Here is a 137,575-nt window from a genome sequence, read left to right as displayed (position 1 = left end):
ATAGGCTCCAGCACGACCCGCGACCCGGTAACGGACAAAGCGGTTCTGAAAATGAATGAACGAATGAAAAAGTTTATGCTCAGCAAGAAGTTTTTAATCGTATACGTCATTCCAGATTCAGGAAAATCATTTGGCATTGTGTCGTTTCTTCATTTTATCCTCATGAAGTCTATATATTAAAGTACACGTTCAAATATTATATACAGTATATATATCATACGTTATGTACACAACATCTCATCTCCAGACAAAGAAGCAAAGCAAAGAAAAAACATCTGGCTTGTGAGGCAGTAAAGATTTGTAAGCAGTAAACTCCCAATAGGGAGACTAATAAACAGGCAGTGAGAGGGATGAGGGAGAACTGAGGAGGAAGCTGGGGAGGCCGAAGGGAGCTGATGATGCTCCTCAGGGTCGTCGGGCTCTCCTCTTGTCTCCTGTTAACTTGTTCCTGTGTGCTTCCTGGTTTCCTGAGTTTACGTATGTTTCTGTTCCGTCGTTGTTTCTATTAATGTTTCTCAAACGCCCGCTGCTCTGATTTGTGTTGCAGATCAACCTGCGGCTTATTTTAGTCAGTGGGAAGACGAAAGAATTCCCGTTTTCTCCGAACGACTCGGCGGCAGACATTGCTAAACACGTCTACGACAACTGGCCAATGGGTGAGTAGCTCCTTATAGATACTTCTACAAGGTATCTGCAAACCTGTTGCCTGCCACGGAATCAAATCGCTCAGACTTCGTCTGTGACTGTGTAAATGTACTAATGATTTGGTTGTGTGGAGTAGCGTGGAGCTTTTTATTGCTTTCATCTGATTGTTTTTCCAGAGGTTGCATCCCGGTCTTCTGCCCCATTGGCCCATTTGAAACAACAAAGAGCATTATTTGCATCACCTTTGTGTATTTAAAAAGAACAAGCCAGTTTGTAGTTTGCAATGCAGACAATTTTAATTATATTGTTTGTTTGTTTTTATAATACATTTGATGAATAATAAGGAGCTGTATGTTTATCGAGAGAGCTGCGATCCCATTCAAACCCACCCTTCGCTTTTTGGTCCGCAGCATTTGTAAGGTAGGGAGCGCTCTTCTCTTCTCCTCTCAGCCTGATTATCATTCCATACAAGAATGTGGAATTGCGGTTCAGTCGCCCTTTCTGTGCAACACACCCAGTCCCTAACTGCAGCTACGCCAGCATTTGAATTCATCCAATGTCTCCGACCTCAAGCCACCTTCAAATCTGAACACGCCGCAGCGTTTTGCCATCTCGTCAGAAAAGTTCTTTGAATTAAACCGAGAGACTTTTATCTTTCACAGTCCGGTTCAGGTCTGACAGCGACCCGTTTTCCTTCCAGACAACATTATCTGAACCCTGAGAAACCCGAAGCAGGCGTTCCAGTCTGCGCCGACACCCTCAGCTTTCCTGAGACACACATCTGGTGGACAGACTCTGCTGCTGTCCTCGTCCCTCTGCTGCTTTCTGCCTTTATCTAATGCTATTTCACTTCCCAGGCCGCACCGCATGTTCTTCTGCTTTCTTCCCGCATTCACGCAGCCCAGAAAGCCCACATTTTACACATTCAGGATATTATGATGGCCCTGAATATCTCAGAACATCTTCAGCGTGGCTGTTAATTGGCCTTTTTAACCACGCAGTGGCTGAATTCAACTCACTGCACTGGTTTCTATTAAATCATATTGAAGCCGAACAGCATTGAACTTTGAAGGCATTATTATGTCTGCTGTGCTAAATTTCATCAGAGCCCATAACAGCTAAATTCTCTGTAACCTTTCATGAAAAATATCTGGTCAAAAGGTAATTGCAAATATTCTTTAAAATGAATTGATTGAACTGGAGTGCTCTCTGTTAAAAGATACATAATGAATGGTAAAAGGACAATGTTTATGAAAAGATGCCAAATGAAGGATTCATTTATCTTGCTCTTCCCACCTCTCCTTTTTTCTCTCTCTTCCAGACTGGGATGAAGAGCAGGTCAGCAGTCCCAACATCCTGAGGCTGATCTACCAGGGACGTTTTCTACACGGGAACGTAACACTAGGAGGTGAGAAACCGCGGAGGTGCGCGCCTCCTGGCTCACAGACGTGCACACAAAAATCACAGCAGTGTGTTGCTGGAAAGTGCTTTGCTGTTCTCATCCCTTTCCTGAGCTGCAGAACAGAGGCACCTCAGTACTCTGGACAAGTCCTGCTTTGATGCTGGGAGGGAGGAGAGAGGAAATACAGAAAAAGGGTGGAAAGAGAAATGGTCAGGAAAAGGGGCAAGACTGGCAGGAGTGTCGACCTCAAGCAGCACAATTAGACGACAGAAAAGCAGCGGCTGCGTGAAAATGAACGCTTAATGTTGCCTTTTGAGGCGCCCTACTTCACTTCTCTAGTGGGGTCGTGTGTTTGTTTCAGAAAGTCTGGCAATCTGAGGTGAACATGGAGAAATCAGATGATTTCTTTTCATTAATCTTTTTTAGCACAGTTTTGATATTTTTTTTTGGAGAAATTGCCCTTTCCGTGACACGCCCCCGTCCCGCCTCCCTAATGCAGACAGAGCAGACTCAGACAAACATTGACCAACATGGAGGAAAACTCCTGTCGTACAATAACAAAGCTGACAGAGCTCCCTGGTGACTTCTCAGTCACCGATATTTCTCTGAGCAGCAAACGGAAGGGATTCAAGTTAGTTTTTTTAACTCCGTTTTTAGTTTTTTTTTCCTCAAGGAAATAAGCGCTGCACTCACTTCAACTTGATATTAAAACAATCCTATCCTTGTTTTCTAAAAAAAAAAAACCTGCCTCACACACCTTCAGCCGTGGTTCTTATTTTAGGAAGTTGCTCAAATGTAGTTCGTTGCCTCCATCTTCAGCGTAGTTAATTCCTCCCAGACAAGAATGTAAGGTAAACTGTATCTCAATGAATAACCTTTACACCCCCCCACCCCCCCCCCCCCTTGCTCTCTCACAGCTCTCAAACTGCCCTTGGGGAGGACCACAGTGATGCATTTAGTTGCCAGAGAGACTTTGCCTGAGCCAAATTCCCAAGGTAACCGGTTTTTTCTTTCCTTTTTTCTGTAGGCTTTTCACATGCTGACCAACTTTAAGCGTTCCACTGTAAGCTATTAGTTATCCCTACACATGGGTTCTGTTTTAGGAACAGTCACTGGTGCAAATAATTGGCTTCCTGAAGTGTATCCCCAAGATACAACACATTGTGTAGCACATACAAGGAATTATGTTGGGTGGCAGGTCTCCTTTTTGTGACCGTGTCGCAGACGGGGCCGGCAGTAAGAGCAACGCAACATTTAATCAGGATTATGTAAGGAAATGGTAAAAAAAAAAAAAGGGGGAATGCAAAATTACAGATGCAAATGTTTGCATAGTTGCATCGTCAAGAATGACTGGTTCATATTTTTGAATGTTTTGTTCTACTCTCAAAGTAGCTTCCTCTCGGGTTTCCGTGCTTGTTAATGGAGGGATCGCTAACATTTATAAATGATAAGACATCAGTGGTGATGCAGTCATTTATTCACTTCACGAGATGGAACATTTTAGAAATGCTCCTTCTGTTCATTTCAGCAACTGTCAAAAGCTTGGAGGATTTGTGTTTTAGCATTTAGCCTGAAAGCGTGTTCTGATGAGGCTGTTTGTGCATCCCTAGGCCAGAGGAACAGAGAGAAGACCGGGGAGAGTAACTGCTGTGTCATCCTGTAAATATACACCTCCGCCGCAGACCCTCCATCCGTTTCGTTGGTTCTCGCCCTCAACATCCTGGACCTAATGAGTTGATGCCCTGCCCTGGAGGCTTTCCACAGCGCAGATATTCATACACACGCACACACTCATCTAGCGTCTCCCATTTCCCATCGCTCGCACTTTCACATGTACACAGAGAGAGACGGATGATCACATGATCCAGGAAGCAAAGCTGGGAGCAGGAAATTGATAATCAATACAGTTGATTCCTTTCTTGTGCTTGATTTTTGTCATAACTGATTTTATGAAAAAGAAACTGGATTTGCATGGCTCCCACCCCCCCCCCCTTTTTTTTCTTCCTTCACACCTTTTCAAGCCTTTCTGCCAAACACACACACACACACAGGCACACACCCTGTCCCCCCCCATCCTCAGCTGACTGACTACATTCTCACTCTGTTCAATTCAACGTTGTTTCTATAACGCCAGATCACAACAGAAAATGAACACACACACACACACACACACACACCTGTGTTCTGGCTGGCATCCTCTCCATGTGCCCTTCCAGGTCACAAGAGCAACAAGGTTCCCGTTCCCGGGTGTTGCAGAGACTGGAACGCGCCGCTGGTTCAGGCGTCAGCTTTTGGCCGAACAAATAAACAAACCACCTGCTAGCGGTAGTTTGGCTCGTTCGTTCATGACATCTGTTCTGACCAGTGTTGGGATGAGTCAAACGTCTCGTCTCCTCTCAGTGGAAAAGCTCCTTGTGCTCCTTTTTCTTTTTTTTTTTTTTGCTATTGCGAAGGATCTCTTAACAGTTGCTGTCCAAGCTGGGGAATCTACTCGGAATAAAGACGTACTTGTTTTTTTTAAGTCGCTACCCTACTCTCTCCTTAACTTTCTGCATTCATGAATTCATTTTGCACAACAGAGGCCCGTGCTCCTTCATCAGATTAATACAATGTATGATTTTGTGGTTTATTTTATATGTTTCCAATGGGAGCAATGTTCCAAACTGAGGTAATATGTAGAATATATTTAATATGATTCTTATAGAGAACATGATGACTCTAGATCTCGTTGATACACAGTATATCGGTGTTTAGTCTATGATTGTGTGTACGGTTAGCTTCTAGCCAGTCACAGTCACTCGCTGACAACGTCTCGTACTAAACAGCAGAAAACTCTCCCTAATTTTCAACAGACTATCTTTGTTTTATTTTGTTAATAATTTAATGTAACCCAGTTTTCTTTTTGTTTTAAAGAATTGCTTCATAACAGCATTAGGTCTTAAAAAATATTGTTTATATTGATCAGGGTTCAAATCTGTACAGAGATAAATGTTTTCAAACCGACTGTAAATAGCACTAATGCTCCCTGTACCCCCCCCTCTATACTTTGAAATGGAATACATCTGTAATCTAAATAAAGGATATTGAAGTGCACTGCCTTCTGTCGTGTCTGGATGATCAAGATAAATAAACTGTAAGAAAAATAAATATCAACATCAACATGCAGTAAAGTATTTCATCAGTACACCTTCAGATCATTTGCAGTAATTTATTGAGCAGTAATGTAGTCAAAACATTTCATTCAAAGTAGTTTAATTCACTAACTAACTATTCAGAGGACAAAGAGTAACAAAACAAAGAATAAAATGCATCTTCTTACCATCTTTCCTGCCCCATTGTAATTTTTCCGTGGAATGAGTTCCTTAATTTTTGCATCATATTTTTGAAGTGTAATCATCCACTTTACAGATGCTTCTAATATAGTGACTGTAAAGATTAGAGAATTGTGACCTCAGCAACTTAGCTTGAAAATAATGTGTGAAATACAAAAGACCGAATGAAGGACAGAATCAAGGTCCTGGAAACCAAATGTTTCTGTAACGAATCATCAGATTATAAATCCAGCCTGGGTTCCCAGATTCTTTCTTACAAGTATGTACTAAATATTACACCTGGTTGCTGTCGTTATCTTTGACCATAAAACACGGCCAATAGACATAACCTGGGCACAGCAGACATGGTGGCGCAGGTTAGTGCTGTTTCCCCCAGAAGGCTTCCTCCACTATGCTAATTTGAGGCTCTAAATTAAGAAGGCTCTTATTATAGAACAGAGTGAATGGTTGCTTGTCTCTCTGCCCGGTGATGAACTTGCCGAAGGGTTCTGGCAGAGAGGCGTGGTGCTGCCAGCCTGGACCCTCCAAAGGATAAGTGGCTAAACGGAATCACGCCAGAGAGGGGAATACATCATTCAGTCATGGTGGGAAGTTAAATGTTGCCCACGGCATTTTTGGAATTACTTCAGGTCCCCATACTGTACAAGTGCTGTATGCCCCTACCAATGTCTCACATGTCACCCGGAGTAACTCACAAGTGTGTTGTGTCTAGCATCTGAGTGAATGTGCTCATGAGAATTGTTGTGTGTCAGCAGTTACATTTGACCTGGTACACTTTGTTAATGACACCCTGAACAAAAGAGTTACTGGAGGGCCCACTTAAGAGATAAAAGATCTAAATGTGAGTAAACACATTTGTGACCGGGCAGCAATGGTGTGAGAGGAACTCAAGAGTTATTCTGTTGTCTTCATCTGAGGTTTCTTCCCTCCTCCTTGATTTTATGTAACTTGGGCTAGATGTTTAGCCTGAATACTACGTTCTCTCTCTCTCTCTCTCTCTCTCTCTCACACACACACGCACAGCATTCAGGCCAAGGTATATTTGCCTGCATGCGTACACATTTAGCAGCATTATTTATTATGTTACATTCACAACATTTGAGTATATGTAGCCTGGCTGTGCACATTAATATCAAGTTAATGAACAGTCGAATGAATATTGACAAAAAATACAATAATGGGGTAAAGTCCACCAAACCCAAGTCAAACTGGATTTAAAAAGTGAGACACCTCAGACCACATTATTTTGGGGGATGCTGTCATCTTCTGGTTAAATGAATGTATAACAACCGGCAACTGTGTCTGGACCCATATTCAAGAGTCAAGACGAGAAAAGCACTCAGAGAGCGCAGACCTCCGCCGAGCAGCTCACTCCCCCCTCATTAGATTTACACCGTCCACATGGTGATCTGGATCATCATCAAAAGGTGAATGACAAGGTACCTGTCTTACCTGTCGGCGATGTGACGCCACTAACTGTGTGACGGTGCGGTCCAACGACCTAATAACGCCACAAAAACACCAGCCACATCCTATCATTGCTAATTTATTTTATTAATATCAAAAGTCTATTTTTAAACATATAAGGGGCGTAATAAACACATGAGATATCTACAGATAAAGACAAGACATTTTAATTATCCTCAGAAGAGGCTGAACATGCCTCGTTGGTGCCCCCTGGTGGCTGAAGAAATGTTCAGGAAATGCTGGGAATGTAACCAGGAACAGATGACTGAATGGAATCACCCACACTGAAATCACTAAAAACGATGGTTTTTGAAAACGTGTCTGCGTGTGGACGCCTGAGTTTTATGTTTCGTAATGTCTTTTTTTTTTATTATGAAGTTTTATTTCAAAAATAATAAATATACAGAGTGTATAAAGATGACATAACAATTGACAGGTGGGTAATATGCAAAAATATTACATATATTCAAATCATTTGTAGGTGATACGGATATTTAAAGTTTGTGAAGCCTTTTTGTTCAATTAACCACTAATTAATTTATACATCAGACAATCAATCTAAAAACATTTTTAATGCAGGCCTTTGCTTATTATATTTTACATTTGTGGACATATAACTTTGCTAATGAAATGAAGAGGTTTATAATTAAAAATATATATTAATTTCTTTCCTCTTCTTTGCCTTCTGAAAAAACTAAATACAATATTTTGTATTTGTAAAAGTGCTTAAAATGTGCTGTGCGTTAACTCGGCCATTAGCAACAGCTGTTCCACTAGCTTTCAACTAGCATCAGAGTGCTGTAGTTTTTGGTGCTAGATGAACTTTAACTATTTCACACCTGTTGCTAATCTGTCGATCGACTGGGGTTTTCATCCACATTAGGGCCTACAGAGAATGTTTCACAAAATAGAAACTCTCCAGTGTGCAAATAGACAGAAAACATCAGCTGCAGGATTTATTCTGCTGCTTTGGAAGGGGTTTAGGTTCCGATGCGCCACCTAGTGGCTTCATTGAGCATAGCGTCAACAAGCCAAGCATAATTAAATATGCTTCATTATTCAAGGCAAAAGAATAAAGCAGAAATACGCCCTTTGTATGTTTTTAAATCAACTCTAATATGTCCCAATCACATTTTTTTTTACCTCTGCCGGAGGTTGCGTTCTCCGTAGTCTCCTTGATCTGTCCATCATTTAACCAGCGTGGTCCTAAATCTAATTATGGATGCACTCCGCCGCATCTCAAAATGGGAAGTCTCGCGCACGTACCAACAAACCCATCTGCCACAGCTTTGCTTGATATTTTCCACAATCCAAATGACTCAAACACAATTTATGCTTCCCCAATTTCTTGCCCAGTTATGTGGCTGGCTCACACTCTTCCTCTCATGATGAAGCTAATAAGCAGACAAAGACAGAGGAAATGAAAAGAATGGCTGAGACCCGACTCTCATTTCCATTCACAGAACCATCGTCTTATTAATCGAGAAGAACCTTTGTTTTTACCTTTCTTCTCTTCCTAATATTATATATCATCTATCCAAAGACGCACACCTGAAAATAACAAGCAATTGATCGCTCTCTCTCTGTCTCTCGTAACCTCCCATCATCTCATTCATCTGGGCAGTCTGCAGCTGCTTCAGATGAAAAGACAAATGAATATTTCAGAAATAAATGCCATATGCAGCACGAGGGAAGCTTTTAGTAAACCTCCTGTTCGACACACAAAGTAGCCTTTAATTGTTCCCTAGAAATATTTCTTCCCACACATTTGAACTTCGAGGATCAATTGTGAACAGGCGCTCGTGCATCCTGATTTGTTCATGCAAACACACACACACACACTGTTATGTAAAGGAAATTGATCAGGATGTTCATTCCTTTCAAAGTGCTGTTTTCATGTGCTCAAAGTGTTTGATTCAATTGAAGAAAATAAATCTACTGTTTGCAGGTAATTCTTTAATTGTATGCACGAAAGCCACGCGTTATTGTGTTTGGTGTGTGCGATTGTGCATGCCCAGGTGTGTTGTTTATCTCCAGGGCGACTGAAGGACCTTTTTTCGAGCTGTTGTGGATGTGATGGACGTGCGTGCTGGCTTCTGTTGGCTGCCCCCCCCCCCCCCCACACCCCCCTGAATGTCTGCCTCATCCTGTTCATATGCAGGCGTCCGTCTCGCCATTAGCAGATAGCACATCAGAATGTTTGATATGTGCTTTCCAACGAGTATTTCATCCTTCCTTGGAAAATAAGCCTGAAAAACAAGGCCACAAATGTGTTATCTGGGTGTTTGGCTGCATGTGAAAGGATCGCCGGTGCGTTTATGAGCATCGTTTACCTGCAGACAAATGTTCTTTACTCTTCACAAGCTATTGACAGATGGTGAGACAGAGTAGCATGACTAAGTTCAATGTCAACCCAGACATGCGCAAAAATGTTTTTTACATATTTATTTGATTTTGTCAGAGTGCTAAAGTACAAATGCCAATCATAAACAGACTTCCAGCTCCGGCATTATGGCAGCTCAGATTTGACATTGATGATTGAGGAGTGTGTCGTTTAGCGAGATAGAGACCAATAAAAGCACTTCTGTGAAGACATTATTGACAAAGCGGTGCATTTATTATGGGATAGTAAACTGGCAACAGATAGAGAGCTATGACTGCAGTTCCAGTTCTAGTTCAAACAAGGGTTAGTGCCTTCATTTTACTTTTATTTTGTGTTTTTGCATATAGCTCATTCTCTATTACTCCCATCCTAGTGTGAGTGTGTGTGTGAGTGTGTGTGTGTGTGTGTGTGTGTGTGTGAGAGAGAGAGAGAGAGCGAGGCAGCGTGAGCTCACATCTGTTAGAAGCTTCTGATCTATGTTTTCGTGTCTAATTACCATTAATGAATGACACAAATCGCACCCTGTTCATTATGTTTGTCTTTTAGGATCCAGTTCAGTTCAAAGAGACATTGTTAGTCGGTAAACATGAAACGAAACACAATACCGTGCACTGACTATTAATAAGCATCAAAACATTTTAGAGGTTCAGACCAAGGCATGGGAAATATGGACACGATGACTGTGGTTTAAAACATTTATGCCTCCGCTTGCATTAACTTTGCCATCATGTCCGGTTTTTAATTGTGCATCTTGGGGTGGCGTGAGGCTGAGGCAATCCAGCGAAACCGTGCCCAGACATGCCAAATGTGTTTTACATCTTAAAGCTGTCTCGGGCAATACTTTCTGTTAAAAGTGATGAAGAGTTCAAGCATCAGCACCCAAAATGTCATTCATTCATCCATCTGTCCGTTAGTTAGTTAGTTCATTCGTTCAGAATTAAAACGTTGTGTGAATTGTATTTTCACGGATGAGGATCATTTGTTTATATCCATCTTTTGTTTCCTTTCTTTTATATCCATAATCCAAGTCTCTAAAAGCCTAGAGATAACAAACTGATTTGAATATATGTTATGTACATCATTTTCATGCTGAAATCTTTTTCTTTCATTTTGAACTAGAAAACGACAATCAGAGATTGCAGACCCTCGCCTCCAATAGACTATTGGATCTTGTGAGACAGTAAACAGGGCTTCCGGATCAGAGGGGCCAAACCTGCTCTAGCTTGCTGCTCCGGAACGTACTACAAGACTCCTTCTGGACTCTTTTTCCCATCATGCCATTCGTGTCCCTCCCTCTTAAAGTGGCAGTTTACAGCACAGGCACAATTCCAGATGTAAAAATAATTCTAGAATCTGGATCCAGATCCGGATCAATGCCATTCTCGGGGGGGGGACCGAGCCACGGACAGAACCTTGCTTGTGTAAAAAATTTCAAGTCGATTAGGTTACTAGTTTTTGAGTTATGCGCTCGGACAGACAAACAGACAGACAAACGCACCCAATTGCAATACCCTCGCTTCCGCTTCGGCGAGGGTAATGAAAGCTCTTAGAGCCTCTAAGCTTAGGGTGGTGCCCTTGTCTGAGGAAGGTGCATCAACACGGCTCCAGTAGCTGTAACAATGGAGTCGACAGAGTTTTGCTGCTGCAAACTTCAGCAGGACTTTGGGTTCAGTGACATGTTATTCCCATATGGCAGTTAAAACGGCGCGTTCGGATTAATCGCTGTTTACAACACACATTCCAGCTTGCACACCCACCTCAGATAAGATGTACGGTAAGTGCTCTCAGCTAACAGGTCACTTAAAGATTTCACCATAAAAGCTCTGTTTTCATTGTTGGTGAACTATTCCTTTAACAGTTTGCTTTATTGCCTGCAACATTACTGTTCTTATTGTCAGTCACTCTTTTCAGCAACAGAAATCACCTGCGGCCATGAAAACGGCTCTGAAAGACCAGCTGTCCTGCAACATGCTGGAAGATTTAACTGCTAAAAAGCTATTACAATTTGGTGAGACACAAAAAGCGGAGTTAGATGTGACTGAATTAATCTTTTAAGAGGAAAAATGACTTCAATCTGATGATATTTTATTATTTGCTGACATGAAAGCTGAAGTTTTGTTGAAGACAGAATCCTGAAAAAAGTTGGGCTGGTGGAGGGACTGAGTGAAATGAAATCCAAGGTTCAGTTATTGGGCAGAGATCGGGGGGGTGTGCATGTGAAAGTGAAAAGGTATAGGAGTCATGAAAAATGGAAGGGAAAGTGGCGAGCGGAACAGGTTACGGCCGTGGGCGGGGCCGGTGGAATTCCATCACTCCTTCTGAGCTTTGCTTCTTCTTTGCCTCTGGCTGGGGTTGATTTACAGGCCAGCGCTGAATGAAGATCCCGTCCGTGGTCGTCGGCGCCGCCGCCTAACGTCTAACGGCTTCTGTGCTGAGCCTTCTAGCGGCTGGAACGCCATGAGATGGCCACACATGGAACAACTTTTATTATTCCCGATCAGCATTTTGCCATTCAGATGAGGTCTATGTCATTGAGATTTAAACACGCACACGAACCATCCTGCTTGGTTACTGCAACCACTCCCAGCACGTTCTCTGACTCCCCCCCCCCCCCCCCTCCATCATATTCTCTTTCTCCTTCATTTCTCCTTCCCCTCTTCTCTCACCTCTTTCTCTGTATGCCGTCTCCTTCACCTTAAATCTCCATCAGCTTGTTTCCTTCATCTCCCTCCACTCCCCGTCCTCTTCCTCGTGCTCTTCAGTGATGTTTCATTTATTTTGATCTAATTTGATGTTATAATTGAGCCAGAGCCATGACTTGTGACGACTCAGCAGGGATTCAGGGGTGTAGCTGCACTGAGGCACGCCTGCGAGTGTTCGATTACACACTCGTACGAGCATTTACGGGTGCGCAGTGTGCACACATGCACGACTTTCAGCCCGAGTTTGTCTTTGAGAGAACAAACTAACACACTCATGGAAAGATGGTCATAATTTATTTACATTGCTGGACAAGAGTTTGGAGACGGAAGGAGAATATAATTAGAGGTAATGTTCAGGTGGCTATGGAAGATTAAAAAAAAAAAGAGGGCTGCAGCAGGATGACAAATGTGCTTCTTTGAGAAGAGGAGGAAGAAGAGGAATGACCTTGAGAGAGTCTCATAAACAGACGTGTTGTGATTTATATAACTTTATGCATTATTGACAACAAATTATTAGCTGTGGGGAAGGGTCTGCACTTGTAATATTCTTCAGACTCTTTTGTCAGGCTGCTATAGATTCCGGCTTTGAAGGCAGAGATTTATTGCACATTTAGATTCAGCTCAAATGACCTGCTCCAAGCTCCCGAGGACAGAGCTGGAAGTCTGAGATGAAGTCAAATTCGGTTTGTGCAGTATTTTCTGTATCTGCTTATATAAGATGCCATGGAAACAAAGCTGCATAATATCTTTTTTCTTTTTTATGTTGGATATGACTCAGACTGATCGTGAACTCTGCCAATGATGTTTCTTCAACATTATAAATGAGGGACTTTCAACTTTTTGCCGATATATGAAAAAATGATAATGTCCTACTGCTATGCAAAATTGGATCCACATTCGGATTATAATCCAAATGTGTAATATATATTCGGAGGCGGAGGCTGCGCTCGTCAACTCGTGTTTGTGTGTGTCTGTATGTGTGTTGTTTAGTGTCGGGGTGTGTGCTGTTGAGTGTCATGTGTGTGGGCGTGGGTGTGTTGGTCGCCCGATGGTTGACTCGCTGCGCTCGTCAACCATCGGAAGACAGTTACAAACACGAGTTGACTCGCTGCGCTCGTCAACTCGTGTTTGAGGATCTCTGTGTGTGTGCGTGTGTGTTGTTTAGTGTCGGGGTGTGTGTGTGTGCCGTTGAGTGTCGGTGTGTGTGTGCGTGAGTGTGTTGGTCGTCCTCATGGCAACGTTGGATGCCGAGGGTTGACGAGCTGCGCTCGTCAACTTGTCGTCTTCTGCGTTGCAAAAGCAATAGCCCCTTACGCCTAGAATAGGCGCTCGGGCCTAACAAGGTGTATGATTTATTCATGGTTAATGTAACAACTTGGCTGCAGCAGTGCTGTTTGCAATTAAATTTGTCAAAAACGGTCTGCATGTTTTTCTCAAAGACAAAGTGCTCCGGTGCTGACCCAGATGTCTTTGTTTTGGGGGAAAGGCTGCAGATTGTTTCCGAATACAAGTACCTTGGAGTCCTTATAGATTCACAACTTAATTTCAAAAAACAGGTTAAAAAGGTCTGTAATAGAGTTAAACTCAGTCTCTCAAATTTTAGATTCACTAGAGATTACATGTCGACAGGGGCGTCGTTGACGTTTATGCATTCAATGATTCTTTCTCATATCACTTACTGCTTAACGACTTGGTCGCAGGCCAGTCCCACGACTCTAATACCTCTACAGTCTCTGTACAAACAAACACTTAAAATACTGGACAAAAAACCAGCGCATTTTCATCACTGCCCAATATTAAATAAATACAAATTGTTAAACTGGGAAAATTTGATTAAATATATAAATTCATGTCTGATGTACAAAATTATTAATGGTTTAACATCTCCTCTGCTCGGACAGTTTGTGGATGTAAGAACTGCCACACATCGAGTCTCTAGAGGTGCTGCAAGAGGGGACTGTGTTATCCCACTAAGGAAAAGCAAATTTGGTCAATCTGCCTTTTCCGTTAAAGCTGCACATGAGTGGAATTCTATCCCAGTGACGGTCAGAAATCTAGAGACCTGTAATGTGTTTAAATTTCACCTGAAGGAATGGCTCATTAGCACACAGTTGTGTAACCACTGAAAGAAACTGTTGTTTAATTTGTTTTTTTTTTTACTGTCACCTGTTGTTTAATGATTTTAGTTGCTTTATAAATTTTTAGTTAATAGACATTATGTTTTACTGTTACTTGAAATTGTTTTATTTGATATAGTTTTTATTTATGTGGTTATTTTATATCTGTATTTTTATTAATTATATATGGGGGCCTTGGAATCTCTGTCCAGGGACAACAGATGTAAAATAGCCTTTTGGCTAATTCTGGCACATTTACAGAAATGTTTATTAATGTGCGCTGTCCCTGTTAAATAAACGAATAAATAAAATAAAAAATATTCATACAGCTCTGGCAGTATTTTAACTCCAACTCACTTTATTCTCTTCCAACTGCTAGAACAAAAATATTGTTATCGTGTATATGGCATGCCGTTCAGGAACTTATTATTTATATATCAAAAGTGAGGTCTGAGAATATGGACTGAACTCTGGAATATATATATATATATGAAAAGTCTGAGAATATGGACCAAACTATGAAAAGTCTGAGAATATGGGCCGAACTCTGGAATATATTATATATGAAAAGTCTGAGAATATGGACCGATTCATGTGTGATCAAGTCTTACTGTGTTACAATGAAAGCACCTGTGGGAGGTAGCGTGCGTAAACTGACACAAGCTTGGTTCCAGTGCGGCTCTTCTGTGGTGTGCGGACTAATCTGTATCGCTGTTTGAGTTGGGCATGTACAGGGTGTGCTGCCGAATAATGTAGACTTTTAGCACCCCCCTGTGGATCCTTGCGTGGACAGCACTGGGCGTGGCCCCAGACGCAAGTCAGGTGTGGGAGCGGACACACCTGCTGGTGATCACTGGAAGAAGGAGTTGAAGGAGGGCGGCAAACGAACGGCGGAGGACAGGAGTGGCTGGTGGAGACCGTGGAGGTCCTGAAGAGAACAAACCAGTGACCCGCTGATCTACGGACTACAAAAATTTGATGTCAGAAGCGAGGGGCTTTGACAGAACCACCCTCCAGGAGGAGGCCAGGAAAGGAGGCTGGAGAACGCTGCTGTGTGGTCGGCGCAGGAGACTTGGACAGGTGGCCGCCCCACGGACGTTCAGGTTTGGGCTGGGCGAAGACACCGTGTTGAAAACCATGATGTGGTTTTGTTGTATGTTTTGATAGGCGGCTTGTGTTGTTGCATGATTAAATATGTGGTGCAGATCAGTAAACCCAACATGACGCCTTTCAGTGTTCTTTTTGCTTCGTATACATTCTGCTGCTCAGACAGACTGAACATTTTCACATCTAATTCAGTTACTTTGCTCATTTCTCTTTGCGTTCCTCCCCTCTTTCTGTGGGTTGTGTTTACCTTTCCATGGCCCAAATTGATTTCAGGCCTTGATTTTTAACTTTCCTGTCCCTTTTGATGCACTAATGCGCAAAGATTCCATTAAATTTAGGAGTGTGTTGACCTCCCACGCAAACAGTGGCTGTGTTTTTTTTCAGATAGCATTTCAGATTTAGTCAAACGATAATCCATTTAGACCCGGAGAAGATAAGAAGAACGTCGCTGCTGCTGAATTCAGGGATGATTGACTGGCAGCTCTCTGGCTCAGAAGAGGAAAGAGACAAGAACAATTTAAACATAGAACAAGGTGTATGATTTATTCATGAGCTCTTTCTCTCTCTCTGTGTGTATGTGTCTCTGAGGGTACAGGTTGATATGAGATTTATTTGAAAGCTGATGATATCTTTCCTTTGACAGTTTCTGTAGGTTATATTCTGCAAGTTACATTCCTCGGGCAAATATGATAACATTACTATTGTTATTGCGCATTTCTCAAAAGCAGAGTTTAGGCCATCCATGGCACGCTAAAATGGACATTTAAAATCTACCGGTTCCAGGGATTTAGCAGCTCCTATTGAATACAAGAGGGAAGCACTTGGACAAATTATTGATTTAAAGCATTGAAAGATAATTAAATAAGGAAATAGAGCCTGCAAAGGAAGAAAAAGCTTCTACATGTCTACAAACTGGTGTTTGTTCGCTTATCCCAGTGTGTGTGTCCGTATATTTAAAGTAAAGGACATAATGAGTCACTGACTAATCCCCAAATGGACGTGCATTTTGAGGATGCTGGACATCCATCGTGTGACCGTGGCTGTCGGCGTGTAGCAGATCTACCATCCTCTCACAGAACCTGTCACTGTCCTAGTCATGCCGAATGGTCTGGACAGCCGGGGCAGTTGAAGACTGCTTTGTTTTACTGACTACTATAATTGCAAGCTGTCAAGCAGACTTTACTTGATTCGTTTGGCTGACTGTTTCCAGGCAGCAAACAGGGGAAGCTTCGTTTAGTTTCTTGGCAGACTCGGCATCCACGCTGAACGCTATATGCGTGTATATATTTAAATACTCGGGTGTATTTGTTCACAAACATTTTAAAAGGCAGAGAATGACTTTTAAGATCAACTCTTCTGATGTGAGCATGCAGAAAATGGCTTCATTTTTTCAGTGTTTTCCTTTAGGAGATCATTTCCCTGTAATTCTAATCTACAATGGACAGAAGCTCCCTGGTTGAATGAGATTTGGAGAAAGAAGTATGATAACATTCAACATTGCTTCGAGAAAAGGAAATGTGCTCAGTCTTAATAATTAATTCTTAATGTAATAATCAGTTTTAATCATTGACTGGACTCTCTGTACTGAAGCTCTCATATTGCATACCCTTCTTCCACTCGTGATTCTTTAGCTAAAGCTGCAGTCTCACCACAATTAGGTGCATTTTGGGAACTACCTAAACCAGGGTGCCTCTGGCCTTTGCCTCGGTGCCTCAGGCAAAGTGATGCAGAATGTAGATTTACATTTTCTGCTGGAACCTGTGTAATGTCACTCCCACTGTTATTGCACGAGTGTCTCGTGTTTTTTTTTATTGATATGATTAATGCTTTGTCATGTTTTCTCACATCTTCCTCCATGTTCTTCTTTCTCTCTCTCCCTCTCTCGCTCTCTCTGCATCTGGTTGTCTTATGCATGCATGTCCAACCCCCCCCCAAATGTCTGGACATTAAATCCAGTTAGCGTTGCATTATTCATGTGGTGCTACAGAAGTAACCTTCATGGAACGCCAACTTTTACAGTCGACTCTCGAGGATATGTTTTTTATTAAACTGCAGGAAGTTGAGTGCTTGGCTGAATGATGATGTCTGCCCTGAGTTGTGATTGGATGATACACAAGCGTCTGGTCCATGTCCAGCATTCGCCCGTTTAACACATATTTGACCTTATTGCTATTTCTAGCTCATTTTGTCATTTTCTTTTTTACATTACAAACGGATGACACAAAAGTTCTCCATCACCCATTTCCTTCAATTGTTTTAATATTTCCTGTTTTTCACAGTCCTGGGTAAATATTTGAAATATGGGTGTTGAAAGTTTTTTTTTTAGGGCAGGAGACTGTTTCCCATGTTTTTATTTTCTTTGTAAGGTCATCGTTGATGTTAGAAGCGACGTGGAGTAGAATGAATGAGGACAGTGTCTAAATGATAATAAAAAAATACTTTGGACATGGAAAAAAGTGTTTTTATTTTACACACTGGGGATTCCACTTACAAACAGGACGAGGACACGCCTGTCTGAGGAAAGGTTCGGTGAAATAGACTCTCTTTAATTTAGATGTGGCTCCCACGCATTTCAATGTTTTATCCTGGGGTCTCTCATCTGATAAGAATTTCACTGTTAGATGTTCCAACAGTGGAAGTGAAATCCATTAATAGAAAAAGCGCACGTTACAAAAATGACTCCCTATTCTGCCGAAGAACTCGTCGCTCTGTAAACTGCTGCAATAAATAACAAAAATCAATAAAAACAAATATCAACAAAACACAGTATGTTTGGAAAAGGAGTAGGAAGAAGTATAAGCTTTTAATCAGTGGAATCATTCTGGCCCATTCCACTTTCTACTCTGTTACTTCAGTGTACTTTCTGATGAAATTAAAACGGATATGAAACGACACCATGGCTCAAGCATAGCTGTCACATAAGGCTTTGTTTCAGTCATATTCTCATGTATGCATTGACAGTCAAGAGTCTCTCGGTATGTCTAGTGTGCTCCTGTGGTTCTTGTTGTTTGATCGAGGTTCAGCCATTTTGTTTTAGTGAAATTGGAGTGACAAAATGCAACTTTTTAAGGTATTTTTCTTTTCTTCTATGAATTATATTGGTGTTCTTAGACACAATTTAATGTTCCATGTTATTTCGCACACAATCTTCTCTGAATTATTGTTTGCCAGACATTCCCTTTGCCCTGCCTCCACAGAGAGACAGCTGGGGCTCAGCCCAACAGCCTTGAAACCATGTTTTGTTTCTCATGGGATGCAGACGCACGCTATCTTCTCAGACTTATTGGCCACCGGATGCTCCCTGTACTCTGTTTCTTCAGATAGATAACGGGCAGCCTTCACTATAGTTTTGTTGTAAGTTACAGTGATGAGTAGATGCCCTTTGTGCTTTCTCCTGGTCCTTGTGTCCCTCACACCCCTCCCTCACCTCTGAAAGTTTATGATAGACACTCATGCTCCCACCCCTCCACCTAGAATAGTATAAATATCTTTGTATGCTTAAGATCTTGCAACCACTATGTGCCGGTCACAACATGTGCCCAATGCTGCTTTGATTAGTTACTACCTTTTTAATAAAATAAGAAAAAACTACTCTGTTTGACTCCGATCTTTATTTAACCTATTAACCCAAACCCTGACATCTGTGGCTGTGTGAAACCCTTTGAGAGACTGGGGTTGTGTGGTTTGCCAGCTTCCTGACCGACAGGCAGCAGCACATTCAGCATCTGGACAACAAACGCAGGAATCCGGTAGCTAATATCTCTCCAGAGATCTGGTTTTGTCTTTCAGCTAAAACCACAGGGACAAACTTATTTCTGCAGGATGTTACCCTGATGAACGAATAAATAATCAGGGACTGAAACTTTACAACTCCAAACTCTACAATTTACACCGCTTCCAGAACAAGCTCTACCTGCCTGTCATTCTTGCACTACTGTTATTCAAGAGTGTTCTGCTTACTGCACTTCATTTATCATTTTTAGCTTTATTTCTACTTTTTTTTACAGCTTAAAATGAAACAGCCCAAACTTAGTGAGCAAGTTAACCCAGAGTCAAATTCCTTCTTCGTGTCTGTCCACAAACTTGTTGATTGTGATTCTGAATAAAAACATTTATCATCCAACTGCAAAATGGAAAACTATAGTTGTAATCGCCCTGTACCACTGTAAAAAACAACCTGTAAGAATACCTTAATAACCTGAAACAATTATGGACCAAATATTAATCAGTAAGTCCTAAAACTTTAATGCTGTAACAAAAGGGTCGTTAATTAAAGATTCATTTGATATCATTTCAAAATGTCTGTATAGGTTTCTGGGAGACTTCAAAAAAGGATGTCCGGTTGTTATCAGTCTTAATCTACAGCCCAATCAGCATTCATTAGAAGAATCCTATAGGTTTGTCGTCACAATCACCTTCCTTGCAGGTAGAACGAGACAGTAAAGTGTGTTTTCATTTCACTTCTGAATTACAATCGATATTATACTTAGACTAACTTAAAATAAATAAAGGCTTTGGCTATTTTGTCTTGGAAGTAGATGAAAAATAATTCTATTATCCAGTTATTTCTATTCACTGCCATTCATTCCGAACTCACTGGCGACCTCTGGATATTTTGTTTGGGAGTTATTGGCCACTCTTAGGGGATTTTAGAGCACTTAGTTGAATTCTATATTAATGTTTTAACAATTGAAACGTTAAGAGTCATTCATAATGTTAATCTTTTGGTGTCATAAACCCAGAACTGCTAATTTACAGCATATCTATAGAAAACAAGCCATGAATTGGATGTAATTTGTAATGTAGGCTTCGAGGCTTGTTATTGTTGGGATGTAACGGTTTATAGCAATCCTCTAACATTTGCATATGTATAATTTAGCATTATGTTTCTGTTTTGGGAATAAGAGGAACGAAGGCGACCCCCTCCTGCCTGTGGACGAGCCCAGACTGGATTTAGAGAGGCAGAAGTCGCAGTCACGTGGGTTGGTTGATTATAAATGCGGACAGGAGGAGCGTCTCCTTCACCTTCACTGCGCGTCTGCTGCTTCGTGTTGAAGAAACGATTTCAGCACCGCGGAGAGCGCCAAGAAACTCGGCGGCGCGCAGCCGCGCACGAGCACAAGTTCAGAGAACGTGCGCGTCTTAAGTAGAACTCTGGATCAGATCAACTTTCTTTGTAGTCTTAGTTGGTCCAATTTCCTCCGGAACCGAAAGTAAATCCATCCGTCTCGGTTTGGTTATATTTACTGGAGCATCAAATCCCAGTGCAAAACGCCCCCCCCCCCCCCCCCCCACACACACACACCCAACGTGAACTCTTCATAACCTGAGAAGGGGGGGCTTCGGTGCTTTAACACGTGTGGCTATTATCACTTTTAATTATATGCGCCAATGGGGTGGGGGGGGGGGCTTAGGGGATGTGTTAGGATACTGGTGGGGTGCTTCGAGAGAGAGAGAGAGAGAGAGAGGGATTAACAGGCTGATCTGCAAAGCAATGTGTTGATTCTTTACACCTGCCCCGATGAAAATGAAACTAAAACATCCCATACAGTATTTAGGAGAGAGAGGGGGGGGGGGGGGGGGGGGGTAGGAGAGAAGCTGCATTATTTAAAGCCTGATGCTGATGTCATTTCCTAAATGCCGCATCCGGTTCTCTGAAGCCTAAATAATAGCTGAATTAAGACACAATAAACTAAATCTCCATGGGAGGACGTTTGATCCATTGAAACCTTAATTTCTTGGACCTACCCCCGCCACCGGTGCAACCCGACCCCCCCTCTACCCCCCCCCCCCCCCCCTCTATCCTTCATGCGCACACACAGAGGCCGCCCCCCCCCCCCCCTCTATCCTTCATGCGCACACACAGAGGCCGGCTCTGCTCTGAATGAGCCGCATATCTCCCGCTCACCTATCGGTCGCACCTTTGCTGCTGCCCGCCCCCATGTGGCCCCTCCCTGTACCGAACTGGATCTATATGACTGTGTTAACGCTTACAGCAGGAGGCGCCGCGGTAAACGCACCGGGAGCGTCGTTCGATCGCGTCTTATCGATCAGCTGCTTGACCGATCTGCGCTCCGCATCGATCCGCTCCACTCCGCTCCACACCGCCTCCACTCTCGTGATTTTTGTTTTATAAGAGGCAACCAGCAGCGACACCGATTCCCTGACCCAGACCCGTGGGCGGGGGGGGGGGGGGTCGTCCGTCTGTGGGAGCTGAGAGGACGAATATTTGGCTGCTTCACCCCAAATTTTCAAGATAGAAGAAGTGAGATGTAGAAAACGGATGTGGGGTGTGGGGGGGGGGAGGGCATTCACATGGGACTGGGCTTCATCTAAAAACCACCCGGCACCGCCATCCTCCACAGAACCAGTTGATTTTCTTTAAATAACTATTTTCGACGTGCGGACTGCGTGGACCCCCGTGGCCGGTCCCACGCTGTCTGAATGAGTCCACGCTTGGCGGTCTGCCGGACGGACACTAAACACATCTGCGTCTCTGCGGAGTGAACCCATCGCCGGGGGACCCGCCGTTGAGCAGACAGGTAGGTTACCGTACACCGGCGCGCGTGTCACCTCGGCGTCGGTGCGTGCGTGTGTTAAAGGTGATAAAGGTGATTAACGTGACCGCCCGGTCGCCCGTGCGTCGCGTCGGTCCGCCGATGGCTGCAGAGACGCGGAGACGCGCTTGCACCTGTTGTAATCTATATATAAATATGTGGCGCGTGCTCGTGCGTGTGCGCGGATAAACCTCTATGTGTGCGTTGATCGTCGCGCTGTATCATAGACCATCTATTTTGTCTGCTGCTGAACGTCGCTCAACTGTGAGAGTTGCGCGCGTCTGTGCGTCGGCGCGTGGGTGGTTGTGTCCAACGCACGCGCTCTAAGTGCAATTACAGTTTAATTGCCCCAACAACGTATGGCGGGATATAAGGCTCTCCGTCACGCACGATGGCCGCGTCTTGTTTCGTGGCGCGTCCGTTCGATCAGCTGTTGCAGCGCGCGGCTGATCGATTGGCTCTGACTGCAGCGTGAAGAATCTCAGTGCTGAATAAAAGGAGCTCCAAAAAACTCCAGCCCAAAAAGGCACGATGGCAAACTCCGCCACCTGCCTCCCACGCACGCGTTATCGCGTCCCCGTGGATGGGAGTGGATGAAGTGCGAGCCTTTTTGGCGGGTACAGCGCCACAGCGTGCTTTACTTTCATTCTCAGACGCCCCATTGCGTCCCTAAACGTGCAGCAGACGCGGATCTGTCTGCGCTATCTCTGCCGCAAATGCGCTAGACAGTTTCCACTAGGCGGCGGGGTCATAGACCGAGGTGACCTCTCGATAGAGGAGGCTGGAGGTGGAGGGGTCAGACAGAGACAGCTGAGCTGCCTGTTTGCTGGAGGTGACCTCCGGAGGAGACAGCAAAGCATTCCATAACGCCGCCCTTCCATCTTCTGCCACTTATCCACCATGCGGGGTCACGGGTCTGCTGGGGTCCATCTCGGCATGGCTCCGGGCGAGAGGCGGGGTACACCCCGGACAAGGCGCCAGCTCTCCGTAAATCATTTGTGTAATTGTTTGTTCTCTTTATGAAGCCTTTCTTTTTCGTCGGTCGCCTGATTAGTGGGCGTGCTCTAGTTAGCACATCTGTCTGTAAGATGGTTCTGGGTTCAAATCCAGTTCTGTGCCTGATTGGTGTTGAGATGGTCCCTTCGATGTCACTGTGAGTCCAAACACAGTTCAAAAACCTGCAAAGGGTGTACCGCACACCAGCAGGGCTCGGCCCCAATGCCCCCACAACCCTGCGAAGAATGAGCTCTGAAAATGGATTGATATTTAACACGTGGCGTTTTCGGTACCTAAAATGTATCTGAACGTTTCCTTTGGTCTGTTTGAGAATTGCATTTTCCATCTATCCAACAATGGTGCTTTTGGGGGATAGAAATTGGCAGACGTAGGTGGCCTTATTTTCAAAACAGGAAACAACATGCACGGAGAGCTTATTGATGTTTGATGGTAAAAAGAGAATCATTATTTGTTCTTAAATCTTCCCGATCAACAGATCTCAGGCCAAATCCCAGAATCTCTGGATTGAGTTAAATCACAGTTCTGTCTACTGCAGTCAATGACAAGCTGTTTTCTTTGATTGCATTTAACACTGTTGTCGCCCTTGTGACGGGAAAAAACACAGACTGCTGTAACCTCTCGGTTCTTCTCTGCCATTCTGCCAAATTAATTTGAGGAGGGAAGAAGAAAAATAACGACTCTTCTTCCTCCCCGTTTCCAGCTTTTGGTTCAACCTTGTTTGTTCTTTTCCCTTCATCTCAGCCTTTTCACTCCAATCTCAGTTCAAATTTGTTCTGGTGAAACCCCTTGTCTGTCTGTCTGTCTGTCTGTCATGACATCCCTCTTCCTGCTCTCTTATCAGATGGATTTCTGCTATAAAAAGATGTCCGACCCATTTCTCATGTCCATCTATTTGAAAACATTCTGCAAACACATGCTAAACTTTATGGGAGGACAATGGGGAGTTGTAGAAAGAGAAGTGTAAGAATCAGGAAGTGGGTGAGTTTTATGCGTATTTTGTTTTGCTATGAATGCTAATGTTTCATGTTGTGGGGGGGGGGGGGTGGACTGTTAGAGCCCAATCTCAATCGGGCCCTGTTCAATATGCTCTTCATTTATGCACGCAGTAACTCATTTTATTGGCTCAATCCTTACTTTGCTCTTCTCTTTCATTATTACTCAGTTGTTGCTTTCACTAATGCATCAATCGAACGCACAGATTCATTGCAAATTCTGCAGAAGAACACGGAAATGTTTCACAGCAATATCCGCTGCATTGACAAACACATTTCACATTGATTTAGAACCACAAAAAGCAGTTTAAACATGCTCCCAACATGTTTGCGCCTTCATATGCTTTGTGTACCGTCTCGCCTTTCATGGGAAAAGTCTCCACTGGAAAAACACAACATAAGCAAAAGAGAGAGGCTTCCGAATCTCTCAGAGCTGATCTTATTCAAATGATCTCAAACTCAAATAATGATGATAACCTTAAAGTGAGCATTGCTTTCTTCTTCCAGCATCCAGTGTGAGCACAAGTGATTATTATGGGGAAAAAATGAAAACAAATTGTCATATGAATATCAGTACAGATGAACAATACAGTCAGCTAACCAGCTTTTTGCCATTTGAAATGCTAAATTATTTCCTTTATCCTTCTTTAAATGGTTGAATATTTACAGTCGAACAGAATCTAAAGCAAATATTGCATTTTTTAAAAATAGTTATTCAGCCCTTGACATTCCCATTTCTTCTGTAGGTACTAATTAGACATCTTGCTGAACAGACATGCATTTCCTGTAATTCTCAGACAGGACAAGGGAACCAGCAGCAAAATAATCTCTCCTCCACATACGCAAAGTTTGCTCTTTGTTCCGGTCCAATCCATACATGCAGCATTTTGTGTCCTCTATAGATCACCAGTGAGGACGTGCAATTGTTCTTAAACCTTTACACTGTCATTTGTGTGAGGAGAGGAGAGGAGAGGAAATGTTTATATTTTTATCCTGTCTCCTGTGACAGAGACATTTCCACCTTTATCTCTGTCCTGTCTGGCAGTGGGCAGCTCAGGAAATACTCTCGGGATCTCTCTCTCTCTATCTTTCGCCTTGCCTCCCTCCCTCCTTATCTTCCGCTCTCTTCCTCACCTCATCTTATTCCAGCATGCACAATTGGCAGAAGTATCAAATGAGACGGATTGCACAAGTGTCAAAATATTTTACTGGGACAGACCGTCATGGAGAAATTCATGACTCAAACCAGAGATATCGTTCTGGTCAAACGACGGCGGTGGATTCATGGCAGATTGACGTTCCATCAAGCCCTGAGCTCTCTCGGTGTGATGTTCAGTGGCAGTTGGGATTGTAGAGTTTTACAGGAAGCCAGGAGATCTGACAAAGGGGGTTTAGAGGAGACGATAGAGAATGACTGGACCTTAGGGATTTCCCTTTGTGGACTAAGTAGTCTGAACACAGAGAGCGCAGGAGAAGGACCGTGAGAGAATGATCGCTAAGTTCCTGATTGCCGTCTGGTGGTACGTGTCAGAACAATAAAGGGGGAATGCTTTATTTGTGGCTCCATTGAACTACAACGTGATTGCATAATTTGTCATTGTGATTTTACCACGAGGAGACAGCGGCTTCTCCTCAGAACCAGCATCAGCAGAGAGGAAGGAACAATGTTCCCTTCACTGGAGATTGTGTTTCTAAAAAGGACTAGGGTTTGAATACGCATGAAAACAGTGACGCTCTAATCCTCCTTACCTTTATGGTCTCTCTCTCTCTCTCACACACTCTTATTCGAGGCTTATTTAGACTCTTTGCATGTGTGCCCTGCAGGGAGAAGATGCCATTCCACCATGTGCGTGCGGGCCTACTCTATCCAGACAACTACCTGAGTACCTCCCTGACCGAAGGCAGCGAAGCCTTCCAGCTCACCAGCATCTCCACGGAGGAGCTGGGAGGTGAGTGTGCAACACAGAGAGCGAGGGAGGGAGGTGGAGGTGGAGGTGGAGGCAATTAACATTTCACCACAGGAACAATGCAGTTACAACACTTCAATTCTCCACAGACACTTTTTCCATCGAGTCATTCTGTCAGGGCCTGACTTGATGCATTGCTTCCAATTATTGTACTTAGGAAATGAAAAGTGTCACAGGACTTAAGGGCCGTTTACACCACAATGGTTTTTACTTCATAACTTCATCTTACAATTTGGCCCTTCTTTTACACAACAACAGTATTTTTGGGTCGCAGATTCATGTGCACGAGGATCATTTTCATTGTCACCTGAACGGGTCTTTAAAATGAAGTGGTGTCGGCAGTTTAGTGATGTCCTTATCCTGAGCCAAGTTCAAGAGACATTTATGCCAAAATCTGTGGTTTTAAATCGATGGGGCGGAGAAATAAACTGCCCTTTGACCTCCGGAGCTGACGTAATGTAATAATGTAATATGTTGAGTTTAAACGAAAACCCGTTGAATGTTTACAGAAAGACAAGGATACCAGTTTAAATTCAGCGTCATTTTGGTTAGCTTATGTTTACATTTCTGAATCACGTCGTTATTTAGGGCAGCGTGGTGGTGCAGTGGATAGTGCTGTTGCCTCACATTGAGGCGGTTCCAGGTTCGAGCCCTCTCCGTGCGGAGTTTGTATTTTCTCCCCGTGTCTGCCTGGGTTTTCTCTGGGTTCTCCTGCTTCCTCCGAACTCTGAAAGCATGTAAACCTGTGCAATGATCAATCCGTAGGCATGCGTGTGTGTGAATGGCTCGCTCTGGTAGCCTCCCAGCAACCCCTTCATTAACTGAGGACAAAGAGCATGAGAGCCAGTTTTTGACTGCAGCTGTCTGTTTGTTTGTTTGTTTGTGTTTATACATTGTAGTTTGCTCGAATGGGCTTTGGTATGAAATACTTTGTCTCACAGATCTTTTAATCCAAAGCCCCTTGTGCAAATCTCCCAAAAAACAGTCGCTCTAATGCACCGGAGCTGCGACAGCGACTCAAACCTCTCATTATCATTAGTCTGGTCGGCATCTATCTGCGTTTTGTCAAGGACATCGCGAAGGGTAAAGTTGTTTGGCCCTATGGAGAGCTATTATGTAAATTGATTTTGGATTCATAGACTCCAGATATCACGACAAAGCCGTATCGAGACTCTGTCGGCTACAGATTCAACACAACCAATGGAATTGTTTGATGTGGGCAAAATATTTGTGGTCTCCAGCAACTGAAAACTCCAAATCCGGCTCCAGAGAAATGCTGAGGGTTCTTCCCGGGTCATCTGTTAGTGCTGATGGTTAATCACCGCTGAGATGTATCGCCGCTATCCTTTTATTCTGCTTCTGGGGTGTTTCATCAATCACGAGGAGAACATATACAGATACAGATCTAGGGGTTTGGTTTGACACAAGCGTGCACACACACACACACGCACACACACGCACACAGGCAATGAACAGCAATACTGTGCTGAGCAGCTCACTTTTACCTGATTGAAAATCTACTCTTCACTGCTGCCTTGCATACAAATGCATCAAAAACATCACACCTCCTCTTGTGGGGGGGGGGGGGGGGTCCTGGCTCACCTTCATCCCAGCCTCACATCTGCTCCTCACTTTTTACTTGAGAGAGAAACAAGGACACGTCGCCAACCCATCGCAGGGCCGAGCAGTGGCTTGATGGTCAACTAACTTTAGGAAGAAGCAGCATGTCAGGATGAGAATATTAATGACAGTCTGAGAGATGAACTTCATGTAAAATTCATTGTATTGGTTCTGAAAAGGATTAGTCTGTATGAAACTGTGATTTGGATTCCACTGTGCAGCGTGATGTTACTCTCCTTCATTGTGTTTTTCCTATAACGATTTGCTCAAACGTCGAACATCCGCTGAAATGACATCCTCTCGACCCCTGAAGTGTGGAGATTCACAAAAATGGAGTGTTCCCCTGCGACAAAGTCTCACACGTCTGTCCTGTCCCTGTTGTCTTTGTCAAGTCAATCATTTCAATCACCTCCTCCCCAGCTCAAGGCTCAGCCTCCTCCCGTTTCTGCCCTCCTTCTGATGGTGCCAAATGACTGACAAGCAATTAGCCAAAGATCAGCCAGGGCATTTTGTGAGGAGAGCCTCAGAGGTTTGAGTGATTGCGCTGCTTGAACAGATAGATGCCTCCGAAGATGCGTGTTTACTTGCAATTTAAAAAAATTAGAAAGAAGCCGCTTGTCTGGGGATGGGAGAGCCGGAGATGCCCCTGGCATTGCCGTTGGTGATTGTGCTGTGCGGAGGGATTTGTAAAGGCCCTGCAGGGTTTATAAAATGTAATATGTAAAGATGTATAGAGACAAGCATAGAGAGAAGGGATGGGGGCAGGAGATCACTCTCACCTTGATTTGCCTGAGACTGGTTGCAGCACTTCCTCTTAAAGAGAGAGCCTGATATTACCGTAAGACAATAAAGTACATTTCACTGATTTCAGCACCACCTACCTGCTCAAATCTGCTAATGGGCCCCTCAGGAGGAGGTGGGCTCAATGTGGGGGCACTTCTATTTTTGACAAAACATGCAGGAAACTGCAAAGATTGTTAGATTTGCATCAAAGCTGTGGTATTACGGATATAATTGCAAGGTGGTGCAGAATGTACAGGATCGGGCAATTTGGGTGATGCACATGACAGTCACACAACTGAAGCGCTCTTTACTTGATAAACATATTATATATACAGTACAATAGTATTATGGTTGTAAAACTCAGCAAACACGAGTTGATAAGACAGAAGTTCATCTCCAGAAGATCCCAGCTCCATCCATCCAATGGAAGACAATCACTTAGAGAAGAATCGACGTGACCACAACCCTCCTAGATGTGGGCGCCCATCAAAAGCATCATCAACAAGCACCAGAAATATAAAAAATCCGGTAAAGGCCAGCCCACACATCACCTCTAGCTGAAAAACACCAAAGCTGCTGCCGGAGATCAGTTACTACATAGAAGAGGCTGCAAAAGAAGGTAAAAACTGCAGTAAAATATTTCACATACTTTTTTGGGCAATAAATCTTTTTTATTGAATAAATAAAGACTGATAAATAATGATTTGTGAACAATGAAAATGCAGCGTTAATGTTTTTATTTGTGTCCATAATTTGAATTGTTTACTTTACAAACTGGTGTAGAGGTTTCATTATTTCATTACATTATTTCTGTCCATTATTTCAATGACAAACACTCCGATCTGCGCTGTGACAAGATACAAAGCAGGAACAACAGGATCAAAAGCATAAAATGTCAAGGAGATAATAAATAAAAATGTAAATTGCAAAATTCCAACAAATAAACAACATTATAGGTCCAAGCCTCACCCTAGAATGTGGGGGACCTGGGTTTGAATCCCAATAGTCATTTGCAGAGGATATGCGGCAGCACGGTGGCGTAGCGGGTAGTGCTGCATCCCCGGATTCTTCGGTTTCCTCCCCGATCCAAAGATTAGCAGGCACTTTTGGTGAAATGATCACTCCAAATTGTCCGCTGGTGTGAGTGTGTGCGAGAGTGGTTGTTTGTCTCTGTGTGGTCCTGTGATGTGCTGGCGATGTGTCCAGGGTGTAACCCACCTCTTTCCAGTAGTCAGCTGGGATAGGCTCCAGCAACACTAGCAACCGATAAGGCGGATAAGCAGCTGCAGACGAGACGGTTGAGGTCGTCTCGTCGACAAGAAAACGGATGGATGCATGTATGATATGTAATATATGTCATAAACTTCTCACTGAACTAAATGATCTCTGACGGTGAAAACAGACTGACGAACAGCAACACGTTGTGTGGTTTGTCGTACAGAAATCCGTGAGGCGTTCCGTGTTTTGGATCGGGATGGAAACGGCTTCATCTCCAAACAGGAGCTCGGAATGGCCATGCGCTCCCTGGGTTACATGCCCAGTGAAGTGGAGCTGGCCATCATCATGCAGAGGCTGGACATGGATGGTGAGGCACAACGCATGCACCGCACAACACATGCAAGCAGGCGCGCACACAAACGCACAACACCCAATTATCAAAGACAAATTCCTCTGCAGGCAACGGAAGGAGAAGCTGCCAGCGCTACCCGGTACGTTCCAGCTCTGCTACGACGGTCACAGAGCACTCGTATTTTCCACGCAGTCACAAGCAAACTAGTCAATCTTTCAACAGGTTGTTTTCTGCCTGCACTTGATTCTTCAGCTCAGAGTAAATGTCAGAGGTCAGAGCTAAAAGCTTCTTTTTTTTTTGCCTCAGTGAGTCGTCCGGCCACCTGAGAGCAGCGCTGCCATTTATTCTGAGGCGAATTCAAGCATCACGCTTAAAATCCTGCAACTCGACTGAAGCAACTCGCAAGTCGGTTAAAATCAGGTGCTAAGACAACATGCACAGGCCTTCAGATGACCCATTTAATCATAGCAAATCCTTTTAAAAATCTGAATTAGCTCATATCTGGTAGTATCTTCTTGATAACTAAAAATTAATGTGCATGCAAGGCAATAAATGTTCATTGAAGAAAAGCAGAAAAAACGCTGGAAAACAGTCCAGCCACAAGAAAACCAACCATGCTGGGAATGAAGGATTTACTTCAAAGAGCTTCTTTGGAACATTATTAGAAACTGAATTCATTCACGTGGAACTGCTTGATTACATATTTGCTATTTGCAGTGCAGCAATTAGTTAGAATCAATTTATTGAAAGACATATGTGTGTCTCTGACATGTAATTAGAACATATTTGCGAAGTTCTTTCAAGGGAATTTCTGGAGGATTATTCATAAATTATCCATCCATAAAATAAACTGCTTTTTTCCTTCTAATAGCAAAAGCAGCGCTGACATTTGGGCAGACAAGTGTTATTAACGCTTCTGAGATGCTTCTCATTGGAACAAACGACAAGCGGAGCAGGAAATGAACGGGAAATGGAGAAGACTTGTGGCAAAAGATTAATACTGGCCATAGGTTTAGGCGTTAAATCAGTTTATTTAAAGATTCATTATTAGATCCGCAACACGTGACTGAGTTCATCCCTTCATCTTTGCTTTGATGCAAAATAGTCCACAATTGGCACGCGCTGGCGTCTCATCCGGGGTGTACGCCGCCTCTCATAGTCCGCTGGGATAGGCTCCAGCAACAGCCGTGACCTGCAAGGCGGATAAAGCTGTCGACGACCTCGTCTCATCTACGAGAGGATGGATGGTCCCACAATTGCTTGCGATATATATACATGTACATGTGCACAAGTATTATTTGAAAGGTTATTTATTAATGGGTATATTGTGCGGGTGGGTGATGACACATCCATCTGTTGATCCATCTTTGGGCGTTGTTTGTTGTTTTTCATGGGAAAGTAAACTTCAGCATAGAATGCATTATTTAAATCCAGTCTGCCAGCCTTCCTGTTTGTATATCTGATTCTCTATTGTCCCCGTCTGTCTTTTCGTGTGTGTGTGTGTGTGTGTGCGTGCGTGTGCGTGTGCGTGCCCGCCCGCCCGCAGGGGACGGCCAAGTGGACTTCGAGGAGTTCATGACGATACTGGGCCCAAAACTGCTGTCAGCCGACAACCGAGAAGGATTTCTGGGCAACACCATTGACAGCATCTTCTGGCAGGTGAATGAATGATTGTTTCTCAACAGTCACATTCTTCATCATGTTTCACTTCCATTCTTTGTGCATTTAAAATGTGAGGGGCTCAGTCTAATTTCAGCATGGGGCCTTTCTCCACAAGAAAAGGTTCAGCTTTTATTACATTTAGAAATTAAACATTTACTGCTATATTCAGAGGTGGCTAAATACTTGCTGTGCCAGCACGGGCAAAATGATGCTTACATTTTGTCATCCAAGTGAAGTATTCAGATGTTTGAATCATTATTTGAATATTATGTATTGAGCACAGCGGTGCGCTGTTGCCTCAGGAACGTTCATGACTGGGGGGACTTTCTGTATGTGCACGTGTGTGTGTGAGTGTGTGTGTGCGTGCGTGCGTAGGTTCCCTCTGGCTGCAGCTGTGCGCAGGAATAATTGTTTGTCTACATACCAGTCCTGCTGAACTGTTCTGGTCCTCCCTAGGACAGACATCAGCCCTGATGGGTTGTTGTAGAACATGGAACGGATGGATGGGTCTATTTCTGTTTTCATTATGCAAATGAAACTGTCGTTCAATTGTGTCCTTCCTTTAGGATTTTAATTGTTGTTTAATGTTAAATCAATGAGCCGAGTGGCTCGTACAAGTGTAATCAAAGCGGCTCTTTGCATCCTCCACTGCATTCGTCTTCCAATCATTTCTACCTCTGCGCTGAATCAATGAGGCCCGCACATCAAAGATTATGTTGTTAGCCATGCATCTTAAAGGCTCTGTTTACACACACATTTTTACACGCTGCTATCAAGGAGCAAATATTTAGAGTCACATTTCATGTCAAAAGGTTATTTGAATGCAGTCATGTTTGTGTTGACTGTTGAGGAGTGTGACAGAAAAATCCATCAAGTTAAGTGGACGGCATCAGCTAAATATTGCTAACCGCATATACTAAGATTTAAAATAACTTAATATTCCATGTGTAGAATTTTAACTTATGAGCAAATATTGAAATTAATATGGTTCAAGTAATCGCCAACAATTACCCAGCTTCGATGCTTTCTGTTGTTGTTTTTAAAGGAAACAAATGTATTATCACCGGGTGCCAAGGTGTATCAGCTAATGTGAAGCAATGCTGCCAAAAACAAGGATTTTCGTCTTCATGTCTTGGTTCCATCCTTCTCTTTCACTTTTAGTTACGTTTTCCATGTTATTTTCCACTTGCCTGTCATATTTCCCCACTGAACTAATCGTCTGGAGAAGTGGGTTGGACATGTCCCCCTATACAGCTATGATATCCATGCCTCAACACCTCCACTTACTTGCTGTCTGTATATTTCAGCAGTCATTATTAAGCACAGTCCCGGTTCCTGCAGGGACTCTGCACAGACACACACTCTCAGAACGCTCGCCTGTCTCTTCTGTTCTCTAACTAACACAAGCGACTTCTTCTCTTGCCTGGAAGGGAAAAGAGACCTGCTGAGAATTAATGGTATATTTTTGGGTTCTGGTGTGTGTGTGTGTGTGTATTATTATTTATTCAGTGTTGCAGAATGTATTAGCATAATAAAGATTTGAGAGATTTACCCCAGGAAAGCCTGAGCCCCCCCCCCCAAACTGGGCACAGTGCTAATTAAGGCTGCAGCTGATCTGCTGATCTAAATGCTTTTAAATGTGGTTCTGTTTTAAGAGTGAGTGTGTTTTTATTTTTTCTATTTTTTTGGTTCTGAGGTAAGACATGCAACAATAATGAAAAGTGCCTTTTGAGTGTGTGGAGAGAGAGAGAGAGAGAGAGAGAGGTTGGTGTGACAGCTCTTGGGGAAGCTGTTCCTATCTTTCCTTGAGTCAAGGGGAGAAACATTTTGAGGATGACTCACTAAAATGAGAAAATGTGTGTATCAGGTTACACACATGTTTTATGTTCTTTATCCTTCTGAAAAAATGTGATTTAAAAACGACTTATTTATGCTGTCCACACATGAGAAAATGCACAATTAATGGAACAAATGTTGGTTTTTTTGTATATTATTTTCTAAATCATGTGAAATAAAGCAACTTTTTCAATTAAGAGGCATCTGAACGAGGGATGGAGCGAGATGGACAACTGTGTGCCAAGCAGCAAGGGTGGTAGAGATGAAAAACGAGGGAGAGGAGCTGGACAATGTGTGGCGATGGGGTGTGTATGTGTGGGGGGGGTGGGGAGGTGCCCCACATACCAGAATATAAAGGAAAACACAAAGAGGAGTGTTGGAGAAAATTAAAGAAGTACGAGAGACTGTGATTCATGAAGGTCGCAGACAGTCTATGTCTCAGGGGTGATTTCAAAATTTCACCTCCCACAAAGAGAGACAAGCCAAATGAAAATAGGAAGAAACAGATGGAAAACGAGAGGAGAGAAACAGCAGAGAAAAAGCCACACTAGCAGTGAAAGCAAAGACCAGAACAGCATAGGAACAGAGAGGAGGAGGAGGAGGAAGAGCGAAGGAGTGATGAAATGGTGGGAGGAAGTCTCTGAGGACTGCAAGAGCCGTGTTTTGTGTGTGGGTGTGTGTGTGTGTGTGTGTGTGTGTGTGTGTGTGTGTGTGTGTGTTTATGTTTATATTTCACAGGCCTCAGAGGGAGGCAGGAAGAGTCATTGTATTGAAAAGAGAAAGATGGAGAAGGGGGACTTGATGGCGGGCCTTAATGGCTCAGTTCAATATGTTCGGATAATATCCTCGCACAGTGAGATGCATAATGATCGACTTTGGGGAGACGAGAGTTGGCAAGTTTTGTAATCACATTTTGTGCCTGTTGAATAGCAGATCTTGCTTGATTGAATGTATTGCAGAAAATACTGTCTTGTCTGTTCATTTTCTACTTGGTCTGGGTGAAGCCTCTGGGAGACTCAGATATCTGCTCTGGAAAACACAAGTTACCGCATTTCTGCTGACAGTCGGTAATTCACTTTTGAAAAAAGGAGCGCCCACTCCTTCCTTTCTAAATTAAACTACGGTGCCTAAAGAGAAAAAAAAGATTATTCTGTAATATCGCAATAATGTATATAGTCTGTTTGTGCTGAGCGAGTACAGAGACGGGGGCATGCGGGTCTGCAAGATCCTTTTTCATTGACCAGTAGCCAAAAAATATGTCATTAGAGTCATGTCAGCACATTTCATTCATTTCGCAGATGCCTTTTATTTTTTTTATTTTTTTTTTAGAGGATACATATATCAGTTCTGGGGTTCTTGGTTTGAAGGAGTAATCAGTGATTGAACTAAATCTACAACTTCATGATTTATGCAAAACCCATTTTAGAGAGCTTGTGGCTATGGATGAGCGATATGGAGTAATACCAATAATTATAATTGGTAATAATAATCATTGCAATTTAAGAAAGGCTCGGCAAAAGTGATTTAAGCAAACATGACCTCACAGTCCACTGGAGGGAACATTTCAGCTCCTCCTTTGCCACTGTATTTATAAGTACATTATCATAACCCCAAGCCTCCAATCATCTCCATATTATTGTCAAAGCCTGTGAAACCTCACAACCCCACTGCTTCAGAATCTGTTGACAAGAAAGATAAGGTTTAAGTATATAATATATTGTGGGTATATCAAGAGAAGCATCAAAAGTCGTGCTAAAATGTTCATCTTTGTTACACAACACAGTTCTAAATTTGTCACATGCTGGCTGCAGTAATGACCAGCAAGAACTGCTGTGTGTTAAATGAATGATCATTTCTCGACAATGCTACAGAATTTGGCAGTTCCCCGAAATAACAATGCCAGCTTTGGACGTCCACATCTGGTTCCTTCCTCTGAGACCAGTCACACACACACACACAATATTTGGTTTGTATTTCTACACCAGAAACGCTCCAGACCAGGGTCTTGTGCTATTTATTGCAGTCTGCCTAAGGCGCGCCTCGGTAATAATGATGATATTTAGCTGGCATTTTGATATGTCGCATGTTTCAGGTGGATGGATTATCTTACCATCTCTTACACAACTGGTAAAAACAGAATCAGTGCAGATATTTTTGCTTTAGTGATACGGTAGTTTTCCATGCAAAAAAAAAAAACCCCAGAAGAAACACTACTTGTTGTTTGTTTTCATTGATTGATTTCAGAGATGGGTCAGAAGAACAAGCAGACAGGTGATCGACTAAAACATTTTTTTGCTGTTTGAGGCCAAGGAAGAATTAGACAGGAGGGAGGGTGTGATGCAGCATCTTTAGTCACTGCTGAAGGGCACAATGTCCAATCTGCACTTTTGTTTTTCCTTAGAAATGTGAAATATTTTCATCATGTGATGAGAACTGAATTAAACCTTCATTAAAATGCTGGCTCATTTTGCAGCTGTGGAAGCAAACGCCAGTGATGCAAATGAAGCTTAGATTTCCTCCAAAAACATGAATATCTAACTTTATGCTGTTTTTGAGTGTTAGTTCAGGCCTAAGACCTCTGTCAATCAAAAATTGAAACGATAAACTAGTCTTCAAACCATACATTTTAATGGTGGAAACACCTTTGTTTATGTTGGTATCAGTGACGTGCGGTGAGGCTCATGACTGGTGAGGCACTGACTTCATCAGGATCAGATTGGCAGCAGTTAACAGGTTAAGTTAAAACTCTCATAGCAGCATTCTTTATACATACAAATTGTAGCACACACAAAAAAAGCACTTTTTTAACCCGTTATTATGGTCTTGCTTTTATTTATAAATGTGAAGTCAAGCTGCTGCACTGGAGTTCACTAGCACTAGCTGTAACATACTCTGTAGTCGGTGAGTTAAAAAATAGAATCCCTGGGATGGCAAGAGCCCCCTACCATGAGGCACAAAAACTGCGTGCCTCACCTTGTTCCTCGTTTTCAGCCATTTTATGATCACTCAGCACAAGAAACACGTTACACATATACAGTTGCTGACTACATCAAAAAAGACAAAAACACTACATTATATACATCAGCTGAACTGTGGTAATTTACTTCATATAGCTATAGTATATAACGACATACAGAGAGACAGCAATACGATGCATGTAGCACAGTTAGCCGAGTCATTGTGTAATCTATGGTGAGGCACAGCTGGCTTCTGCCTCGCCGCACGTCTCTTCTCAGTATTTGAACGATAAACGTGAAAATTCAGCAATTTTAAATAAAAAAATTAAAAAATCTAAAGCTGTTGAACTGAAATGTAAAATAACTTTTCAGTACAAATCACTGGATAAATATAAAGATTTAATTTCTTTTTTCATTTTACTTTACTTTTATCGCAGATAGCAGCACAGCCTCCCCTGACTGCACATCAACGGTTGTTGATATTCTGTTTCTTTTCTTTGCTCCAACTAAAATTTTCAAAAATTAAAAGGCTGCAACTATAAAGAGGCAAAAAGGCCAATTCCTTAATAATGTTTACACTTCAAGTTCTTTTGGGTTTCTCTCAACGACAATGTATCTGTGTTTATGTGTGGCGTGAGAGGAGAGAGAAAGAAAACAAGTGATTTAATGAGTGTGTTTATTTGCTACGTTTTCATTCCTTCTAATGGTCCAGGTTTGCTACCCATATTGTTTATGTCTTATTGTCCTCCTGTGGTTGTGTATGCATCTGCACACAGTGATCTGCATGCAAATGCATGAATGTTTTCTGCATGTATGCTTGCACACGTGTATAATGTTGTCCTCGTGTATGTGCATGTGTTGCCTCTAAAAGATTGCTTCAGTGCATTTGGTTCCACGGTGTATTCAGAGAACACCTATACGCAATGTTACCAAATAAACATTACCATTTAAATAAATGCATGAAATCATGAATTAAATCAGTGAATGTGGCATTAAACATAGTTTGTTTAACATTTTTGTTGTTGAGGGTTTACATTTAAATACAGCCAGCCTGGCAAGGACTTTTACTCTCCGAGACTAAATGTTCTGTCTACTGGGTTTTTTTAATTTCACCATTTATTGTGTTACCTTTTTTTTGTTTAGTGCATATCGACACAATATGCTGTGGTTAAATGTGACGTGATATGTTCTGCACTGCTTGTGACTTGCTGATGCCGGGAAACCTCGTGGTAACGAGGCAAAAAGCTGTTGAGATGATGTTAGTCGGTTGTTTTCTGAATGAGGTTAAGATTTGTTTTTCTTTTCTGCATTTAATGAGCATGAATCCTTTCTGAGCTGAAATGAGCATCCCTTCTTCACCGTTACTACTCTCACATCTCTACCACCAAACATGTCTGGTTTTCCATCTGTGTCTCCCACTACTTCCCTTTTCTCAGCTTCCCTTGCCCTGCATACATCCATATTTTCTCATCTTACATCATCTCTTTTCTCCATTAGCTCTCTATTTTCTCCCTCTTTGCCTCGGCTGCCTCAGCACGTCCATCTGTTGTGCTAAACCAAGCGACTGATTGTATTTGAGGATGCTAGTGAGGTGAAAAATCTAGATGTATGTAGATTGTGGATTTTAAGATGGTGTGTGAATGTGTGCATGGATTGTTGGGCGGGGGGGGGGGGGGGGGCAGAAAGGATGTGATTGCAGTATTTATCCATTTATGCATATGTGTGCATACTGATTGAGGCCTCCAAAAACGAAAAGATTATATGTTATTTGAATCAGAATTTTCGGCTCATTCTTATTGTCTATATTTATCTGCCCTCAACAAGCCAGCTTGTGGACGACTGTGTCTGTGAATGGATTGCCGTGTGCCCCTGCAGTTTGACATGCAGCAGCTGTCTCTGGATGAGCTGAAGCAGGTGCTGTTCCATGCCTTCAGGGACCACCTGACGATGAAGGACATAGAGAACATCATCATCACCGAAGAGGAGAGCCTCAATGAAACCTCAGGAAACTGCCCTGAGTATGAGGGAGGTGAGGAAGCTGTTATGAATACCTGTGCTTAGGATTTGATGCTGTAAGTGGGAGGACATTTGATGCTGTAAGTACACATATGACAAAAACATTCATTTATTTACAGGGAACGGGGCCAAACTGACCTGCCTTACTCCTAAAATCCCCAACAGCATGTCAGATGGGTCTGATGCTATTCTCTTTGAGGTCTATTGTCTTTTTCTGTGGTTTATGACAAACAATTGACCAATATGAACAGTTGGGGAGAAGAAGAGAGGCATAACCTTCACACTCTCCAGCTATTTAACTAAAGCCATGAAAATAATGAGAGGAAAAGGTCAGGGCAAAAGCAAATATTATATTTCTGATAATAATAATACATTTTGCAGAGGGGAAATACCAAAAGCAGGGAGAGAAATAATGTAAGAAATAATACATTTATTTATTAGATGTAGGAATTAAGGAAATGCTTGCATTTCTTTGAGTTTCAAAGCCTGGAGTGACTAATGGATAATTGCTCATGCTTGAGCGCAGAAGTGAATGCAGCATTTTCCTTGAATCAAAAGACCAATTTATGTTACTTAAGGGAGAAGATGGAAACAGAAGCTCGTAAGACATTAGTGAGTCAGACTCGGACACAGGTAGAAACAGAGCAAAGGGGTTTGAAAGCCAGAAGTGTTTGCTTGAATCCAGATTAACTGAACTGCAGCCACAGGGACTCCTAAAAAGAGTCACCCGAGAGGAAATGCAGAAACTTAGCAGCAAAGGGACGGTGAAGGAGGAGATAAGAGGCCGAAGAAGGGATCAGGAAACTGCGGGCTTGGCATTCTCGTTGTGAAAGTTTCTGGTCTTGAAGGAAGGATGCGACTTGGAGTTAGCGAGTAGAATAATAATAGAAGACATGCATTAAAACAGGAGGGAGAAGAAGGATAAAGAAAAGATGAAGTGGTATAGAGCCTCTCATGAGAAACCCCTGCTTGGTTTCCCTTATTTATCCCTTTTCCCACATCCTCGACTTCCCTCTTTCATCCTTGCTTCCTTCCAGTCTTCCTGTCCAGTGGGACTTTCATGCCTTTTACAGACCATCTTATAGATTCAGGACTCAGAACTCTAACTCGGCTTATTAATGTAATGTGTGATGCTTTAAAACTGAGGGACCTGACAGAGAGGAAATGTTTGGTCGGTGTTCTTGCTGCAAGGCCCGTTGTAGGACACATCCTGTCTGTCCTCCACTTCCTCTTTCAATCTGCTGAGATGATGTCTTCTGTGGAAAAGGGCCTTTCAGCTCACACAGAGAGGTAGAAGAATTAAACTTCCAGCTTTACATAAAACCTGCAACGGTCTCTCAGCATCTTTAAGGCCCACCTTGTGGGACATTGATTTAATCGGTGTATCTATGAATTACACGATGTAAAACTGTCACAAAAAAGATCAAGGAAGAGGAAAAATGAATGAAAATGCTATTTCTTCTAATAACTAAACAATAGTGATGAAGACAATTTCAAATGCTAGGTTTCCAGGGTCACTGAAATGAGTGGAATCACTTCATTTGGCGTGATTTGATCTGGAGTAAACATTTGTACTCAGAATCCGATGACCCTGATCTTACACTTCTTTCCTCTTCACTCTCATTCCCTCAGTCCATCCCAAGAAGAAGAACCGGCAGACATGTGTCAGGAAAAGCCTGATCTGCGCCTTTGCTATGGCTTTCATCATTAGCGTCATGCTCATCGCAGCCAATCAGATGCTGCGAAATGGCATGGAGTAGCCAATTGCACTGTGAAGCGTGGGGAGTGGACAGAACAGCCGTAACCTCACAATTCGTCTCCGCAGCCAAAGCTGGACAAGCCACAATCCGAGCACTTCTCTCTAAACAATCAGCTGAGTTATTTTTAACTTACTTTGCAGAAGCAGACAATGTGAGGTAGATATTTGTTTTTGCATTGAACCATACAGAAGCAACTGGACTTTCAAGGAAAACCCGAGGAAGGAAAATAATCTTTTTTTTTTTATATCATTCATGAGAATGAAAATGTTTATTTTGCTTGTTTTCAAGACCAGGACCGCCCTTTAAACTTGATTTTCTAATCACCGAAAAAATATTTATCAGGTGCTTTGAGCAATTCTTGATTTCAGAAATAAACCAGTGGTCATCGTGGGTAATGGCATATTTACCCGAGTGGCATTGAATGTGACCTGTGAATGAATGTGGGTACAATATTGAAATGTATAGTAAACCTGTCCTATCGCATATAGTCATGTATAAAGATCACACCTTTGTGAGACACTGAGATGTCGTTGACTCAGTTCACTAATCTTGGGGCATTTGAAGTCTTATTGTATCTACAAGCAGCACGACTCGGTAGTTAGTGAGGGATCATAAGGATCATTACTGTCCTGCTATGTCTCATTATTTTCTTGATGTTCACTGATAGATTGAGATGTATGGTGTGTGATAGACCGTGCTGGCCATAAACATACTGCAGAGTTGGAAGCAAAATAATTCTGCCCCAATTTAACATAATGTTTGCTGGCAAAATATGCTAATTATCAGCAGTTTGAATTAACTGAATCACTAGGGCAGTCTCAAAATTATTCTTTCCCCTGAATATCATCCCTCATAAGAGCAACGTTTGCACATCAGATTTGTTTTAAAACACTGCGGCTGGCTTCACAGACTTACTTTAGCAGTTCATGTTTTTCTGTAAGGGCCTAAATTTACACGCGGATTCCAAGTCCAAAATCCAAGACGCCTCTTCTGAACCAAAAGCACAATGAGAGGTTGGCTACAGTAGGACGCAGAGGATTTTGGGGATGCTGTTATGTCAAGCGATGAAACAAAACGGTGACTTTCTCTGCCCATGGATCATGTCTGGAAGAGGACAGTGAAGCGTAGTGGCGGCTCGGCAATTCTCTGTGGCTGTTTCTTCTTCCTCGGGTACTGCTGGCGTGTATTTCATCAAGCGTCAGGAGATTAGTTTACCACCTGCTACGGCATTATTGAACTTTCCTAAAGGACAACAATCCCATCCATCCCCCCCCTCAAGACCTGGTTTCAGAAAGAAGCCCTGTAGCATTATAGAAAATGTAAATAAAAGGTAAGATGCGAGCAATGTCAAACCAAATGAAAGTGGAGCTATGATGTTGGTTAAATATCAGACCAGGCTTTGTGTGTTTTTTTTTACTAATCTTTTTTAGTAAAGTGTCGCCTCAGCATATCATCATACCGCCTGACTGTGGTGAATGTAAACCACGCATGCCAGTATGTACACTGCCATTAAGCCAAACATTACTAACTCCAGTTCCCCTGGATTTCAAAGTATATATAAAGTACTACTTAGCTTGTGCAATGTATTATCCTTTCAAAGAGCATAAATGTATAAAGGGTAGAAACTACTGAGACAAATCAGGGATATTCAGCAGGGCTATGAGCGCGTGTTGTTGTGGCGTGTCTTGGAAAAGGTCGCACCCTAGTGGTTGAAATGAGAACCGCAGCTCAGTGCTTGAACTACCATGTTTTACAAGGTGTTCACAGGTCCAGACCGACCACAGCTGAGTTTGTGTTTTGATGAGTTTTGTGTCAACGTCGCAAGGGCAATATGATCTGCATTTAAATATGTTTTACAACCATCATTGTGTCGTTGCACCAGTTTGCATCTCAAAATCAGATGTGGCTGAAGGGGAAATGCTGCTGCAGCTGCCATAGTTTCTGGGTTCGGTGCTGTTTTGTGTTCAGACCTGACAGCATCACAGCTTTATAAAGCCTCCTGCGATTGGGAAATATTTGGGAAGGACCTTGCTAGGAGTTTACAATGCTGCTCCTTGTCTTATAATGGAGCCATCAAAGGTTGAATAAGCCCAGTGGGACCACAGATCAAATGTGAGGATTCCTTTATATGTATAGGGCTGCGTGAGGAAATTGCCATTCAAACCGAGATTCAGTTTAGTTAAAGTAATTTAAAGAGCCAGTGGAGTATGTTTCACCAAGATAAATTTAAGTCCTATTATTTTTGACTTTATTTTGTGGTATTAATGGTTAGAGTAAGATTTATGCTGGAACAATTATCTGGAATAAATGCCCAGCTCTACAACAGCAGCATACTGCACGTGGGCTTCGATATTACATGGTGCTCCCTCTGGACGTTGTCTACTTGGAGACTGGTTTTCCCCCATTAATACCTACCGGTAGTTATTTGTTCTTTTACCTTTTGTCGGAGTGGATGGCTGGAAAAAACCTAATGTGTAACATTGTGAGTTTATGTAGGTTGGATCAAATATCAAAGATGGATCAAAAGGAGAGAGGGCTTTCTTAAAAAAAAAACTTTGTAAGGTCAGTTATCACAGCAAAAATGTATTATACTGTAAATCAGTATGCATGTTAAGATCTTCAAGAATTGGAAAGACGGGGAAATCTATTTAGTATTTCTTTGAGGTGGAACAGCCTTGGTTTATGTACTACTATCACATATTGGACTTTCCAGTGTATACTGTAATAGCCATTTTTTCTAGTTTCTGCCAGCTATGAATCAAATCAGAGGGCAGGAGAGGGCATTTTCACAAATATGCAAATTCAAGGCAACACTGTCGTCTGTGTTTCAATTCATTTTGGGTCGAGTCTGCAGGCCTTACCGTGGAACGTTAGCGGTTACAGTGAATACAATATATTGTGTGTTATAGTCATTATTGCCTCATACTCCTATATTAACTGCTGTATAATGTAAGCTACACTTCTCCTTGTAAGTCAGTTTATGTCTTTCATATTCTCAGCACACCGACATTTGAGGGATGGGCCACATTTTCACCTTTGTCTACTCATGGTAATTTTGAGACCAGCATAGATCACTTTATCTTTGTGTAAGAGTTGTGCCATTCAGACATTCTTGCATGGTAATAAGAGGGGAGACTCATTTTAAAGACCTCTTATCAATTTTTTTTAAGTTTACAGTACATCACTGTTATGTACATCTGTAACTGGATTCAGTCAATTCATGATTATTATTATTTTTTGTTTTTGAAAGTTGCTTTTGGGCTTAGTTTTTACCAAAACTTGTTTTTATTGATTGTATAGAGATAGAAACTAAACACAGATATGATACACAAACCTTGGCATGCTGCTTAGAGAAGGAGACAGAAAAGAGCAATAGTCAATAATTGAGTGGATATCTTTAAAAAAAATGCAAATAAGTTTAATCTGTTTAATGTAAGAAAAAAATAAATCAATATATGTTTATGCAATAAACCTTGTTTTGATAGAAATGTAAGGCCTCTGTGTTTACTTGTGACAGATGTTTGCGCCAACTAGACTAGACAACTAGAAGGTGGAGGATACCTCTGACCAGGCTCCAAAACATCTTCACCTTGATCAGGATCCAGTTCAACACCTTTCAGGGGCCACCTCTACTTGCGGCATTTAATTCAAATGTGGTAAGAAAACCATTTGAGATATTCCACATTTTTGCTCCTCGCTGCTTTATCCCCACGCAGACCGGGGCATCTGTGAAGAAGCTGAGGGTTAGAGGAACAGCTTGCAGGGAATGATGAGGGTAACCCACCATCATGCCTTCTGCCAGAGTTTTCCATTGCCATCTGTTGAATGGAATAACTTACCATTATTACCTCTGAAGAGGAGGTTTACAGTACCGGTAGTTTCTTTATTTGCAGAATATCTCCAATATTCATAGATTTCAATTGTTTGGAAGAGTGTGAAAACAGTGTGATTCCAAATACTTGGACATCTTTAATGTTGCAAGAAAGGCCATTTCTAAATTCTAAAACATGCTTCAGATTTTCAGCAAATGGCGGCAACGCAAAGTTTAATATTAGATTTTATCAACATTTTTGCACACATTTATTGCTCAATCGCCATATTTGGTCTCTTCATGACTTGTTTAACTTTGCCAAAGACATTTTGTTCATTACTGTTTCTTATTTATTTATTGGTGCACTACCTTGAAAAGTTCGAACAGATGATTTCAATGACATTTTGCACCAATGGAGGGGAGTTGAATAAATTTTTAGTTTAGAGGAAACTTTGCAATCCTGGTGCACATTTGTGCACTCCAAAAGCCTGCCCTGTTGAAACCTGCATCCTCAACTATTGATCTTGACGCAGTGTGTGCACAGGGCAAACACAGACGAGAAGAAACGTACACCCAATTTGTTTTAATCGTTGTGGTTGAAGTGGTATTTATTAGGTCATTTAGATTGCATGATCACGTAAAGTGGATTACCACTGTTTAAATGCATTTCATAATGAATGCTGGTACTGGAATGGTGAATCTATTAAGCCTGTGATCTATCTATGATCTATCAGCGGATCATTTTAAGTTAGGCTCACACGTGAAGCAGACATTTAAATATAGAAAATGGAAGAAAAAAACCTCACACTAACAGTGGCATGCATAAAAACTGTATTAATCTGAGGTCTTCTTTGCATGTTTGCAGCTCATGTGAACTGATATGACACACACAGAGACAGCATGAATGTATAACACTGTACTTTTCCCCTGCACTTAAACACTGATTAAATGATTCCCAACGAACAGCAATCCGGTTCGTTGATGTGAAACAGACTTCAGTATAAAAATGTGCTCACAGCAGGTAATGCAACGGGCACCTTACACGAAACACTGAGGGGGCACAAAGGTCATTTGAGTAACAGCGGCTCAGTTGTTTTAGGTAATGTAGCTGACAAACGCCATAAAAAACACAATGTTTGATATTTTTAAATGTTCAAAATGGCGTCACAATTTAAACACCTGCTACATAAAAAAAAAAAAAAAGTAAAGGCACAAGTGTCACAATGATTCTTTGTGCAGCAAACCACAAGACTGACTTGAGGGTCTGCAAAAGCTGCACTGCCTCCGGCGCCGTGATGAGACTGCTGATGGCGGCCTCATCACGGCGCTGGAGAAATGCCCGTCCTTCATAGTGGAGCGTCGCACACCAACAAAGCTCAGCCTTCATACGAAATACAGCATTTTAATGATCACGTCTTCTTCTTGCTGTAAAGGACAAATCAGCAGCCTGAATTTACCGCAGCTGCTCAACCTTATTAGAATTCAAGCTGCGTTTCCGGCGACGCAACACGTGACAGAGGTCGTTTAGAATTCACAAGATGAAGTCATTGTACCTTGATTCACGACAGATTTCTGGCACGGTCTCTTTGCATGATGACGTACGCTGATGGGAAAGATAACGAGATAGAAAAATGAGATGGAAGGGGAGGGGGGGGGTAGAAGCTGCTGGCATAGAGGCAGGAACAGAGAGGTCGACAGAGAGAGAAGCATCAAGGTCAGAGCTCTGTGTGACGTTGGCTGTAGTCTTGGCTGCCTGCCGGGCTCTCGCTGGGCTTCATGAAAACCCCCTCCATCGTCTTCCACAGGCTGTGCTGACTGAGGTGCGACATGGCGTGAACTTCTCTCTGGCCGTGGATCGGCCGTCCATACTGCTCCCCCGTCACCGACAGCAACGCATCGGTGGCCCTGTGGCGGAAACGGACGGCTTCGTCTCGCCGCCACAGGGCCCCCTCGCATTGAATCCACCACTCGTCCAGGTGGTCCCCTTCCCCATCATCGCCAAACGCACTCACCTCCTGTGGGCAAAGTGAGCAGAGAACAATGGATAGGGGGGGGGGGGGCAGGAAGAGGAACCTTTCTTCTATTTCTATTTGGATTTTTCAAACTCTGTGGCTTCTTGTTGCTTCTCTAGTGAAGACAGCACCACTGATAATGACTATGTCCTTCCGGACTTCCTATTGGAGACCTGAGTGGCACTTCCACGTGATGGGAAGTTGTTTTTCTGTTCACTTCCTGGCGTGTTGAAGCCGTTTACAACCGAAATACACCCGAAAACCTCTGCTACAGGTTTCACTATAAGTAAAAGACAACCTGCGTCTCTGATTATTTATTTGCATCGTTTCTCTTAACCTCTCGTCACATGTTTTACAACTCATCCCACTCCAGTTCTTCACTTGGTTCTGTTAAAAGCGTCATTCCCATGATAGTTTGACCCTCTGATACCCCCCTGAGAGGACTCGCACTCAGTTTTATCGTACACCTACAAATGAAAGGAATTCTAATTATTTATACTTGATTTTACCACCAGATTGGGAATAGATCTCCACCACTCACCTGGTTAGAGGACAGCGGGGAAGTGAAGTAATGACTGTGGAGGTTCCGGCCCGTGTTGACGTGAGTGAGGCGGATAGTTTGGCCGCACTTTACTGGAGTACCTCGATAGCACGACGCATCGATTGTCCCTCGAACGCTCCAGTAGCTGTTGCTGTCTTCCACTGCAGTCACCCCCGTCACAGATTGCTGCCCACTACCTGCCACACACACACACACACGCACACACAAATATAAGCATGTCAATGTACAGAAGATTTTATTCAACACAGAGATCTATCATGATTTTGTGGTGATTAAATAAAAAGAAGAGAAAATTGTACACAATGTTTTATTTTCCGTATTATTGTGACATGTGTTTAAATCATCAGTGTAAATAAATAGATTTAATAATGATTTAAAGAAGGAGAACTCACCGGAACCGTAGCGTACGTCGTGCGAGTGCAGTCTGACGTCGTGCTTAGTATTTAACAGTTTAACGACTGAGCCGCACGTCACAAACTTCAGTTCCGTACCGCGTGACAGCGAACAGAAAATAGTTAAAAAGAGGAAAAGCGCTTGGAGGCAGTGTGGAAGATCTGGAAGGCTGGAGTTTCCCATTCTACACCCGAGCAGCCGCTGAGAGCTCCGTCCGTGACGTTTGCATTATTCTTGCAACGTCATGAAAAGTGCAACTGTTTTACCCGTGTCATGCAAAGAGTATACCGCCTCTAGCGATTAGGAGTGGTAATGGTGACATTTTGTTTTCTCTGCATTTTGTTGGTTCTAATTTTGTGTTGCTGTGATACTTTTTCAATATTTGGATCGATATCAAATTACCTTTTGGTGTCCTCTTTTTTTCCTTTTTCTAAACTTTATTAGCAACAATGCAATTCCAACTAATTTAACAACCAGAAGAGATCAGTGATACATTGTATAACTATTATGAAATTACATAAAAACATACGAGTATTTGTAAAAATCCTAGTAAATCATTGAACAAAGCATTTCTTTAATTAGCACATCATCTTTGAAATGGCACAAAGGAACTTTAGTGCAGGCGGTATACTTTGGGGTAAAAATAAACAATCGATACACTTTAATGGGCGTTACTACTGGCACTATTTAGTCTCACAATGTGTTACAATAGCGCGCATGTAGACAACGCTCTCCAAATTATTCTACAGGAAAGGTTGTTTTTCACAAAACCTTCCCCGTAAGAAGACCTTTTACTCAAAACACCATGTTAAGAGCAGCGTTCCGGCGTCGCAATGGCGGCCGTGACCAGTGACGTCAGCGGCCTCGGAATTATGGGAAATCAGACGTACAGAAAGGGATCACGTGACTCCAGGCGTCTTCGGCCATTTTTTCCCCTAGATCATCGAAACAAAAAAACAACACCATCCTGTTATTGTAAATATTTACGGAATAAACGACGACAATAAGACGCGTAAGTCCAATTTCACCGTTTTCACGTTCAACCTTTCCACTGTGTTGGCTACCACTGGTTAGTAAGCTAACACCAATGCTGTGCGACGTATATGTGGCTAATGCTAGGGTGCGAAACTGGCCCAGTGGCATGTGTGTGTTTCTACAAAAGTGAATTTGGTTTATTGTTCTTATTTTAAGATAATGCAGTGTCGTGTATATTTATTTAGTGACAATCAGATGCGGGTTACCTAGCATCAGTTACTTGTATTAGCCGAGTTTGGATTTGGTAACCTCACTTGAGCACTGAAGCTAAAGCTAGCATATCCTGAGCGACAGTTCAGACGTCGTTCATTAGCTACACAAAATATACGCTGTGAGCTCCCAACAGATTTTGAAGCAAGTAGCCTTCTATCATTTTTGTAAATGTGTTGCGTTGCGACAATATAAAGGACAGGTGTGATTTCCCCCAATTAATAATAGTGTAAAATGGTAATGCGAACCATAAAATCTCCTTCGGCAGTTGGGAATCAGTTTTTCACCTTTTATTTGGGTTGAGAAATTCTTCATTGATTTTTGGGAGGAAAGAAAATCACGTTTTAATCATGCCGTGAACGTTTATTAAAATACATTTTTTCCCCCTTTGCCTCAGGAACAGTAGTCATGTCTGATTTCATTGAAAGTGAAGCTGAGGAGTCAGACCAGGAGTTTGAGGAGAAGGACCCAAGACCTATTAAAAAGATCCAAAGGTTTATGGAAGAAGATGGTGAGATTTGAATTGTTTATTATTATTTTAAGTAGTATCAGCAGTCATATTTACCGTTGAACTAGAGATGCAGCTACCTCCAGGCTCCAATCTTCTTGCGTTCTGTGGATTCTATTGATGCTTTTAAGAGGAATCTTAAAAGCCAACCTATTTATTATGAGTTGTTTTGGGTTTGCATGATGTGTCGACGGATATCTGTCATGTCCCAACAGATGATGAAGAAGATGAAGATAACACAGAGGACCAGGATGAACGAGGAAATTTACGTGGTCTCATTGATGATGGTGATGAGGAAGACCAAGATGATGGACAGGGTCAAAGAAATGGGAGTGAGGGTAGTGATTCGGAAGAAGAAGTGAAGCATCGACGTAAAAAGCGCAGTAAGTTGGCCTGTAATTATGCCGTTTCCGCTGTTATATGCAGTATTTTATAAAACATTGTTCTTCGCTAAATTAATGTAAATGCTTAACATCCTATAAATGTTTTTTGCCCATCATTTAATCTTTTGTGAATGCTCTTATGTACACACTTACTTAAATGTTCTGAACCGTTTACACTTTTAAATAAAGCTGATTAGGACAGGACTGCAAGCCAGAGGCGTGAACTAAACATAGTAAGATATTGAATTTCAGTCATACAACAGTGATCCCATGACTCAGCAATTTCTCCTTTCACCCTCCCTCACGGCTCGAATATATTTGATAAAAACAGAGAATACCTTTTCACGACGGCTGATAAACAGTCATTAAGTTGGAGAAAAGGAACTACTGAGCTATCAATAAATCCATTGCATTCTGATGGGGTCGCTTTTGATGTTCAGCTCATGTATATTTTGGGAGAAAGATGATCACAAGTGTCAACAAGAAAAGTTTAAATCCGACCACCGATTGAATGATTTGGAAGGATCAAAAACGCTTTCAGAATTGTTGATAGAAATCTAAAACTACGAAAGACCTGACACCTCACCGGTTTATAAACTAAAAATAGCAGCACATTTAATTTGGAATATGCCGGCATTCTGTGAAGTATCCTCTTGTAGGATTAGTTTACCGGTACATTGTACACTCTAATAGTATCCGACATGCTAGTGGCCTTAGAACGTCATCATGGCATACAACAGCAGCATAAATGAATTGATTGATAAATTGTAAACAAGAATTCTGTATATTACTTCTAGCATAATGATGAAAATACTATGTTAATAAATGTTCAAAGATAGATCCTATCTCAACAAAGCAAAATAGATCAGAGCTCATGATGATTTTGACAACACTCTCGCTAGCAACTGATGCAGCGCTCACAGCAACGTTCTGCCTGCGTTAGCCCAGTCCTGTCTCACTTACACAGATCACTAATCCATCGCTGTGACCAGCTCCTCTGCCGTCACAAAGTGGAGCAAAATAAAGCTTTTCATCATTGTCACGTTAATCCTCAAGGGTTAAACTTCAATATTTGATTCCCAGCGCAAATTACAAAATGGATCACAAATTGTAAGCTGTGCAACATGTCTTCAAGTTATTTTGACTTGATCAACCTTTTATTCTATAGAATATGACGACTACCTGGATGACGATGATCTTGATCTAATTGAGGAAAACTTGGGCGTTAAAGTGAAAAGGAGGGTAAGACTAATGTTTCATCTTTTGTTTTCGTTGTAGTCTCAACCTTCGACAGTATTCCTGCATTCCAACTTATTCGTGTTTTGGAAAATCTTTGATATTAATGATGCTGTACGCATTTCACAGAAGAAGAAATATGACCGTGTAAAAACACTTGACGACGAAGAAGAAGACGACGACGAGAAGGACTTGATTGCAGATGAGATCTTTCATGGGGACGCAGAGGGCGAATTGGAGGAAGGCGAGGCTGTCGATGAGCCCCTCCATCATACAAATGATGACGAAGAAGGGGAGGATGAGGAATCAGGTAGGCAAAGATTTTTAGAGCTGTCTGAGTGTTGAAAATGTAGAGAAATGATAAAGAACATTTAATATATAATCCATGTGACATACATCTAAAGATTTGTCCTTTGCTCGTAGACATAGACGATTTTATTGTGGATGATGATGGCCAACCCATTACCAAAAAGAAGGGCAAGAAATTCTCAGGATATACAGATGCGTGAGTAGCATTTCACACAGAGCATCTGCACCTGAAGCTGAAATGAAACGTGGTATAATGATAATGTAGTAAAAGGTGTGTTGAGTAAGGTTATAATCCCGGCTTCTTTCCCCACAGAGCCCTTCAGGAAGCCCAAGAAATCTTCGGGGGCGACTTTGACTTTGCTGACTTTGATGCCGACGCTTATGACCAGGGTGAGGAGGAGGAAGAGGATCAGGACGAAGAGGGTTGGGACCGACCAAAGAAGCAGACTAAGAGAAGACAAGGGAGAAAGAGCATATTTGAGATCTATGAGCCCAGTGAGCTGGAAAGTAGTCACATGACCGACCAAGACAATGAGATCCGTACTACAGACATGCCTGAGCGATTCCAGGTGTGTGTGTGTGTGTGTGTGTGTGTGTGTGTTTCAGTGTTTTATGACGCTACCACCATTGGTGCCTTGTTGAATTGTCAAACAGACCCTCGTGGTTATGTTGAATGCTTGACGTGTCTTTTCCTGGTGCCTCTTTCATCAGCTTCCTGACTCTCTTCTCTCTTATAGTTACGTTCCATCCCTATTAAACCTTCAGAGGATGACGAACTGGAAGAGGAAGCCGAATGGATCTTTAGACATGGTTTCTCTACTCTTACTATCTCCATGCAGGTATAAACTAAACTGTATGAATTTTCTGGATGATACTTGATGCCTGCTTTGGATTCCCCTTTTGTTGTAGAAATCATCTGAGTTGTCTGAGACCTTTCTCGTTAGTATGAACTAATACGTAACTATTTCCGCTGCTCTTAACAGGAGAGTACAGATTATCTTGACAGAGGTACAACCACAAACTTCAGTCGAAAAGGGCCCAGCACGATTGCCAAGATTAAAGAGGCGCTCAACTTCATGAGGAACCAACAGTTTGAGGTGCAGTTAGTCCACCATAAGAAAGCTTCCCTTTATCTGTTTCCTTTATTTGAGGTTAATCTGTCTAAAAGTGAAAAACATCATGTATTTCTGACATTGTTGGAAAGGATGTTTTTTCCATGTACGTTTTTTTTCTGTTTAGGTTCCATTCATAGCTTTCTACAGAAAAGAGTACGTGGAACCCGAGCTGAATATCAATGACCTGTGGAAGGTGTGGCAATGGGATGAAAAGGTAGGGGTTGGTGTTGCTCAAAATGAATAGATGACAGGGAAAGTAAATGCTATTGAATTTACATTTGCAAACACTTTATTTATTGCTACATTATTTTAAATTACCGTACACAAGTCCCGTACTTTTGTCCACTTTGTGCACAATATTCTTGGTTTATGAATTATCATCCGATGCCCCGCAGTGGACTCAACTCAAGACCCGCAAGCAGAACCTGACACGCCTGTTTCGGAAAATGCAGTCGTATCAGTTTGAGCAGATCTCGGCTGACCCTGACAAACCATTAGCTGACGGCATCCGTCCTCTGGACACAGCTGACATTGAGAGGTATGTTTCCATACCACCAGAGGGCTCTGGCTGGAAATGAGTCCCGTTTTGTCATTGTACTCAAGAATTTGAAATTACAGAAATGTGATACCGCTGGTACGTTTACAATATAAAACGCTTTCTATCTGTCCTCCCAGCCGTTAATCATTCTCATCCAAACCTATTTTATGTTCTGCAGGCTGAAAGATGTGCAGACTCTGGAAGAGCTTGGGGATGTGTACAACCACTTCCTGCTCTACTATGGCCGGGACATCCCTAAGATGCAAAATGCTGCCAAAGCCAACAAGAAGAGGCTCAAGAAAATCAAAGAGGTGTCAGAGAATGGTGAGCAGATGTACCCGAGATGACTATTTCATTGGATGACAGAAGGACGCTTCGGAATTGTTTGATCCTCATTGAAAACACTGTTTAGTTACAAATGTTTGCTTATATTAGATTTTTTTATGACTCGTTTTAATATTGGCTCTTTTTTAGGTGACGAGGAGGAACTAGAGGTCGAACAAGAAGAAGAACAGAAAGGACCTGACCTCAAACTGGCGTCTCGTAGAGATATGTACACCATCTGCCAGAGCGTAGGACTGGGTTCGTTTCATTAATTATCTTACAAATGACCGTGTGTTCAAGGATCTTCTTCTTATAATTTGGCACTAACTTTTTTGTTTCTGTTTTTTTTATGCCTGCTGCAGATGGCTTGGCAAAAAAATTTGGGTTGACTCCAGAGCAGTTTGGAGAAAATCTCCGAGACAGTTATCAGCGCCACGAGACGGAGCAGTTCCCTGCTGAGCCTGTCGAGTTGGCCAAAGATTACGTCTGCAGTCAGTTCTCTGGTCCGGAGGCAGTGCTGGAAGGAACCAGGTACATGGTGGCCATGCAAATCGCTCGTGAACCCCTCGTTAGGCATGTCCTCCGACAGACCTTTCAGGAGAGAGCCAAGATCAACATGAAGCCTACAAAGAAGGGTAAAAAGGTACGTACACGCAGTAGAAGTCATTCTGAGCCCGGGTGCTCAGAGGTTCAGTCTAAACCTGTCTTTCTATTTGCTTATAGGAGATAGATGAAGCTCATTTCGCCTATTCCTTCAAGTATCTTAAGAACAAACCTGTTAAAGAGCTAAATGGAGATCAGTTCTTGAAGATGTGCTTGGCAGAGCACGAGGGGCTGCTTTCCATTGATATCTGCATAGACCTTATCGGGGTCAAAGGGTACGTACACTGAAAACACTAGTGACCAGACAAAAAGGTGACGAAATGCGTTCAGCGACATCGGTCTGTCTGATCAGGGTAGGAAAAAAAAAAACTTCAATCCAGATATTTAGTACTGGAAGACCAAAGGATTTAGAAGAATGTTATTTTTCTTTTTGACCTTCACTCATTCTTTAGAAATCATAGGATACAACTAGTATATAGTAGAGTGTATATATAGGAATAATAGCAGGGATTTGTGGGTAATTGAGGGCTGATGGGTAGGATACGTCCCCCGCATTTAATATCCCAAATGTTTAAGAGGGAACCTTTTTTGTTTTTATCCTCATTCGTGCATCCTCGTCAGTAGAACATGGGGTGAGTTACTTTGAGTTTGAGTTACTCGGTCATAAGTAATCTCTCTCTCTCTCTCTCTCTGCTTTCTTCCCTTTGCTTCTCGTCAGATATGCTGGGGACCAGACGTACTTTGATGAGATCAAACAGTTCTACTACAGGGATGAGTTCAGCCACCAAGTGCAGGAGTGGAACAGGCAGCGAACGTTAGCCATCGAGAGAGCGCTCACGCAGTTCCTCTACCCTCAGATGGCCAAGGAGCTGAAGAGTAAACTGGTCGCTGAGGCCAAAGAGAGCATTGCCAGGGTAATCTGACATGAACTCTGTCTGTCTGAGGTTTCTACACCTTACAGAGCAAAATATTACTGGAATCTTTAAGACCCAACCCATGCCAAGTCTTGACCTTGGAACTTACTGTACACCCTCCATTGATCGCATTCATTCTTTTCTTGTAGTCCTGCTGTCGCCGGCTGTATAACTGGCTTAAGGTGGCTCCTTACAGGCCTGATCAGCTGGTTGAGGAAGATGATGATCTGATGGATGAGAATCAAGGCAAAGGCATTCGGGTCTTGGGTGTAGCATACGCACCCAACAGGTATGTCCCCAACATTGTTTTTTTATTTGTTTCTCATATTTATTAGTATTTATTATTAGTCATATATTTTAATGTAGCGGCGCTTTTTCTTTCTCGCAGAGACACACCCGTCTTCTGCGCTCTGATCAATGGCGAAGGAGAAGTCATTGACTTCTTGCGTTTACCGCACTTCATGAAGAGGAGGAATGCCTTTAGAGAGGATGCAAGAGAGAAGAAGGTACTTGGAGGAAGCAATACCAATTCTGTGTAACAAAATTCTACTTTTTTTGCTGTGGCAAAATGTGTGACTGGGATGTGTCACTCGTGTGTGTGTGTGTGTGTGTGTCATTGGCAGGCCCACGACATTGAAACGCTCAAGAGGTTTCTGACCAGCAAGAAGCCTCACGTTGTAGCTGTCGCTGGGGAGAGCAGGTGACGATTCTTATCTTCCAGAATATAGGATGGGAATATTGTGCGTAAGCATTTCACACTGCATTCACGTTATAATTGAGTGCTGAGTTAATGTCCTGTGTGCAGAGATGCCCAAATGATCATGGAGGACATCAAGAGGACAATCGGTGAGCTCGAACAGGAGTCCTCTCTGCCCACCATTGGAGTGGAACTCGTGGACAATGAATTGGCCACGCTTTACATGAACAGCAAGAGGTCTGAGGTAAACAGGATCTGTTTATAGAGACTGTGTGTGATCATTCTCAGTCATCCAGGTCATGAGTAACGTCAACTGGACTCGGGAGAAGCTCGAAGACATTTCGCGGTTCCTATAAATCCAGTTGACTTTATTTCAACGCTGGTTTCACCATTAACTGGCTGCATTTTTAATCTCAGCAGTTTAAGATGGGATTCAGTTTTTTCTTTGCTGCTTATTTTTAACGACTCTGCTTTCCGTGCATGCAGGTCGATTTCAGGGATTACCCTCCTTTGTTGCGACAAGCCGTGTCAATAGCCAGAAAAATCCAGGATCCTCTGATGGAGTACGCTCAAGTCTGCAGCACGGATGAAGACATTCTCTGTCTCAAGCTCCACCCCCTGCAGGTGAGACTGAAGAAAAGATTTCAGATTTTTTACGTATTGCATCCATATTTACTGGAGCATCACTGACTGATGAAATATTTTCCTGTGAAAATATGATTTGAAGTATTTAGGGTGTTGAAGATTGAGAGTTTATAATTGCAGTTTTTTTTCCAGTTAATATTCTTTTTTCTCTGTAGCTCATAGACATTACAAACTATTTATTATTTAAGGTTAAAGTCTGTAAACAACTCAATAATCTGTTTGTCCTTTATCAGCTAACCATAAAAATGAGAAGATGTTCTGCTAACCCTTAAACATCAGTAGCAATTATCAATGCTTGATATTGACATTTAATCACTCGTCTACCTTAAAAGCACAGAAGAATAACTCTTTTTTTTTTTTTACTTCCCTCACGTTGTTTGCTAGGAGCATGTCGTGAAGGAAGAACTGCTGTCTGCGCTTTACAGTGAATTCATCAATCGTGTCAATGAGGTTGGAGTGGACGTGAACAAGGCCATTGCCCATCCTCACACTCAGAGCCTTGTTCAATATGTCTGTGGTCTGGGACCGAGGAAGGGCTCCCACCTGCTCAAGGCATGCTCTTATTTATATTCTAATAAGAAGTGTGGCGTCTGCTGCTCCAGGAGCGGCTCCAATAATGATCTCTGCATTGTAGATTCTGAAGCAGAACAACACTCGACTGGAAAACAGGACCCAGCTGGTTACGATGTGTCACATGGGACCCAAAGTTTTTATTAACTGTGCTGGTTTCATCAAAATCGACACGGCGTCTCTCGGAGACAGGTTGGTTTCCCCACAGAGCAAGCATTTGTAGTTCCAGTTAGGTCTGAAGGATCAGGTCCACGTTACCTGAACTGTAGCGAGTTTTTATATTTATCCCGGGGAAATTATTTCATGTATTTCTCTTAAACTTGCTGCACAGTACCGACTCCTACATCGAGGTCCTGGACGGCTCTCGTGTCCACCCTGAGACGTACGAGTGGGCTCGCAAGATGGCTGTGGACGCCCTTGAGTACGATGAGTCCGCAGAGGACGCCAACCCGGCTGGAGCTCTGGAGGAGATCTTGGAAAATCCGGAACGTCTCAAAGATCTGGATTTGGATGCCTTTGCTGAAGAGCTTGAGAGACAGGTCAGTGTGTACTTTGTCTCATTCTGTTGCCAGAGAAACATTCATCCATGTGTCGCATATGCTCCGGTTTAATCACTTATTTTCTGTCTGTAGAGCTACGGCAACAAAGGAATCACTCTGTATGATATCCGTGCGGAGCTGAGCTGTAGGTATAAAGACCTCAGAGTTTCCTACAGAGTCCCAAACACTGAAGAGGTCTTCAACCTGCTCACCAAAGAAACTCCAGAGACGTTTTATATCGGTAAGATATATATATCTATATGCATTGAGGGGGACAAATGATGAGATGATGCTCCACGTGCAGGTGATGAATTTGCCTCATTTCGTTGCAGGTAAGCTGATCACCAGTGAGGTGACTGGCATTGCTCACCGGCGACCTCAGGGCGAGAGCTACGACCAGGCCATACGCAACGACGCCACAGGGCTGTGGCAGTGTCCCTTCTGCCAGCAGGACAACTTTCCTGAGCTTAGCGAGGTACCAGACAATCTGCCGGGGCTTCTCCTGTCGGCTTCCTGTTACACTCTGGCACTTGAACGTAATATTCTTTGTTTTCTATAAGGTATGGAATCATTTCGATAGTGGTTCGTGTCCAGGTCAGGCCATCGGGGTCCGGTCCCGTTTAGATAACGGCGTCCAGGGGTTCATTCCCACCAAGTTTCTCAGCGATAAAGTGGTCAAACATCCTGAGGAGAGAGTCAAGGTTAGATGATGGTAAATTATGTTTGTTAATCCAGTTGGTGCCATTCACTTTACTCGATGCCCCCCCCCGCCTCTTTCAGGTTGGCATGACAGTTCATTGCCGCATAATGAAGATTGACATTGAGAAATTCAGTGTCGACCTCACATGCCGCACTTCAGATTTGATGGACAAGGCCAATGAGTGGAAGCTGCCGAAGGACAACTATTATGACTTTGACACAGAATCTGAAGACCATAAACTGGAAGAAGAACTCAAAAAGAAGCAACAGCGAACACGTAAGTAATAAAGGTCGTCTGAACCAGAACTAGAAAAGCACTCTGAGAGCGCAGCCCCCAACGCCAAGCACCCCAGTCCTACCTTCATTACATTTATTCTTTCTCTATTTCTGAATTATTTGACCATGAAAATGTGCCTTTAGAAATTGGATTTACATTGATATCATTATTAGATTAGTCGTTATTCACAAAAATCACTTTTTCATTAATGGCCGTTTCCTTCTGGATCTGGCTCCAGAGCTTTTGAACGTACAACAAATCTGTTCGTCTTGAGTCCTCAGTGTCTTGGTGTTTGTTGCATGTCTATTCCGTAATTTGTTCTCTTGCAGTGATGAAAATGTTTCCAGGATCCGGATCGATCTTTGATATCTTGTAGAACCTATTAGGAAACGATCCTGTATTTTTGGACCATTTTTTTGTGGAGTCGCATGCACATAAAAACAGTCCCATGTCTCAATGATAATCATTTAAAAAGTTCCTGGATCCAGACGGTGATCTGGAGCACCTCCAAAATCTAACCACTTGTTTTTCTCTACCCATTTTGGACATTTCCTGAAAATGTAATCCAAATCCGTCTATCTTTGAGTTACGTGGCTAACAAACATAACGTCAAAAACGTAACCTCCTTTGCGGAGGTAAGAACTAAATCTGTACGCTGATCCACTCTAGTATACTTTATTTATCTGACAAAATTGCATCCTTCTTGTATCAATTACCAGCTCTTTGTGTTTTATTTCTGCCCCTCCAGCATACATCAAGCGTGTGATAGCCCACCCCAACTTCCACAATATCAGTTTCAACCAGGCAGAGAAGATGATGGAGACTCTGGACCAGGGAGACTTGATCATCAGGCCGAGCAGTAAGGGAGAAAACCACCTGACTGTCACCTGGAAAGTAAGAAACACATCTGCAGGGTGCTGGAGGGTAACCTTTGTAGAACTGAATGAATTCAGGAGGCTGAAGTAACACGGCGTGCAACTGCTTTGATGTTTTGCAGGTGGCTGATGGGATCTACCAACATGTGGACGTGAGAGAAGAAGGCAAAGAAAACGCCTTCAGCTTAGGACACACTCTTTGGATCAACAATGAGGTGCGCTGCTTTCTGAGCTCTTTAACAGGAACGATCTCACCTGCAGCAAATGTATCAAATGTCGGTTTCCTTTTCCTGCGTTCTCTGCAGGAGTTTGAAGATCTGGATGAAATCACTGCTCGATACATTCAGCCGATGGCGTCATTTGCCCGTGATCTCCTGGGGCATAAGTACTTCCACGAGTGCAGTGGGGGGCTCAAGGAGGTATATACGGGTTTCCTCTCTGGAGTCATTGTCTACTGTTTTGTTCTACAAGCCGTTTCACCTCCCCACTTTTCTTTTTCTTGTTTTCTCTCTGATAAGAAAATGGAGGAGTTGTTGGTTCGGTCAAAGAGGGAGAAGCCTACTTTCATCCCTTACTTCATTTCGGCATGTAAATCGCTGCCAGGAAAATTCATACTGGGCTACCAACCTCGTGGGAAACCACGGTGAGTAGAAGAGCGCTTCAAATAATAATGTGGCTGAACCTCTACTAACGGGTCTAGATCATTGTTGTAATTGTTTGGGCGACATGTTTCATCAATCCTTTGTTTAAGTTGAATGAAATGTGACAATCCTGAAAGGGAACTCGGGTTTTATTTGTCGTTTATATGAACGCATTTTACAATAAAACAAAACACAAGTGTAACGAACTGGACCTTTCTTATTTGTATACTGTTCTACAATGTTTCCCGGTGTGGGTTCTTTTAGCGTCGAGTACGTCACCATCACTCCGGATGGCTTCCGCTACCGGTCCCAGGTATTTTCTACAGTGAACGGACTGTTCCGTTGGTTTAAGGATCATTACCAAGAGCCTGTTCCAGGTATGAAGCAGCAATACTTGCTTGCCCATACTGTCTGTCATGATGGTGGAAATGGTTTGAAGCAACATTTTCTTCTCCGTCAAAGGCATCACTCCCACCAACAGCAGCCGAACACGGACCCCTGCGTCCCTGAACGCCACCCCCGCCAATATCAACATCGCAGGTGAAGCCCGCTCTCGCTCCCTCGCTCTCTAATCTGTGTTTTCATGTCTGGCTTTGGAGTCCATTTTACTTCTGTTTTTCTTCCTGCCTAGACTTGACCCGGGCTGTCAATGCACTCCCACGCAACATGACCTCTCAGATGTTCAGTGCCATCGCAGCAGTCACGGGGCAGGGCCAGAACCCCAACACCACCCCCGCTCAGTGGGGGTCCAGCCAGTACGGCTACAGCGGCGGCAGCACGGGAGGTGGAGGAGGAGGCGGCGGCAGCTCCTCTGCTTATCACGTGAGCAGAACTTTACTCTCTAGAAGGACCATGGCTGTTTGTTGCCATCTCCCCAGACGAGCCTGTTAAAATGAGGATCCAGTTCAGAATAAGGGATGCAGATTGATTGGCTCTTGTGACAATTATTTAAAGCAAACTTTGTATGAGGCACAATAAAAGCGTTCTTGGTTACATTTTTTCCTTTATGGTCAACGAGAATTGTTTCTCTTCATTCCAGCAATGTCTCGATTGTAAAACGTTAGAGGGCAGTTTTATAAAACTATTATTTTCATTTAGTGTTTACACATGCCTTCATTTTTATACATATAGACATATGTTAACCTCATGAAGATAAATTAATTCAAATTGGAATTGAAAGGCTTTTTTTTTTTTTTTTCCAAACGGCAGTTTTTGTGTATTCTTAGTAAAAAAGATGACGACAATAAAAGAAACGAGTGAGAATATATTTTGACATCTCTCATTACCAGTACTTTACGTCTTTGCAGGTTTTTGCTACCCCCCAGCAGCCCATGGCGACGCCCTTGATGACTCCCAGCTACTCCTACACCACGCCGAGCCAGCAGAATATGGGCACGCCGCAGTACCCCGGCTCCACCCCGCAGTCCTCGCACTCTCATTCACACACTCACCCGACGAGAAGCCATGCGTCCCACCACGGCCATCACAGCAGCGGCCACTCGTCGGGTACGCCGTCATCCTCCACTTCATCCAGAGGACGGACGCCTCAACAGCAGCAGCCAAAGTAAGTATTGGGGGGGGGGGGGGGGGGTTTTGGCTGGCCCGGCCCGATGTACTCTAAACGTGTTTTCTGAAAAAGCCCTCTGGATTATGACAAACCTGAGCCCCAGTCTGTACACTCTGCTTACCTACAAGTATTTATGATGCCTTTATTCTGCCATTAGATGGCGCTAGACCCACAATGCCAGCTGCAGCGCCGTCTTTCGCGCCATTTTCCCCCTTCCATCACTGTATTTGAGTTGACGCCGTCCCCTCTCTCGCCCCTCCCTGCAGGCCCAGCGGCAGCAGCAGCACCGCCGTGGACTGGGGTAAGATGGCGGAGCAGTGGCTGAGGGAGAAAGAGGCGCAAGGACAGAAGAAACCCCAGAGGGCGACGCCCAGACCGTCTCCCAGTCCCATGATCGAAAGCACGCCGATGTCCCTCGCTGGCGATGCCACGCCTCTGCTGGACGAAATGGACCGATAGGATAAGCAGGGGGCGCTGCGTCTTCATTTAGATTACCATTCCGTTTTCTGGTGGCCAGTAGTTGGAGCCCATCCTTTCAGCTGCCTGGCCCATTCATAAGTTCTTTTCAAGTTCTGGTAATTAAACCTTCATGTACTTCATTTCCTTAGTCTCAGTAGTTCTTTGCAGCTCCCTCCCCTCCTCTTGTCCTCCGTCTCAGCCTAATGTTCCAGCTGCTCCGGCTGCGTAGTATTTTGTATATTCAGATTAACATTGTATATATCATATAAAAAAAGGCAGTACAATGTCCAAAAAAAACAACTGAAATGTCTGACAGCCGTTTTATACAGGACATGGACCTACAAAGACAAGCTGTTCTACTTTTATTTACTGTAATGTTCCGGTTCTTTCGCGATCATGGTGCCGAGGTCATTTCCATAAACTGCTTTTTCCAACTTTCTCATTGGTTGGTTTTTGAGAGCAACTTTCAAAAGAGGATTTTACCTCGGCAATCGACAAATATCATTTTCATTTGGAATGAAGTCTGCTATTTTTTGTCTGAATTTTCAGCCTTTATTCTTAACACTTATTTAAATGTTGGAATAGATTCTCATTTCTCCAGGTCGTGCTAATTATCCAAGTTTGAATCTGAAGGAACTGGAGCTCTGTTTGTGGTTTGAAAGTGTTGTGTCGCTCATCTCAGAGGTTCTGGTGGGCAGTACAGATATTTATATTCTTCTGAGGTTGCTAGCACATTTAGGCCCTGTTATCAGTCGTTACCATCACTAAAGACGCAAGTGGTTTGTTTGAATAACATGTTGGTTGTTATAATTATTCGTTTCGCTTGGAAAGTGTGAATTTTCCGAGGAGAGATGCTAATAATAAGAAAACACGGGAAAATGTCTCAACTATTCAACTGTAAATCAAGTGAGATATAATAATGCTAACAACTAGCATGACGCTCCATTCAGTGTCTTCAGCGATGGTGGTGAATATATCTGAAAGCTCCCCATCAGTTACAACTGAAGATGTGAAAACATCCGGACACTGAACAGAAGTCGGGTCACTATGAATTCAACCTTTTAGGAAGTCTGTCGAAAGAAAGGACTTTTGATTAAGATCTAGACACACCGGCGTGACGAGCGTGAGGGAAGCACAGCGCTCTGCCAGATGTGCGTCTCCATCGCTCGCTGTGTTGTGATCAGCTGACTGGTTGTAGATAGCCTCTAATGTATTGTTGACTTCCAATGTTGAACTGAAAACAATCTGCCAAATGTGAAACTGTTTTTTGTTTTAATGATTTAATCTGCGTTCTGTGGCAGCGCAGAAGTCAGTTCACCTTTTAAAAAAAAAAAGGGTCATTTTTAATAACAGGACGTAACAAGTGACGTTTATCGATCCGAGCCGAGCCGGCGTCCTATTTCAGTGTCGGAGGGTCACTCTTAAGAAAGTCTACTTCTGAGTCTGTATCACAAATGTTGGCGGTTCAGTATTTCGTTTTGAGTGATGTTTGCCACCTGGTCTCCAACGCTCTGACAGTATCGCCACTTACATGATTACCTGACATTTTCAGTGTTGTAGAGTGGAAACGTCTATCAGCAGAAGATTCTATCAAACTGACTTCCCACTGTGTTCATATATATATATATATATATATATAATAATCCTGAGTGCACGCAACTACTTCAGAATAAACATATCGTCCGAAACACATGGTATGTCTTTGGTAATCGTCTGCGGCAGCATCCTTTCTGACTTTATGCCTCTGCCACAGTGCAAAGCGGCCGCGCTGAGATGCATCGCTGTGCTTCTTATTGCAGTGTGCAAAGTACCACAGTCCAGTAGTACGCATATTGCTTTAAATGTAGTTTGAGTTTACTTGATTTTACATCTCCGTGCCAGATTAAGATGGAGCGTTCTCAGAGAGGCCGTGATCGGTTCTTGGAGGTAGTTGTCGATCGAGGAGGACTGATGTCTCTGGCACTGCTGATGCCCTTTTCTACCTGTGATGATCCCTTTAATAAAATATTCATATTATAATGTTATACACGAGTCTCGCGCATGCTGATTTGGGAAACAGTCCAACTCTTGTCGTGTGTGTGTGTGTGTGTGTGTTTGTCCTGTTGCGTGTTCCAAAATGAAATCTATTTACAAGACTTGAAATATAATCGACAATGAAAGTGAATCCTTCTGAAAAGCAGACAAGAATCTCTCATCCCACCTTCCCCAGAGTCAGGAGAAGAAATGAGATGTGACTTCCTGCTCCTCTGCCTCTGCTAACAATCCTTCCATTTTAGAGATCATGAGTGATGTCAGATGAGCGCGGGTCATGGGAGCCGCCGCATGCGTCTCATTAGCAGCGCAAACGCAAGCAGGCGAGTGAGGAATCCAATAATAACCGTCATTTCCTCCAGTAGAGGCAGGAGTGCAGGCTGGTCGCAAAGCTTTATTGTCACATTCCTCAGAGGGCAGATGAACGGTGTTTACAGCCACAACTTAAAATTCCTTCATGCCAAACCTGCTCCCAGGCCCGTCTCCAGATCGCAAGTACATTGAGTTCAGTCCGTACTTCAGTTGAACGTCGTTCTGTGCTGCTGCGTGGGCCGTTTCCAGACTGCCGAGCGTCCCGAAGGTTCCATCTCTCTCATCAGCAACACTTTGACTTCTCCTTTATGGGTGTGTGATTGGCCTCGGTGTCGTCTGAGAGTCCTGCGTGAAACGCAAAATAAACCGTGCTCCTTTTAGTTTTGATAAATGCACAACGTGAGCCGCGCCGTCCCTTTAGTGTTGCGAGTGCTAAATAAATAATTTGGTTATTAAACTTCTCAAATCTCAAGGTGCTCGCTGGAAATATCAAAGGAGGTTGCAAATAAGAATATGAAAAGAAAGGCCTCCGATCAAAGAGCCTTCCTGCTGTCTGGAAACAGAGCTCGCCAGTGTTTGATGATGGAAAGCACGGTGTTGAATTAGGGGAACGATAGAGTCATTAAGAGGAAAAACAAAGCACGCCAACTATTAAGATGAGTCTTTACTGATCAAAAGGACTCACTGATGATGTCACTGATGTGCCTTGACCCGCTTTTCTCGAGCTCGGACAGAACATTGGCCTCAAAAGTCAGAGAGGCCACACGGAAGAAAAAGTCCTTGACACCGTCTCCTGGAATAAAATGAGACGTAGGAAAGAGTTGAGTGAGACACAAGGAGGATCGGCCAGGAAGCGAAAAGCTGCACGGGTCCTACCCGACTTTGCCGACACGGCCCAGTACTCCGCTCTGAGTTCCTCCGACAGTCTGATGGCTTCCTGCTCGACCTGCTGCAGCTGCTCCGGAGACTGAGGAGCGAAACTCGGAGTGAATGACGGGACGGAAACACAAAGCGAAAGCCACTGGCCACGTGTTGACAGGCTGATCCTGTTGTCAAAGCAACACGAAACACAACAGGGGTAATCGGCAACTATTTTAATAGTCGTCGCCGAAATACCAAACATTTGAGGGTTCGACGCTCACAAATGTGAGAATGGAGTACAAACTGAAACTTCAGTGTTGCCAAGTGTGATGGAGGCAGAAAGGAAGAATCGAATCGGACTGTTATTGTTTCAAACGTCAATGTCCAAACAAACAAACAAACAAACAAGCGACTGCACCTACACTGAGGTCCTTCTTGGTGCCGACAAGGAACAGCAGAACGCTGGACGGGTCGTTTTCCTTCATGGCGTCCTCCAGCCACTGCCTACGTACACAGACACACACTGATCTTCCTTCGGGCAACATTTTAATGGTGTAATAGCTGATTTATAATAATGTATTCCTTACCTAGCGTGTGCTAAAGAGCTCTCGCTGCTTAAGTCAAACACCACTATAATGGCTGCGGGAACATAAAGAGACAAAGAGGACGAACACAATGCATCCCGCAAGTGAGACCGTTTATTTAAAGCAAATGTGAGCGGCTTTAAATGGAAGCCCGGAGCTAAACTCACCTTGTGCTCCTCTGTAATACGTTGACGCGATGCATTTGAAGCGCTCCTGACCTGCTGTGTCCCAGCTGAAAGAGATCAGGTGCACTTTTAGTTTCCTGTAGTGTCGGATGCGGATGAGGAGAAGTGATGATACGGTTCTTAATACTGCCGTTACTTAAGCTGTCAGTTCAGACTAAAAAGAACAGAAACATTTTTTTTAGATTCAAATTCAGACAAATAATTGTTTCAGATGTTTAAAAAAAGATGTGAATAAGAAAAAGTCTAAAATTAATAAGCACTAATTGCAAATTATTATAGTTTATTACATTCTTTCAGTATTTATAATTCATTCAACCTTTATGGCAATGAATGTCATTCCAGTATTTAGATATTTGAGTGGATACTGGGAAGGCAGACCACACAGGCAACCTTCCATTATGGCGCCTGCTGGGTAAGATGTTAAATAATCGTGCTTGTGAAGCTGCCAGAAATCTTTCAGTGCAGCTCTATTAACAAAACCAGTCTCTGTGTCCCGATGAACCCAGGCCAGCTGTCCCCTTCAGCACAGATCATGTCCTTTATAAATAAAACGGGCTTGGCTTCACTTCACTCGCCCACTTCTGCATTGATTATCTGCCCCATGTAGGGCATCTACAAGAAAATTAACCTAAAAATGAAATTGACTCAACACACGTGCTCTTATACGCCCAAAACAATGCGCCCTGAACAATGATCTAAAAATGTAATTTCGTTTCATTCATCAAACGGAGCTTGTGTCGGATAATTGAATGAGGGCGTGTTTCTCTGGAGACGATACTTACAGCTGTAAGCTGAACGGAACGCCGAGCACCTCGAAGCGCTCCATCTCAAAATCCACCCCGATGGTCGCTTTGTAGTTTTTATCAAACGCACCCTTACGAAACCTCGCAGGAACAAGGGAGCAAGAGTTTATATTAGCAGTTCAACCAGCAGTTGTTTCCAGCGCTAACAGGGAATCGTCATACTTCTTCACCCTGGAACTCAAACGATGGCGTGGAACAGAGAGTTTCTCGATAGCATCGCTGTGTAAAGCTGCATTATTGTCGCTGAGCTTCACGACAACTTTAATCTGACCGATGACATTTATGAGAGATCGTACAAAAAAAAAAATCCATTCTGGCCATCCAAATGTCTAAAGATCCTTTCAGAAGCTTCTATTTTTACTGTCGCACACATCACAAATAAACACAAATGAGTATCAACGTGTACTTAAAGTACAATGCAACGCAATAAGGCAAATTATGTGTTGATCAATACTTCAGTATTACAGCTTTGTGGATTTGTGGATCAATGCTGACACGAACTGCAGCTGAAGGCTGAACTTCATGCAATAAAATCTCATTTCTAATTGGAACAGACTTGAATGAGGCGTCTAAAAAACAGCCACCCAGGCCTCGGAACTCAAAGCCACGAGAAACGCTTACCTGCTGATCAGGCAGGTTTTCCCAACGGCGACGTCTCCCACCACAATCACCTTGGCGATATTGAAGCTGTCGAGATAAAGCCACTGCTGTGAAAACAGCCTACCGGTAATAGGATGGAACAGCATGCAGGCCTCAGCGCGTACGACGTGACTGGCGACTCGTCCAGTTCTTTGATATCATGCCTCACAACCCCTCGTTGACGTTTCCATTCTCAAATAAGAATCATTTGAATTTGATCCTTAGCAGATGAAACATTCACGTTCTTCATTCTGCTCCTCCATGGAAGATGAATCAAAGTAATAACTTCATTTATTTGCATTTGATTGAAGCAGCCATCCCTTGATCTCACAACTTAAAATGTTAAATTGTTTAATATGCATTTACCACCCAGAGATGTACAGCCCAGAGCCGTGTCTCATTCTTCTTTATCAAATAATGTAATTGGGATTCAAAGTTGTACAAATATTTTGTTTCATTCTGAGTATTGACACGAGATCATTCATGTGAATCTGATTATGGGAGTTCTCTTTTTTTACGTTACACATAACAACCTGCCTAAAACCAATTATATTTTTTCAGAAAACTTTATACATCCATCAATCATAACCCGAAGTGGTGCCTTCTGTTATCTGGAAACTTTTAGTTTAGTTTAGTTTTATTTCCACTTGGACTCATCGTGGAGTTTGTTCTGATCATGTGGAGAACTAGTTCATATTTTTTTCACAAAACTACAAACAACAATAAGTACCAATGGTTACAAGTTTTTTTGGTTTCTATGGTTACAAGTTGAACGTGGGCTCATTTTGGCGGATTTCAATTGAAGGTTTCTGGGTCATCACTAAAAACAAATGTTGACAAAATGTTCAATGCAAATGCACTACAGAGGTTTGTTGTTTTACTTATAGAGTACTTTTACTATACTATTACTATTACTTAGAGTTGTGTGTGTTGGGCTAATATTGTCTTATGTTGTGCTCTTACTTGACTGCACCTGTCTTCTGTTCCTGGCACGCAGCCTTCACCTGTGGGTGGAAGCTGTCTTTGGTGTGCAGCGCAGCATTTGAACAATAAAACTGCAAATAAAGTCAAACAAATTTTTTGAGGATCATAAAATAATCAATAATTCATTAGTGTTGTGTGTGTGTGTGACTAACCTTTGGAAGATCAGTAATGATACGGTCTTTCTTCACAGGTGGCAACATGCTGCTGCAGGGGATCAACACACACACATGCACACACCACACACACCGAGGAAAGACACGAAATGTATTTAAACTTTTCCTGAAATAGAGAATATTCATGTAAAATACTGGCTTTCTTCGGTCAGTAAAACATTTTCTGCTTTTTTATCTAAACGCAGTAAACTCATATCACATAACGCAACATACAAAGCAAATTATGAACGCGATCAAAGCGTGTTATTGTAATTTAAGATAACAATTAATAATAATAACATTCTAAAGTCACGTTTTCCATTAACCGAATTGTTCTGATAGACTAACGACAAATGTATCCAATTAAGGAGATTTGAACATGAGAAAACATTTTGTACAGAACTCTTAGCTCAAAATTACAATTTTAAATGACTTTACCTGAAACTGGAATGTCGAAATGCGGAAGAAACACTTCAGGCTCCGATAATGTGTCGTGATTTCAAAGTCTTCCGAGAATACAAACCCAGATGACACAAAAACGACCGACCAGACAGGATTGTAACGAGAATATCCATGTAATTACCGGTAGTTATGGAAAGCAGCGCCACCATGTGGTAGCAGGAAATTCTAATCATTTTACTGATTGTTTATTATTATTATATTTATTAATTTAACTTCAAATAAAATGTGCGTGCATTTCTTTCGTTGTTGCCATTTTTTATTTGTTTTACTTGTTAAACAACAAGTTGTTGTTTACTAGGCAGGCAGTAGGAGATGCTGTAAGATATTAAAACTTTAATATTTTAATCTGGGTCACTGTTTTGCTTATTCTAAATCATGTTGTCCATTATCAGCCTAAATTAAAACCATTTTCAGAAACAAACTCTAAAAAAAAACAAAATGAACGCGAAAACCCAGCAGCGAATCATGAACCGTACACTCCGGTGCAGCAGGTGGCGCCAGAGAATCGGTCACGTCATAGGGACTCAAGAGAAAATGAGGACGAGTGACGTTTATTTCCTGCGACAGTGCGTATAAAAACCTCGACGAACTGTTCAGCGCTCCTTTCCGAATTCGTCGCTGGTCGTGGAGGGTCGTGCGGGCTCGGCTGTTCGCTCGTTAACTTTGCGTGGTGGCTAAATGCGGCAGCGCGGAGTTACCGATTTAAACAATGGGTGTCACGTGACATTTTATTAAATTATTCAAGGCGTAACGCCAGCGCGTTACCTTTTACCTCTTCCTGACGGGACTCAAGCAGCCACGTGCGGCCGATCCAGCGCGATGAAAAACGAAGTAAGATTTCACCTCTGCTGGCCCTGAAGATAATTTATTCGTACGAGTTCTGAATAATCTGTTGGATGCCTATTTCTAGCATAAATAGTTAGTTTATACAGTTTCTCCAAAATGTTTATGAAATTATGGATTCTGTTATCCTTAGGTGAAACCAGGCTTTGTGAGCGGCTTGCATGACGTCATCGTTCCTGGCTGTGCACAGGGGGTCTTGACGTGTTTCGCAGGAGGTGAGTGACTCGCTTTAAACCCGTTATGGGGTGACGTCGTGCGGTCGTATCGGTGATGAAATCTGTGAATAGGAAGTGCCGTCTGATGCGATAACTGACGATGCTTTATGGTCACTGCTCTGAGCGTCGAGCTGCAGCTGATGGTGAACTGTGATCGCTCTCCTATGGCTGCTAAAGTAACGTGTCTTCTTTTACAGGCTGGTTCGTGGCCCGCGTGTCTGCGATGGAGCCGTAACTCAACATGGGCGTGGTAAGAGACATCGCATTTAGGGGAAGTGAGCCGTAGCTAATAAATGTATTGATGATATCTAAACTGAAATAGCTGGAATTACCGGCAGATTGTTCAGTGGTGATTATTGGTTTTCTGAACATGAGATGAATGTTTACGGTAGCGAGGGGCTCGCCTGTAACATGCAGTAAGTGTCATTTCCTTTCGTAGCTACACGCTGCCTTAAGGGAATCTGCGGCTTGGAAAACTTCTGAGTAGCGATGGAAGGTATGTTTTTACTGTGTTTTTCCTCATTGCTGTTAAATGGTAAAATGGTTGCTCTTGTTGTGATGACACCTAAACTGAAATAGCTGGAATTACCGACAGATTGTTCAGTGGTGATTATTGGTTTTCTGACTACAACTGCAGAATGTTTAGCCTTAAAAGGACTTGACTGTTGCTAGTTTTTAAAAACTTCGAACGTTGTTTCTCAAGGATGCGCTGGTCACCGAGTCCTGTGAACGATGGTGGTTTGTCTTACGGTGTGAAGCCGCATCTAACTGATGTGGTAAGTTGATTAACATTTTGTTTTGATGCTTGTGCGTCTGACCGAGAAGTTTGACTTCCTGAAAGCTTGATCTGTGATGAAATTCTGGAATAGGAAGTGCCGTCTGATGCGACAACTGACGATTTCTATCCAATTTTCTGAGTCTGTAAAAACGCACTTCTGGAAGGTTGCTTCTCAAAAAGTACTCTACTTAGTTTTCCACTCTATATTTGCAGGATTCCTGTGACCATGCCTGATCTCATCTCCTGAAATCTGTGGGAGAATATTACAGGTGACTAAGATGTAGTGCAACGAGCGCTTGGCTTCATTTCTGACCATGAAATGGCTGCTGGTACATTACAGAACGTGAACCTTTTGTATTTAGGTGGGGAGCGGCTGAATGTATTGATGGAGCTTATCTGGGAAAATGACACAAATATTCGAGGGGTTTGTCTCGGATGTCCTTAACAAGAGGACTCTGGACAACAATGTCCAGGTGGATGGTGTGATAAAATGTTTTATAATTGTAATAAAGTACGACTGCATCCTGAAATCTGTGTCGTGCCTTTCTCTTGAGCCTCCATGTGAGATGTGGCAAATCCAAGGGCTGCCAGCAGCTTTCATCATGAGGACAAGTCGAGGTTAAATGGTCACAAGGAGATGGAGGCAAGACGCAGCGGGATGCACATTAAATTTAGTCTGTAGCCTTCTCAATGTTGGACTGCACCATCAGAGGGATCAGCAGGATCTCAGAAGATGGCTTTCAGATTCGTGGAGGAAAGTCCTGTAACAGTTGGACTGTTCACTACGTTTATGTAGTACCTGGTACGCGTAGTCCAAATCATGATTTTGGGGAAGATGCAGGGTCTCATGTCAATGCTGGTTTTAAAAAAAAAAGTAATCGGTTACCTGGAAATGTAACGTGTCAAAATACACTTCACGTTGTAGTTCCCTTTCAAGTGTGGCTCCTCCAGTTCTGTTTGCCGATTCTTCCATGCAGGTCATGTGAGGGCTGAATCTGAAGCAACTGGACTACTGTTTAGGTTTCAAAGCGGGAGTCCAGTCGCTAAAGTTTAGATAAACCTTGGAACTATCCTCCTGTCGTCAGGACATTTGATCTGTTTTGTGCTGCTTGTAGTCTGGACCGCTCTGACGATGTCGCTGCCAAAAACTCTTGACTGAGCTGAAATTCTCTGGATGCTCTGTGTGGCCGGCTCTCAGTATTTACAGAAACTGCTCATAGCGCTATCATTATCAGGAAGTGCACAAATCAAATGTGGTTGTGTATCTATGAATGCTTTTATTTCAGAACATGCAAGTAACAAAGTAAACCGAAAAACAATATGGACCCAACATGCCCGAAAAGGAGTAGGATAAGGCATATACCGGTACGTATTTAAGCCTACCCCTTCTCCACTACTAAATTAACCGTTTCCCCATCATGCATGAATAAATGTGTAGTAAGCAGAGGCTTCTGAGTTTATTCATAAGTTGCTCTAACACTTACTACTTTGTCTCCCGTCGGTTGCTTTGCAGATGCAGCCTCACTCAATATCAGTCTCTGCCTTGGAATAGATTGTGATTATGAAACCTCCGGTCTTGTGGGGATCATATGTGCTAGGGATTATCAAGTATTCTCCCGGCTCCAACGTGTGGAACTCTATCAGTTCTCTTGACTTCTTGAACTCGCTGACCTTCAGCGGCCACTCCTCTAGGAATAGCGACTGCGGGAGTCTTCCTCTCGGTGCCTGCCATGTTTAGAAATGTGATATTTCCCGTTATGGATGGTCACATTTGAAACACAAATACAAGTCTCACCTTGTCTGGCACCTGTTCAGAAGGGAAGATGAGATCAGGTTAGAGAATGAACAATACGGAGCAGAAACCTGACAAAATGAGCGTCTGTGCAACAAATGACTGGCCTTGAAGATGGTGAACCCAATGTAGTGGTATTTGAGTTTGCTGCGATGTTCTTCATCCGGCCTCTGCAGCAGAGAGAGTAAGACATTCTTGGTTCCTTCACTCTCCTCCTCCGTCTGTCTCTCTCGATCTGTCTCCTCCTCCTCTCCCCCCTTCACTGTCAGGCGAAACTGTGGGTTTGTCCAGAACTCCTCTGAGGAAAGGTGTGCAGTGGTTACAACACTTTGTATAACTGTGCAGTAACTTCTTACCATCTATTTCTCCTTCTCTGGATGGTGTTTGTCTGATTGTTAGCAGGATTAGAGAAAAACGGTCGGATGGATCTTGAACAAGAATCTGAAGATGGGTCTTGGTCTACCTTAGATCCCATTGCATTTTGAGAGCGATCCAGAAGCCCGTCTCCATACCAATAATAAAAATCTAGATTTTCCTCATTTACATAAAATCATATCTTGTGTTCCTGGATAGTTAGTCTCTGTGTGACCTAACAACATGCACTAATAGGCTGTGGAATAAAATGATAATTAAGGAATCTGCTTATCAAATCTCTCGTCTAACCTCACCTGATTGGCTGTCGCAGCCCCCAGCAGATGCACCCTCCTCCCAGCGGCCTTCTTTCAGAGAACAATTCCACTCTCCTTCATCACCACATATAAAGTTGGGGCTTTCGCAGCAGATGTCCATTTCTTCAAAATAGGTACAAAAGTCCTTCATACTCATCCTGCAGGGATTAAAGTCAAAGCCTTAATAATAATCTCATTGTGGTTTAGGAATATATCTTCACCTATGGCGGCTCCTTTCTTGAGCGCTACCGAGTGGCCCGCAGCCATTAATGGCCTGAGGCCGTAATCTGACTGTCTTGCATACCAATTTTATTAGCCGTGCTATTAGCAGTGTCCTAGAGATGTGCTAACATGTCTTATCATTTGGCTTGAAATCCTTAAATTCTTCTTTTGCGTGGCTCTTCATTGTCTCTCAAGGCACAAGTCTGCTAAAGATTGACAAGTGCGCGTTCATCGATCACCACATTTTGGTTACCACCCCCCCAGCAAGCCAACAGACAGTTAAAACCAGTTCCAAAATTACTCTCTATACTGGAAATAACCCTCCAAAATGACACATAGCATGAAGCTCAAACATGTAACTGTAGAAACCATAAGTTGTTTCAGCCAATTTGAATTATCTCACCAGAATTCCCCATCGTTGCGCTTGTTCAGACACTCGTTTCGGTCCTCCTCCCCCACGGCCTTCCAGGTCGCTGACCTGCAGCACAGGTATTTGCTTGTTGTTCACGCTTCGAGGGCGGTGCCCTCAGCAGGTAACAAACCTTTTGACGAGGCTCATTATTTCACAGCCACAGCGTTCCTTACTTGTCACTCCAGTCTCCAGTCCATTCTTTCTCACCCCAGGGGTTCCAGATTCTGACCAGATTTATACTGTTACCGTCAATCTCGAGCTAAATCACCATAAAGAATTATATCTGTTAAAATGTTGGGATATCAAATGCTTATTTGATTTAAAACGGCAAAGAGGAACAAACCCGTTTGACTCCTGTCACAGCGAAGACGTGACCGTCCACCAGTCCAAACCGTTTACAGATGTCTTTCCCCTTGTCCTGAAACAGAAACATTTGACCGCTTTAAAGCAGATCATGGACCCCCCCGTGTCCCCCCAGCTAATTCTTTGTTTTACCCCAGTAAAAGCACCGCATCCCATCATAGTTTTGGACTGGATGGCTCTGTCCATGACGTCCCACAGGTCAGACGTGTCTTCGTACAGCTTGTAGTTCATGTGCACACCCCCACCAAAATCTTTGAAAGCTTCTGGTGGGTTTCCTGCGATCATGTCGCCGTAGGATCCGCATACCCTGAGGCAGAAAAAAAAAGACAAACCTTTGAGTGCCACTCATTAAGACTTATCTAAATTGATCTTTCTTAGGTTGGCGGTGTGCGGGAGTCATCACATACTTGGCATAGGCCTTCTCCAGCAGGGGGGCCCAGAACTCTTTTTGAGACCTGGATGAAACCGACACGGGTTCCTTGTTCCGTGTGGGCAAGAAGTCATCGATGACAACGTCCACCCATTTTCCAAATCTCCAAAACTAGAAAAACGAGGCACAGATGTGTAAAACAATTACGTTCACACAAAAAGCCAATTTTGAATCAAAGGAAGCCTGCTTGTACCCTGAAGTGGAATATCCCAGCGTAGTTGTCCTGGAAACTTTGATCACGAGGCACCACTGCTGCGACCAGCTCCTTGTGGAGGGTCATCGCCCCGATGGATGAGAGAAACCAGCAATTTCCTATCGGCAACAGTATCATAATAGTATCTAAAAACAAATCTTAACATCACATTCTAAAAGTCTTCTTGCTTTGCCTTTACAGTTAGTCACACATTTACAAACAAAGGATAGGCAGAATGCTGCAGATTGTTCAGCTTTCATACCAACATTTCCTTGCTTGAAGTCAAATCTGGACGTCCCATCCTCAATAAACGATGAGTCTGGGTTAAGGTCCTATAAAAAACCAGAGACTCTTGACTCTTTATTTCTAACAATCCTACTTATTTTCACATCTTTGATAACAAACAGACGGACTTACATGTGGTCTGAGCCACTCCACCTCTTTGAGCTGTTTGGGTGAGAGATTCTCAAGTTTTCCCAGGGAGTCCAAATTTGCTGGGAAAGTTTTATCTTCAAATTTCCTCCCTTTACTGAGGAGAGACTCCTTGAGCTGCTCGTAGTCTTGACCTTTAAATCTAATGGGGCTGGAGGGGCTTCCTTCGCACCCGTCTTCATAGAGGGAGTGAATCATCTTCACACAGGCCATGTTAAGGGAGCGGCTGTAGAAATGTCTGAAATAAACATGACAGCCAGCAGCATTTAAATAAAACTGAACAATAAAGGTAACTGAGATCATTTAGAAAAGGAAAACGCAAAACTAACCTGCAAAGTCTGAGCCTGGCAACGGTTTCAGAATATAAAATCAGTGTGATAGGACCAGAAAATCTAAAAAGCACTTCATAGAAAATAACTATATCACCCGAATACCAATACATTTGATGTTACTGATATACGACAGTCTCAGTCTCAGATCTTGTGCAGATAAATTCGTTAAAATTCGTTATTGCTGCATTGAAAATTGATTTAGTGACTCAGCCTTTCGAGTACGTTCACACAAGTATTTGTACTCAAGTACAAATTTGACATTTTTGAACTTTAATAATGATAGTAATGCACTCTGCAACATTATTAAACACACATTACAGGCGACAAATATATATTTGAAATAACTAAGTGTATAGTAAATGTTAGAGCTATAATATATAAGTATTTTTCTCTTGATTCTCACAACTTGTGAGAGAATATTTTACAAGTACAGTGCAATATTTACCTGTAAAGGTGGCTTCTGGTGCAAAGCACAAATGCACTGATAATGGACTCCTGCAACTAATTTATCCAGATCGACTACATGTCACAGCGCGACCCTGATTGGATCCGGGCCTGTTAAAACAGCACTCGATCAGATTAGGGGGGGAACCTCTTTTGAAGGTTGTGCAAGGTGTGCTTGACATGTGGAGTAGACAGAGATTTATATACAGTGGGGCAAAGAAGTATTTGGCAGCTGCTGATTGTGCAAGTTATCCCAAGATGAAGCCTGTAAGTTTCACCAAAGATAGGCTTCAACTGTGAGACAGAATGTGAAGAAGAAGAAAAATCCAGGAAATATCATTGTATGAATTGTAAACAATAATTACTCCAACAGTTCATCTCTTCTCACTAAGCTGTCTACCAAAACAACCCAAGGACATGTCTCTCTGTTGTCTTTTCACACACATGAACTAACAAGCACACACACACACCCCCTCACACGCCCCTCAACGGCTCATCTGCTCTAGGAAATCGTCCTACTGCGCCCCCCCCCGCCTCCCCCGAAATACAAGATCTCTCTTGTCTTTTTATGTGGAATAACTTTCACAATCGGTAGCTCCAAATACTTTCTTGTACCAATCTTCCTGGGTATAAAAATGGATGTTAAATCCTAATATTGACAGGATTAATACTACTACTAGTACTACTAATGTTATTTTTCATCTTATCAACTCGGTTTCTTGAGAGTATTACACATTTTGAACTTCTATGTGTGGAATGTAGGCCTCAGTGAACTGAACTGTATCCTCCAGCTTCACATACCTGCTAAACGTTGGGGTTCGAGTTCGACAGAGTTTCCATAGGTTCAAATTTTGATTGGGGATCGGTTCCCTGGAGGTAGAGGAAAAGGAATGTTCCTTTGACTGGGATCATTAACGGTTATACAAAAGACACACAACACTAAATAAAATCTCTGCATTTAATGCATGTGTTCAGATGCCATGTGTGAACAGTCATGGAAATTCATCTTTAAAAACAAACCCATCTTAATCCTTTGCTCTTATGCATGCCAATACACACTCAGCAAAATTACATTTGCACCCTACAGTGGGCCCCTGCAAACAATCCACACTGCTCCTAAGCTTCTAGCCTTGCTTCCTTTCCACCTAGTCTCCTGGACACACAACACATGAACCTTCCTCCTCATCATGTCCACCGGCTCTTCTGCTTTTCCTTACTGTCCTAAACGCTTCCATTCCTGCTTCTCTTTGCCGCTGAACATGCTTATAGAAATGTACTTTACAATCCATCACTAAATAAATAAGAGCCACAATTCTAAAACGTTTTCCGTTTGTTGTGCACCTTTAACTGCACTGCTAAACCAAAGTCGACGCAGGACCACGGGAGATTGGGTTCCTTCCTTAAAACACTTTCTTTTAAAAGTGGTTTATACCTATAGGAAAGGCCATCGAGCAAAAGATCCCTGCAGAATAAAAGCTGCTGCCATCTGCATTGTGAGCAGAAACCTTGGTTTTTACACACATTTGAACAACTGCAAAACAAACATGATCCAGACCAGAAATGATTTTATTAGGTCGTCACCGACTACGACAGGAAGGACACGATACCTGAACGAAAATAATCAAACAACATTAAGGACTCACCTTTCCATTCATCCAACTTCATCAATTAGATAGGAATGTCCTGTTTACACCAATTATTTTATGCAATGTCACAAGAGGGATCAAAAAAAAAAAAAGAGTTCTGAAGTTGCTGTTGAAAGTGATGAATCCAGTACACAGTATTGTCTGGGTCTCTCTCCTTCCTACAGAGCAGGAGCGCTCTCTGCTGTGTGAATCAGTCCACTGCAATGCAGAGCGGGTCGGCAACATTCCACATCTCCATCAAAACGCAATTATGAATGAATAAGCCTCAACGTTGCACTTAGTGAAAGTCTTTTATCACAACAAACATGGGCACTGTACTTTAATTCCAGTCAGTCACAGATGCACTGATTGAGTGTGTTTAATATAAAATAGTGCATCAATTGTGTGTAAATCCACAACACATGTCATGACCCCCGTTTGCCACAAAACCAGAGCCCTGAAACTTTAGATAATCACTGAGTGCTGAAGAGAGAACCCCTTTTCAAAGATGACGATCTTCAACAAAAACCAGAGGGTTTAGCTCGACAGCCAATAATGACCGAAGAAGCAACAACCTCAAAGTTGGGTTTTTATCTTTTTTGCAAGAAGAGAAAAAACAGAAACAAGCCTTAATCTCTAAACCGAGCTGCGTTTTGAGTGTAACTCAGCGCCGTTGGCTCAGTCCTCATCCTTCTCTATATACGTCTTTGACGCTGAGCGGGCCATCTGTCTGGACATGTATCTGTCTCTGGCCGAACTCACAGTCTGATCCGTGCTGCGTTTGACAAATTTGTTCATCGTCTGCTCCGTGTCCTCTTTCTGCTCATTTTCCGGTCTCTGTTCATCTTCTTTTTCCTTTCTGTGTTCTGTCTCTTCCCTCTTCTCCTTCTCTAATTCTTTCATTTTGTCCTTTTCCTCTTCCGGATATTCGTCTTTCTGCTTGTCTTCATCTGGATTCCCCCTCTTCTCTTTTTCCCCATTTCTATCCTTCTCTTTTTCTTTGGGGCTCCTCTCCCTTTTCCCATGCCTGTTTTCCCTCTCTGCATCTACCTTGCCTCTGCTCCTGTCATCTTCTCTGCCTCGATCTCTGTTCCTCTCTTTCCTTCCATCCCTGTCATCTCGTCGTCCTCCATGTCTGTCCTCCCTTTCCCTTCCCCTGTTCCGATCTCTATCTCTATCTCTGTCCCTTCCTCGGTCTTGATCTCTGTGGCTCTTTTTGCGTCTTTCTTTCTCCTTCTCTTTCTGCTCGTCTCCACTCCCCGATGACGGGGATCTTTGTCTGTACTGGCGTTTCGAGTGTGCAGAACCTATTGCAAGCTTGCTAAACCCAGACTTCTGCTCTTTCTCTTCGTCATTGTCGCTGCACGAACTTTGGATATTATCATGGAACCCAGATGACAGTACAGGAGACATTCTCTCAGTGTCCTTTGAAATTGTTGCAGGTTGAATTCTGTAAAAGCAGGAACAGAGAAATACAATTGAAGGCTCAGATAGTTCACACACAGTTTAAATGTGCTGGTCAGGTTTAATGGTTTGTAAAATAATGTGGCGGTGCGACTGACTTGACTGATGAGTGATCTGGTATTGCCTCCTCTCCCACAGTCTGATTCAGTAGATGGCGATAAAAGCCACTGAGGTCTTTTTGTTTCTTCACGTCCAAAGCAGCTAAAGAAAGCAAAAAAATAAATAAAAACACGTAAGAAAATGATTTATTTTTAAAAGTTAAGAGTTTGAAGTTCCAGTCTCACCACACCCATTAAAAAACTATTGTATCAATCTAACCTTCCATCTCTGCCACTCGCTTCTCCCTTTCCGCTTCCTCCTTCTGCTCCAGCAGTTTTTGCTTATAGGCAGAGGTGACATACGCCTCTTTATCTGCAAACTGCTCTCCCTCTGCCTCTCTTTCCTTCTGGATCTTCCTCTCGTCCCTTCGTTCTTGCTCTTTTTTTCGGTCATCAACTGCTTTCATTAGCTGGTGGATATACTTTGGCTGTAAGACAGAGATTAAAACATAAAACAAAAAACAAAAAAATTAACTTTAATGAGAGAGTTCTATTGAAAACTTTATTTTAAAACTAATGACCCCAGAGTGTCAGCAAAGCCAAAGAACATGGAAACATGGTACTCCCTGAAGAATGACTCTGAAGCAGCTGAAATTCAATTTAGGATTCTGCAGAACAACCCAAAATAGAAGTTCAGTTGCTTCAGATTCAAACTTAAATGAATGAATGACCTGGACAAATGAGAATCTACACCAACAGCTATTCAGGGTCTTTCTCTACCGCATTCAAGCAGTTCATCCATGGGGCCAGCATACTAATACTAACCATTGCTCCATCTGGAATCTCAGGGTTGACAAAAGTGGCAATACAAATGTTCAACATCAAGTAGTTTACCTTTTTGTCAGCGCCATGCAGAACCTTTTTACTGTTCTCCAGTCTCTGTGTTTGAATATCTTCATACACTGCATCATAGTCATACACAGTGCTGTCCTGTTCCAGGGCCTTCTGCATCTCCAAGCGTGTCTTTACACAGAGAAGGATTTAAAAAAAAAGAAGAAAGAACAACAGACAGCGTTAAGAGAACTGTATAGCCGTGAGGAAAGTCTGTTCGTATGCTTAACTCTTCCTTCCCACCTGTTTCATCATCTTCTTTTTGACAGCTTCTCTTTGTAGAGTCTCCCCAACCGACATCTGAGAACCAAAACAAAATATAATCGTTATTAAAAGTACGATAAAGTTCCAGCTGATACCCAAATACATATTTATTTATTTTTATAGAACTCCATTTGACTAAATCTCCTTCACATGCAGAGACAAGTAGATGAAAACATGCACTTAGGTTCCTGTACTTAATAAATGCAAACATTTGCCCACTTCATCATCTGAGTCATCCCCAAACACCGAAGGCTTCTGTAGGATTGATGCCTTTGAAGCTCCCTTCGTCTGTGGCAAGATGAGCCCGTACCTGAGAATAATAATAGGAAAACAACATTTAAAATCTGCTACCACAAAAGACAATCTGTACATGTGCTACACATGCAAAACTCACACAAGTCTGAATACCAAAGAGTGAAATGAGAAGACATGATATCGCACCCCATCATTAAAGCAGTCAGACTGGGCACTGAATAATCATTTGAGTTTGATGATCTGCAGAAATTATAAACGTTAATGTATTTTAAAGTAGCGCACAGATTGAGCTTGCGAACAGACACGACACAATTATTATACAGGAAAACGATCTTTGTTGACGTTACGAAATTCACTTTAAGAATAAGCGAGGCTAGCATAACGCTAGCATGTCGCTAACTAGCAGCAGGAGTGACAAGGAAGGGACCAAACACAGTTTAAAAAAAAAAACCCTCTGAATTTTAAATTCAGTTCTTTACCATGAATACAACCACAATCCAAAACAAACAGATGAACAGTTTTCGTCAAATGTCTTTCACAAATTATGATAGCAGCGTTAGGATATCTGCGACTCACTGTTTTGTAGGGAACGCCATCTTGCTTTACTGACTGCGAACGAGCACGACAGATTCGACACAATATAATATAATATAATATAATATATTATAATATGTATGTATGTAATTATCGCTCATATTCCTTCATGACTAAATATTTGAGTACTATACATTGAGGGTTTTTTAAATGACAGTTCCCCTTTAGAGACTAATTTGATTAGTATTTATCAGGTAAAATTAAAGATATAATATTTCCAATAAACATAATATTAGAGTTTAGGTCAGAAAATACCCATAATTGTGTCAATTTAGATTTGCATATTTCTCTTCCTGGGTGGCACAGTGGTGTAGTGGGTAGTGCTGTGTAGCCTCATAACAAGAAGGTTCCCAGTTCGATTCCTGTCGATGTGGGGTTTGTGTGTTCTTCCTGTATCTGCGTGGGTTCTCTCTCTCTCTCTCTCTCGCTGCAATTTATGTGCATTAATCACTCTGAATTGTTCGTGTGCGTGAATAGTTTGAGTTTATCTCATTTGCGGGAGGGTTAAGGTTGGGAGGTGATCTTGTGAATATCACCACAATTACCTGAAAAGCTTACAATATTATATATTGCCATATGATTTTCATTATATTCCCATGACCATATCTATAAAAGCAATGTACAAAAATATAATCTAATGAATATGACTAAGATTTACTACAGTGGGCGGACAGGAGTTTATCTCTCTGCCTATTTGTGCATCTTTAAAATACCAGCTGTGATGAAAGCTGCAAGTGTATTTCCTTATTGCTGCAGAAGGGAACCGAGACCAGCTGTTGTCTGTCCTGTTAACTTCTTTGCTCAGTGATGTAGCTGCTCTGCTATAAACTTGTGGTAAATCATTATCTACAGTATAATCAGATCAGACAACCCATGGCTTGCCTTTAATTAAAGCTGCAGCTTTGCAGCTTTGCATCCTCTCCTATGAGTAACTTGAAATCCAAACACTATCTCTGTGGTAATCTCCATCTCATCTCTGCCCTCACTGATAATCCCCTTGGTACAAACAAATGGATGGATGGAGAAATAAATAAATGAAGTGACATGATTTTGGCGAAAAATTCAAAAGTTAATGAAAAATAGAAGTGCAAGTTCAGACAAGAAGAGCAGATTTCAGGAGCCTTTGAAGGTCACCTGACATTTCCCCTCTGTCAGTGCTCCATCCACATCACTGGAACGCAGAGGAACTCCCAGCATCTGGCCTCCAGACCCTTCAAAAGGCAGGCATGCGTTCCTTTTTTTTATTTTAAAAAGGATTGCCACAGGTTTAGAAAAAATATCCTATAGCAATAAATAAGATGATTTGCATTATTATTTTATTCAGTAAAATAATACTACTGAACAATTGCTTTAACAAGGCTTGAGAGGACCACCCGCCTATCGAACATTCGTCTTCCACACGAGGAATAGAGTATTTTCACCGGTGTCCGGTGAAGCTGCTCTTCATCGCTTTGTTTGCGTTACTTCCGGTACTCATACGGTTAATCGGGTTTTGACAAACTCGGGAGCGTTGCGCATGCGCACAAAGCGCTGACGGAGGAAACAGCCGGGCGGGGAGTAGGCAAATAGTCAACGAACACAGGTCGCAGGAGAAAGCGAGAGGAGAGGAAGAACGAGCCGGGCCCGGCGGCCATTCCCCCCCCCCCTCGGTAACGTTATGTCCGTCTCAGGTGTCCGCTGAACGGCCGCTGAACGGCCGCTGAATGGCCCTGGTTACCGTGCAGCGCTCACCGACCCCGAGCACCAGCTCCAGCCCCTGCGTTTCGGTAAGCGGCGCCTTTTTTTTTTTTTTTTAAATATATATTTATTTAAACTCTTCTTTTATCGCCGCTACCGGCACCGAACCCACGTCTGTCTGCGGACGAAGGGCATTTATTTCAGCCTCCATTTCCGCCGCCGACGGTCACAAAGTGCCTTGCCTTTATGCTACTGCGCATGCGTGAAATGGAGCTGCCCATCATTTCCAGTTGTCGCTGCTGCTGCTGCGTTAACCTCCTTTTTTTTAAATGTCGAATTGTCTCACAGCGCATCCCTGGTTAGCGATGCTAGCTGGCTAGGGAAGTAGCTTTTCTATTTGACGTGGATCCGACAGACACGTTTCCGCGTATTCCGGGGTTCATCCGGCAGAGAGAGAGGGAAGCTTCCGTCTCTCGTTGTTGATGTGGAGGAGCTAGCTAATGTTTATTGAAGTTAGATATTCAGCCATATGTCAAGAAATGGTCGCACTTCCGCTCGTAATAAGCTCCACGTGACGCGCGCGTGTGTGTGTGTGTGTAAAATGATTGAGAAAGCACCTGCCCGTACTCCAAACGGCAGGTAGGTGTAGGTATATTGATGGATACTCTTATTGATCCCAAGGGAAATTTGGGGATTCACTCACTTACTTCTGATAATGTCTTTTTAAACGTATGTACCTGTATCAGCTAAATAAAGGTTATCTGGTAACGAGTGAGGCGGCCCGGTGGCGCAGCGGTAAGCGCTGTTGCCTCACGGCAAGGAGGCCGTGGGTTCAGATCCGATTTGTGAGTTCGCGTGTTCTCTCCGGGTTCTCCAGGTGATGCTAGTTGTGAGTGTGAGTGTGAGTGTGAGTGTGCGTGTGTGCTTGTCTGTCGCCGTGTTGCCCTGCGATGAACTGGCGGTTTGTGTACCCCGCTGGCTGCTGGAAGTTGAATCCTCAATAGGCTCATCTGTTCATAAGCAAGAATTTGGTGCAAGCAACTCTGTGAAATACTGTATGGCAAATATTCCAACATTGAGAGCTGACATTGGACTCGTGACCTTCAGTTCGGGATGGTACCAAACCAAATTCTGCACGTGTTAGTGCAGCTGGCAAACCTTCCATTTTACCGATACGTTGTACAAGCATACAGTCATTAAAATCTCCTTTTTTTTCACTGAAACACAGCGGAACATTCGTTTCAGCCGGCAACGAGTCAAACGGGAATAACTGTTGATGCAGGTTTATGCAGCTAGCTGAGTATTTAGGCGGAATATGCCTTTTCCAAACGGACTGACTCCTGACGAAACCCCTTCCACCTGTGAATGAATGACCTGAAACACGCTGTCAGTGTTTGTACAGTGTACGGACTGTACGGTGAACGTGTCCCTCTGCATTTGCTTATGATGGACTGAGCTCAGCTAAATTGACTGAGAAATAAAAGGGTTGTTTCAGAGAGTGATGCCTTTCAAATCGTACACCTTAAAGATCTGGTCCATTGAATGGATCATTTGTGGACAGCAGATTAGTAACGGAATACAATTTGTGACGCAACATCTTTTAGAGTGGATACACTTGTATTGCTTCACAGCAATTTATCAGTGTAATTTCCCAAGCACAATCAAATTGCAGTAGCATTTTCCAAAGCGTGCAGCTGAATAGAGAACGATTTAGCGTGTTAAGTCGGACCCAGCTGTGTGTTTTTTGTTTTTTTTTCCGCTTCAATGCATCACCTCGCCTAACCACACATCAGCTTCCTCATCTTTTAGGACTCTTTTTCTCTTTCAGGGTTCTGCTTTGTGACTCCTGATGCTGTAACTTGTAGCTTTCAGTGCAGCGTAAACTTGCCTGAAGTCTAACAGGTGCCTGCACACTCTGGTGACACACTTCCATCAGCTTTGAATTTTTTAGGGGGCAAATTTTCATACATGCAAAATCTCATTGCGTTTTCCAGTGTTGACAAAGGACGAGTGACGTGTCACAATGTAGGACACGATTGTACTGTAAAAAAATTGTGAAAGAACTTCATTACTTTAAGAACAGAAGGTCAGTCAGTCTGGAAAACTGCAAAAACTTCGAACGTACCCCAGATCCAGTCATTAGGATGAAACTGGCTCACATGAGGACCGCCCCAGGAAAAGAAGACCCGGGGTCACCTCTGCTGCCGAGGAGAAGTTCATCCGAGTCACCAGCCTCAGAAATCACAAGTTCACAGCGCCTCTGTTTAGAGCTCAGATAAATGCCACACAGAGTTCTAGTAGCGGCTGCATTTCCACACCAACTTTTCATTGGAGACAAATCAGACTTTTATGGTCGAATAGCTACTAAGAACCCACTATGAAGAAAAAGCAACAAGCAGAAGCGCTTTATTTAGGCTAAGAAACACAAGGAAATGGGCCTTAGACCGGTGAAAATCTGTGTTTTGGTCTGATGGGTCCAAATTTGAGATCTTAGTAGTATCTGTATTATCTGTTTTACATAGCTCCGTCCATTTGCACATTACTGCAGGAATTTCTTCACGTATGAGTCGGTGCTAAACTTGACGGTTGTTAATTGGCCTCCAATCCTTCGTTATCTCATTTAGCAAAGCATCATGTTCCATAATGAACTGATGTCCGTCTTCTATCTTCTTTTTCTCACCTCCTTGCTTGCTTGCCTTTGAACGTGTTTTTTATCTCGCTCAGTCACGCCTTAAAATCCAACTGAAGTATCGAAATGCACGTCATTCCATTTATTTTAGTCAAAACTTGGCATTTTATCTCACTGACCGCGACCCTGATGAACTGGCGGCTTGTCATTTTGACATTTTATCTCACTATTTGTTTCAAGTATAAATTTGCCCATTCCCGAGACATTTATTTTTAAATTACTTAAATTATTTGAGGGTGGACTTGGATTAATTCATGCAGTACATCACCCGGGTATATATTCCAGAGGGCTGTTGCAATCTCCCTGTCCATTTGATTGTCTGTCTTTCTGTCCATCCGTCTGTCTGCAAACATTGTCGAAGGCATAACTCAAAGTATGATACCATTCATTCATATATTTTAGCTAGAAATGTCATTAAAAACTTAAAAATGTTCCCCAAACATTGAACATTAACATTTACGTGATCAGTGGTTAAACTTTATGTAACCAAGTTGGGCATATTTTAAACTGGAAGAAGTTGTTCAAGTTCAAAGGAGATGAAAGATATATCAATCAATCCAAACACAAAGAAAATGTGAGACTATTGATTGAGCATCGGGAGAGCCGACAAACTGTCCCATAAGATGTCGCTACGATGAGAGACGGCATTCTGAACTTGCTGTAAAGTCAGACTTTTAAACTCGATCCAGATAGTTTATTCTGTAAGGACGTCTTTGGACGCTCGCAGCGCAGACGGTGCTGTGACCTGTAGCAGTACACAGATGTGTTATTGATTGTGACTTTCTCTTCGTTGCTTTAGGAGTCTGGTAGCGGGGAGGATGACCGCCGTTCTCAGCCGAGGAGGTAAGCCGCCGGTAGATGTTGTGCAGCATCAGCGCTTCTCTATAGGAAATGTAGTTCCATGTTGGAGTGGCTCAAGAGGCTCCCTAATGACCTCCGACCTGACCGAACAATGAACAGGCAATAAATAGGCTTACTCTGAGACACAGGATGTCTCTGAATCCGAGGGGCTTCTTCCTTTGGGGATCCAGTGTTTTGCTGTGTTGTCGTCGTGACTCTGTGGCCACACAATCCTGAGCTGTCCCTCGTTGCCTTGGGTGCTGAGCTCTACTTTGGAATCTGGTTCATCCTGTCTCACTCAATCACGTTTACAACTGGTTTCCGTCTCGGCGATTTTCCTTCCGCGAAAGCCGCGTTTATCTTGCCAAGACGCCACAAGGCCAGTAGAGGCTGCAGTAGAAAGTTTCAAACCCGCTTTGCTCACCTGTTCGATATTTTATCTGATATCGTGATCTGATTATTTGTTTGCTGTTTGTCCACTAGAGGGCAGCTGGCTCTCTGTCAGGTTGCTCTGTGACCCTGTGGGTCAGGGGGAACTGCACTGTTGACCTAAAGACGGCTCCATAGCCCTTCCTAAAGTCAGGGAGCCGCTGTTTCTGTCTAGTCATCGGAGCTGTTGACCATAAAACAGAGAAGACTTTCTGTGTTTGTGCAGCTGGGAGTGAAATCTATATTCATCCTGGAACAGTGTAACATCATGCTATTTACACAGTGTTGAGTAACGTAAAGGCGTTTCTGTTTTTGAAGTCTTAAAAGCTACGTGACTGTTGACTTTTTATACAGCCAGATCATATTTGCTAATTGTTGACTTATTAACGGGAACAAAGAGTCTCTTTCTGTGAGATGTGAGTGTATGTTGCTCCACCCCTGGTCCTGTTACTGGGTGAGGACTTGAAATTAATAACCAAATTAATACCTTTTGCTGCCCAAATGTTTGTTTATTTTATGTCATTTTCTTTTCATTATAGGTGATGTATTATTTGCATCAGGTAGCTCTGCAGTCACATTTGTCAGTGATATATCAGATTAAAAAAAAAATTGTTTTGTTAAATCACACTGATGAGGATTGTCGTAAAACATTTCTACAGATATCCCAAGTCCATTTTTTTTTTAGGAAACCATTCCAATATGTGTAAACATCTAATTTTGCCGTCTATTATTCTTGTTTATAATGAGATGTAAAAGTCATGAAAATTTAGACTTCATCGATACAATTGGGTAACATTAACATCCTGCTTATGTTCTGATAATCAATCTTATTGATCTGGTTTTCTGGTGGGTTGCAGTTGTCCCCCGTTTATCGTGGGTTTTAGGTTCCTATTGTTCAAGGGAACGGCTCGGAACGGGGATGAGGCTGCTCTACGCACCGTCCTTGAGTTCAGCTCGGAGCTGCAGTGTTGCGTTGTCTTTACAACGATCTCGGGTGTATTAACTGAGGACACACCTGCACACTGAGGGGCCGAGGGGTCCCTCTCTGCTCACGGGTGTGACTGCAGATATCAGCAGCTCGTCTCTCTGACAATATATCAATATATATGTGGAATAAATGCTGCTGCTGTATAATATGCGGTCTTTTGATCACTAAGGTGACTGTCTGCGTCGCCAGAGGGGTGTCCGGTGTCTGCCTGCATTAAAAACACAACTCCTGACCTTCGCTGCTCGTCATTGGACGGTGTTAATGTCAGCAGTCAAATGAGAGAACTGCATGCTGGACGCAGAGATATGTTTAGCGTCACAAACATATGGTTGCTGAGAGTCCGTTGACCACTGGTTCTACCTTAACCATAGTAGACCTACGGTCTGAATGTGGTGCGCGACTGTTCCATGCTGGACTTGCAATGGGGTTTAAAAGAATGTGACAAATATGTGTCCCATTAATGAAAGAACATGAGGAGGATGTAAAATTAATTTTTGGGGGCTCAGTGTGAGGACAGACTATCCCAGACATGGGCAAACCCAGGCCCGGGGGCCATATGCGGCCCGTTGGTCTTTTTAATCCGGCCCGCCGAACTTGTCCAAATTATATCATTAAATATAATTGTATTATAATTAAACCTCATTCATTTGACCTTTTCCCTGTAATGCTACCTGTAAAAGGCCAAATCCTTTAATGCAATAGCTTTCATGTGTCATTTATATTCGCTCACACAAATACTCCATCCATCTGTTCTTGGTCCGGCCCCTCCGTCAAATTTTAGAACCTATTGTGGCCCGCGAGTCAAAAAGTTTGCCCACCCCTGGACTATCCCCTTGAGAAGAAAAGAAAGCAGAGGTGGTTCACTGGGCAACTGTGTTGGAGCACGGTTTGTATCAGACACTCAGCTGGTACACAAGCGTGTACCAACACACAAACCACACTGCCAGCATTGCTGTTGTTTACGCTGTTGAGTGAATTATCAGTCAGGCGGCACCCACATATTTACCCTCCGTTTGAAACCAATCCTGTCACAAGGGATCAACAACAAGCAGCGTAACCGAGTCTACGGTCACGTTTCTGCGAGGGTCACTCCGCTCTCCTTGATTTCTCAATCACTGTTCCGTTGCTGCTGCTGCTGCTGCTGGAGGCGGCGATGCATTGAGGTGTCAAGTGGCACCGTCTCTGGTGAGAATTCCCCCCCGAAAGGCTGCGAGGTTGTGATCCGCGAGCGGCCCTCCCTCTCCAGAGGACGTTCCCTCTGGAGAGGGGTTTAGGTAGGAACACAATCAGGAGACTTCCTGTCATGGAAGGCAAGTAACTAGTTTCTGAAGCTGTTGCCATGGAAAAATGAATAAAAACCAAACACAAAGTGTGGGTATTCCAGACAGGAGAGTATCACGCGTCACACAAGTTTAAAGCCCGCGGCTGACTGACTGATGTTGTGCCAACAGGAGGAAGTCATTTCCGGGTAGAGACCTGGCAGCGTTTGGCCCAGGCTGACTGGTCTGGAAACTCCTGTTTCACTTACAGGAATCGGTGTAACAAAGTAATGTTATCAAGACATGTTGTCTTAAGTATCGTCATTTCACCATCGTGTGTGTGTGTGTGTGTGTGTGTGTGTGTGTGTGTGTGTGTGTGTGTGTGTGCGCGCGCAATGAGTGGGGTGGAGCTAACTGACTGACTGATCTGGCTTCAGGAGTGCACAGCAATTTGTTAAAAACCCTAAAACTGGTTTTGTTGGAAAGCTTGACCACCCCAGGGAGCGACTGTGTGTTCATAGGAATAAACGGAATCCTCCTTTACATCCTGGATCCAGATGATCCAGACCCCCACTGAAACCCAGTGGGGGGGTTGTTGCTCGGGCCACACCTTACCTCTTCAAACAAGCTTTCAGGATTGGTTAATTTTTCTAACTATACTGGCAAAAGCGTAGCTTTATATACGAAATGAACGTTTATGAAGTCCCTACATGTTGTCATCCTTTCTTGTGGACTTCAGCAATGAGGTGCTCTTATTTCTATGAAGTTGTTACCCTCGCCGAAGCGGAGGCGAGGGTATTGCAATTGGGTTCGTTTGTCTGTCTGTCTGTTTGTCCGAGCGCATAACTCAAAAACTAGTGACCCAATCGACTTGAAATTTTTACACACGCAGGGTTCTGTCCGTGGCTCGGTTCCCCCCGAGAATGGCGGGGGCGCATCGCATCCAAATTCACTGTCCTTAACATTGAACCCAGTGGAAGTAGAGGCAGAAGACGGGGATTTTGACTAGTTTCCACGTTTAATGGATGGAAGTGTGAGGTCTGTGGAGCAGAGCCGCATACGGAGAGCCATGCTTTACGTTAAGTGGATGTATATCACCAGAGTAGATCAGAATTCGGTTAATTTAATCAGTAATTAGTGCAGTAATTCGTTCCAGAGGGTAAACCGCTGGAACTTCCAGCTCACACCCAGTTTCCGCAACCCGCTGCTCTCACGTTGAGCGCGGTGGCACTAATAACCCCTCATATAAACGCCGGACGGCCGGAGCCACCGATTGGACCGCGCGTCTCTCCTCCCCTCCAGCGGAAGCTTTTTTTTTTTTTTTACCGCAGCCTGCTGCAGAGACCTCCGCCACACGCACGACTGCTGACCGGGCGAACGTTGGGGCTCCGCGTCCCCGCGGCGACACGTGCTGAACAGGAAACCCGCCGGCGTGAGCTCCGCACCCCCGCACCTCCAGCCCGCTGCTGCGGGTCCTGCCTCCGAGCGCAGCGATGCCTCCGGGCGTCGTGACCGCGCCGCGGGGCTCGTCGCCCGGCTGTTTCTGCGCCTGCTGCGGGCTGACGACGAGACCTCGCTTCGCCGAGAACTCCGCGATGTCTCGGGCGGAAATCTATCAGCTGTGAGTTTTGTGCGCAGAGCGGACTGTCCCGTCGGCTCCAAGCGTCTCGGAGGGAACGCGCTGAGGGTCTGGTGCGCGTCGTTTACGCGCGGTGTTGGCTTCGTTTGGTGTAATATCAGTTTTGACAGTGCTTGTATTCGCGTTTGCCTCTGCCCGGTTTGTGCAGCTCCTCTTGTGTGACGCAGGGATGCGTTTGGAACGAGAAGGACATGACACCAGCAGTCGGGTCGCTCCGGGTTAGAGACTGCACCCATCTCTTAGTCTAGATGTGCAGGAAAGCACACGGTGTACCTGGGGGGGGGGGGGGGGGGGGAGGAGGTCATGAATCAGAGGGTGTGATAAATCTGTCAGAATTCGTACATTGATTTGATAAGACGGGTCAAGACATGGTCAGCCGGGACCTGTAAGTGGTCTGTCTGGGGGGGGGGGGGGTACAGGGCAAAGCAGACTGAAGGTTCCTGAATGTGTATTCTGGTTGGTGGTTTTTTCATTTGTCTACAATTCTTTCATGTACAATCGCTGTCCCTTCCGATTCCTTCGTCTTAGTGGGTGTGAAAGGTTTTTTTTCTCTGAGTTTCTCAATCATTTGCGTGATGCAACTGCATACCGGTACTTAAATGAAACCGCAGCTGTAGGCCACAGGTTCCCTGTTTCACTTGTGTGTGTGTGTGTGTGTTCCAGGGCTATCTCTCTCCGTTTCCCTCTATTGTCCTCACACTAGTGACACAGAGAGACTTCCTGTCTCTGATTGAACTTCCTTTTCCTTGGCCTGTTTTTTTTTTTTTTATCACCGCGCCAGCATGAAGTGACAAATATGGACAATTGATGATCAGTGGAGTTGATGGTGAATCTGAATCTCATTGTTCCAAAGCACGATGAGGCATCCATTAATTCTCCCTCGGTGTCAGACGTGATTCCAAAAATGTCCAAGCGGCGTCAAAAATCAAAGGAGGGTACGAATCTGTTGTGTGACTTTAAGATGGTGCCGAGCAGCTTAGCTGGAGGTGGTGTTTCCGTGCCATATTAAAATGAACGGTGCAAAGATTTAAAAGCTGCGGATTTATGAGTGAGGGAGTTGATGATGACGTGAATGGAGAGCTGGCGTTGCTCTTTAAATCATTTTATGGCCGGTTCAGGTAAGGATCCGGCTGCTGCCGGTTATTTATTTTGAGTCACGCATCACGTGAACAAGACAAGTGTCTCGACGGCGTATAAAGTTTTTCAAAATAAAACCCCTGGCTGTCAGACTCGGTTAAACATCACAATGGGAATGACCGGGCGGCATTTTAACTCTCAATCTTTGATTGTCCTTTGCTTTCTTTTCTGTATTTTTCCAGCATCAGCGAGAGTTTCCTGACCGTCAAAGGAGCCGCTCTCTTCCTACCTCGGGGAAATGGCTCCACCACTTCTTCTGCCTCTCGCTTCCCGCAGCTACGCAGCAAACATGCAGGTGAGCCGAAAGCTGCGTCAGGAACGCCAATGGAGATCGCTTTCTTTACACTTTACGCTTTCTCATTTTATCAGGAGACATTCAGCAGCATCTACAGACCATGTTCACCCTCCTCAGACCGGAGGACAACATCAAACTGGTGGGAGCGCGGCGACACGCACGCACGCCGATTTGCACTTTGTGAATCGTCTTCATGGACGTCTTCTGTGCTTTCCCTTCGGTCAAGGCGGTCCGGTTGGAGAGCATCCATGGTCAAATCATCCGGTACATGGTGGTGGTCTCAACCAACGGTCGTCAGGACACCGAGGAGAGCATTGTGCTGGGGATGGATTTCAGCCCGAGAGACAGGTTGGGCGGCAGCACACGCACACGCACGCACACACACACACACACCGACATGCACCTTCCTTTTGTGCGTAACACGAACACGAACATGGATGTTTGTGGTCCTTCCAGCTCCTGCTCTGTCGGGCTTGTTTTGCCGCTATGGAGTGACACGTTGATACATCTGGATGGCGATGGGTGAGATGCGCACTAAACGTCAGGCTGCTAAGCTGAGCCGCTTCCCTTTTGCTCCCTTTCTGTAATGTTGCCTTTTCTTTGCTGCTTCTCAGGGGTTTCAGCGTCTCTACGGATAGCAGGGTGCACGTGTTCAAGCCCGTTTCCGTGCAGGCCATGTGGTGAGTCGGCCGCCAAGAAGGATCTCGTTTGGTAGAAGTGACTGTCTGCCCTGTCGTTGTTTGTGACTGCGTGTCTGTATTTATTTATTAAATGTGATTGTCCCTTTTATTCCTCTCCTCTATTTTCTGTGGCTGCATCCTGTTCTCGCTCTCTCGCTCGCAGGTCGGCCCTCCAGTCGCTCCATAAAGCCTGCGAAGTGGCTCGCTGTCATAACTACTACCCGGGCAGCTTGTTCCTCACCTGGGTCAGCTACTACCAAAGCAGGGTCTGCTCCGACCAGGCGCGCATCAACGAGTGGAACGCCATGCAGGACGTGCAGTCGCACCGCGCAGACTCCCCGGTGCTGTTCTCTGACATGTAAGCGTTCACAAAAAACACACAATGTGATTATCGTCTGCAAAGAATCTATATTGAGTTTTTTTATTTTTTTATTTTAATGCCGGCGCTTCTGCAGACCTACAGAGAGAGAGCTGACAGAGCGTCAGATCAAAACCAGCTTGAAGGAGATCATGATGCAGAAAGACCTCGAGAATGTCACCAGCAAAGAGGTCGGTTCGGGCAGCTCGGCGAAGCGGCAGCCGCTAGAATGTACAATCGTTGGTCCCTTCCAGAGAGACATCACTTGCATTTTAGTTCTAGATTTGCTGATTTAACTCCACGTCTCTGCGTCTGCCTGCTCTCTGCTTGGATGTGTGCTACAGATCAGAACGGAGCTGGAAATGCACATGACGTGCAACCTGCGAGCGTTCAGGGAGTTCATCGACAACGAGATGATCGTCATTCTGGGTCAGATGGACAGTCCAACGGAGATCTTTGACCATGTCTTCTTGGTAGGTTAACTCTGACGCCCCCCCCCGGAGTGCCGCCGCTGCATTTGAACGCTAAAGACACATGACAAAGAGCTCCCAGGCTCCGTCCCAAAGTGATTTCATTAGTTATTATGTAATGTATGGAAGCGCTGGCTGTGGGTTCAGCCTGATACACAGACAATCAAGGGCAACCAGCAAACTTTCAGTTGTTTTGTAATTTCTCTTAATTTTTAAGGTATTTTGTTGCTTGTTTCAAGGCACAGATTGCATGTCGGCCATGCCTTGCCACAGGATTTGGGCTTTATGAAAAGCCCAGCTGAAGCGACTGGACTCGTCTGATGATTGCTTTTGTTTCTTACAGGGATCCGAGTGGAATGCATCCAATTTGGAGGAGTTGCAGAACAGCGGGTAAGGAAGGGGACAGACGCAGAGGAGTCAATGAACACCACATGTTGTATCTAATAATGCACAAACTGTTTGTGTTTGTTACATTTTTCTGAAAAAGATAAAATGATTTGAGTTCCGGCTTGCTTCTGCTTGTGAACCAAACAGGCTGCGTGTAACGTGTTTTGTTCTCACCCAGGGTTCAGTACATCCTGAATGTGACGCGGGAGATTGATAACTTCTTCCCCGGCGTGTTTGAATACCACAACATCCGCGTTTACGACGAGGAGGCCACCGACCTTCTGGCTTATTGGAATGACACCTACAAGTTCATATCTAGAGCCAAGTCAGTTTCAGGAGACTCTCTTTGTTTTTTCTCCTCTCTTGAAAACTCGTACATGAATGTAAATGCATAAATACACAAATTATTCTGGTCTCTTTGCAGAAAGTCTGGCTCCAAGTGCCTGGTGCACTGCAAGATGGGCATCAGTCGCTCTGCAGCCACAGTGATCGCTTACGCCATGAAGGAGTACGGCTGGGATTTAAAAAGAGCCTTCGATTACGTCAAGGAGCGTCGGGCCGTGACCAAACCCAACCGCTCTTTCATGAGACAGTTGGAGGAGTACCAGGGTATCCTGCTGGCCAGGTACCCGCAAAAACACGCTTGGGTTTAGCGGCACGGCGTTACTCTGACTGACGATCGCAAATAATGTTCAATTAAAGCCTACAAGCATAAAACGTGACGTTCTATGCGTCGCGTTTTGTTGGGATGCGTCACGTTTACTTGTCTCGGTCTCTTCCAGCAGGCAAAGGCACAACAAACTGTGGCGCTCCCTCTCCGACAGCGATCTGTCTGAACGCCATGAGCCGCTCTCCACGTCTGCCCGTCCCCTCAGCCTGGGCCGCTCGAACCCCCATGGCCAGGTCAGCAGTATGCCTTGTTCCTCCGTGAAAGAACTGCTGGAGTCACTGGGAACTTCAGCCAGCACTGGGAAGCCAACGCACTCCACCAGCCAGCCAGACACCGGCACCCAGATCAGATCACCCAATCAGCTCAGCCCCTCCTACTCCAGAGGGGCTGAACCTCAAAGCCTCGAGGCTCCTTGCCCGGAGCCCGCCGCTGCCCCCGTGTCTCGGTTATCTCCCCCACTGCCCAACGGCCTGGGCGACTCCGAGGAGCAGCCGTCGTCGCTTCCTCTGTCCCTGCCGACGGCCGCCGCTCTGGTGCCCGAGCTTCAAAGGACAGACATTGTGGCTGTAGCACAGAGTGTTTTATTGGGCCAGCCTCACCCGCCCCCATCCTTTCGTCGGCCCCCTCCTGCACCATCCCCACCTCCCGACTGCACCGATGGGGTTATCAAGCCACGGACGTTATCCTGCTCTCTGCCCGAGATGAAAGCGACGCCGTCGTCGGCGCCCGAGCCCGTGACGACGCCGAGCGCACGGCCGGCTGGGGGCCGGAGTCCGTCTGCACCGCCGCCTGTTGAAAAAACAGACTGCCACCAACAGATGGGTGGCGTGTCTACAAAAGGTTTAGCGGTCCAGTCCCCCCCCACGAGTAATTGCATCGGCTTCCCCAGTGCCGTTCCACAGGACCAGGTCTTCTGCAACAGTGTCGATCACATTGACTTTTTCAATGCCAGGGAAAAGTTCAAGGGAATGAGTCAAGATGGTAGAAACTGCCAGCTGAAGGAATGCAACAAGGAACAACAACAACAACAACAACAACAACAACAACCACCGTCTCAGGAGACGTGCGCTGGTGGGGGAGGAGCGGAGGAGAAAACGAAGGTGGGGCTCCTACTTAGAACGCTTGCAATGAAGATGTTTAAAGAGGTTTTTTTGTGATAGATACCAAGCGTGATGTAATATTGATTATAAATATAAGTTTAGCTTTAGACTTCCATGATGAAGCCTGCCCCCTGGTGGCCTAAAGGCAAAACACGCAACGCTGCATGGCTATTGGACGTTTACCGGTACTCACTTAGTGAATAACGTCGTGGACGTAGCGACTCATTTATTTGGCGCTTAGCCCGAATTGTCGCTAACGCAACCTCTCGTCTTCGCAGGAAATGACCGTCCCCGCGGAGGACGCGGGACTCGGGACGGCTTCTGCTCGTCGCCAGTCGCTGCCACAGGGCCTCCAGGATCAGGACTCCAGGAAGCTCGGGCAGGAAGTGGACGTCAGAGATGTGTTATTACGGGTGGAAGCTAAGAATGTCAAGGAGGACGTAAGACACAAAGAGGAGGAAGAGGAGCTGGCTCCCGTTGGTCTCTGCAGTGACTGGAGGAGGGGTTCCGTGAGGCGCGTCAAACAGCAGCTGGAGGAGAGGATGAAACGGAACAACAAGACGCCCTCGTCTCCACCGTCCCTCTGCGGCAGCTCTCTCTGCTCCCTGCAGCAGCCGCCCAGCCTCCATCCCGGAAAGGTTTCCGATCCGCAGGAAGCACCGGCTAGCTTGCAGGCGTCCGCGGCGAGCAGCGTGCGCGAAAAGCAGCGGGACGACGATGGGACGACGAATATCGAACCAGTTGAAGCTGACGCGAGGCCACAGGGAAATAACGACGGAAGCGCAGGAGGACAGAAGCTCCGGCCTGCCGACGCGAGGCGTGTCTCTCCCTCGGCTTTGAACCGCTCTGCCTCCGTGAACTTCCTGTGCTTGGAGGGTGTGACGGAGGTCGAGTCCAGCACCGACTGGGACCTCCTTCCAGAGGGACTCCACGGCGAGCTCATCATGAGGGAGACGTTGGAGACTTTGTGCGAACTGGGGGCCTTCCTGCAGCAGGTGAGCATGGGGGTCCCCCGCAAAACCAGGTGTGTGGATCAGGCTTTTGACCCGTACGCCAGAACCCCTCTGAAGCAAGGCGGCCGCGTCCGGCAGAGAGCCCGAGCGGTGGAGGCCAGGATCCGGCAGGCGGGACTGACCCCTCCGTCCCAGATGAAGCGCTCGGCGTCTCTGGCCAAGCTGGGCTGCCTGGAGCTGCTCGCCAACGACCTGAGCGAGTGGGAGTTCAGCCGCTGCTCCGTGGCTCCGTCCTCGGCAGAGTCTCCGTTCCACGTCGTCAGCGACGAGTCTAAGAAGCAGCGGGTCGACAGCTCTCCCCCCTCGCAAGACCAGCGGCCCGAGGGTCGCGGGGCTGCTGCTGAGAGCCTCGTTGAGGACGCACAAGGCTCGCCTCCGCCAACGCCGCCGCCAACACCTCCGCTTTCTCCACCGACAGATGAGGGTCGGCGAGGAGAACGTCTCCACACAAGCGACCAAGACTCTCCCGGGCCAACACTTCAGACGACAAGGCAGCAATATGGCAGAACTCATCCTCTGAGGCAGCTTAAGAAAAGAACTGCTAGTCCTCTGTACAACACCATGTAACCCTCTGTGTGTGTGTGTGTGTGTGTGTGTGCGTGTGTGTGTCTGAGGGACGGGGACGCCTTGTGAGGAACAGAAAAGATTTATTCTGAAAAAGAAAACACATCTTGCCTTAAAGAATCGGTCCAGAATCGGTCCGGTTCTTCCTCCGACAAGGCCTGTCGGAGGAAACGGTACGTAGTGAAAACGGCTTCAAGGAACTGCAACAACACTCCTCCAAATGGATTTATCGTTAGCTTTGTCAAGCATTAACAAGCCTGAGCCTTCAGATGTTGGTATCATCATCATCATCGTCATCATCATCAGCCTGATATTTACTTGATGGATTGGTTTGATGTTCAGTGGAATGTAGCTCCTGTTTAGATTTTCTCTTCCACAGTTCATCCGTCAAACCGACTCCTTCTACCAGCAGAGCCGGTCCGACTCGGTGACAAAAAGACGATCCCGGGTCAGATTCCGCTGCAGAGACTGAACGCGTTAGCAGCAGCAGCAGCAGCGCGTCGTCTCAGACCTCAGGTCGGCGTGTCCGGCGCCGAGGGGAGAATCCCGCCGGGTCTTTTGTTTTGTTGTGGCAACAACATACCTCAGTCGTTTAGAATCAAGCCTGACGTGCACAAACGTTGCTTTCTCCTGCACTGGCAAACAATCCCAGCGTCACTACTCAGAAACCGACGTAAACTCATCGTGTGTCGATGCCACTCCGAGGTAGACATTTTGTTTGTGCTTTTGTTTTTTTTTTTTACTGTGTGGGAGGAAAGGGGTTAGTCGGGGGAACTGGAAGCTGAAGGCAGAGTGCATATTCATGGGTTGACTGCCATTTTGGGTTTGGGGTGTGACGGTCTGTATTGTGAGTTGGTATTTTATGAGCTGTACGTGTTTTAAAGCCGGTGTCTGTTGGTATGCGAGTGCGACTGTGTAGCACACCTTTACCGTGTGGGTGCGTCCTTTTTAATTGATGTTTTCTCGTTTGTACCCGTTAGGAGTGTGTCTGTCTTACATGCACTTTACTCCCATTCTAATTTTAATGTGGCTTTTTTTTTTAGGGTGCATGCTTGGGTAGTAGCAGCTGTTGGGTGTGTGTGTGTGTGTGTATTGTTAGGTTTTTATTTTTTATTTTATTTTAAGCAATCATTGTAAATAGACTTTTATATCATGTGCTTAAACTGTGACCATTAAACAATGGAAATCGACGGTTTTAGTTGTGAGCTTCTTACATTTGTCTACGGCGAGCTGACGTTTCTCCACATTCATGTTTTATAATGCAAAATGTTAAGAAATATCATGCAGGTTTCCAAACCCCGGGGTGGGAGCTCTGAAGATGTTCAGATATTCAGTTTACCATGGAGAGAAATTTGTGTCAAAAAGATTTGCAAGCAAAAAAAAAAGATTTAATAATAGCATTGTTTGCAAATAATTTTTTTAAAATTGCAAATCCATCAATTCAATTGCAAAAATTTTGCGGTTTCAAATCTTTTTGACACAAATTTCATAGTTTGCTGGCCTGTCTGACTGCAGGACGAGTCAAAGAATTAACTCATCGAGTGCCAGCCATTTTCAACTCGGCTACAGTCAGCGCTCCTGATCTGACTTTCTTTTCTTTTTTAAAAAATATTTTTTTAAAACCTTTTTACGAAGCTGGTTGTACGGATTTAACCTCTAACCCTTCAAGTCGGCTGGATCTGATGAATGTTGGATAGAAGCTTTCCAGTAACCGATCGGACATGCAGATGTTGCGTTGTACTACGCCTGACCACATCTGGAGCTTTCCTTATCTTGCAGAGATTAAATGGGATTGTTTCCTACACATAGGAGTTTGTTTTTGCCAGTGCGGATTTGTTCTTTGGTTTGGCTGGGGGGGGGGGGGGGTGAACAGATTTCCATGACATTTGGCAGCTCTGCGGGTGTTTTTTTAATTTGCTTTTTAACATTTTCAGAATTTGGGAGGAAATAATGAGGAATGGTTGGAGGTTGGTAGTTTGGTGCGGATCTAAATACATATTAATATCCACCATTTAAACGTTTGACTTATTGATTTGGTTGTTTGCGTACATCCGTCCTGCTCCAGAATGTCCGTCCCACACAAGGCGCACCGTGGTACCGGGGACGCGCTTTGCCCTCTGGCTCCGGCGCGCGTCGCGTTCGCCTGTTCTGACGGAGCCTGTTCCAAAATAGATGCCCCCCCCCCCCCCACTCCCTCATGCCCTCATGCCCCCCCACCCCCCCATTCCCCGTGCCGGGACTCTCCCCTCTCTCTTTCCCCGCCGTCAACGTGTCCGGCGCGTCTCCTCAGCAAAGCGCGCTCTGACTGCAGGACACCGGATAACGGAGAGACTCGTTCAGGGGCGCGCGGGCTTCACGACACGAACCGTGCGCGTTGTCCAGGGACGAGGGTTCTCCCGAAAGCCTGAGGTGAGTCCGGGAGCCGCTTCGTCGAACGCGCGTGTCCGTGCCGGTGCGCGTCACCACCTCTGGACACCCTGAAAGACTCCAAGTCAGTACATTGTGACTGTCCCCCCCCCCCCCCCCCCCCTCAGCCCCGGTGGACGGACCGGGTCTCGCGTTGGACATGACAGGTGTGGGACACTTTAAGGAGCACGTTGGAGCCCCCCCCGTCCCCTGCCCCCCCCGACCCTGTGTTTGTGAGGCTGTGCGTTTGGCTGTTTCGATCCACGGTGCGCTCATTGCATTTCAGGCGCCGTGGAGCGCTTTACTTTCTTTCTGGGACTATTTAGGTTCAGTCCGGGGGGGGGGGGGGGGGGGGGTTGGTTGGTTGCCATGTCTATATTAGGACAGTGACTGTCATTCTTCTGCTCTGTCTGTCTGTCTGTCCATGCGCCACGGCGGAGGGCTGGAGGAGAGTCCCGGTTTCAAACGTTAACGTTTCATTTCCTTCAGTAAAGCAAACATGCAGCCTCTTTAAACGAGATCTCTGCTGAAATCGTTCCGGTGTGAGGCTGATTGATAACAATCAGTGTTTATGAACATATGGATTTGGTTTTAGAGGAAGACATTTTCCTGTTTGACAAAATTTTGATTTATTTTTAACAACGCTTTAAAAAGAAAGTCTCAGTAAGACAAATAAATGCAGAACTGAAGCACCTCAGTCTCCCTATATTGTGATTTATCTATTTTTAGATTCCTTAACCATGAAAATATATCAATTGGATTCACATTGATATCGTTATTAGTTCATTATTAGTAGAAGTTGTTCACAGAAAGAACGCTTTCAGTAACGGCGGATTCTTCTGGATCTCGATAGCTTTTGAAGGTACAACAAACCCGTTTGTCCACTGATTCCACGGTGTCTCGGTAAAGACCAGCAGGGACTTATTAAAAGTGAGCATTAAATTAAATCATTGAGGTCACAACAGAAGCATGAGGGCTTCTTCATTAGTAGGAGGGTAAAAGTAATGAAAATGTCACCACTGTGCTAACAAGTCTATAAAACAAGCCTTTAATGTGTTTGCGCTGAAACGCCCCACAGGCGGCCTTCGGCTGCTGGAATGCACATCCCTTGATAACGGACAGCTTCGGTCCCGTCATCGGCTGCTCCGGTCGGTTCTCACACCGTCTTCAGGCTCGGTTTGGGGCCACAACTCTCCATCTACAGCTGTGCTGACGGAAGAATTGCATCAATGTATGATCACTTTTGATGTATAGGCTTGAAATATTTTCATAGAAACGAGGATTCAGCCGTATCCGGTGCTTTTCATGGTTTATTTGTAATTACAAACATTCTCATTGTCCAGCAGAGTTTATTTGATGTGGACTGATGCGGACCTAATTAGAGATTCTGTTTTTGTTGTTGTTTTGTTGCCTTTTCTAAGCCAGTCAGAGAATCACGCTTAAACTACATGCTCTCCTGGGATTATATGTCATTCGGCTACGAGTTAATGTGACGGAGGCCCGCATCTTTTAAAGAGCTCTCCTGCCCTTTTATGTGTCTCTGCGCCTCAGTGTTTGTGTTTGATGTTTGGCCGTCTCGTAGTGTTTGGTGGCATAATCAACTATTAATATCTCCACTGATGGGAGGCTTTGTTACAGAACATCTCCTGTGTTCTGGAGGATTACCGTCCCACTGGGCTGGAGCCCAGAACAAACACTGACGACCGCCTGAAACACACGACGGGGACCTGTGATCAAAGACAGGGTGGCTATCAATGCCTCTATAAAGATCTAATCATCAACTAAATGAGCAACATTAAAGCTAAGAGTAGAGCTTGAGGTGAAGTCTCTCTGTCGTTTTGGATTTTCACCGACTCGGACAGATTTTGATTCAGGAATGTTTCAAAAAGAACCGAATCTGTTGATCGCGTGGGTTCCCCCCTCACCTCGAATAATATCCAGTTTCTACGGATGGTGAGGATTACTGGGAATACCCAACGACAACAAAGACAGTGGCTTGAAGCAGAAAACATAGAAAGCATAAAATAATGATTGGCTTTTCTTACATCACTTCTACGGTCTTCACAGCATTTGATTTTTTTATTATATTGATGAAGCCTGCTCAGATTGTTTGTCTGCTTGTTTTAGACACTTTACTATTTAAAAAAAATAGTTTATCTTTAATATTCTTGCTTTTCTTATTGTATTTCTGGACTATCATTTTTCTCAACATTTACCCCCTTTCTTCCCTTTTATTTCTTTAAATTCTTCTGACCCATGTCTGAAATATCTCAGTTTGTTCCTCTCTACCTCTTCTTCCTCTTCCTTCCTCTTTGTCTTTTCCCACTCTTCCCCACCACCGTCCTCTCATCACCTCTTTTGTCTTCCTCCTTCCTTTACTTGCCTCAGCCATGAGTCGCAGCATCGTGCGGCAGAGTAAGTTTCGCCACGTCTTTGGACAGACGGTTAAGGCTGAGCATTGTTACGAAGACATTCGTGTTTCCAAGGTGACGTGGGACAGCTCCTTCTGCGCTGTCAACCCAAAGTTCCTTGCGGTCATCGTTGAATCCAGTGGAGGAGGAGCATTCCTGGTCTTGCCCATTTCGAAGGTAAGCAACGGGACGCATTCCTGGGCTACGGAGAGAGATGTTGCATTCTGCCTCTGAAGTCTGAATTTATATTTCACGACTTCTCGTCATGATCCCTTTTGCTACATTGTAGCGAGAAGATGTAAATTTTTCAATCGTGTTTTATTACATCATGAAAAGTGAGGCCCTGTTATCTGGTTCCCAGGCCATCCTTCATACAGGATGCTGCTAGAATCAGAGGAAAAAACTTTTTGTATCTCATTGTTTATGTGACGGCTTCATTGTTTAGCTCATCAAAGTCATCACAGCCAATTATTGGTACATCTGTGTTCAGTTAAATTCTCAAAATTAGGTTTCTATTAAAGCAAATATATTAAATAGTTATTAAAAAAAAACATAAACTGACCAGCAACAAGTCATGGAATCAGAAAAGCAACAGCAGTTGTTGCGTGTACAGAGTGTAATTATGTCATTGATTGGCTTTAGTATGTGTTTCAAAATCAGAGGACATGATGTGAGAAAACCAAACCTCCTTCTCCTCCTCCTCCTGCTTCTCCTTGTGAGGGGTCGCTACAGCAAAGCAACCTTCTCCACTTCACCCTGTCCTTTGCATCGTCCTCCCCAACACCAGCCACTCTCATGTCCTCCCTCACTACGTCCATGTATCTTCTCCTGGGTCGACCTCTAGCCCTGTTCCCTGGTAGTTCCATCCTCAGCATCCTACTACCGATATAGTCCCTGTCTCTCCTCTGGACATGTCCAAACCATCAAAGTCTGGTCTCTCTGACCTCGTCTCCAAAACGTCTAACCTTCACTGTCGCTCTTATTGTCTCATTTCTAATCCTATCCAACCTGGTCACTCCCAAGGAGAACCTCAGCATCTTCATCTCCTCCTCTTCTAGCTCCGCCTCCTGTCTTTTCCTCAGAGCCGCTGTCTCTAAGCCGTCCATCATGGCTGTCCTCACCACTGTCTTGTAGACCTTTCCCTTCATCCTCGCTGACACTCTCCTATCATGTTAGAAAACACAATGAGCATCAGAAAGACTAACTAATGTGGGATATGCCCGTTTGTACATTATTACTGGTAATGCATAACACATTTAATGCATTTTAATATCATAAAGACAACTCATTTTATTTCTAGTGCACATAATAACAACAGAATTTATCTGTTCGGGCCAGATTGGGATTAATGTGAGACCTAAAAAAATCTATTTATAAGGCCGAATATAGCAGAAGTGATTTAGAAATAATCATTTCTATGGAAGTATTTATCTTCAGGTTTCCCGGTCTGTCCACTCGGCTGCTTGTGTACCTGATCGACCGAGTCTGCAGCAGTTTTACTGTGAGGTGGTTCCAATCAGCAGCTTTCATTTGTGCCGTTCTGGCGACACCATCAGTGTCGAGCACTGTCCAGCGTTACGCTTCAAATGTCTACCGCAAATATTGTCATTTTTAAAAAGATCTTTATATCCTTTTAACTTAGTTCTCATGAGTTCAACAAGGTCATCGATTCATCAGCAGTGATTTGAGACAAAGGACAACGGAGAAGTGGATGTGAGTGTATATGGGAGCCATGATGAACGTGATGCTATTAATAAACACTAGCGTGCCCCCCCTCCCTCAGGGTCCCCAACAGGCCACACGGAAAAACTCCCCTTTCAACGGCCCGGCCCTGAGCTATAAATGCACCTCTCCAGGGGGGTGTGTTGGGTGGCAGCTCAAAAGCTGGCATGCATGTTCACATGAGGGTAACAGGAAATCATGGAACGCCATAGGCGTGACATGATGGATTTAGCTTGGGTCGTCATAGCGATACGCGGGTTCTTTTTTTTAAAGTTCGCCATGAAGCTCGAAGGGTTGCCTTTTGAAACTTTACAACCTCTGAGGTTTTGACACATTTGGTTATTCGTACCAATCGGAGATCCTTTCAGAGGTGGAAGGTCATTGGAATGTCATGTAGGACCCAGCAGTCATTTTTCACCCAAATAAGGCAGCATGGTAAAATGCTTTTTGTTGAAATGTAGCCATAAATGATTATTACTATTATTACATGATATGATTTTCATCAGCAGATTGACACTTTCCAGTTTGAAAGGCATTTTAACTTTAAAAATGTCCTTTTTTTGGGGGGGGGGGGTCAAAAAAATCTATAAAATGAAAGCACATGATAACCGACTAAACAGTCTGCTGAAGATGATTCGTGATGAAGTAACTAAAAGCTGACGGAGGCTGTTGTTCGAACCTGCTTCATGGATTGACATGCTGCTAACTTGGAGGTTACTTATAACCTAAGATGATCATTTCTAACCTTCTCTGAAGTTGCATTTAATCTTGTTTAAAATGTTCAAATCGATGATGACACCTATTTCGTTTCCTTCCTTTTCTACAGACGGGTCGTGTGGACAAGAACTACCCGCTGGTCATCGGCCACTCTGGACCCGTCCTCGATATCGACTGGTGTCCTCATGACGACAACATCCTGGCCAGCTGCTCAGAGGATTGTACTGCAATGGTAATGTGTGTGTGTGCGTGTGTGTGTGCGTGTGTGTGTGCGTGTGTGTGCACGTGTGTGTGTGCGTGTGTGTCTCTACATCAGCCTGTTTGCTCTATTTCACAACATTTAAATCTTATGTTCCAGTTATTCCTGTCAATCTTATCACCATGTGTGAGTGCCAATATGTTTTGTGTGTGTCTGTCTGATACATGATGACTCGGCACATTTCTAGATTTCAGCACAGTTGTCACATTTGTTCACAACAACACGGCAAGAATCTCCGTGCCATCGTGCTTCTCTGAGGACGGCAGCTGCTGTTGTTTGAGTCCTCCGTGTGTGTGTGTGTGTGTGTGTAGGTGTGTGTGTGAGTGTGTGTGTGTAGGTGTCTGTGTGTGTGAGTGTTTTGTCCATGTTCAGTTCGCAGACAGACAGCTCCAGCTGTCGGGTTTTGGCAGTGTGGAGCAGAAAGGCCATAACTGTGAAGTCAGTCTCAGGTTACAGAAACAGATGATTGTCTCATCTGAAAAGGCTTGTGTGTGTGTGTGTGTGTGTGTGTGTGTGTGTGCGCGAGACTGAGAGAGAGAGAGAGAGATATCTAAATAAATAAATACATAAAATGTCCATAGATATGATACACACAGAACCTTCTCTGATTCTCTCCAGGTGTGGCAGATCCCAGATCACACGCTGACCCGCCCCATCTCCGACCCGGTCGTGGTCCTGGAGGGACACTCCAAACGGGTCGGCATCGTCACCTGGCACCCCACCGCACGCAACATACTCCTCACTGCGGGTAGGCTGCACAGCAATACGCTTAGCGGTAGCCTGAGAGGGAGAGCGAATCTGATGCCCGTCCTCTGCTCGTCATCCAGGCAGTGATAATCTGGTCATAATCTGGAACGTGGGGACAGGGGAGCCCCTCGTCTCCATGGACGACCACCCAGACCTCATCTACAGCATCAGCTGGAACCGGAACGGCAGCTTGTTTTGTACCACCTGTAAGGACCGACGCCTTCGTGTCTGTGACCCCCGCAAGAGGGAGGTGGTCGCAGTAAGTGAGGAGAAGATACTCATCAATGTCCCAGTACATGTACTTCAAATACAACGACATCAAAGGGCCTGTTTGGTCCCGTGTCCCTGTAGGCGCGAAATGGCAAGGAATAAGTCTATCCGAGTCTCGGTCCGCAGGAGAGTCATTGTTCCTCCTTCATATTGGGAGGAGTCAGCTGGGGCGGTTCGGATCCCACTGGGGTGGGGGGCCAGGTAGACTGTTGACATGCTGGAGCTAGTACGCCTCATGTTTGGCTTGGGAATGTCTTGGTGCTCCCCCAGATGGATGGATGATGGATGGATGGATGATGGATGTCCGTTTACAGTTTGAATGCTAAGGAAAGGTGCCTACCCAGCAGGAACCGTCTCCCGGCGCTGGAGCCACCTTAACCGTCTAATGAAGGAGCAGCAGATTCATTCAGGGCTCCCTCCAGATGTTCACGTTTTGCACCCAATATCTTAGAGTGAAACCTTCCACCCTAGAGAGGAAGCTCATTTTGGCTGCTTGGATCCATAACCTCATTCATGTAGTCACTACGGCTGAGTATCACAGCTGGAACACAGACCGACAGTTAAAACAAGTGTCCAAAAAGAACCGCAGGCCCAAAACTCCCATAGTACTGGTCAGAGTACTATGGCAGTGTGAGTACAAAGGTTGTTTTTCCTGTAGTGTTGAAAGGTAGAACTCAGGATCAGTCCGCGTTGTGATGTTTTGTTTTGTTCGCCGACAAACAGGAACGTCTGGCGCCGCACGAAGGGATACGACCGATGAGAGCCATCTTCACCAGGGATGGAAACATCTTCACCACAGGATTCACCAGGATGAGTCAGCGAGAGCTGGGGCTCTGGGACCCGGTAACAAACAGTTCCAATTAGATGGAGGGAATGAAATGCAGTTCTTTGCAGAAGCTTCTAGCTTTAAGAATTGTTGATTCTCCACAGACAAACTTTGAGGAGCCGATTGCAGTGCTGGAGCTGGACACAAGCAACGGAGTGTTGTTGCCTTATTATGATGTGGATGCAAACATGGTCTACCTCTCTGGAAAGGTAAATAGATGCTGGCTTAAATATTCAGATAAGGTTGGCTAACATATAATATTTGCAGGTCTTTTATTTTCCTTGCCTAAATAATAGCAATAATCCGGTGAAATGTTTGCATACACAGTACTTGGGTGTGTATTTTGATGTGTACTTGTGTGCAGGGGGACAGCAGTATCCGGTACTTTGAGATCACAGAGGAGCCTCCGTATGTCCACTACCTCAGCACCTTCAGCAGTAAGGAGCCCCAGCGAGGGATGGGCTTCATGCCCAAGCGAGGGGTGGACGTCAGTAAATGTGAGATCGCTAGGTGAGATGCTAATGACGTCCAAGGCTTCCAGCTGTGCAGGATTATTTGATGGGATGTGAAGCTTCATTAATTTCTTGAGGGAGATTGTGAGGTTCATTCACAGTTCAGCAAACTTAACTATATATATATTTTTATATATATTTGTTCTTTTTCTGTTCTGGGATCGATGCACTCTGATGTTTGATGATTTTGACTTGGTTGTGATCTCCTCTCAGAAGCCGGTAGTTTCTTGTTTTAGAATCCTTATGCCATTGGATTAACGATCTGAAAGTTGAGTTTACATGTTCTCCTCGTCTTCAGGGGTTCTTTGGGTTCCACAGCTTCCTCCCAGAGTCCAAAGATAACAATTGGAGGCAAATTGAGAGACTGTAAATGGTCCATAGGTGTGAATGTGAACCATGTGTATCTAGAGGGCTATGGACACACTGCAGGCCAAGATGGACCAAAACAGATGATTTTCTCTTCGTATACGACACACATCTGTCTCGTATATGAAGATTACACAGAATGGGATCATTTTGCGTCAGCGTTGTACCACTGTCGTATGTTATATAAAATACGGATCTAAGACGGTATGACTGACTGTTCCCAACTGAGAGCATCAGATGTGTGTCTGCTTTATGGGCCCGAGTCACCTGGATCGGCTCCAGCCTCCAAAACCCTGCAAAAGAGGAGCTGGTATAAGCCATGGATGGATTGTGGGATTATTTTGATTTTAAATGAAGTAAATTTAGCTGGGTATTGTTAATTATTACCAAGTGTCTGAATCTATCAGCCGGTTTAAATGATTATATAAGGTATATTCCAGTTTTTCATTACGCTCAACAAAATAAAAAGTCACTCGAAATGAAGTGTTCCAGTAATATGTCACTATTTCACTTCATTTCAGGCCGACAGCTGCTCTGAGGACAAATACTACATAATTTTTTGGCTGCAAAAATGTACAAACTGATGGTGTTACAGACTGAAACTACACAGATCTATGTCTTTTTTCTTTTTACACACATCTGTCCATCCCTTCATTTGTTCTCTCAGGCTATTCAAGCTTCTAGACAAGAAGTGTGAACCCATCACCATGACGGTGCCCAGAAAAGTAAGCCCGACACACTCCCCGATCAGACCCACAGAGGGGGAGGTTTTTTTTTTACTTCTCCAACTCTCTTGTGCAGTCGGACCTCTTCCAGGATGACTTGTACCCGGACACGGCGGGGCCCGATCCATCCATGGAGCCTGAAGAGTGGCTCGACGGTCGTGATGAGGATCCCATTTTGATATCCATGAGAGGGGGCTACGTGCCGCCGAAGAGCCGAGAGCTCAAGGTGGCAAGAAAGAATGTGCTGGACTCCAAGCCCACCACCCGACGCAGCATGGCCACTTTGGAAAGCGACAGTCTGTCGGTAAGTTGTGTCCTGCATTGTATGACCGGCAGCCACAAAAACGTCTTCATGTAAAATATCACTGTTCGTTCGCGTGGTGTTGGAATAAGTGGGAAAACATCTCGTAAGACAAAGAAGCAAAAACCTGGTGGACAAAAGTACAAACTGAATGTTGGATAGAAACTGTTCAATTCCATGTTTCTGTGGGAGGGGGGGGTGGGGGGGGTGTGACGTTTTGAGTTAATTCCCTTCTGTCCATATATTCCAGATATAACTGTCCAGAGTAGCGAGTTCCTCCCGTTAATTCATTAAAGCCAACAGCTAAAAGCCTGCGGTGAAATCATTTGTGTTGTATTTGGGCCTTAAACATCACCAGCGTATTGTTTAAATTCAGGCGTTCTCCTGTCACGACTTAAAATGAATGAAAACACGCAGCAAATACATTTATTATTTAGCTTTATTCCCCATGTAAACGCTTCCTGTTCCTCTCTCTTCCGTCTGTGCCCGCCCACAATTTGTTCCCAAAGCTTCCTCCTTTGTCTTGCTTCTTTTTCTTATTTGCTTGCTGTCTGTGACCTGTTTTTCCTCTCTTTCTCTGTCCTCCCTCCGTCTGTTCCTTCTCTTCACTCTCCTGCTGTCCAGCCTCAGTTGCTTGAGAGGCTGCTGGAGGAGATTCAGAATCTGAAGGCCACAGTTTTATCTCAGGAGAAGAGAATCTGTGACTTGGAGAATAAACTCTCCCAGTACACCAACGGCACCGACTGACGCGCATCAAACTCACTTCCTAAAGAACTGCTCCGGCTTTCAGGATCACTTTTAGTGTGATAGAAACATGTTTCAGTCACATTCACCTAAATGCAGCGAAGGCATTGCCCCCTAAAGGTACCGCATGAATGTGGACAACATAGAAATGCTACTTCAACAAATTACATCCGTCGCCAGTGTTTTGCGGCTGATTAAGCCACATTCCAGTTTTAACACGATGTACCTTTAACCCTTTATTGCCAAACGTATCATATTTGATACACATGGCCTTCCAGGATTTTGAGACTTCTACTTCAGAAGTTTGATTTTTTTTTTCCCCTGAAAAAGCTGATAGATACGACGGAGTATTAGGGCCACACTAAGCATTTTGCTTGTTTGTTTACATTATGATATTAAAGTCGTAATATTACAAGAATAAAAAAATAAAATATTATGACTTTATTCTTGTAATATTACAAAGCGAAGAGAGACACTTCACAGATATTCAATAACTTCACTTTTAGACACGATAGTGTCACCAAAATCACTGTTACAAGTTTGAAGTTGTAATATTACGACATTAATCTCGTAATATTATGACCTTTTTTCTCGTAATGTTACGATTTTAATCTCGTAATGTAAAAAAAAAAATTCTTAGTGTGGCCCTAATACTTCGTCGTAAATAGACACAAGGCAACACATGCATCTGCATTTTCCATGAAAAAATTCCAGATTTTGCAAAAGTTACATCAATTAGAGCATTTATAAAAAAAAATGTTTTTTATTTTTTGACAAATTTGTCAGAAGGTTCCATTAAGACCTTATTTCCCAAAAAATAGTGTTCTGACGATTACTTCATGGTGTGGGTTTAAAGGGTTAAATGCTACTGCAGACGTATGTTCATGTGTTACCAGCTTTCCAGAGATTTGTAAAGAATGAGAAGAGTGCATAATGGAGAGAGAGAGGGGTTTAGAGGGACGTGTGCAAGTCGAGATAAAGGCCCGAAGAAAGTCGTGGCTTTTTTAAGAACCGTGTGACAAAATGACAAACATTTTAAAAATAAGAGACTTTCTGTCTGCAGTGCAATTTACTGAATTTGGTGATAAACTCCCCCCGATCTTTACAAACGTGGTTACACCGTCATAAATTCACTACCACTGACATCTGTTCAAGCTTCATCACTGTCCTCCATAAATAAGAAGATCACCAGCTGGTTTATCAAAGTAAGTCTCTCTGAAAACCTTTCAAAATGTAAATACAAGAAAAAATGTTGAACTTGTAAAAAAAAACATGTGACAAGCAAACCGCTTTGTGTTCTGTAAAAGGGTTTTACATTCAACTCATGACAATAAAAATCAGTGTTTTTTAACGGTGTTTGTCCCAATCTGTTGAAGCAACGTTTCAAAGTTCGCCTCCTGATGACAAATTCATCGTCTGCCAGCTGCAGGTACTGGACTCTCTTCCAGAAAAATCCCAGCAAGTCTACAATAGAGCAATTATGCAAACGACGACAATTTGACAACAAATGCAGTTCATATTTGGATCTTGAAAATGTCATTGGAGATCCTGTTAACTGCAGTTAGCTACAAATGTGCATGCTTAAATTCTCAAAATATCAAACGGCACCTCTGAAGCACACGATTTGTCCATAGATTTTTTGGAATTTTTCTTTTTAGTAATGCAGTGGGAACCTTAGTCTGAGACAAATCCGGTCAACAGAATAAAAATTTGACATTACCAGTGATGATATCCCACAAAGGGATCACTTCTGTATTTACTTGTAGTGTGTGGAGTTATTGCTCAGAAAGAAAACATACAAACTGATCCTCACTTTGTCAGACGCAAGATTAAAAAAGAACCGTGACGCGAAAGAAAATATTAAAATTACTTTATTACATATGATTCTTAATCCAGTAGCCCTCTTCCAACACAAAAAAATAGTAATTACAAACAAAATATTACATTGATTCCCTAAACTTTGTTTCTGAATTTCCTTTATACATTTAAATCACTTTGCCATCTGTAAAGGAACAGCGTTTCTCTTCTGCTATGCAATATTCAACTTTTTTTGCACAACCTATACAATTTAATACATCTTAATACAGGTCTCTGGACTATGGAGAATAAAACAGCAAGATCCACCAAATGACAGGAGCAATAAAGGGAATACTGATAACAGACTGTACAGACGCGTAACCCTGCATCCCGCCTACTCGGAGCCACCCCCCCTGTGAGGGGAGCACAGTAGACTATTTCACCTGGTCAATCACTTGTGCAATAAGTGCAACTGATCCAGTTCACTCCTTTGCCCCCCCGTAGACCACACCTGGAAAATAAAATGACTAGCTGTAGCCGAAGAGGAAATAAAACGGTGCTGAAAGATTGATAAAAAAATAAATAAAAAGATGCTGTGATGGCATACTGGCCGAAGCGAACGGTGGAACCAGCACGTTTGGTTTTCTGCTTCCACAGCTGAACTAAGAAATGCACGGCCACGAGTGCAGGAGGGTAAATGGGAAGGAAAAAAAAAGGTAAGTGCAAAAGGCGAAAGAGCAACAAAAGAGGACTAAAAAGGTCTAAGATAACCCCGTGTAGCCATCGAACATCCTTTCACTGTCTTTTGAAAACATTTCAGGTTGTGGAGTGCAAGAAATGCAACCAAATATTTAAGATTTGCCCCCCCCCCCCCGCTAGATTCCATATAGCTTTGAAATACAGATGCTTTTCTGTGGTATAATAATTTCAGCTTTATCTCTGAGTCTTCTAAAAACCATTGAAAGCCTAAAGAGACGAGCACGTCTTCTACATCAAGGTCAGTAAAATAGAGCCGTTGCTAAAGCGTTTCATATCATGTGCAAGATCCTCCCCCCCGGCATTGAGCATGTTGCCATCAATACAAGACGAGACAGCGCTGTAAATCAGTCGTGTGAACGCCACCAGATAATTTATACTTGATCTGCCAATCAGATTTCCACATTTTCAAATTCTAAATTTACAATATTAACAGGTTTCCTCTACATCCCACCTCTGAAACTTATATAACGTATCTCTCTGCATTTCACAAAAGGGAATTCCTTTCTTCCTGTAATCTTTCTTATAGATTTATATAATAATACATAAATAGACCTTGTTTTCTTTTGCTTGAAGATCTCTTCCCAAATGGATGAGGGAGGCGGTGGAGTCTGCACGCTATTCAGTGGAAGAGGAAATAAAGATTGCAGGACAACGGGGAGGAAGGTAGTCAGAACAGGACAGCGGGGGCCACCGGGGGGGGGGGGGGGGGGGGTGAGACAGAGTGGGGCGTCGGACCTGGGGAAGGTTGCATGGACACGGCAGCGGAGGTCACAGCATCACCGCCCATTGAGACATCCAGCAGGTGAGAGAAGCTCCTCCATTACTCCGCTCGCCGGCTTGGTGTGTCGCTCTTTAAAACCACCTCCCTGTAAAAAACTGCTGAGTGAGCGATTTTGTGCATGCGTGAAGTGGGTAAAGGTCAAAACCGTATTTCTGCATGTATGTGCGTGTGGCAATACGTCCGACTGGGGGGGGGGGGGGGGGTAGAAGGCCTGTGCCAAAGTGCAAGTCATTGTAAAGGTCCTGACACCCTGCGGTGAAGCTCTACTCAGCTCAACTTGAGGTAGAACGACAGCCATGGTTCAATTCAATGTCGTTTTTTTTTTTTTTTTTACAGTGTAGCGCATCGATTTCAGCATCTGACGCGACACCAAATGAAGCCCTGGGAATCACTGCAAACAAGCAAAGAGTGAAAAGTGATGGGGAAACTGGTGAAGCAGGAGGCTGTGCACCGCTGGAAGCCGACCCTCCTCACGAGTGTGTGAAGAGCAGAGGTCTGTGGAAACCCAAGAGCTGAGCCAATCAGGTCGAGATGCTTGAGAAAAAAAAAAAAAAAAAAACCTGCCCCCAATAGCCATCGAATGCTTCTACTTGGCCAAATAACACTGAACTCCCACTGAGGTTTCTGGTGAGGGCTGGACACGCTTCTCACCTCGGCTGGAATGGAAACATTTACTTCCATGCCCTCTAGAGGTCACGTACATCTTCTTTTTATTTCTTCTGAAACACTCGGCGCTTCAGCCGTTAACCTGAAGCCAGAGCCCTACATGACCTCCTGCCTTCTGATTGGCCTGCGCTCACACACAAACAGTCTTATTAAACATTCCACAGCATTAAAGGGTATCTAAACATTTACTGACTTCTAAGCCCTTTTTAAGACCAGTATAATCTTCATCAAGGCAATGAGTCTAATGTGGCACTACAATATGGCCCCCCCTCCTCCTCACGGCCCCGTCCTGGTTCCTGAGAGCTTTACTAACGGAAATGTGAATCGCCTAATGTGTTCTGGCATCTCCATGATTTATCTTTCTCCAACCACCTTTCAATTAACTTTCATTTGTATTTATTTATCTTAACCTATGGCTAATTCTGCTTAGCCCAGAGTCATTATCAGGGCCTGTTACCTAGTAACTATAGAAACTGTCGTCATGGCCGCTGTTGTTTATATAAGCTTGAATATTGGAATAAAAGAGAGCAGATTTTAATTTTTTTTTTAAATCCGCTCTTTCATTCATCCCGATAAAATTTAGATCCTCCCCTATATTTTGATATATATTTAGATCTTGATTATTTAAAATCCATTTATTAAGTTGTAAGACTTTTTTTTGTATCCTGGTAAAATGTCAGCACATCACGCTGCTACTGAATAAAGCAGGGTGTGACAGATCATGGTTGAGACAGAGATAATAAAATAAAATAACAGAAAACGGCACTGAGGGCTGGACTAAAAGTGACTTCATCTATGGCACACTTTTTATGGTCCTTTGCTATAAACTGGATTCACGTCAACACTTTGGGTTTCCAGAGACTGTTGCTGTGTGTACACCAGTGTACCACAATCTGACTCGAGTACACGTACTGCTCCGTGTGTGTGTGTGTGTGTGTGTGTGTGTTTTAGGTGTACGACAGGTGGGATCCGTTGGATATCTGAGAGGTGATGCTGGTACTCCTGCTCATGCCCTGTTCATTCCTCCCCCCTGAAGGCGTCCTCCTCATAGCCTGTGGGCTGTTCCTCACCCCTCCCGCCCCTCCGCCACTCCCCCTCTGACTGGCCCCTCCTGGGTGGTGGAGGCTCCAGGGCGGCGGCCCCCCAGCCAGCATGGGATGACCCCAGGGCTGCTGTGAACTTGAGCCTCCCTGGTGGTGATGACTGTGGTGGCTGCCTCCTCCACCTCCTGCAGGCCAGTGGCCTCCCCCCCGAGCCCCCAAACCTCCTCCACTTCCCCCCCCACAGCCTCCCTGGGAATCAGGAGCCAAGTTAGTGAGAACCATGTTGCTGAAGCCCAGTCGCATAGACTCGGAGTCGAAAGCCTCGATTTCTCTGGCCTGCCGTTCAAGCAGTGAGCGGATTCGCTCCAGGCGCTCGTTCTGCAGGGCGAGCATTTCCTCCTCAATCTGGGGAGAGGAGATCAGTGAACAGATGAGCTCGGGATAAACGTCATGCCCACAAACCACATTCTGCCATTAGTCTGCTGTGCATATAGTCCCACAATTCTTGGGCTTAACCCATTTATTTTTTTTTAGATGTTGAGGAATCAATTATAGGAATTATTTTTTCCGCCTGAATAGAACGAGTAAAATGTTTAGGAAACCAAACAGACCCACACTCAAATATTATTTAAAGATGGCCTGAAAGAACTAAACAAGGAGTAGGTCCATGTCAGCAGAAGGGTAGCCCCCCCGATGAACCTCCTAACTTTAGAGAGGAGCTGAAGCCTCTTACTTTCTGCTCCAGCAGAGCTCTCCGCAGAGAGACCCTCTGCTCCAGCTCCTTCCTCTCCTTGTCGTGCTGAGCGTCGGTCTGCATCTTGATCTTGCTCTGGTAGGCGTTAAGCAGCTCCAGCTCCTGCTGCAGCTGCATCCTCAGAACCTGGCACTCGCCCTCCTGAGCTTCATCCAGCCGCAACTGAGCAAGATGAAGAGGAGTTAGCGTCAAGTTTCTCTCTGGCCTCGTGTCGGTAACCGTTGACATGCATGTGTGTGAAACAGAAGAATTCTACATGAATGAATAACTCATTTTCATCTGTGATAACCAATAATGATTTAGGGCCCAATAATCCGACATTTGATGACCTGAGTTAATTATAATAAATATTACACATTATAGTTGACTAAGCAATGTTTAGAAAACAAATTGTGATTCTTAAAGACATGCGGGTACTTGGTTCTTGTCAAGGATTGCAAATTTTCTTGCCGAACGTATGTATTCGTTTATCGCGTGGTGGGATTCTGCGGTGTGTATAAATGTCTAAATTCCCATTATTTTATTGATTTTATTGATAAAATCAGCATTTTCTAGCCTAAGTAAAATTAATCGGTAAAAAGATAATACAAAAATACATTCAAACACGTATTACATTACATGTACAGTATTTCAACATATACTGTACATATTGAACACGATCTGCTTCCGGGAAACACACAAAGAGCCGCATCGACGTGTTCCAGCATCTCGCTCATCCAGTTAGCGTCCGTGTGTGAGTCGTTCACGTTGAGTCTACTCTGCGCCTTTTTGTGAAAGTTTCATTAAAGTTTTGAAAGACACTCTACTGTTACTGTATTAGAATACAAAAGTGTTTTCATAAAATCGCGGGGGCTGGGGGCTGGAACATAACACCCGTGCTAAACGAGGGACGACCGTGCTGACATGTCGTATCTGGCATCACAGCGGAGAACCGTAATCAGAGTTTAAAAGAACTAACAGCCTGTGTGGAGAGCATTTCGTTGATGGAGTGGTCGTACTGCTCCGCCAGGATGGCCAGCTTCCTCGTCTGCTCTTCCTTCAGCCTCTTGAGCACGGCCTTGTGGTCCGACTTGGGCGTGTTCTCCAGCAAGTGGTTCCGGAGGGCCTTGTACTGCCTGGTCTGGGTTTTACAGGTCTCTTGGAACAGTTTCTTGATCTGCAGCTCCTTCGACTGAGGAAAGGAAAGGAAGACGACGAGTGAAGGAGCGTGTGGCCTGCAGCAGAGCGACAGACGACCGGCCGTAAGCCCCCCATACCTTGAGGCTCTTGGGCTGCTGCCGGACCTCCATGACGTGCTTGCGCCTCAGCTCCCTCTCCCTTCTCTTGTTGTACTCCAGCTGGTTTGTGAGCTCCGTCTGGTGCTGGGTCCGGATCAGCTCCGCCCGTGCCTTCTGGATCGTCCCGAGGTGCCTGAATTCCAGCTCCTGCATGGACTCGTGGTGCCTCAGCAGCATGGCGTGCTCCAGGTCCTTCTGTGTCTGCCGTTTGTTCAGCTCCTGAAAGAGCGGTGGAAAATGCTGCGTGTCGGTAACACAACCGACGAGCACAGAAGCAAAAAGGCGTGGCGTTGCGGGCCGGTTAGCTCCGTGCGTACCTCTCTGGCCAGATCCTGCTCTACGTTATGTCTGGCAATGAGGATCCTGCGTTTGTACCGCCGGCACTCCAGCTCCAGGTACTGCCTCTGCCTCCTGAGAAGGTTGGCCTCTTCCTCCGCCTGAACATCGACACCATACGTAGAAAAGTAGAACATATCTGTGCAGGTTTCTGGAATGCTAATCTTGGTCTGAGCATTGAAGTAAAAATCACATCACGGTTTTAGCGGGTGTAAATATCGTGAGAGGACTCCCCACCTGGAAGTGTTGGATGTTCTCCTTCTGCTTGGAAAGCCACTCCTGCTTCTCCTTCTTGGGAGTCGACTGGTTCTCGCTGAGTTCCTGCCACACAGGTATTCGTTTTCAGTCAGAGAATTGTCGTTACTGGCCTTTGAGAATAATACTGTTAGCTAGAATACACATATGAATATGAAAACAGCCACGGCCCGATAGACCAAAGACAACCCCCCCCCCCTTAACTTCAATAAAACTATCTGTCTTTTATATCCGAATTGTAGATATAAAAATGTATTATTGAAAACAATAATCAATTCGGGCTTATCATAAAATAAGAACCAACAGTTCCAAAATGTTTATACACACATCTAATTATTTACCAACTACACAAATAAAGAAAAGGTTCTTTTATTTAATAACGCGTTTCGAGTCGAGGACTACATCCCTACTGGTGTAGTCCCTTAGCAGGGTGTGGCTCACGTTACCTCCTTGAGCTGCTCCTTTCGGAGCTTGTACTCCCGCTTCTGTGACTCCAGGAAGCTGCTCAGCTCCTTCTTCTGCTGTACCTGGATGTGCTGCTGGAACTTCTTCTCATCGCTGGTGAACGTCTTCAGCTAGAGACCGAACACGGATGTCGAGTGAGAGTCATAAAAATGCATAAAAACAAAACAAACAAGACCCGTTGATGATTACAGGCATGAATCAGCAGGGATAACAGCGAGCCGCTGCCTTTCTTTCCTTAAGCTGCTCCTCTACGTACATCTTTGTCCAGAGCTGCCTGGTGTTTCTTCAGCAGCTTCTCCATCTCCTGGGTGAAGTTGCTCCTCTGACTCTCCAGCTCTTTGTCCAGCCGCAGCCTGTGCTCGTCCATCTCGCCCTTCAGCTTGTTCTCCAGGGCCATCAGGTGCTTCTGGTGTTGCCGCCTCATACGCTTGTAACCCGACATCTGCTCCCGAAGCTCAGAGTCCTGCTCATGTTCTTGCATCTCACGGGTTACCTACGACACGTGACGAGAAACGGCACCGTTCGATTCTGATTCGATTTTTTTAAACTAAATTGTGAAAAATAATACATCATTTTGACTTGAGAAATAAATACGTCCTCTTCAAGTATTTGGGTACAACAGCAGTACTAAAACCCTTTTGGATAATACAGCCGCTCAGATGAAGTGAGATTCATGGAGGAGGAAGAAGAGAATCCTCACAAGCGACGCTGTCCGGATGGTGGCAAAGTGTTCTCGGTTGCGGTAGTGCTTCCTTGGGCCCTGTGCTGGTGCTGGCTGCGTCTCGCTGGGTTCACTGGTGGCTGCCTGCTCCCCAGAGAAACTCTCCTCTTCTTCCTGGAGGAAGTAGATAGCAGAAATATATTAGCGTGATATTTAACAACACACTCATAGAAAAAAAAAAAAGAAGCATTAGTGGCTTTAGGGGAAAAAGAGAGAGAGAGAGAGATCGAGACAGAACGGCGTGAACAGTCTCCAAGCGTTTGACAGAACATCATACCAAAAAAAGAAAAGCGCTGAACCGTCAAATTCACTTAAAACATCATTGTCCACTCAAAATGTTGCTTCGATTATGTTTGTCAGACAATGAATATACAAAATCGACACCCGCAAACAGAATCTGAAGGTGATTGGAGGAGGAGAGATCATGCATTCATCCTAAAACTCTGCTTATATCCAATTTCTGTAAGATTATTACACTTCCTTGTAGATGCAAGAGATGGATTAAAAATATAAAATATCAAAACTGATGCAGCTATATATGGATCAAACTCCAAAAACATTGGATCTTTTATTTCCCATAACGCATCTCATTAGGATTTTTCATTAAATGATCCCTGAATTACAGTTGCAGAAGTCAAAGCTCACAAGACATCAGAAATGATGACACTTCCTCCCTCTCAGTGCGCCCCCCCCCCCCCCCCCCCCCCGCACCCACCGGCTTGAGGTGAATGACGGAGCTGTTGGACATGACCGTGTGGTCGCCTTCCATCAGGTCCAGCTCGCTGCGGCTGTCCTGGGCAGCCTCATTCAGACTGTTCACAGAGCTGCTCTGGGAACTGGCACTGATGGACATGCTCGGGATTGACTGATTGCTGCCGATGCTGTTCACAGTTCCTGTCCGACCTCCACCGGGCTCCAGCTCCTAGCGATGGAGTGGGAAAAGCAGAGAGAGAAAGAGAGAGCGCGATAACGATGGAGAGACAAAGGAAACGAGACACAGGTCGACCCATACACATACACAGCGATGGAAAGCCATGAAAGAGTCAGAAAAACACGTCATTCTAACGCCATCGCGTTGATCCTGTAAATATATACACACATCATCTCCATCTGCAACTTCTGTTGTGGGTCCGTTGTGGGCCTCCTGAAGAAGGATCTTCTTCATCTTACGGTACTGCAAGTTGTCCAACTCTCGGACTGCGTCCTTGGTCCTCTGAATAAGATCCATCAGGACGGAGTCTGGACGCTCACGCTGCAGAAACGCATGCTGAACGGGGGGGGGGGGGGGGGGGGCAGGACGGAGGAAAAAGGACATTGCGAATTTAGGTGACAGGAGAACAGAAGAGGATGGAAAAAAATAAAACAGCTGAAAGACATATTTGTGGGCCATTAACTGCACAAATCACAAGCATAATGGGTGGTTAATTAAATATCCCAAGAAGGAACCCTCCCTCTTAACTCAGAATGCATCAGCGTCAGTTATCTAGTCAGAGCCTGGATTTAATGAGAAGGTGGACGCTTGACACAGAAACAGGAGAACGAACAGCGTTAATAAAAAAAGGTACAGCCAACACTCTCATTTCATTTTTTACGAAGGTGCAAACCGGCATCCATCGCAAAAAAACACTTTCTCCACAACAATGTACAGCTGAGGCTCGGTACCCACTGGCTGAGATAGCAACGAAGGCTAAGAAGAGGCCCCGCCCCAAAATCACTTTGACCAGGTTTCAGATATCAGAGAAACACACGCAGTACCCGACTGCTTGGATCAATAACAAGAACAGGGAGACACAGAAGGTCACGGCTCAGGAGCCACGCGTCTGCCTTTCATCCTTTCTTTGCAGAAAATGACAGAAAGTCACCTTCACCCTCTTTCTTAGATTTGTGTGGTGACCTGGATGATTCTAAAAAAAAAAAAGACACAATGCCACCCCCATAAACTCGACATCAAAATCTGAACTGGATCCAATTATCATTCCAGAATGTTTTAAACCTGTGTGTGTGGGGGGGGGGGGGTCACAGAAAAGTCACGATTGTAAACCAAATAATGATGCTGCAGACTAAGGTCAGAACGCGACTGAAACCGACGTTTCTGCTTGCATCTAAAAGCCTTGGTGGCGGTTTGTAATCCGAGGGTTACATGCTAGTTACATGCTATTTCTAGATGTTTTGACTGTGCATGTTTGGATTATCAAGTGAAAATAGAAGCTTATGGAGGAGAGAGCAGAGTGAAAACGTCAAGGAGCCTTGGGCTTTGTCAATCTCCCGTCTCCACACACCGACCCCGTTCTCCGTTTCTGTGTTGCAGCGCAGAGCGTGCACTTACGCCCAGCATGTCGTCAGAGTGCGGTCTGTCCTGGGGGATTTTCTGCAGGCAAGAATCGATAAAGTTTCGAAAGTAATCCGTCCTGGAGGAAAGATGGAAGGATAGAGGGTAAAAACACAACAAGCAGCTAAACTAGGCGCAAAGAAAATCATTATTCTGATGCCTGTTTGGGATGAGTCAGCGATCGAGTTTCAAATCATGCTTGTGTTTTCATATCTAGAAATGAATTATAGTTGGACCACACAGCTGAATTAAATAACTGGCTTCTACACAAGTTCTGTGCAGACTCAATGGATTGTCGATAAGAAAGAAGAAGAAAGTGTGTGTGTGTGTGTGTGCGCTGACACCTCACCATTCACTGGACTGGAGTGTCGGGCTCTCATTCTGCGCTATGTGGTATAAGGCACTCATTGCATTCATGTTAAACAAGGGAGGCTTCCTCTCCGCTGGAACAGAAGGTACAACAGTCAGCGGTCCTCTTTAAAATAAAGGGATCATTCAAACAATAAATGAAGGAAGAACATTTTAGAAGATACATTTTTTTTTCTCCCAATTGATTCTAACTGAAACTGGGAGCGCTGAGATAAAATAGTTTTCATTTCAGCTAAACAAGCCCCTAAAGGCAACATGTAGAATGCTACTAATGATTAAAACGAGTCCGAGTTGTAGATTTATTCCCGTCAGATTTATTTAGATGCTTTAACACTAAGCTGCAGAGCATTGTAAAAGAATGCTTTTAATTTGTCTCTGCTGTGAGGAGATCGATTACACGACTGCACCCAGGGCGGAGCATACACTTTGGTGACGTTACCATGATGACATCACACAGGCCTGCCTCATGCCAAATTCAGTAACAACACTGAATTCCTTGAGCCTGGAAAGCTATTCTTGGAATTATCGCCAAAACTGCTTCCATCTTCAATCGATTTGCAACTTCTTCCATTTACAGATATGCTGAATGAATCTGCATCATCTCGGCAGCGCCACGTCTCTAACCCTCTCTGTTACCCAATACAGTGCAGTATGCAGTATAAAGTACTGCTCTACCCTCAATATATATGATTTGGAATCAAGATTTTGCCACAATGTGTTTTTTTTTCTGCTATGTAGACAAAACACACACATAATGTCACTTACCTAATTCTATACAGGTGATGCCTAAGGACCAGACATCCACTTTCCCATCATACTGACCCTCGTCCATTGCTAAAATCACCTCTGGGGCCATCCTGGACAAAGTGGATGAGAGTGATAAAAGGGAGTTGAAGTTACAGGGGGGGGGGGGGGGGGGGGGGTTAGAAAATATCAAGATGGTTAAATCCGAAACACACACTGCCCATTGTTACAGCATCACAGACTTTGAATGCATCTGCAGAAACTGTGTGTCCTACTGTCAGATCCATTTCATTCAACACATACAAAATGTCCTGAACATTTCCAGATTACAACTAGAAAAGCACTCAGAGTGCAGACCTCCACCAAGCAGCTCATTCCCCTCCTAATTAGATTTACACCATCCTCATGTTGATCTGGATCATCACCAAAAGGTTATAAATTGTTCTTGGTATCTTTATACACCAACCAGGAAAAGTAAAAGTGAATCAGAGTTGATGTGTATTTTGTTTTTCCTGAATACATTCTGGATCAGATCCAGAAGGCTGATTTTTGGTGAGTGAATCGAGTGCATATTTTACAAGAAAGTATTTTTTGAAAAAGCCTCCATTATAAATAAATGGGAAAATCTGGACCCCCCCCCCCCATCAAGTTCCATTCAGCAGTTTTTCCACAATCCTGCTAGCAAACAGACAAACGCCATCCGAAACTTAACCTCCTTGGCAGAGGTAATTACCAATATGGCGTCCCAACGAAGGAGTTGGCGGGTGAGGCAATGGAGGCGGAGCCGAAGTCAGCCAGTTTGACCAGCCCGGGTTCAGTCAGCAGAATATTACCGGCCTTTACATCTCTGACGGAGAGAAAAATATGTGAGCAACAGGAAAAAAAACATGATTTTATAAAATGGTGTCAAAAGTATTCACCTGTGGATCATATTGTGGGAGTGAAGGTAAGCCAGCCCCTGCAGAGCGCCATGCGTAATGGCAGCGATCTCTAATTCCTGTAAAGGTTTTTTATGAACTGAGGAAAAAAAAAAGAATCAGCACCAGTGAAAGAAGCAGCATTAATGCCCCTGTTTACGAGTGCTATATCAAAGTTACACACACACAAAAGCACAACCAGAAAAAGGGAGCATTTGCCCACCTTCTAGCAGATCGGAGGCTGAGCCAAGGCAGTACTCCATCACCAGCTGCAAGAGAGACAGATGAAATATTGGTACTGCTAAACAAAATACATAAAAAGGCAACGCCTCCATCATGGCACCTCCCAAACGCAATTCATTGAGAAAAAAAATAATGTTTCAACAATCAAAGGAATACAAAATCATTAACTTGGTGAGGACTGGATTCAGAACCAAACCCAAAATCAAACTAGCCGAGGGTCAATCAGAAAGGACGCAGAGAGGAATGATCTGTGACCCCCCCCCACCAAATCATCCCATTTAGGGGTTGGTTGCTTCAAGACAATGTTCCTACTGGGTGAAGCTGAACAGGTGACTTACCCATGCCGTGTGCTCGCGCAGGTAACATCCTTTGTATTCAATACTATTTGGGTGTCGGATCCTCTGCAGAAACTTCACCTCCTTTACAATATCCTGCCATTTCTGTCAGGGAAAGAAGGGATGTGCTTTACAAACAACATGCTGCTTGGTTTTCTGCATTAATGCGTTCTTTGATGCATGAGCTCATGAACATCTTTAAAAATAAATCATGAATGAATAAATGAATGCCGTCTCATTTAGTCCCTACAGAGGAAAGTGCAAAAAAAAAAAAAAAAAGAGGTGACAATTCACAAGCATATTTCCTCTGATGCGCCGCATTAAGCCTGGCCTTCATGCAGCCTCAGCGTATTCAGGGCGGAAGCTAGACCCACAGTGGGGCCCAAAGTTGACCCCTCTGCTTATGTAGGTATCCAGCGTAGTGAATCTAAACCCATAGTACCCAATGAGAAGTACATTTTGAAAAGGAAACAGGACTTTTACACTCTATACAATCATTTTAAGTAGCGTTTCCCCTCCCCTGTGAAAAAATAAAAACGTATTCATACCACAGAGGATAAAAATAAATGTTGCATATCATTATATCAGTATGTAATGTAAAAAATAATATGCTTCTGAGATAAGGGTTGTAGAGGAAACAGTGAGAAGTGGATTTTTTTGTCCCCTAAAAGGACAGTTAGATCCATCATTTTGGGAAGTCTAACACAAAAATGTAATTATAATTCAGTGTCAATTAATTAAGGTTATTATATTATTGAAATAATTATGATATTTTACACATTCTCGGGGCCCAAGCGCTTTACATTGGGCCTCACATTCACCCACTCATTCACACTCCAGAGGGCAACTGCTGCTCTGCAAGGCGCTGCCAGGCCCCCTGGGAGCATTTTGGGGTTCGGTGTCTCGCCCAGGGACATATTAACATGTGAAAAGTAGAGCTGGGATTCGGAACGCTGACCTACTGGCCACCGGACGACCCCCTCAGAAGAACAAGAGCGATTCATCCGAAAGGATCGCTTCCCTTTCACGCTCAAATTCAATCACAGTACTAACATTGTCGATATCGTCTCACCTCATTTGACTGCTTGCCATTGTAAGACATCTTTTTGATTGCCACGACCTCATTTGTGCGCACGTCTCGTGCCTGGAAAACACAAATTGTCAAACTGTCAGTTCACATATTCTCATCCTTCGTTTAACGTCTAACATTTCTGTCTCTTGTTCTGTGTGAGGATGTTTGTTGGCCGTACAAAGTAGACAGCGCCAAAGCTGCCATGGCCAATCTCTCGGAGGTCAGAGAAAAGCTTCTCTGGGTCTTCTTTGAAGAAAAGCTCAGACACATCTGGATCCTTTAGGCTCCCCGCCCTTGCAGAGGTGGGCATCCTGGTCAATGCAGTCCCTTGCCACCCACACAACGGGGATGGGACTATCTGGGTGCTGAGCTCCACCACAGCAGCTGGAGATTCATTTGCAGCGATAGGTGGACCTGAGGAACCAGCACATGGGCACCTAGATGGACAGAAGGGGACACAGAGAAAGACGGAGGTGTTAGGACAAACAAGATGAAACCCCTGTTATCATCACCGCCTAACGCAGTCAGAAGTACAGTTCATGAAGCAGGTCGATGACCAGGAAGTGGAAATCACAGTAAAGCTTTGATCTAACAAATTTAAGGCTGGAACATGCCCACCTGGATCTGGGGTTTGGCGTGATTCAATACGACACCAGAAACCCAGTCACTAAGAAATCTACTTAACATTTCCTAAATCCAGTTGCGTCGTGCTCAAGTCAAGTTTTAGTTTCCGTAGATGCCACCTCACAGGTGTGATGGGTTCATTGAGCCGGACTCCATCAAAGCCTGTCCCATATACAGGAGGACGCGCGACTAGCGCGACTCAACGCCTAGTAAATGTCACTGCAGCTAACAGCGAATGTTTGGGGTTTTCCTTATTCCTTTAAGAGCTGGGGTAAAAGAAAACTGCCTGTGTAAAAACTACTATATTTTTCTGTAAATACATACCATCCAGTCTTAAACTGACAAAACTCCTACACATATCCGGAATACAGCAGACGGACAGAAAGTCTACGAGGCCACGAGGCAATATTACTGGAGCTCATCTTCCCATCTCAGAGGATTCAAACAGTGACACATTTTGTGATTACTTTAACATTACATTTGATCCTATAATTGTTAACAGTTATAAAATGAGACCACAAATGTTTTTGGAATTTTATTTTATGATAATTTTATGTATATATTTTTTTCTAAATGGTTGCAAAATGCTGATTCTGTAAAATTCTGACAAACAAACCACATGATGCGATTCGACTTCACAAATATCACTCGTAATGCAGAGTATCACACGTCTATGCTCTGAATCTCACACATTGAAATGCAGCAGTGAACACTAAGTCACAAGACTGAATCTGAAGGGTTGGACTGGACTGCAAGATGCACGTACAGTCGCACACAGAACAAGACAAGAACGGTTTGTTCAACAAATGCACCGGAAGTTGTTTTGCTTTGCCGCTAGAGTAAATGGACTCTCTCTCTCGCTGTATTGTGCAAATTGCTTTCCTCTGCATTTTAAAATCAGTGAAGACCAATGAAGATGTAAGCGATACACAAAGCTGAGTACCAACAGCTGTCCACAGAGACAAATGAGAGAGCGAGCAAAATGGAGGAGTCATAATAAATCATCATATTCCCTTTTACAATCAAAGCGAAATTATTTTCACCGCACAAGGTCAGCTGAAGAGAAAAAGCCCTGCAGCAAGCCTACTGCTGCAGGTTCATCAGAACTCAGAGAAAAGATGGGGAAGATATACAAAAGGACTTGCATTTTAAAAAAAAAGAAAGAAGAAGCTTGAGCTGCTGGAAAGCCGTGTTTTGTTATTAATCATGTTAGTTTCCCCCCCCATCAAGTCACACCGATCACACAAGTTTCTGTGACAATCTGTTCAGGTTTCTGCTCAACCAACACTGGAGCTTCATATGTTGATATGAAAGCCGGTTCAGAAAAAGTCCAATTCAAGGATCTCCCTCTATTACGCAGTTCACTGTTAGATTAGCAACTATTAGCATTATCAACCCAAGAGAGACTTGGTATAATAAAACCAAATCACGAAGTTAGGTCGGGTCGAACATAACTATACTTTAGCATTCATATCAGCAACAAGCGAAGCTTCCGTGGCAGCGCTGCAGGGGACGGCGTCGTGGAAGCAGCTCGTTCTGCAAGGAGCCGACGGTCACGCTCGGTTCTTAAGATAGCAGGCAGATAGATTAGGCACTTTGCTCCAGTGCCTAATCCATATTCCTGGGAAACACTTATAAATGCATCATGCAGCACACCCATCCTCAGCCCACTGTGACACAACACTGACACAAAGCAGAACAACGTAATCACAACTTCACAAAGGCTCCCCCTGCATCAACACGCTCAGTCTCTTGCACCTTTCATTGTCAGCTAGCAGCAATTCCTCGACAGGAACGATGGGGAGCGGATCCTTTTTCTGTTCTGTTCTCCGAACAAGCACGCAGAGACACAAACGATCCAACGATGGGAGTGCGAGATTAGCACCGGGTACAGAGGACATGAAGCGAGAATAAGCAGCCTAGCAGAACCTGTGACACCCGCGTAAAAGTCATGCCTATTGTTCAGCTCTAGCCTACGAGCTACTGCACATTTACAAACACGGACAGTTTATCAATCACGGTGGAAAGTCAGGTGGATGCTTCACACCGCGGTGCTTGTTTGAAGATCCATCGTAAGAACAAAGGACATACAGCATGTAGGAGGTGTTTCACGCATTAAACGAGCACTGACTTTGACAGATGGATCCGACAGAATGCAAGGTTTTTAGTCGAATATGGTGTCACCGCCGCTGTGGTGGATTTAACAATAGAGGATGTGTAGATGATGTAAATCAGGCGGAGTAGTCAAAGACAGGAAGAGAGAGAGAAAGCCCAGCGTTACGCAAGATCGACACAGAAAACCGAGGAACCGGTGAACAAAACAGTCATCACGGGCAGGTTGATACGAGGTCGCCCGGTCCACTTACTGTTACACAATGATCTACACATGGTTTGTGAGACCGTCCCGCGTAATGCTGCTTGTGAACACAATGTCAGGACATGTAGATGCAGCTGGACAAATGGCACCTACCGTCGCACTATCTAGTGTGTGTGACTCATGATGTCCGTGTCAGACAAGCAAACTTAAAAAACAACAAAAACACCTTCCGAGCCGAGTTTCACCAAACGTGCAGCAACAGCGGACAAAAACAAAAACGAGGGAGTGGCATTGCTTTAAAGCGGATTAGCAAAAACAACGCAGCTAGCTTGTTGTCTGTTGTGATTATTTACTACGAACCAAAACACTGCTCGACGCAAAGAATTTTGAGGCTTATATTTTATATTCAAAACAAACCCCATTGTGCTAAAACGGAATCGCTAAAGTTGCCCAGGAAGGAAGAGCACTGGCGATGCGACAGTTGTTGACAGCAACTTTAGGCTAGCTGGTGGATAGCGTCCAAGCCAGCTGACTAGCTCGTGAGCTAACGCTAACTTATGTTGACATCAGCCTCCACTGCAGCATGCCATTAGCGTCGGAGGAAAAAAACCACTAAAACAAAGTCCAGAATGATCAATTTGCTAGCTAGCAGAGAGCTAAAATCAGAGAGCGACTCACCTGGTCAAGATGAACCCACACAGGTTGATAAAGTGTTCGTTAATCCAGTCACTCTCACCGCGGCGGCGTAAATGGCTGGCGGTAAATCACAGACGATGCGATGCAGTCCACGCAGAAAATCAAAGTGTGGCTTCGCTAGCTAATAAGTTAGCTTTGCTAATTTGTAAACCACACGATTGCCCAAATCATACAGTCGCTCTTGTTTCCGAGTCTTGTTTAAAATGTTCAAATAAACAATACGACTTCTATCTTTGTTATTTGTACTGACTGGCCAGCTAGAATCACTTGTATCCAAGTGAAGCTAGCTGACTGCCACCACAACGAAGTGGAACCCAAATAGCTAGCTGCTAACGGTAGCTAGCAAAGTTTCCCTGTTCGATAGGGCAGTTTCCTAAAAAAAAAAAAAAAAAAAATGGCGACGAGGAGAATCACCTCCCTTCAGCGGGAAGGAATCAAAGAACAAAGTAATCGAAAAGCGCAGAGTCCGTGGCGAAATAATCAGCTTTAAGTGAGGCGATTGGTTTTAAGGAGCCTCGCAGTCCAGCTGCGGGGCAAACGTTGCCCCCTCCCTAATCTCAGAGCCCTGCTGTGCTGGGTGTTTGTGATCTGGATGGATGGAGAGCCAAACAACACGTTCCATTTTAGAGCGCGGAGTAACGGAGTATTTACACACGGATCTCTTTCACCCTCATCCACCTTTAGTCACTGAGCTCATAACCTGATTAACAGTTCGAGTCTCAAATCGGTCCTCTCCTTGGTGACGAGTATTTGCGGTCCATGACCTGGAAAGGTGTGGTTTGACCGAGGGGAGATGCTACATCCGAGCTGGGAGTCGAAGCTTCGGATGTTTTTAACCCACACACTGCCATGTTTACATCTTGGTGGTGGGGGGGGGGACACATGCATCTATTTTGACAGAACCCCATTGCTTTAAGACGTTCTATTTCTGCAATCACAACACCTGGATACCCATCGTCACTGTACGCGTGACGTCATATCCGTCAAAGGATTACACGTGTAGGAACAATACGCATAGATGCAGTTTGTGGGATGTATCAATGTGCATTGCATCACAGAGAGGACATTCCGCAACAGGCTGCAGGCTGAGAAACCAATCAGCGTGCAGAACGGGACTCCGAGGCGTTTGATTGGTTGCTCGCGAGTCTGTTGTCATGATGATGCCGGGAATCAGGTCCCGCTGCGCGGTCTGTATCCAGGCGCGGATATAAACTGGTATAAATAGGCTGTGGAGTCTTATGTACCTGACAAGTACAATAATAAACAAATATTAAGCTTTCTGTAACATTTTTCCATTTTAAATGTGAAGTACTAGTTATTGTTTGTCACCAGCTTCACTCATATTCTGGCACCGATCCCAGCAGTCTACGGGCAAGAGGCGGGCTACACCCTGGACAAGCTGCCAGTTCATCGCAGGGCCACACAGAGACAATCATTCACACACACTCACACGGGGTAATTTAGTGTAACCGATTCACTTAATATGCATGTTTTTGGTGGTGGGAGGAAGCCGGAGAACCCGGAGAGAGCCCACACAGACACTCCTCACAGAAAGGCCGCAAGTCGATTTTGAACCTGTGACCTTCTTGCTGCGCCGCCCTTTTTCCACCAACTTTATGACTATTATTTGTTAATCTCATTCGTACTTCTCGTCCTTCTGACACTTGATGTATACGTGTTATATATAAGCTATTCTGTGTTTGCTGGAGTTACTGTATGAACTCTGAATGGCCTTCAAGATCCTAGTTTGCATTTGATCATGGGTCGGCAAATCAAATCCTTACAAGTGCTTTATTCATTGTGCAAATTCTGTGATGCAATAAAAATGGAATAATCTTTATTATAATGTACAACATGCAAATTATTTTCATTTGGTTTCTAAATGCAAATAAAACAGATCCTTCACACACACACACACACAGGAAGGCTATTAAGAAAGGCAAATCTTGCAAGTCGCTTTCTTTACTTCTGGTTTGCTTTATTGAGAACATGCTGTGTACCCAACTATAAGCCTTTTTCACAGATATTTTGAAATGTCGTAGAAGGACAAGTAAAGGTCTAAAGAACAAAATGAATCATGAATGAACGATGCATTCCATTTAAAGGTCCTGGGTTTGTGAATTCTGGTCCACTTGGACCATAACAGAGGCATTGTTAATGTTATTAATAACGCCTCCGTCTTTGCCGTCACGGCAAGTCTTAATGTCTTTTGTGATTTACAATATCAGATTATTTATCTGCACACTGAGAAAAAAAAAAAAACACCCCCAAAGCTCACAGAACAAAGAAGAAAGTAAATTGTTAAACAAATCATTTGCTCTAAAACTAAAACACCACAGCCGTGCCGCTGAACACAGTAGACTCTACTAAACACTGCATTAGAACCAGGATGAATGAGCTGAGAACATTCAACCTGTGAGACGGGTCACACAAACATCACCTGATGGTGGAAGTCGTATAGGCTTAGCTGAAAATTGACCGGACTAATAAAGCGCAAGGTAGACACTTTTATACTACGGTACTTTAAATCAATGTGAACAAAATGTGACGAGTAAATAATGAAGCAGGTTTAGATCATTTATATCTTGAGCAACCAAATCCAGTCTAAACTGATGCACACGTAAACCAACGGCAGGAGGTACTATGCAATGTAAAGCAAGCAAAACTGCAAACACAAATACAACTTTTGTACTAAATATTTGCCGACAGCGCGTTGTGGTGCCTGAACTGAGTGAATTTTGACACTCCGTAATGGAGGTACACGCCTCAAGCTTTTAACAAATAGAAACTGAAATTGTGTTTTAAGAACATTTTAAAGGAGACTGAAGCACCTTCTAACCTCATAGTGGACTAAAACAGATCTGGATCAAATAATAATTGCAGTATTTGTTTTAGAGCTCAATGGATGGCATTCCAGGAAAAGGGGAAAATAAAATAAAAAAATCACATTGAGTTAGTTGATATGAGAACGTAGTCCAATAACAGCAGTTCAGATTCACAGAATTGTCTTGCATTCGTTACACTGAAGATCAGGAATGAATCATTTTCAATGAGGTCCGAATTACAATATATTTATTAATGGTTGAGGTTTACTATCAATCTACATAATGTAGAGACAATTTCCATAAGGTAACAAAACATTTTAAACAAAGTAAAAAAACAACAACAAAAGTAAAAAAAAAAAAAAGAAATGAACATAAATATTATTTTGTTGTCATTTCAAGAAAATACTTCTTAAAATTACTTCAATGTTGGCCTCGAGATGGACAAACAACCAAACTCACCAAGCAGGCGTCCGGCACTTCCTGGGTTAGCAGGAAAATGCCACACCGGCATGAAGGTGTTGAGGTCGCATAGGGGGGGTCCTGATCAGCCTTCATTACAATCCGTCACATTTCCCACTAACAGAGAGCATCAGGCTTCTCTCTGCCCCCCCCCCCCCCCCCCCCCCCCCACACGCCCCCCTTATCTCAGCTTTGTTATGGAGGCCAAAGCAGCCGAACGTGACCGGTTCCTCAGTGAAATGTGGACGTGCCAGTTACGGCCACATTACTTCTGTCTTTAACCAACTCGCTGACCGTTAACACGCTCCCATTTCCTGCCTCATTTCTGAGTCAACAGCAGAAGCCAGAGGCCGAGCCACACCTTCCAAATCAAACTCATTTGTTTTTAACCATCTTTCTCCCTTAGAATGAAGCCTTCCAAAGACTCGTGAGTCTCCCTTACACATGAATACACACACACACACACTTCATCACAAAGGGGGGGGGGGAGGGGGGGCTCACTCAAGCCACCAGACTACGCACTCTCTACATTTCCTTGTGTTTCGTAACAAGTGGCCGTTGACTTTCCTTGTTTCTTCTAACCTGTTACCCTCTCGTCTTCCTCTGCTTAAGAGTGTCGTCTCTTCTCGGCTTCGCTGCAAGCAGGCTTCAACAGCTGGGATCCCGTAGACTCCAGTTGAGCCTGGTTCAACCTATTTTGGCCCAGGTGAGGAAAGCGGGGATGTCTCGTACTGGGACATTGCGGGTTAAAGCTTTCACACGCAGGTTGCGATCATCTGTCAGGAGTACCACCTCCCTCTGGAGCCTCACTGTTCCATCTGAGTAGGGGGGGGGGAGCCAAAGTGTAGTGTAAGTGTAGCCGTTTACATGTGCGTGAGAGCACGTGGACGTTAATGGTAGCACGTTCCATACTTCTCTGATTAGGCATGAAATCTTTGGCCTTGTCTTTACAGTAGTGGAGACAGCAGGACAAAATGACATCGTCGTTGTTACCCTGAAGAAGAAGAAGAAGAAATGAAAACCGAGTATGAGCAGAAAAATGCTTCCAAGTCAGCAGAAATGTTCCATCAAGGTTTGACGGCAAACAGAAACAGCCTCGTTTCATTCACAATCTGAAACCAAGAGTCCGGATTTCTGCCAGTGTAGTGTGCAGGAGGTTAGCGCCTCTGCCACGACATGTGCTCCTTTTGGCTAGCCTCCTCATGAGAGCAACACGTTTCCTGTGTTTTAATCGATTTAACTGAATGTATTGCTGAATATATTAAGTGTCCAAATCTAAAGATATTTGCCAGTGATAATGAATCAAACATCGTGGACCAGGTTTACTCAGGCCGCCTACCTGCTGTCCAGACGTGTCTTCACTGCGGAGGGCGATCGACTCCAGTTGATTTCCTCTGCTTGTCAGAGCCCTCAGGCATGGTTCTCTGGCTTCGAATCCTTTCTCGAGGAAAGTCACTGCCGACCGGGCCTGGTCTTGCACGGTGCGTGCACGCGCCACACTGACATTATAGTTACCGGCACTGCGCCCTGCTGACCCCATTCCTATGCCAAAGTTGTCCTGTCCTTTAGCCAAGCCATCTAACTCTGTAATTACTGGGAGACATGAGACGCAGATCAACATCAGTACATGTAACAAAAAAATACATAAAAAAAAAAAGATTGTTTCCCACTGAACAAGCAGGCATACTGGATTTTCTTAACTAGTTTAGCATACTAAAATAACCATTTAAGCCTTCGCCCTTCCTACGGGAGCGTGCGCTTGCTTTGTCTTACCGATAAGTGGCACAACTACTATATATGTTCCACACTGAAGGAGTTTCTTCAGCCCTCCCAAATGATCAATGAATCCGTTGGTATCCGGAACCAAAAACAGAGGTCGTACTTCTAGTTCCAACTGTCCACCCGTTTGCAGCACCGCCTGGCGAGGAAACAACATCTTTACAATAATCGTTGAGCGGTAAACATCAATTCAACTATCTTGCCAACTCATTTCTTATGACAGGTACAACAGAGCATATGGCTCATGTAAGAATGGAGTGGCACTGGTGAAAAATCACCAATTTAATTCAGTGAAGACAAGCTTGCAGAACTTTTCCAGCATCACATCGCTTATAAATTTCACATGTAAAGGTTTCCATGTGTGTCCTGTGTAAATTATACTAACAGAATTTAATATAAAGACCTCATTCTGGATCAGATCTAGAAGACATTTTGCATGATGGTTCATATGGGACCCCTTTGTGACTGATGTTTGGTGAGTGAATTGAATGCATATTTTTCAAAAAGCCTCCATTACAAGTAAATTGGAATATCCAGATTTTTCCGGGTATCCGGATCAATATCAAAATTTTATGGGATCTAAATTAGAACAAGATCCAACCGGTAGTTTTTAAATATTCCTGCTAACAAACAGACCAACGGGGTCAAAATACCAGAAAAGTCACATTTGCTGATGTGAATGGCGTCAATGCAAACGTCAGCTTTACCTGTATTTTATCCCTGCGCTTCTGTTGCTGAGCCAGTTTGTTGGCGAGGACGTGGCGCCGTGCCTTCAGCTGCCTGATGTCATTCTCACCTTCTCCCATCTCCTCAGTATCATCCTCTCCTTCCGTTGTTGAGAGAGAAGACTCTGCCTCGACTATGACATCATCCTTCTGTTGATCAGATCCAAAAGTAGACAGAACATATTTACAGAAATTTGGATTACCCTTCTTTCACAGCCACTTTACATTTTAGCCTTTTCAAATTTGACCACAATAAAAAATGTACGAAGTAACCATCTGAAGAGGACAAAGGTAACGAGCGGTAAAGCAGGTCGAACACGGTCACCTCTTTCTCAGATGGAGAATCCCGAATGCTCTTTGTGTCCACCGAGTGGTTGGGTGGAGAAGTTGCCACAGATACGTATTTGCCTCCTTTGAAGGCCAACAGAGGTTCTTCTTGTCCACACAGAGCCTCCAGAAAGTATTTTAGCACCGTAACTCTTTTACAATCTGCCGCTATTGCCTGAGGAAAGAGAAAGGACGTCCAAGTGCTTGTCAAGGACAATGAATGTCACAACCGAACCTGGAAACGGATGAATAATCAATAGAACGTCGAGTTATTGTGCTGGAGTGGAAGCAGCTCAACGATATAATGATGTTTAACACACCATGTCTGTGTGTTTGTCTATGTAACAGGGCTCCTGTGGTGCAGCCAGCAGAGGGACAAAGCCAGCCAGCAGTCTGTCCTCCTTCAACTGCAGCACAGCCAACTCCTCATCGCCATCGCTTTCCTCCGCGTCGGCCTTGTACAGCGGCACTTCCCCGTGGTGCACACACGCCAGCACGTTGCAGAGGTCAGCCAGGCACTGCCAGACATCGGGCCAGCCACTTGATAGAGAAGAAAATCCACAAGCAATGGAGGGAATTGAATATGATAAAAGATTTACTGTTTGGTGCGTACGATTACAAATTCACTCGCTGTGGCCATGAAGCAGAATCAACGCGTCACCATATGATAATAATTTAGAGCAGCTCCAATCAATATCTGTATAATTAGAACTAACTTTTTCGCATGTTTAATTAATTTACTTAAATATTAAGAAATAACAATAGAGAAAAACATTCTCTCTCAATGCATGTTTTATATTACACGCGTAGGTTAGTCTTCTTCTGTGTTTGTGGTATTGCTCTAAATTAAAGCAGAAGTATTTTAGTATCTGGATTAGCGATGGACCGATATGGTTTATTTATAAATCGGCTGATACCGATCATTAGTAGTCAAGGAGGCCGATAACCGATATTTGGAGCCAATATTCACGCGCCGTAAAAGTGAAAGTAAACAGAACTCACTCTATACTGTATGGTGGTGGGTTCCACTGGTCCGGGTGCCCCAACATCCAGTCAGACCAGACCTTGATGCTTGGTAGGAGTTCTCTAAGGTCTAAGGGGAAGGCAGAGACCTGCACCAAACCATCCAGCCGAGGCCCTTTACCCTCCTCCTCCTCCACAGGAGCTGGTTTTCAGAGAGCAAAAGGGTCAATAATTCATCAATAACACAACAGTCAAATTTAAAAAACACAACACAAACTTATTTTTCTTATATATGCTGTTACACACTCCACTGATGTCAGATTGCACTTGATTTAACTATTGATCCGGTAAAGACGAAAACACCCAAACACTAATATTGACATAAATTCAAAAGTACCTGAAGTGGATGAGAATCTCGATCCAGAACTTTAAAAAAATACCTGAACTGAACCACACGCCGTCAGAGCTTTGAAACGGGCTCACCTCTAGGAGTCTCTCTGAGCAGCTCCGTGCAGCGCTGCACCAGCAGTGCAAACATCCCGAGTCCCAGAGCAGCGCTCTGCTCATGTAAAACGGACCGGACTTCTCCCTCCTCACCTGACGGAGTCAAGATTTTTGAACAATATTCCAACAACACCTGTGGATCAATATTTTTGCAAACGACTTTTACAAAGCCTTAGATTAGAACATCATTTACATAAAGAACTCGCTTTTAAGAGGATTGAAATGTGGTGAAAGATCCACTAACAACACTCCAATAGCAAACTGGTACAAGCTGTGGGATTTAGTGACGAGCGTTCCAGACCCTCCCCCCCCCCCCTTTCCAAAGCCCAGTAGAATGGTGAACAATGTAAATAGCCATCTCTCGCCCCGGGGTTTGGGTTGTCTATTCTGGGCCACTAATGCAAACAATAAAGTTCAGGTCCATTAATGAAAACATAGTAGTGAACATTATATTTCTGTCCACAGAACTATACTGTGTGTGTGTTAAATTACCTCTGTTGTGGTTATTGTGTATGGTGAACATGTTGATGGTAACAATCTGCAGCATGTGCGTGCTCCCCAGTATGGTGGGGCCGTGCTGCAGCAGCCTCCTGAACTCCTGCAGGACGCGGCTCGCTACTCCAGGAAAGGTTTCCATGCTGTAAAGTCAAAACACACACACAGACACACGCGCACAAAAATACAGACAAACACAGAGACGCACAGAAATAAACCATCTTGTTATATTCTCATTTAGTCCAGAAATTTGAATACGAGTTACAATGAGACAAAACTCACCCAACTTTAGTGAACAGCTTTCCGTGTGCGTGCAGGAAACTCAGAATAAATTTCTTGTTCAGCTGGAGAAGAAAAGGAGAGCGTGACTAATCTTTCTGCGGTAGTTTTATTTAGCAACAAACCCTCGAGCACAGCATGTGAGAAGAAAACGCATGTCCTTATCCACCGGCAAATCACGAGAAGAGGTTTAGAGTTAATGCCAGCCACTTCCAACACCCCTGTGAATTTGATCAATAAGAGTGGGAGGAAATGGACTCAAAGACCGCCGAAGCGTGGAAGAACAAAATAGGTGCACATACATGCTGATATCAAGAGTGAACAGAGGCAAATTGGAGACAGTCAAAAATGGATTTGTTCAAAAATCTGCAGTGTACCTAAGGTTGCTATGAATAAAAAAAACCTGGAAATGTTATAGAGGAAATAGAGCAGCACCTCCGGGAAACACGAAATCCATAAAAAGTGAATGACAACAGAGGGAATGAATGAGTCAAATGAATTGGAAATACAGGACATCAAAGAAGAGAGGTACATAAAGCGGCGTGTGAGTCGGCCCTCTAAGTTTTGGAAAACAAAACATCAGAAATAGAAAGACCGGAATCTTTCAGTGTAAACCACACGAGACTCAGTGTGTGAAAGAAAGACGCCGCTCTTACCTCATTAGCACTGAGACTGCCCAGTTCTCCATCCTGTTCGGCGTCTCTGATGGATTCACTGCCTCCTCTTTTCGAGGCTGTTCGGATGCTGGGGCGAATCCAAATCTCCACACGCGCTCCGCCATCTCGTCTTCCCGTTCCTCTTACCGCGGGACCCCTGGAACCCCCTTCATGCTCCTGCCGCCTGCTTCGCTCAAGCTGCTCGGCCTGTGAGGACAAAGACTGTGGACAGGCGGACTCTCAGTGTTGTCACCTTTGATGAGATCACTGAAGAGTAACCTCCATCCATTTTCCCGCCACCGCTTTGCCGTTCAAGGGGGCGCATCTCACCTTGCGTTTCGCTTCCTCGAACAGACTCATCAGGCTTTCCTTCGCAGTCAGGATAGGGTTTGACGCTGCCAAACTACGCATGTAATAATACACAGCGTCCAACTTCCGCTTCTGTGGGTGAGAGGTGGAAAGAGCATAAGAGAAAGTGGATATCCTATAAAAAGGACACTGGACGAATGAGGAGAGACCATTTTTTTAAACTACATTTTATAACCACCCCTGGGAATGATTTGACAAAACATTTTGCATCTGCACATCACTTACTGTATAGACTGCAAGCAGGGCCAGCTGGTTATATGGTCGGCCATTTTTGGGGGCAATCTGCTGAGCTTTCAGGTACCAGCTATGACAGAATGGAAACATGCGGTCATCAAATACCATCAAGGAAGTCACATACAGCTCAGATTAATTAATTCTCTATAATGGCGGCGTCTTTGTTAGTTTGGAAAATAATAATAATCAGGTCTAAATTCAGAACCAGGTATAAAAAATTATAAATTAAGCTTTTATTTTTTATTTTTATAAACACAAGTCCAACAGAAAAAATGGTTCCCTCTCGCCACTAACCTCCAGACTAAGACCAAATGTTCACTGCCAACAAACATCCTGCACAATCTTTCCAAATATCCACAGTGAGCTCAAATCGCAGCCTACCTGCGAGCCTTGCCATAATTGGCCGAGTCGCTGGCTTGTTCCCGGTAACGTGCTATATCTCCCTGACAAATCATGCAGCGCTGAGCACTGATTAGTGCATACTTCACCTAAAAAAAAAACAGAAACACAAAAACATTGAATCAATTCCGTTCATACGCAGTTTGGGTAGGATACAATTATTAACCTCGATTAGGAATTCGTTGAGAACTACGCTACTGCAAGCAGCCACAATATATCGGTAATATCAAACCAGCTCGATCACCGATAGGCTTAACAAACAGCAAATGTTACTTTATTATCCATATATTGTCTATATACACGATAAATGTATACCGGTACATTGTTCATGGAATCTGTAAATACATGAGAAATGCACAGGAGGAAATATTTCTGTACCGTTTTGCGTAGCGGCCGAGCCCTGATGGCCATGCCATCCATGTAATCCGCCAAGCTGAACTGGTAGACTGTCTGCAGCTTCTGAAGCAGAGCGTCGAAGAACAGAGCCCCCTGTAAAACACACACAAACACACACACATTGATCACAATGTTGACACTGCAAGAAAAACCAAAACAGATTTTCTAAATACAAAATAAAGAAATAATCAATGTGCGTGGCTACAAACTTCACTGTTTTTTCCTATCTTAAAATTCATGAGTGACCAGAAATATTAATTTACTCTGGTCTGTTACCTTCACAATACACTCTGTATACGACCCTTTAATTTCTGACACCCTTAATGCCGCCCGTATTTCCTACTCCTTCCTTACCTCATCAAGCAATGTGAGCAGCATGTTC

The 137,575-nt window shown here is 44.0% G+C and overlaps 11 protein-coding genes, 1 long non-coding RNA gene and 4 other non-coding genes across 20 annotated transcripts in view; 10 read left to right on the top strand and 6 right to left on the bottom strand.

The window, feature by feature from the left end:
- Positions 1 to 5,140, top strand: part of ubl3a (ubiquitin-like 3a) — a 19,470-nt gene extending 14,330 nt beyond the window's left edge. For 2 of the 3 annotated variants that reach the window (XM_068744532.1, XM_068744531.1), the window contains exons 2-6: positions 548 to 656; positions 1,967 to 2,053; positions 2,965 to 3,042; positions 3,658 to 3,706; positions 4,264 to 5,140. In XM_068744532.1, the coding sequence (XP_068600633.1) occupies positions 548 to 656; positions 1,967 to 2,053; positions 2,965 to 3,042; positions 3,658 to 3,706; positions 4,264 to 4,354 (414 nt within the window). In that variant the 3' untranslated portion in view covers positions 4,355 to 5,140. Of the gene's footprint in view, positions 1 to 547; positions 657 to 1,966; positions 2,054 to 2,964; positions 3,043 to 3,657 lie in introns of all 3 variants that reach the window. The other variant, XM_068744533.1, reaches the window with a different exon arrangement.
- A 20,409-nt stretch (positions 5,141 to 25,549) lies between these two features.
- Positions 25,550 to 39,892, top strand: caln2 (calneuron 2). The gene is made up of 5 exons (XM_068744737.1): positions 25,550 to 25,670; positions 29,533 to 29,676; positions 31,208 to 31,320; positions 37,992 to 38,145; positions 39,765 to 39,892. The coding sequence occupies exons 1-5, from the start codon at positions 25,553 to 25,555 to the stop codon at positions 39,890 to 39,892; spliced, it is 657 nt and encodes a 218-aa protein (XP_068600838.1). The 5' UTR covers positions 25,550 to 25,552.
- A 3,939-nt stretch (positions 39,893 to 43,831) lies between these two features.
- On the bottom strand, positions 43,832 to 46,889 carry sdf2 (stromal cell-derived factor 2). Its single transcript, XM_068744587.1, has 3 exons — positions 46,670 to 46,889; positions 46,257 to 46,453; positions 43,832 to 45,718 (listed from the first exon to the last, which is right to left on the bottom strand). Exons 1-3 carry the CDS (start codon positions 46,851 to 46,853, stop codon positions 45,419 to 45,421), a joined length of 681 nt encoding a protein of 226 aa, XP_068600688.1. The 5' UTR covers positions 46,854 to 46,889; the 3' UTR covers positions 43,832 to 45,418.
- A 724-nt stretch (positions 46,890 to 47,613) lies between these two features.
- Positions 47,614 to 62,805, top strand: supt6h (SPT6 homolog, histone chaperone and transcription elongation factor). Its single transcript, XM_068745045.1, has 37 exons — positions 47,614 to 47,682; positions 48,313 to 48,426; positions 48,639 to 48,806; positions 49,975 to 50,048; positions 50,172 to 50,352; positions 50,466 to 50,547; positions 50,665 to 50,920; positions 51,089 to 51,190; positions 51,335 to 51,448; positions 51,591 to 51,680; positions 51,862 to 52,004; positions 52,183 to 52,328; positions 52,479 to 52,586; positions 52,691 to 52,971; positions 53,052 to 53,206; positions 53,650 to 53,845; positions 53,995 to 54,134; positions 54,234 to 54,351; positions 54,469 to 54,545; positions 54,651 to 54,786; positions 55,029 to 55,166; positions 55,572 to 55,739; positions 55,822 to 55,949; positions 56,089 to 56,296; positions 56,390 to 56,537; positions 56,629 to 56,771; positions 56,857 to 56,997; positions 57,077 to 57,272; positions 58,021 to 58,166; positions 58,270 to 58,362; positions 58,453 to 58,566; positions 58,666 to 58,790; positions 59,053 to 59,165; positions 59,251 to 59,328; positions 59,420 to 59,610; positions 60,096 to 60,352; positions 60,622 to 62,805. Exons 2-37 carry the CDS (start codon positions 48,324 to 48,326, stop codon positions 60,812 to 60,814), a joined length of 5,250 nt encoding a protein of 1,749 aa, XP_068601146.1. The 5' UTR covers positions 47,614 to 47,682; positions 48,313 to 48,323; the 3' UTR covers positions 60,815 to 62,805.
- Positions 62,806 to 63,418: 613 nt separating this feature from the next.
- On the bottom strand, positions 63,419 to 67,413 carry LOC137900899 (ras-related protein Rab-34-like). Its single transcript, XM_068745046.1, has 10 exons — positions 67,366 to 67,413; positions 67,193 to 67,284; positions 66,212 to 66,277; positions 65,570 to 65,671; positions 64,770 to 64,834; positions 64,606 to 64,657; positions 64,441 to 64,522; positions 64,034 to 64,124; positions 63,843 to 63,950; positions 63,419 to 63,502 (listed from the first exon to the last, which is right to left on the bottom strand). The coding sequence occupies exons 1-10, from the start codon at positions 67,411 to 67,413 to the stop codon at positions 63,441 to 63,443; spliced, it is 768 nt and encodes a 255-aa protein (XP_068601147.1). The 3' UTR covers positions 63,419 to 63,440.
- A 1,028-nt stretch (positions 67,414 to 68,441) lies between these two features.
- Positions 68,442 to 70,193, top strand: LOC137900779 (uncharacterized). 2 transcript variants are annotated; one of them, XR_011105676.1, is made up of 7 exons: positions 68,442 to 68,658; positions 68,804 to 68,885; positions 69,083 to 69,135; positions 69,325 to 69,381; positions 69,589 to 69,661; positions 69,877 to 69,932; positions 70,026 to 70,193. It is a non-coding gene; the product is annotated as an uncharacterized lncRNA (long non-coding RNA). The 2 variants fall into 2 exon arrangements; XR_011105675.1 differs by having other exon boundaries at positions 69,877 to 70,193.
- LOC137900927 (small nucleolar RNA SNORD49) lies at positions 68,934 to 69,005 on the top strand. Its single transcript, XR_011105691.1, has one exon. It is a non-coding gene; the product is annotated as a small nucleolar RNA SNORD49 (small nucleolar RNA).
- On the top strand, positions 69,182 to 69,255 carry LOC137900928 (small nucleolar RNA SNORD65). The gene has a single exon (XR_011105692.1). It is a non-coding gene; the product is annotated as a small nucleolar RNA SNORD65 (small nucleolar RNA).
- Positions 69,439 to 69,512, top strand: LOC137900929 (small nucleolar RNA SNORD65). Its single transcript, XR_011105693.1, has one exon. It is a non-coding gene; the product is annotated as a small nucleolar RNA SNORD65 (small nucleolar RNA).
- Positions 69,731 to 69,804, top strand: LOC137900926 (small nucleolar RNA SNORD49). The gene has a single exon (XR_011105690.1). It is a non-coding gene; the product is annotated as a small nucleolar RNA SNORD49 (small nucleolar RNA).
- A 727-nt stretch (positions 70,194 to 70,920) lies between the features above and the next one.
- Positions 70,921 to 74,990, bottom strand: LOC137900725 (calpain-2 catalytic subunit-like). Its single transcript, XM_068744855.1, has 13 exons — positions 74,953 to 74,990; positions 74,161 to 74,413; positions 74,006 to 74,075; positions 73,744 to 73,862; positions 73,528 to 73,661; positions 73,253 to 73,427; positions 73,101 to 73,175; positions 72,931 to 73,016; positions 72,749 to 72,823; positions 72,124 to 72,281; positions 71,563 to 71,753; positions 71,459 to 71,470; positions 70,921 to 71,388 (listed from the first exon to the last, which is right to left on the bottom strand). The coding sequence occupies exons 2-13, from the start codon at positions 74,386 to 74,388 to the stop codon at positions 71,185 to 71,187; spliced, it is 1,527 nt and encodes a 508-aa protein (XP_068600956.1). The 5' UTR covers positions 74,389 to 74,413; positions 74,953 to 74,990; the 3' UTR covers positions 70,921 to 71,184.
- A 1,878-nt stretch (positions 74,991 to 76,868) lies between these two features.
- nsrp1 (nuclear speckle splicing regulatory protein 1) lies at positions 76,869 to 80,086 on the bottom strand. The gene is made up of 7 exons (XM_068744547.1): positions 80,065 to 80,086; positions 79,453 to 79,543; positions 79,213 to 79,269; positions 78,973 to 79,101; positions 78,359 to 78,566; positions 78,139 to 78,241; positions 76,869 to 78,026 (listed from the first exon to the last, which is right to left on the bottom strand). Exons 1-7 carry the CDS (start codon positions 80,082 to 80,084, stop codon positions 77,255 to 77,257), a joined length of 1,380 nt encoding a protein of 459 aa, XP_068600648.1. The 5' UTR covers positions 80,085 to 80,086; the 3' UTR covers positions 76,869 to 77,254.
- A 1,601-nt stretch (positions 80,087 to 81,687) lies between these two features.
- ssh2b (slingshot protein phosphatase 2b) lies at positions 81,688 to 97,467 on the top strand. Of its 2 annotated transcripts, XM_068744217.1 has the most exons (15): positions 81,688 to 81,848; positions 85,248 to 85,291; positions 90,923 to 91,035; positions 91,110 to 91,174; positions 91,262 to 91,383; positions 91,492 to 91,557; positions 91,650 to 91,715; positions 91,879 to 92,073; positions 92,171 to 92,264; positions 92,418 to 92,546; positions 92,887 to 92,933; positions 93,109 to 93,255; positions 93,355 to 93,555; positions 93,713 to 94,700; positions 94,979 to 97,467. In XM_068744217.1, exons 1-15 carry the CDS (start codon positions 81,786 to 81,788, stop codon positions 96,278 to 96,280), a joined length of 3,642 nt encoding a protein of 1,213 aa, XP_068600318.1. In that variant the 5' UTR covers positions 81,688 to 81,785; the 3' UTR covers positions 96,281 to 97,467. The 2 variants fall into 2 exon arrangements, with proteins under 2 accessions (XP_068600318.1, XP_068600317.1); XM_068744216.1 differs by lacking the exons at positions 81,688 to 81,848; positions 85,248 to 85,291 and adding an exon at positions 89,342 to 89,585.
- A 1,081-nt stretch (positions 97,468 to 98,548) lies between these two features.
- coro6 (coronin 6) lies at positions 98,549 to 109,634 on the top strand. Its single transcript, XM_068744878.1, has 11 exons — positions 98,549 to 98,686; positions 101,072 to 101,271; positions 103,643 to 103,765; positions 104,411 to 104,540; positions 104,620 to 104,798; positions 105,533 to 105,652; positions 105,740 to 105,844; positions 106,000 to 106,145; positions 107,181 to 107,238; positions 107,315 to 107,542; positions 108,164 to 109,634. Exons 2-11 carry the CDS (start codon positions 101,074 to 101,076, stop codon positions 108,284 to 108,286), a joined length of 1,410 nt encoding a protein of 469 aa, XP_068600979.1. The 5' UTR covers positions 98,549 to 98,686; positions 101,072 to 101,073; the 3' UTR covers positions 108,287 to 109,634.
- Positions 109,635 to 110,138: 504 nt separating this feature from the next.
- LOC137900744 (serine/threonine-protein kinase TAO1-like) lies at positions 110,139 to 126,890 on the bottom strand. Its single transcript, XM_068744877.1, has 21 exons — positions 126,766 to 126,890; positions 123,325 to 123,583; positions 123,147 to 123,218; positions 122,078 to 122,179; positions 121,720 to 121,765; positions 121,500 to 121,596; positions 121,313 to 121,426; positions 120,601 to 120,692; positions 119,816 to 119,909; positions 119,464 to 119,545; positions 118,237 to 118,404; positions 117,853 to 118,059; positions 117,117 to 117,251; positions 116,673 to 116,909; positions 116,398 to 116,526; positions 115,934 to 116,017; positions 115,678 to 115,797; positions 115,340 to 115,579; positions 115,042 to 115,254; positions 114,063 to 114,245; positions 110,139 to 113,734 (listed from the first exon to the last, which is right to left on the bottom strand). Exons 2-21 carry the CDS (start codon positions 123,454 to 123,456, stop codon positions 113,234 to 113,236), a joined length of 3,048 nt encoding a protein of 1,015 aa, XP_068600978.1. The 5' UTR covers positions 123,457 to 123,583; positions 126,766 to 126,890; the 3' UTR covers positions 110,139 to 113,233.
- Positions 126,891 to 130,754: 3,864 nt separating this feature from the next.
- smg6 (SMG6 nonsense mediated mRNA decay factor) overlaps positions 130,755 to 137,575 on the bottom strand; it is a 10,108-nt gene continuing 3,287 nt past the window's right edge. The window contains exons 3-19 of the mRNA XM_068744583.1: positions 137,548 to 137,575; positions 137,176 to 137,286; positions 136,780 to 136,886; positions 136,390 to 136,468; positions 136,126 to 136,236; positions 135,796 to 136,002; positions 135,143 to 135,204; positions 134,858 to 135,003; positions 134,345 to 134,458; positions 133,901 to 134,063; positions 133,219 to 133,438; positions 132,897 to 133,073; positions 132,554 to 132,721; positions 131,841 to 131,985; positions 131,407 to 131,660; positions 130,980 to 131,061; positions 130,755 to 130,885 (exon numbers count right to left, since the gene is read on the bottom strand). The exon at positions 137,548 to 137,575 is cut by the window's right edge and continues 165 nt beyond it. Coding sequence (XP_068600684.1) covers positions 130,755 to 130,885; positions 130,980 to 131,061; positions 131,407 to 131,660; positions 131,841 to 131,985; positions 132,554 to 132,721; positions 132,897 to 133,073; positions 133,219 to 133,438; positions 133,901 to 134,063; positions 134,345 to 134,458; positions 134,858 to 135,003; positions 135,143 to 135,204; positions 135,796 to 136,002; positions 136,126 to 136,236; positions 136,390 to 136,468; positions 136,780 to 136,886; positions 137,176 to 137,286; positions 137,548 to 137,575 — 2,305 coding nt within the window. The remainder of the gene's footprint in view (positions 130,886 to 130,979; positions 131,062 to 131,406; positions 131,661 to 131,840; positions 131,986 to 132,553; positions 132,722 to 132,896; positions 133,074 to 133,218; positions 133,439 to 133,900; positions 134,064 to 134,344; positions 134,459 to 134,857; positions 135,004 to 135,142; positions 135,205 to 135,795; positions 136,003 to 136,125; positions 136,237 to 136,389; positions 136,469 to 136,779; positions 136,887 to 137,175; positions 137,287 to 137,547) is intronic.

The sequence above is a fragment of the Brachionichthys hirsutus genome, chromosome 10, assembly GCF_040956055.1.
Source record: "Brachionichthys hirsutus isolate HB-005 chromosome 10, CSIRO-AGI_Bhir_v1, whole genome shotgun sequence".
Lineage (NCBI taxonomy): Eukaryota > Metazoa > Chordata > Actinopteri > Lophiiformes > Brachionichthyidae > Brachionichthys > Brachionichthys hirsutus.
Note: the sequence above shows the minus strand (reverse complement) of the source record. Positions and strands in the feature narration are given on the sequence as shown.

What these genes read in the sequence shown, in the direction of transcription:
- caln2 (XM_068744737.1), top strand. Translation starts at nt 25,553, where the DNA reads ATGCCATTCCACCATGTGCGTGCGGGCCTACTCTATCCAGACAACTAC. An exon ending in GCAGAGGCTGGACATGGATG is followed by an intron (nt 29,677 to 31,207) that starts GTGAGGCACAAC and finishes GCCCGCCCGCAG; the next exon opens with GGGACGGCCAAGTGGACTTC. An exon ending in CTGCCCTGAGTATGAGGGAG is followed by an intron (nt 38,146 to 39,764) that starts GTGAGGAAGCTG and finishes TCATTCCCTCAG; the next exon opens with TCCATCCCAAGAAGAAGAAC.
- sdf2 (XM_068744587.1), bottom strand. Translation starts at nt 46,853, where the DNA reads ATGGGAAACTCCAGCCTTCCAGATCTTCCACACTGCCTCCAAGCGCTT. An exon ending in CGACGTACGCTACGGTTCCG is followed by an intron (nt 46,454 to 46,669) that starts GTGAGTTCTCCT and finishes TGTGTGTGGCAG; the next exon opens with GTAGTGGGCAGCAATCTGTG. An exon ending in CCCCGCTGTCCTCTAACCAG is followed by an intron (nt 45,719 to 46,256) that starts GTGAGTGGTGGA and finishes CTTTGCCCACAG; the next exon opens with GAGGTGAGTGCGTTTGGCGA.
- supt6h (XM_068745045.1), top strand. Translation starts at nt 48,324, where the DNA reads ATGTCTGATTTCATTGAAAGTGAAGCTGAGGAGTCAGACCAGGAGTTT. An exon ending in GACCTTATCGGGGTCAAAGG is followed by an intron (nt 53,207 to 53,649) that starts GTACGTACACTG and finishes GCTTCTCGTCAG; the next exon opens with ATATGCTGGGGACCAGACGT. An exon ending in CTCTTTGGATCAACAATGAG is followed by an intron (nt 58,363 to 58,452) that starts GTGCGCTGCTTT and finishes CGTTCTCTGCAG; the next exon opens with GAGTTTGAAGATCTGGATGA.
- LOC137900899 (XM_068745046.1), bottom strand. Translation starts at nt 67,413, where the DNA reads ATGTTGCCACCTGTGAAGAAAGACCGTATCATTACTGATCTTCCAAAG. An exon ending in GTTCCGTTCAGCTTACAGCT is followed by an intron (nt 64,835 to 65,569) that starts GTAAGTATCGTC and finishes GATCTCTTTCAG; the next exon opens with CTGGGACACAGCAGGTCAGG. An exon ending in GTATTACAGAGGAGCACAAG is followed by an intron (nt 64,658 to 64,769) that starts GTGAGTTTAGCT and finishes ATGTTCCCGCAG; the next exon opens with CCATTATAGTGGTGTTTGAC.
- LOC137900725 (XM_068744855.1), bottom strand. Translation starts at nt 74,388, where the DNA reads ATGGCCTGTGTGAAGATGATTCACTCCCTCTATGAAGACGGGTGCGAA. An exon ending in ACTGGAGACTGGAGTGACAA is followed by an intron (nt 72,824 to 72,930) that starts GTAAGGAACGCT and finishes CCTGTGCTGCAG; the next exon opens with GTCAGCGACCTGGAAGGCCG. An exon ending in CGCAACGATGGGGAATTCTG is followed by an intron (nt 72,282 to 72,748) that starts GTGAGATAATTC and finishes TAATCCCTGCAG; the next exon opens with GATGAGTATGAAGGACTTTT.
- nsrp1 (XM_068744547.1), bottom strand. Translation starts at nt 80,084, where the DNA reads ATGGCGTTCCCTACAAAACA. An exon ending in ATGGCGTTCCCTACAAAACA is followed by an intron (nt 79,544 to 80,064) that starts GTGAGTCGCAGA and finishes TATTATTCTCAG; the next exon opens with GTACGGGCTCATCTTGCCAC. An exon ending in GCGAGTGGCAGAGATGGAAG is followed by an intron (nt 78,242 to 78,358) that starts GTTAGATTGATA and finishes TGCTTTCTTTAG; the next exon opens with CTGCTTTGGACGTGAAGAAA.
- ssh2b (XM_068744216.1), top strand. Translation starts at nt 89,458, where the DNA reads ATGCCTCCGGGCGTCGTGACCGCGCCGCGGGGCTCGTCGCCCGGCTGT. An exon ending in GCTACGCAGCAAACATGCAG is followed by an intron (nt 91,036 to 91,109) that starts GTGAGCCGAAAG and finishes TCATTTTATCAG; the next exon opens with GAGACATTCAGCAGCATCTA. An exon ending in GATTTCAGCCCGAGAGACAG is followed by an intron (nt 91,384 to 91,491) that starts GTTGGGCGGCAG and finishes TGGTCCTTCCAG; the next exon opens with CTCCTGCTCTGTCGGGCTTG.
- coro6 (XM_068744878.1), top strand. Translation starts at nt 101,074, where the DNA reads ATGAGTCGCAGCATCGTGCGGCAGAGTAAGTTTCGCCACGTCTTTGGA. An exon ending in TGGTCTACCTCTCTGGAAAG is followed by an intron (nt 105,845 to 105,999) that starts GTAAATAGATGC and finishes ACTTGTGTGCAG; the next exon opens with GGGGACAGCAGTATCCGGTA. An exon ending in CCATGACGGTGCCCAGAAAA is followed by an intron (nt 107,239 to 107,314) that starts GTAAGCCCGACA and finishes TCTCTTGTGCAG; the next exon opens with TCGGACCTCTTCCAGGATGA.
- LOC137900744 (XM_068744877.1), bottom strand. Translation starts at nt 123,456, where the DNA reads ATGCCCACCTCTGCAAGGGCGGGGAGCCTAAAGGATCCAGATGTGTCT. An exon ending in TGCGCGAGCACACGGCATGG is followed by an intron (nt 121,766 to 122,077) that starts GTAAGTCACCTG and finishes TCTCTCTTGCAG; the next exon opens with CTGGTGATGGAGTACTGCCT. An exon ending in GAGCTCTGCTGGAGCAGAAA is followed by an intron (nt 113,735 to 114,062) that starts GTAAGAGGCTTC and finishes TCCTCTCCCCAG; the next exon opens with ATTGAGGAGGAAATGCTCGC.